At 39.7% G+C, this 119,496-nt stretch overlaps 3 protein-coding genes and 1 long non-coding RNA gene across 5 annotated transcripts; 2 read left to right on the top strand and 2 right to left on the bottom strand.

Annotated features, from left to right (window-relative positions):
• Window positions 1-9,449: 9,449 nt before the first annotated feature.
• On the bottom strand, window positions 9,450-22,890 carry CMTM6 (CKLF like MARVEL transmembrane domain containing 6). Of its 2 annotated transcripts, XR_014183204.1 has the most exons (5): window positions 22,730-22,890; window positions 17,157-17,333; window positions 15,995-16,093; window positions 14,228-14,447; window positions 9,450-12,993 (listed from the first exon to the last, which is right to left on the bottom strand). XR_014183204.1 is itself a non-coding variant. In XM_082044148.1 (4 exons), exons 1-4 carry the CDS (start codon window positions 22,850-22,852, stop codon window positions 14,298-14,300), a joined length of 549 nt encoding a protein of 182 aa, XP_081900274.1. In that variant the 5' UTR covers window positions 22,853-22,890; the 3' UTR covers window positions 9,450-14,297. The 2 variants fall into 2 exon arrangements, 1 of the variants encoding a protein (XP_081900274.1); XM_082044148.1 differs by having other exon boundaries at window positions 9,450-14,447.
• A 7,135-nt stretch (window positions 22,891-30,025) lies between these two features.
• DYNC1LI1 (dynein cytoplasmic 1 light intermediate chain 1) lies at window positions 30,026-56,264 on the bottom strand. Its single transcript, XM_082045054.1, has 13 exons — window positions 56,009-56,264; window positions 55,618-55,691; window positions 45,156-45,272; window positions 43,280-43,510; window positions 39,727-39,896; window positions 38,449-38,542; window positions 36,618-36,753; window positions 36,128-36,239; window positions 34,769-34,828; window positions 34,599-34,643; window positions 33,498-33,618; window positions 33,167-33,325; window positions 30,026-30,928 (listed from the first exon to the last, which is right to left on the bottom strand). The coding sequence occupies exons 1-13, from the start codon at window positions 56,170-56,172 to the stop codon at window positions 30,816-30,818; spliced, it is 1,596 nt and encodes a 531-aa protein (XP_081901180.1). The 5' UTR covers window positions 56,173-56,264; the 3' UTR covers window positions 30,026-30,815.
• Window positions 56,265-56,358: 94 nt separating this feature from the next.
• LOC309436130 lies at window positions 56,359-67,211 on the top strand. The gene is made up of 3 exons (XR_014183287.1): window positions 56,359-56,664; window positions 65,844-65,966; window positions 66,267-67,211. It is a non-coding gene; the product is annotated as an uncharacterized lncRNA (long non-coding RNA).
• A 10,592-nt stretch (window positions 67,212-77,803) lies between these two features.
• On the top strand, window positions 77,804-110,585 carry CNOT10 (CCR4-NOT transcription complex subunit 10). The gene is made up of 19 exons (XM_082044825.1): window positions 77,804-78,060; window positions 83,711-83,802; window positions 86,565-86,726; window positions 87,236-87,386; window positions 88,372-88,517; window positions 89,290-89,376; window positions 89,897-89,980; window positions 91,013-91,130; window positions 92,898-93,047; window positions 94,171-94,373; window positions 96,437-96,558; window positions 97,212-97,388; window positions 99,989-100,069; window positions 105,011-105,124; window positions 106,923-107,053; window positions 107,790-107,825; window positions 107,937-108,064; window positions 108,772-108,847; window positions 110,287-110,585. The coding sequence occupies exons 1-19, from the start codon at window positions 78,039-78,041 to the stop codon at window positions 110,439-110,441; spliced, it is 2,235 nt and encodes a 744-aa protein (XP_081900951.1). The 5' UTR covers window positions 77,804-78,038; the 3' UTR covers window positions 110,442-110,585.
• Window positions 110,586-119,496: the final 8,911 nt, after the last annotated feature.

Raw genomic sequence — 119,496 nt, 5'->3', positions numbered from 1 at the left:
TGCTAAGTAATTTAATGGTCCTTTCAGAAAATTCTTCTCATGCCACATAGCAGGTCATCATATGTTGCCATTTGTTGCCACCTTATTTTTTTTCTCATCCTAATATAGATATCTTTACTTTTTTTTTCTTTTTTTTTTTTTTTTTTACTCTTTGACAAGAAACACTGACCAACTGCTAAAGTATCAAAAATTTTGAGTAAGTAAATGAAAATACCTGAGCAGATAACCTGGAAACAGTTTCTGTGACTCTCCTTGCTGTTCTTTTTCATAAGTGCCCTATTTACAGCAACGTAGAGCAGAAAACAATTTGAAAGCCCAAAAGTCTGCTCTTTGTGGATGAAGATACATATATTCACTCCCACATAAACTGCTTTGACACTCATACAGAGGATTATTCAAATAAAACCATATAACAGGCAGATACAATGTTATTAATTACATATTGACTATTTTTTATTTCTTTACAATGTCTAACTTCGGCCTGCTTTTCAGCCCCATACCTTCAGATGACATATTTTGTGTTTGGTCAGAAATGGGTTGCTTTTTTTCTTTTTAATGACCTCAACTGAGCATGCCTCAAAGGCTCTCAGGCTTAAGAGAACAAGACATCCTTCTCAGCTAGAAATCCACTGTCAGCAGAGTCAGTGATGGTTGAGGTTTCCTTGCCCTGCCAGCACAGGACTGGTTCAAAGGACGTATATATCAAGGGGCTTCATTGTGGGCACTTTGAGTGAAAATACCTGCAGAATAAGGTACACACACACACAGGGGTGCTTGATCACCGGTTCTCCTGCCAAGACTGACTTAACTACGGTTTTTGGAAACCAGCACTCAGATTTTAATTTGGACTGACATGGTAGATATTTAAGGATACAACCTCTTCTGTTCCCCTAGAGGAAAGAGAAGTGCTCTATTTCTCCTTTACCTCCTGAGATATCAACTCAGATAGGTAGCAGGCACCTTCCTACAAGTTTTAACCCCTCTTAGCAATCCTGTGGGAAGCCAAAGTTCTGCTGCGTGCAGGGTGAACACAGCTGAGACCTCAGCATTGCGGTGGCAGCGAGGGGAAGCACTTGCTAAGGACTGGGGCTGGAGCCTGAGCTTGTTCTGAAGAAAAGGCTGTTCCCACTCTCTGCTGGAATCATGCCCCCTCTCCTGGCACTACACTGGCATCTTTTTTTCAGCCTGCCACATCATCCTGTCACTTGTCACCACATAGGGGAAAAAAAAATGGGGAATTTCATGCAGTCTAACAACCAAAGAATTTCTGAATTACGCTCTGCGATCGTCCAAAGAATACGTTTTGCTGCAGGTGTGCTTGCTTATACTGGATCAAGACAAGTAAATTATAAGTTCCCTTTTGTTTTTTGGGCCTGTCGACAGGTCTAATGTGTGCCTGAAGCTTTTGCTGTTATGACAGTGCTGGGTCTGTAGACCCATCAGATGCTTTCATAGACCCGTGGGATGCTTTCAGTCTGGAAAGCTGACATCTCTGCTCCCAAAGCTTCCTCACTCCCCCCAAATCCTTTGTGTGAAACTTGTCTACCAAGAAAAGCACAAGTTTTGCTGGTATCACCAACTCTAACAGCATCTGTGTATGACAGCTCTGTCTGGCAGGGACTTTGGCACCTCAGTACTGTAGCTCTGCCAGCAAAAGTGTTTTAAGTTTCCTTCAGTGTCAGCCTGGTTCTGAAAGCTCCATCTGTCTGCAACTTTGTCAAATGTGGGATTCCAGCTGTTTTAGAAATAAACTATATTTGCTATTTGGATGATGTAATGGCTTTGAGAATCAGATTGTTGTCTTGCTCATTTATTTTCCTTCCTCTGCTAGAGCAGTGACTTTCTCTCTGGGGAGTATCAGAATACATCCTATAACTGGAGGACAAGAAGTAGGAGCCACAGAAAAAACTGTTCCCCTGCTATTGTGTTTGGATGTGCTGGTCTGCAACTATCCTATCCAAAAGTTGTCCATCCCCTTCAGCTCCAAGATGAGTGTAGTATGTACTTTGAGACAGCATAGGTAGAGTTTGGGGTTCACTTTTACTGAAAAGCTGGGAGGAGAAAATAGGTGGTATAATACAAACTGTTTCATACTGAGAAAAAAAAAAACAGTAAACCCTGATATTTGAGCTCTGTGGGTTAAAGAGTGAATAGTGCTTTTGTCAGGTAGAAACTGGAAAGATGAGAAGAGGAAACGAAACTTCAAAAAAAAAGAGGAAGGGTGGCTTTGAAAAGCTTGAGGGCCCCAGTGCTGGATGAGGACACTGCAGGTTATGTGACAGCTTGCACACTTTTTCTGTTGCTCTGAAATGGTTGTGTTTTGCGTTGTGTGAACTACGAAGGAATGGGTTCTTTGCTGCTAAAAGGCTTTGGGTACAAATTGCTACGTATAGAGGGGATAGCAGGACGCTAGGATAATGATAACTTTTCATGAAGGTGGGGGGGATATGCAGGGTGTTAAGTGATGCTCCAGGGTAGAGGACTAAGAGCTTATTAGGACAAAAAGGAGCAGGAGACAAGGAAGAGCAGGTGCAAACATTAGTAGAAAGCTTATGAGAGGAGGAACTAATGTGAGCACATTACGCACTAATAGAAATGCTGGCAGATATCAACAGTTTCTGGCTGTGTCAGTACTTAAAGGGCAGACCTGCCTGGAGTAATAGGAAAGTCTCTTTACTGCTTGTCTGCTATGTACACTTCATACCATGTGTCTGGGATTACCATGTTCTGTGAAAGCTGCAGGATGATGCACTAAACCTGACCCAGAGGCTGCTGTGGAATATGGCATCAAGTTGCCACATGTTCTGCACTCTTAAAATTGCTCAAGGCTCCACTGTTCTTAGAGACATCATGGATCAAAACGCTGCTGCTGAGTGTGAGAGGCTGTGTGCTGGCCAGGGCACTTGGCCATCCCTCTGGCTAGGGGCAGAAGTACAGACCTGCTTAGCCTCGGTGTCACATGAAAGCCAAGGAGAGCTGGAGTTACCTATCACTGGGCCCTACTGATGAGGTTGACATCAGGCCGGCATCCAGGAGGTGCTGCTGGTGTGAAATGAGGAGAAGTGGGTATCAGGGGAAGGGGCTGTGGGAGGCCTACATCATATTCTTTCTGCTTGCAGAGATTTACACCCAGGTGACAGGAGAGAGCTCTCACTACAAATCTCTAGGGTATTCTTAAGCAGCCCTCCTGCTCAGGCCATTTCAGTTTGCAGACCGGAGTGCAGGTGCTGTGCCCTTGTATTACCTCTCGCTCCACTGCAGATGGAGAGGGCTGCGTGCTTGTGAGGCCATCCCATTGGGAACAGGCAGCTCATGGTTTTGGTCCCTGGTCCCAGGGCTTGTTTAACCTCACTACGTGGAAGCAGGTTGGAAAGTTGCACTGGTGTGTGTCATCTTCCTCTCCTGGAGAAGGATGATTACTCTTTTTCAGCACAACAGCAGCTGGAAAACAGGAAAGGCAGTAAGTGCTGTTGGCTGCTCCTTTCCCACGCTTATCCCTTCTAGAGGTCACTGATCAGCCACAGCTGGCTACTCCAGAGTTCATTTCTGTTCTATTAGTACCTGTCCCGGAGTCCCTCAGCCTCAGCCAGTCCCCTGCGTCAGCACTTTGATTTCTCATGGCCAGTATGGTAAATATGTGCCATTACTGGAGACTGACCAGTATAGAGTGAGTACCCATGATTCAGGAGCTTACATTAAAAAATAAATAATTAAAAGGCCATATTTATAAAGAACTGATGAAGTAGCTTTATGCTCTTATCATCTCACAACCGTGCTTGTTTACTGGGTTAATGACTTGCCAATTTATTAAGTATCAAACAAACTCACATCACCTGCCCAGACCAGCCCCTCTGCCTCAGGACAGTTGGCAAAAAAAACCCTGTCTGTATTTTTTGCCCTCTGCCAAACTTCTGTCTGAGCTGCTCTGATGGTGAACGTGAAGCTGTCTGGCCATGCCCAAAAGCAGTGCTTCACACAGGTAGGAAGCTTCAATGTTAGAAAAAAAAATGAAAAAAGAGAGTTGTACCACCACAGGATATTCCTGCCTCAAGGGTGAGGTGGCTGCCAAGACAAGCTTTCAGTTTTACGTGGAGGCAGAATTTAGATATCAGAATCATTGGCATGGTTTTGGCTTAGCGTTGTGAAAGCTTGGCTTTAAGAAGCCAGTGTTGAGTACCCAAAGGCATGATATTGTGTCTGCTTGTTATGTGCTGGGCGGACAGTAAAATGATGAGTGGGTTCATAAGGAGGAGGTTGAGAGGGGCCTTCCCTTTTGGGGTGGTGGGGAATAAGGAGGGCAGAGCTAGAAGAGAAAGTGCAGATGAGGAAGGTAAAGTCAAGGATCCACCACAGAGTAGCGGCACTACCTGGCATTTTCTGAGCCAGCAGCTCAGAACAGTGCTGTTCCTCAGCTTTATGTTTTCATATTGCTTCCTGAACATGATAAGACCTCCAGCAGCACCTGTTTTTCGCATATTGGTGAACTATAACTTTACAGTAAGCCACATAAAGACAAATATTTTCAAAAGCAGTTTTTGTCACTAGGCAAGTGCTAACTGGTTCTCAGGTGAGACCTGTATTTGAGCAGAGTGTGTGCTTCAGAGTACTAGCTGGCCAAGAAGGATGGAGCTTTTGAAACAGAAGAAAGGATTAGGACATAGATAAAATGACTTCAATGAAATGGCATTTTTGTGGATCCTGGCTTGAAATGAGTTAAATTCAAAATGCCCAAGATGTTTTAGATTTCATATATTACTCCTCTTTAGATGTTTACAGACCTAGAAAAAGAGCAATGCACAAAGCAACCATTTGAAAGCAATAAACGGCAACCTCTAAAGCATTAGCAAAACAGCAGCAGCCCTGCCCTCCTCGCTGTCACAGGAAGTTCAGCCAGCAGTGTGCAGTAACACAGGAAGGCACAGGTGTCCTGCTGCTACAAAACCCCCAGGTTACTCTGGCCCTAAAATGATTTCAGCCATGTCCTGGCACACAGAGGTGCTGCCACGTATGTCACCTTCGGAGCCCTCTCGCCCGTGACTGAGAGTTGTCCCCACAGGCAGCAAAGGCAGACAGGCAGCTGCGTGGCAAACCCAGCACCTGGGGAAAAGAGGGAATAGCACAGCGGAAAAGGAACAGACTGAGTGCTCTGTGCTTTGCATGTGTGGGTACGTGTAGAAAAAAAGTGATATCTGGTGGTGAAGGAAACACCTGCATGGTTCTGCGGCTGACAAAGGGGCTATCAGAAAGTCAACAGTACACCAGCGTTTGAATCGGAGCTGATGTGGGTGCAGATGATGTGGTGGGGCAGGCAGAGTGGTGGGGCATTTCTCCCCACAGAGGTGAATATCCCCGAGCCACTAATACAGAGTCATTGCTACATTGTGCTTGGAACACGTGTTCTTTTCTTACATGTTTGCACTGGTACAGGAGGGGCAACAACAGACAAGCAGCCCTCTTGGCATAGGAGGAATTTTAGCAAGGCTCTAGAAACCTTGGTGGAAAAAGCCCACAGGTGTAGACTGAGAGACACCCAACCTTTAGGCATACAAGGACAGACTAGGAAATTTGAGACAGCACTCACCCTGCTCCTGTTTTTACAGCCTAAAGAGAGTAAATGCCATTCTGCCAAGGGAATACCACAGTGTCTCTTGGAGGCATTTACATGAGACTAGCCTTAGTACCTAACCATTCTCAGTTGCGTATTCAATGAAGAAACAGAAGGGCAAGGGTGAATCATGGCAGCAGTGACACAGAATGCAGGAGCTACTGTTCCCTCTGATTCACCCTCTAGATGTGCATCCTCCTCCTTCAGCTACATTGTCCTCCGTCAGCTACGAGGGGAGCATGTCCTCCCTGCTGGAACATCTCAGGGAAGGGCTGAGGAGATGATACCCCTTCTACTGTCTCATGTGGAGCTGGGGCAACATCCACATCTTAATTCCAGCACTTAACAGAACTAATGTGATAACGGGGTGGATGGGAAGAGACCAGGTTAGGAGTTTTCAATCGTCTCAAAGCCTGGAGCTAGCCAAAAACATCCATTTGCAGCTTCCTTTTATTACATTTGCTAGCCAGCTGTGATGGTAGAGTATGATTTCCCTTGCTCCCTCAGTACAGCACTGGCAGAACACACAAGTACACTAACATGACTTTCTTTTATTGAGACTATTAGGGGTTGTATGCGGTGGACCGGTGCTGGTTACTTTGTACCACCACAAGTACAAATCACGGCTCTGCTTTTATAATAACTCCTTTTAAATCAGAAGTGCTATGTCTATCTAGCACAGTCTACTGTTATTTCTACATCTGTAAATCACTCTTAACATAAAACTTAATGATCTGCATCCCCCTTTTTCATGAACCACAGCCAAACGAGCACAATGCCGCAGCTGTAGCTATTAAGCTATGGTGGCAGCAAAGTACTCCATTAATACCTCATGTTCAGCAGTTTGTGATGCATGAGAGCTGAATAATTATGCCCTTGTTACCCTCAAATGAGAGGCACAATTGCCAGAAACAAGCATTTACAATTAAAAAAAAAACCTGCATCAAGTCAAGGACAACATTTGCTCATTCAGAAAACAAGCCTTTTTGAGCAAGAGGATTGTGAGGCAGAAGAGAGACAGGCTTATGTTAACGAGACAGTTGTTTCCAGAGCTGTATTGTACCCCCCTCAGATAGACCTCCATAGGTGCTGTATCCCAGCTGGGTTGAGAAACTGGGAGGCAGAGCTTTAGCCAAAGCTCTTGTTGGCATGAATTGCACTGATAGGGAGGTTTAGTTAAGGTTTGAGGGACAGGAATCGGAAGTAGGGCTTTAACCATGTGAGTGTCAGTAACGTGATCTACAGCCTTCGAAACAGAGCAGCAGGCATAAAAGGGAGTGAAAATGGGTGTTAACAATAAAAATAGAGGTGGTGTGAGTCTGTCCTCCCTTCTGAGGATGCTGATTTGCTTGCACCAGGGTAGCAGCTCCACATCTTTAGTTAGTGGTGTGCAGACACTACAGAACAATTAAGTAACAGCTCCTTCCTCATCTACAGTTCAACAGGAATGGGGATTTCAGAATCATGTCTGCTCTGATATTTTTGGAAGAGCGACAGCTGGGCCAAGGGAAGTACCTAAAAGGAGGGCTGTAGCGCAGACAGACTTCCATTATTTTGAGCAACATTCCACCATTCTCTAGGCAAGGTTTGGGCAAATGATAGCAAAAAAACTTGCCATGCTTTTGTCTTAAAATATTATGCTTTCAGTATGTCCAAGTGAGGCCTAAAAACAGAGTTCTGAAGTACACCCCAAACTTTGCAGCACATCTAGCAACAGATAGCTGCCTGGATTTGGCTGTCCTCATCTTGGCTGCACATGAGTCACGCTACAGAAGAATGTGCTTATGTTGTCACCTCTTTGTGAAGCCCTGACTCTCACCTCAGGACTTGCCAACTTCAAAACAGCCAAGTCTGTTTTATTTTCCCAGTCCTGTTCTAATATTCAGCCAAGAGATAATAGCTCATAAGAAGTAAATGGAATGAGTGATCAGGACACGTGGGCTGGTCAAAGCAAGTTTCGCTGGGGTGCCTGGGGAGGACCGGAATTGCAAGAAGCCCTGTCTGGCATGCATTACAGCTATGTTTGCCAACATGTCTGTTTGTAGACCCTGAATTTTTTCCAGCATGACTAATTTGCATTTTTTTGATAATAAGCTTCTCTCATTTAACATCCTAAGAGTCCAGGAAATGCTCAGGTACTCCCCATTCCTTTCTTCTCCCACCCATGACCCACAGACCTTTCATTGAATACCACAGCGTAGTACTGGCCACAAAAATCTTCCAAGCCATGGTACAGCATTATAGGTGCAGATGTAGGCATGCAGCTTTGTAATAAAAAGGAATTTTAAAAATATCTCTTTAACAGGTTACAAAACAAAAAGAATAAAAACTAAAACCCTTTCAAACTGCTTAGGTAAAGGATCTTGAGACAATATTGATCTGATTATATTATCCCAAAACCTTCAGGCTACATTTTGAGAAATAAGCAAATGATTGGAAACAGCATCACTAACATGCACAGTTCCGTTTGTAGCCGCACCGACAAAAGAAAAGGGGAAGGGGGCTTCAATTCCTCTGAAAATACAGGGGGGAAGAGGGTGAAGTCCTTCAGAGTACATAATTTCAATCACAAGATCATCTTTGCCCTCTTGTGGGCAAACTTCTCTCCTGCAGCTTCTCAGTGGATTCCTGTGCCGCCAACTGCATGAAGAGAAGGCAAAGAACATCACCGGCCTTCCTTCTGCTTCCTTTAGCAGGCAAAGAATAGCTACTCTGAACCCAAAGAGAGGTCAAACCCAAACCCCTGGCGAGTAGTTACCGTTGTTTGGTTGCCCACCCGAACGCAAGGAAACGCATCCTTGCCCCGAACAGCAGCTGCTGAGCCAGCAGTGACCCGGTGGTGCCGGTAAAGCCGCAGACTGCCAGCCCATCTGTCTCCTGCCCTGCCGCGCCATTCCCATCATTTACAGTAACATAACTTGGATTACACTCCTGAGAAAGGAGTTGTCACACTTCTAGAATTATTAAATCTTCATTAATCTTAGGACTTCTGAGCTATTTTCTCACGCCGTGAAAATCCACCACTGACATACACTTACTTAATGTAACATTTTGCCTCAGTTGTTTTCTTGCATCTAGTTTTTGAATTTAATTAAAAGTGTTAGAGGCCTTTTCCCCTTATGAATCCTTATGGTTACACTCATCTCTGGCAATTTCATCAAACAGACAATTTCACCTTTAATGTTATGATATAAAAAAAAATATACTTTGCCATTCCAATTTCAATGCCAATAATGAAAAGGTGCCATTCTCCCCCTGTTTACAAGATCACCACCAGGTCATAGCAATCTGTAGGATTAGGAAACAAAAAAGTTACCCTGCCAGAAAGCATGCAGGTTTAATTCCTTTTCTTTGCCCTCTGCCACTAACAATCAAACATTTTAAAGGATCCAGCAGCTCCCCCTCAACCAAGTAACTCAGTCTACACCGGAATAAACTATTTGCTCTTAACACCTTTTGCTAGTTTGCGCCACTTCCTTTAACAAGTTTGCCACTTTATATTTTTCAGCTCCAACTAACCAAGGCAATAGGAAAGCAGCACTTGAATTGCGCTTGTCACAGTAACCTATAGACCATGGTGGCTGTAAAAACTATTAGTGGAAACTAGTTTGGTTGGACCCTGTGGTGTGAGGCAATACTGACCTTATCAGACCTTTCCTCCTGGAAACCTGCAGTGAGAATATCCAGCTTTGCAAGTTGGACCCTCTTCCCCAGTAAAAGACAAACACAATGCAAGCTCTTTCCTCCAAACCAGGAACAAAGAATGATGTTATTTCCTACTGTTTGCTCTGGGAGAACTACATAGCAACACCAAGTCAAAGCAGCAGAAACGAGAAACACTTAAGTTATTTACTAGTATTTTATTTTATTTAAAAAAATGATTACAAAATACTTTAGAAAGCTCTTAAGATAAAAAAGCATAATACATTAAAAAAGACCACAGGTTTAGAATGGAAAAATATTTAAGCATTTCAAAATTATTTAAGTAGAAATTCAAGGCAAAACTGTATAAAATAATTATCTTTATAAAATTACTGTATTATCATCCTGATTTAATAATAATTAAAAGTCACTTAAAGTCTCAAAGGCATTAAAAGTGATAGATACTTCTGAATAGCACAACATTTAATATCCACAGAACTGCCTAGGTTTACAGAAGTAGTAGACGAAAACAAAGATGAGTCTCCTTCTTAAAGGCACCACCAGCATCCTGATTCTTTACAATTTTATATGACCTTTCAAAAATTTCACAAAGTATTTCCCTTCAGTGTAGAAAGCTTGGTATTTTTATTGCAGGAATGTGAACGAGGCTCACCATGATGGCCATTCTGCAAAAACATCTTGTGCAGAGCTCTGAGAACTGTGTGAGATGCCTCACTGCTCTTTCAAGTTGGAGGGTGCAAATATAGAACTGTAACAGACCACAGCCCTTCCCTGCTATTTTTAAGCACAGAGTGCAAGCACTACGACACAATTCCTTCATGTATTTAGGACCCAAGGGCACTGGTAGCATTGTGATTTCAACATGGGCTAAACGCCAAACACAAAAATCAACGGTCACCATCTACACAATGCCTGTGCAGATCTTCAGAACAGAAACTCACAGTCCAGCCACTTAACAAGTCCTCACATGTCCTGGGAAATCCTCTCCACTGATTCTCAAGGCACCATAAACAAAGCCTGAAAGTGGGTGCAGAGCCTTTAAATATTTTTGGACAGGCTCAGCTGGAGAATACAAAGCTTAGAATGTGTCTGAGCAGGCTCACAACACCACTGCCAACCACCATGGTGCAAAAAGGAGAAGAAAATCCCCAGACAGACATACTGGGCCAGTTGCTTCCATCCACAGGTCTTACTAGCAGTTAGGATTGTACAGAGGTGGTTACTTTGCAAACAGAGGCAGAAATTTAAGACAGCACTTCTGCCAGAGCTCCCACCACTCTCCTGAACAATCCCAAATCCACTTTAGTCAAAATCAGTCACCTTAATGTAAGCAATTTAAATAGCTGGTTTAAATAAAGCAGGCTGATTTCATCAGAAGCAGGCTGGGAAACAAGCAGACCGCTTTGCTGACAGAGCATGGGAGGGGTAAGAGACATCCAGCCACAGGCACAGAGCTCCTGCAAAACCAGACATTTAATCCCGCTCCAAAGCCATTCTCTGGGATCAGTCTAATTAAAAGACAGACACCAGAAGCATCAAAGGGGGCACGTCAAGACTGCAGGAGACCAGCCTGCTCAGCCACTGCAGCAAGGAAGTCACTCCCCACCTCGCCTGGGAGGGCCCCACACCTGCCCCTTTATCTTAGGCAGCTGCTAAAGCAGTTAAGGAAATGACCTTGCAGCAGCAGAGACCGGCATAACACACTAATAAACCTGCCTCTCGGCTCTTTTAAAACAGAACATCTCATACTTGTAAACGTTGGATTAATAGTACCACCATGCAGAAACTGCTTTGTTGGCCAACACCTGGTTTAGAAGCAACAGTCTAGCAGCTGCCTTAAACTTATAACCAATATGTGACTTGCTTGTAGTATTTAGCTACTACGTGACAGATTAATGCCAGATAAACAGTATGAGGAGCGGAGCAACATGTTTTGTAAAGAATAGCAGGACTCTTCCTATTAGTAAGCTCTATACGGAAAAACAACTGACCAGTTTTCCCAAAGTCTACTCTGAGCTGTTTTCCTTAGCTGATGGCAACGCCTGCATCCCTTTCAGTCAGAGGTGGAATCTGATCCTCAAAATCTATACACGGATCAGTCAGTTGGTGAGAGAATGGGTATAAACTTGGAACAGCTAAAATGAAAACTACAAACACGCCGAAATCCCCTCACTCTAACATTCCAAAACATGCCAGGGATGCCAGCATGTACATAGTAGGAGAACACATCAAACTATTCTGCAAAGCTGGGCAGTATTTGTTTAAAAAGACCTAATGGTCGGATCATGGGAGTCAGGAGAACCTGGTCTGTCACTTCTTCTGACACCAACTCCTTGTGACACCTTTTCATAAAAATAACTTGCTCTGTATTTCAGTTTCTCTGTGAAGTATCAGTAGAACTTGAAACAATCTGAAATAAGATTCTGGCATACAAGTCCAAACTTTGACAATTATGGGGTGCAAAACTCTCTTCTTAATATACTGTTACACACCCCATAAAACCCCTACACTCACTATCCCATTGAACTGATCTCCAGAGACAGATCTGAGACACATGAATAGTAAAACCAAAACAAAGCCCTCTATGTAAGGACAAGCATTTCTGTAAGGCCCCAGTTAGGCATCCCTTTTACATTCACAGTTTGACCAGTAAGTACAAGAATGAATTCTGCTGTGCTAATTTAAAACTTGTAACAGAAGTATCTGGTCCATTTATACAGAAAATATCTTTAGGGTATAGCTCAAAATTTAAGCATCACACACATAGATAGGGAGGTCAAGGCAGAGAGATGACATTACAGATTCTTTTCAGTAACAGGAATGGACACCAATAGCAAAGCACTTAGGTGGCGAAAAGTCTATAGAAAAAGCAACCAAAACCCAGAACTCTCATCATGCATTTTCAAACTGAAAAAAATTACACGAAAAATCATCTCAAGAGAAAAGTGCCATCATGGTGCTGCATTGCTTAATAAATACCAGCAGCACATTGTTACTCCTACACTATATTTACAGCTTTTAATTACAGACCAAGATTTAGAGACTACAGACATTTTGATGTGAAAACAAATTCAGTAGAATCCTGGGCAACAAAAAAAACAACAACAAAAAAAACACCCTTAGAATGTTCATCATAGATATGGGCACAATTCCCAAAGTAAGACATTGCAAATCACAGCAGGGAGATGGCAAGTTTCATATCACCAGTAACACTGCTTGTAAACAAAACATCTCTAATCTACCCAGTTTTCAGAGACAGCTACAGCAAGCTCTGTACATGTAGACTGAGATCAGGTTTTATTGCAAATGGACACTAATAAATACAAAAAAGCCAGTTCAAAGAGCATTTCTTCGCAAAGCAGGAAATTTGATGAAGGAAATTATGGCTTTTATGCATGGCTCTGAAACGGAGATACAGCTTAAACCTGATGCTTCACGTCACCTGTCAAAATTTTATATCCTCCAAGCAAAGTGTAGTGTTAGGCTTAAGTCTCAGAGCTTGGAGAGAGAAAATCACAAACTCACATTCATCAGAAAGTGGCAGCACTGGAAATAAAGAACTTTGACCTTCTTTTACAGTTCTTTGTCTTACAACAGCTTCCTCATCTGTTTCCAAATATGGCTTGCTCAGCCAATTTCTGGAGGGCTTAGTCTCAATGCTGCCACAACAGGTTACAGGACTATAAATTTGTCAGACTAGGGTATTGATGAAATGGAATTAATGCCTGGAAGACACGGAAAATGTCATGAGCACTCAAACAAGAACTGTTTTTGCATAATCAGCTTTTTTCTCATTTGCTTTGGTATTTTGGAACATCTCCTGGCTTACAGCAATTTGCTCTGCTTTTAAAAGCTTTCCTCTTAAGCGAGGTCTAGCAGTCTTGTTTCTACCTCAGACATCTGAAAAATGCTTTTTCATGGCTCCATTTATTTTACAACCATCAACATCTGGCCTGATACGTCTGTCGCCTGTCTGATGTGCATTGCATCAGTAGCGTTTCTTGCAGTCCTACAGCTGGTTGCTTTTAAGACAAAGGGTACAAGTACTTATTTACCTGTTTACCAACTGAGCTAGTCAGTAGCAAGACATCTCACGCTAGTTCCATATTTATAAAAAAAAAACCCTGAAAATGGTGGGATCCATAACCATTCTGGCAAAAATTACTGTTAACTATGCATAAGCAAGCTCCATACAGTATTAACCTTGAGAGGAATATTCACCAGCATAGTACCAACATGCTTTAATGTTCTCCCCATTGATGTTCAATTGCTACTTTTGAGATGACTTTTTGAAAAGATTTATTCTTAATCTTTTTCCTCTCACAGCTGGCTTCTCAAGTTTCTTTCCGTGACTTTTATAGAGCTTGAAACAATCTGAAATAAGATTCTGGCATACAAGTCCAAACTTTGACAATTATGGGGTGCAAAACTCTCTTCTTAATATACCGTTACACACCCCATAAAACCCCTACACTCACTATCCCATTGAACTGATCTCCAGAGACAGATCTGAGACACATGAATAGTAAAACCAAAACAAAGCCCTCTATGTAAGGACAAGCATTTCTGTAAGGCCCCAGTTAGGCATCCCTTTTACATTCACAGTTTGACCAGTAAGTACAAGAATGAATTCTGCTGTGCTAATTTAAAACTTGTAACAGAAGTATCTGGTCCATTTATACAGAAAATATCTTTAGGGTATAGCTCAAAAGTTAAGCATCACACGTTAACCTTTATTAGTCACCTCTGTCAAAATCAAATCAGCACCCACTTGTCCTTAAGTTATTCTATTTAGACACAAGTTTTTTAGTGGATGTCACTTGGACAGGTGGCAAGACCAGTTATTAAGCAGGACCAGTTACCTTAGAACATGATGCTCAAGGTGCCATTACTTGATCTAAGGATCTATAAAAATTTGTGATACAAAATTGATTAGAGTGAAGAGACAGAAGTTGTTACCTACGGTGTGCTGAAAAGTTTGTTTTAGTTTGCTCCATTAAGAAAAAAAAAGAAAAAGAACTGCAAAAAGTTAGCTTTGTTTATTCAGGGGCTGATTTTCTGTGGCACTCTGAGTGTTGCCAGGATTTTCAGTGTGTCCACTGATGTTTTGTTTCCGACTGTGAAAATGCTCTGTAATAACTTCAGCTAAAAATGCAAAACTTGCAAGAAATCCAAATGCCTGTGAAAGTGAAAAGAATACATGATTTTAAAATGTACAAACATTAACAGTATTCTAACATTGTTTGGAGAGATTTGATGGACTGCTTACATATGTTAAGAACGCTTATATATTAAAATTACAGTCCTGAAATCAGTGGTTCCATTTAAATTAGTAACAGATCAGAAATCATAATTTTAGCACATTTAATGCAAAAGTTTTAGTACATTTAATGCAGAAGTTTTTACAGTTCTTATTCCCTTAATCACCCTTGAACCATACAATATATTCTGAACAGCCCTTAAAAGTATATTCATTTCATTGCAAAACTTAGTTATTAAAGAAGCATGGCATTGGTGGTATAGCAGGGTATTTATCCAAGAGGTGACTGCTGATTCACAGGACTAAGTGAAGAAGAGTAACACTTGGAAGGTGAAGGGAGGGAAGATCTGCAGAGCCCAAGCAAGTCCTTGCTGGGTCAGCGAGGGAGGGTGAAATGACATTTTGTTAATGACATTTCATTATTAGTCATGGCAAGATAGTATAAGGAGAAGGTTGGGTTTAGCAGCTTCTTTCAAACAAGGAACCACGCACATGCATTATTCTAACTTTTACCTAAATTTTACAGAACTGGTTTGCCCCAAAGCAATTTGACACTACTAAGTCTTAAATCAAAATAGGGTTTTTTTAATTTCAGCTGCAGAAAAAAAAAAAATCTGAAAGGCTTTATACTCAAACCATTAGGTTTGAATCTATCAGCATCACAGAAGATGACGAAACAAAAGTGTGTCTCTCTAATAGCTTGTGCTGTTCACGGAACAGAATTATTTTGCTTTCTTTTCTAACTAATTTCTTCTTCATTTGAGAATAAAATCAAAATTTCATCTCTCAAACTCACATATTCACAATTCCAAGGTTATTCAACAGAAGTGCCAAATGAGTGAGGAATTACAACATCCACAGGATCCCAAAGCCTCTTCAGTGCCTTGCCCTGAGCCTCTTCAGAGTCCCTTGGGAGATGCAAGTCCTGTTGCTCTTCTATTTCTGTCACTGAGGAAACTGCTGCTCTTACTGCAGCCTTTGCAAGTCAGCATTCTCCACATATGCTTTATAATGTCTGGCAAAAGACGTGGTTTCTTGCTGACTCTGTGAGGGGGTGGCATTATGAAAGGACAATTGAGGAAAAAAGCAGGCATTTCAGAGAAAGGGTATCGGAGAACTGGGGAAGCTGTGAGAGATGGCAACGTCAAAACAGTGGCAGATGACAGGGAAGAATAGAGAGCCAAGGCAGGGGAGTCTGAGGAACGCAAAAGCAAGCCAAAAATGCTGGGGAGCCACAAGTAAGTGCACATAGAGCTTCCCAGTGATCCTGAGGAATGCCTGCTCTTTCAATTTCCTACAGGAATTTTCTGGAAGGTCAGAAATAGCTAATTCCTCCAGAAACACCACAACACACTGAATTCTGTTCTCTGCTCAGTTTCTTCCCTGCAAATGGAGTGAGGTTTAGAGGGCAGAGAAATTAACACACAAGATAAATACAAAGTAAATTACGCCATTTTAAGACTTACACATGCAGCTTTTTCCACAGCAGACCCAGAGCTGGTCACAACAAACACTATTGACGCTATCAGAAAAAAGACACCTATGGCTGACATGGCCCAAAAATTCTGCAAATGTAAAAATAAAGAATATTATAGAACTGTAGATTATACTACCTGAAAAAGAACAAGCATCACAATAGCAGCTGAGTTAACCTGCCAGTGAATTTATGCTTTGAAAGTTTGATGCTAATGGGAGCTTCAGGAATTATATTTTACAGCTATATTCCAAACAACATTCAGTATTATCAACTGTTTAAGAGTCTGCATTACATACTCCCCTGTTTTTGTCTTCTTTAATTATTTCATTCATTTAATCTCACTTCTTTCACAATCAAATTCAAGCTTAGGTGAACCATACTAGTATTATTCCCTATGTAAAACATTTAGGAAACCAGAAACCAGAATTAAATGTGCTCATTCGTATCTCTTACTACACTCCCTTATCTGTACCTCATGTAAAAAAATCTGCTGTTTGCTTTGAAGACAAATAGGAAGGACGCTCCTAAGACACTATAATATTCTTACTGACTTTACAGAGCAACTTTGTGCCACTGCTTTATCTTCTGAAACATAAAAGCATTAACTGTAGCAAGTATGATTATTACCAAAAATGAGGTAAGATACACCCAGTAGGAAAATAGATAGGGTAAACACACAAATGACAAGTATCATGCTGGCAGTGAACTGGGTTCCGTGTATGTACATATATATGCAATGACTAGGTAGTGGTATTAGTCTGTGTGAAAGACTTTCACACAAGTCCCACAATCCTGCAGGTAACCCATATGACAATTTTGGAAAAGTTGTCAGTATAAAAGAGACTTCTCTGGAGACATTCAAAACCCACCTGGATACATTTCTGTGCGATCTTCTCTGGGGGAACCTGCTTTAGCAGGTGGGTTGGACTAGACGATCTCCAGAGGTCCCTTCCAAACCCAATCTGTGCTTCTGTGAAAGCTGTCTCATTTTTTAACTATAGGCTACTTTAATATACCCTTTAAATAGAAAAGGAGATTCATTCTGCGTAGCCTTTTTTACTCTACCATAGTCTTTAAGCACTTAAAAGAAATGGTTTTGCTTAAAAGAAATAAAACCAACAACACACAAACAAAACTAAAAAAATCCTTACCACTCTCTGTACTTTATCTTCTCCAAATGTTTCATATACATCAGTGCAATACACACACAGGATGAGTAGGCTCAAAAGAAAGGCACTGCAGCTTATGAATTCAAAGAAGTAAAGTCCACCACACTTGATACAATCCTCCACAATTTCTTCAAAAATAACAGCCAGAAGAGAGAGAATCTGCAAACAAGTAACATGCTTGAGTTGGATCAAGTCTCTAATATCTTCAGCAAATAGACATCTCTGATATGAACATTAATAAACACAGCTGTAAGGAAAAATCCTTAACCTACAATGAACCTGGTAAAATTCCGCACTAATTTTTTACAGGCAAAAATAATTATATAGTGACACGGTTTACACTTGATGTTAAAATTGGTCACTAAACTACACTCGTGTAAGCTGAGCACATACCGCCAAATACAGGCTTCTTGAATAGACCGTCAATATTCCTGATTTGTGGTTTTGTGCAATTGCCATTTGGAAGCACACGGGGCCGCAGCGTGGCAAACATGCACCCTGCTCAGAACGAGCAAAATGCTATTGCTTACTACTTAAAATTGCCCTTGATTTTAAATGCATTTGGGTTCAGGGTGGAGGGACAAACTGGATGGCATTGACAGAGTCGGCTCCCTCCCTGAAGTTTACAGCTGATGTTAACCTCCCTTGATAAACTTCAGAGAAAGTACATGTAGCTAATAGCTCATGTGCTCATGACCCATTAACGGCAGCTCAGCTCTACGTGTAGGAACCAAAACTTTAAACTATGTTTAAGCTATGTTGGACAGTGTTTAGTCTACACAGAAACTTATGTTCACCTTCCTGCCACAGTATGTTTCGAGGAAAGAAAAAATACCTGTACAGTCACCATACATCTGCTGCTAGATTTTCTACTATTTCATTGCACAAGAATATTGCTTTATTTAAATGTTCTCTCATTTTGGCCATTTCTTGCTGGTTTCATTCATCCCATAAAGCTGACACAGGATTATAGATCCTTGTAAAGAAGGACTTCACCAAATTAAATCAAACCATTAGTAGGAATCAGACTCGGTCATAAAATTGAGACTGATATAAGGATGATGATCCTATTTTTAATCAGAGTATATGGGCAATAATGAGGTTGACAGTTTTTCTTTAAGAAAAAAAAAAAAATCTAAAATTCAGAATTGTTCTTGGAAAATAACCTGACCGTAAAAGTAAAACCAGCAATTTAGCACATGGGAACTCTAAACTACCCCTGCTAAGCCAGACCTCAGAAGGGCATTTCAAAGCATCATGTTTTGAAAACACTGCACTTGTATAAAGTAAACAGGATCTCAAGAAAGGGAAAGAACCCAAGCTGGGGAACTGCAACACGACTATCAGGCCTCCGCATACTTCCCTTCCCTCCTGCAGAGGCTGGCAAGGCAAACTTCTCAGCAGCCCTCGCACCTAAAACAGTGACAACAGCAGCTGTCTAAGGAATATTTTGAACTCTGGATTTCCAATTTTTATGTATTTTTTTTCATTTCAAAATATGTGCTTACAACTGCGTCCAATGACTTTCAGTTTAACGTTTTTCTCAAGGTCAATTAAAGTGCAAGATACACTTTCACATATAGTTCTAGCTCTTTTTATCAGCACTGAAAACTGAATGCCATCATTTTCACCTGGGATGAAACAGAACAGAAAGAGAATAAACCTGCCTTTTAAAGAATTTATAAACCCAGATAACCGTAATATGATCTACATAAGGGAAAAAAACCCCTCTCCACTGGGTGTACAAAGAAGTAGAAAAAGTCCCACTTGAAGAGTAGCTATAAAGGGTTCGGTGTCACATAAATGAGATTTACCAAGTAGAGTCCTATGTGACACTCGTCCAAGTCAATATTCAATATTTTATTAATAAGCTGAAGAGCAAAATAGATTACATCATTTAAAAAGCTTTGGCTTGAAGAATTTTGATTCAAGCCGTGTATCAACAGCACATTTATAAGCTGCCAGAGAGTTTTGCTTAGGTTTCTTGCTTCCTGCTATCACTAAGAGAAACAAAAGGGATTACTCTCATTCTGCTATCAAAAACAAGAGTTTTAAATACCATTTAAATGCCATACAAGTTTATATAGTAATAGCTGTGTAACATAGCAAGAAGCTTTTTCGAGTATTAGCCAGATTATTGTCTCTATTATTCATCTGCATTTTCATAACATCGCGCTATTACATGCGGTATAAATACATGAGCCACTTTAAACAAGCCAGGAGATTCCGCATTTTTTCATTCCCTTCCCCAAGAACTGTTCTGCCAGAGATCCACCTTTGTCTGTCAGCATTAATCCTGGGATAAGTGCAGACCTCTACAGGCTCACATGAAGCTGCCGAAGCTCCCTCTGGTTTGTTTTTATGGCCGAAGCTCCCTCTGGTTTGTTTTTGTATCTGCCTTCTCCACACTGATCCCATGGAGAATCCCGAGCAGTCAATGCCCAGATTATCCCTGATATCACTACTGCTTTTGTTTGAGCTGGCAATAATGAGCAGAGAGAGGCACCTCTGTAGTTCCTCAGTTTCTCGAAAGCTAAACCTTCTGGGCACCTTCCTGCACTTTGCCATATGCATGCACTGCTTGCTTTCCTATGTGCTGTAAATGGAAAAGTATCATTGGAGATGCAGTTTTTAACTTTTTTTTTTTTTAATTATTAGCTCTATCTGTCTGTAGGTACACCAGAAATTAAACATCTTCATCTGTGCCTTGCCAGCAATAAGTTATTCATCGATACTGACATTACCGTTAGAAGTTTCTACACAAATGTCAAGTTTCTAAAGTAGATTTAATAAGTGAATGCTACAAAAGAATGCTATGAAAATAAAGCAGATCAATGCACTTCCAAACAGGCCTGTGAAAATACTCAGCAGTGGTATTTCCAGTACAAAATCTTGTAATTCAGATGGCTGCATATATTAATCCTCTAAGTCTCCACAATCAAGGCTACTATAGGAAGTGAACAGTTGAGGAAAAGAGCAGATGTTTAAGACTGAATTACAATTTTCCCTTCCAGTTAGGGCAATTTGGGTAAAGTCAAACAATAGTTGATGACAAGTATTTCTGCTTTAGATAGGAATTTGTTTCTACCTCAATCTTGGCACCATATACACTGTGCCATTTACCTCTGTGCAGAATTTGAACCAGTCACGGACTAAGAAAAACATTTCACCTACTAAAAACAAAACGCAATACAACAATCTCAAAACCCATGCAGTAAGCATGCCTCCCAGCATCCTTTTGGCAGCTACATTTTCCTTATTTCATTTGCCCACAAAGCTTCAAAAAACAGGCTAAGATTACAATGTATGGCATTATTATTCAGAAGAAAAGGATTTCTAAAGTCTAGAAACCAGTTTTCTGCAGGTGATTTCACGGTGTTTTGTAAAACACTTGCTCACTTCTATAATGAGGGCAGCTGACTTTCTGAGTGCAATACCCGGTTTAGTAGACCACACGAGGGATTATTGGTGCATAATCCCAATAACAACCACTATCGTAACACAAGGCTAATAGATTTTAATGACCATCACCAGCATTTCCAAAAAACAACATTTTCCCAAACCGGGAACATTTTTCTTACTGCAGATACTGAGACTACCACCCTCAGGAATTTCTGGGGCTTCTTCAAAGTGTTGTGACCAAGAACTCAGAGATCTGAGCATTTTCATAAAGGGATACAAAAAGGGAGGGAAAAGATGTTGGAAATTAGGAGGGTGAATGACTATAACTCCATTTTCTTTTTCCTCTCATTGAAGGACAGGCACAGGCCATAAAATGCTAATTCTTTAGGAGCATATCAAGCAGCTATCCATCCCATTTAGGAGAATAATAATTTTCCTTTTTGCTACCTAGAAAGCTTTTGCAGTAATGCCTCTGTTAGTTTAAGACTGGTACGCAAGTAAATTTGCATATGTGATAGTTTCTTTTAGTCAGTGAACCTACTTATATAAATTATCTACTCATCTGGGAGCAACAGCGAGCAGATCTTACTTTATTAATCTCCAGTAGATGAAGTACAAGTTTATGTCCTATTATATTTACTTATTTAAAGCATTCTTGGGTGTGATTTTTTTTAAATACTCTTAGAAAATGTTATTTTTGGCAGCACGACCATAACGTTTACCAGCGCTCAAGAATCTTATGTTTCTGGTTGAGGGTTTTGACTGTGTACGAGATGAAGTTGAAAAACCCTATGTCCTCTTTTTTTGCAATGGTAAAGTAATGAGAAAGGATTGGAAATCACCTACAATTCCCTTGAGCATGAGACATCTGACTAAAAAGCCACTTTGTTGGTGGGGAAATGTACCCAGACATACATTTTTCAGTCAGCTGCCTTTTCCCACTGTTGGTTTCACTACCTCTCCGCCAGTACTGAAGAAGGATGCTCCTGGTGTCCTTATCAGCAGCCGCACTGACACGTTTTGGAAGAGCCCATCACTGAGCACAGAACAGGAGTCTGAGTCACGCGCCCAAGGGCTGAATGCGTTCAAGTATAAGGCTACATGTAGCAAAAAAGCAAGCAGAATATAAGCCTCTTATCTCCTGGTGGAACGTGCCCAACATGAAGTGACACACCGCCATGTCTTAGACAATAAGTCAGCACCAACGCCGCATGTTTCTGATGCAACGTTCTACCACGAATCACAGGGGAAATGAGCGCCCCGGTTTTAGCACAGACAGAGCAGCATGACAGGCTCACAAACGGGCTGCAGGGGCGGCAGGACAGGGAAGCCCAGATGACCCAGCAAGCCCTTCTCAGTTCTTCTGCCCTACTCTGACTTTCAACCAAAGGTTTCCACCTCCTGTTTTCACCCAGCGTGGCTCCCGGTAGAAAATACTAAGTTTCCTGTGAGGCTTCCTTCTGATTTTAAACCATAAGGACAGCAGGCGGCTGAGCCTTGGTTGCACAACCATCAGGTGTCAGCACCTACTCTTGCAGGTAGAATACGAAAAAGGAACGGGCCTGTTACTTCCCCCCTATAGAATAAACTTTAACTGTACAGTCGATGCTATTATAAGACACTGTGCCCCCTTTCCAGCTGAATCACAGGTCTGTGATGCCTCAGTGACCCAGAGCGTGACCTGACTTAGCTCAAGGCAGGCTTTCTGCTGCAAGGAGCCCTGTCCAACAGACAGACAGACAGACAGACAGACATCACTCCCCTGAAGCCTGTGTCCGGCCATCTCCCCAAGCCTGCGTTTTAACAGTGAAGAGTTTAAGCGGCAGGGGATTGCCCTAAAGCCGAAGGTCATCATAACTCGCTCGTTTCTGTACCGAAGCTGCACCCTTGGCAAGGAGGGACACCTGTAAAGCACTCAGGCGACAGTCGGTGACGCGGCGGGAGCGGGCCCAGCGCCGCGCCGGCTGCTCACCCCACATCCCCCAGCCGGTCAGAGCCCCGCGCACCCGGACGGGGCCACCTCGGTGAGACTTTCGGCCTCTCCTCACCCCCCCCAGGTCGGTCGGTCGGTCAGTCAGTCAGCAACCGCCCTGGCCCTGCTCCTCCCCGCTCTCCGCCGGCCGCGCTGGGGGGGGGCAGAGGTGCGGACTCACCGCTTGTAACGCTTTGGTCGGCAGCCGCCACCCGCGCAGGTGCCGCAGGGTGCAGCCGAAGGGGCGGCGGGGCGGCTTGGCCTGAGGCTCGGTGGTCTCGTTGTACACGGCGCCGTTCTCCATGGCCGCGCCGGCTGCCGGCTGGCGGTAAAGCGAAAGCAAAAGGGCGGCGGCGGGAGGGGAGGGGAAGGAGAAGGGGAAGGCGAGGGCCCGCCTGGCCCCGGCGGGACAAAGGCGCTTCCTGCAGCGGGCGCCATCGCTCCCCCCGGCGGCGAGCGGGCGCGGCGGCCCCGGGCGGTGTGAGGGGAAGGGGGCGCCTCAGGCTTGGGGCTGTTCTCAGGTTTTGTGAGGGGCGCTTATTAAGAACAGTTCACAAGGTTATTTACTTTCCTCCTGTCACATGAGACCATGACATCTGAAGAGTATTTTAAGCCAAAGCTTTTGTTGCTTATGTTCCTCATTATCAGTGAGTCTACCAATATACTGCCGTACCTTTGTCCAGATCAGCTTTTAGAAGAAGAGGTAGATAGATGATGGCAGAGCAGTGGATGTGGTCTGTCTTGATTTCAGTAAGGCATTTGACACAGTCTCCCACAGCATCCTTACAGCTAAACTGAAGAAGTGAGGTCTGGATGATCGGGTAGTGAGGTGGACTGTGAACTGGCTGAAGGGAAGAAGCCAGAGAGTCGTGGTCAATGGTGCGGAGTCCAGTTGGAGGCCTATATCTAGTGGAGTGCCTCAGGGGTCAGTACTGGGGCCAGTATTATTCAATATATTCATCAATGATTTGGATGAGGGAATAGAGTGTACTATCAGCAAGTTTGCTGATGACACCAAGCTGGGAGGAGTGGCTGACATGCCAGGTTGTGCTGCCATCCAGCGGGACCTGGACAGGCTGGAGAGTTGGTCAGGGAACAAAGTCATTAAATAGAACAAGGGCAAGTGTAGAGTCTTGGATCTGGGCAGGAACAACCCCAGGTTCCAGTATAAGTTGGGGAATGACCTAGTAGAGAGCAGCGTAGGGGAAAGGGACCTGGGGGTCCTGGTGGACAGCAGGATGGCCATGAGCCAGCACTGTGCCCTTGTGGCCAGGAAGGCCAATGGCATCCTGGGGTGTATTAGAAGGGGGGTGGTTAGTAGGTCAAGAGAGGTTCTCCTTCCCCTCTACTCCACCCTGGTGAGACCACACCTGGAATATTGTCTCCAGTTCTGAGCCCTCAGTTCAACAAGGACAGGGAACTGCTGGATAGAGTCCAGTGCAGGGCAACAAAGATGATGAAGGGAGTGGAGCACCTCCCTTATGAAGAAAGGCTGAGGGAGCTGGGGCTCTTTAGCTTGGAGAAGAGAAGACTGAGGGGTGACCTTATTAATGTTTACAAATATACAAAGGGTGAGTGTCATGAGGATGAAGCCAGGCTCTTCTCAGTGACAACCAATGGTAGGACAAGGGGCAATGGGTTCAAACTGGAACACAGGAGGTTCCACTTAAATTTGAGAAGAAGTTTCTTCTCAGTGAGGGTAACAGAGCACTGGAACAGGCTGCCCAGGGGGTTGTGGAATTGTCTTCTCTGGAGACATTCAAAACCCAGCTGGACACATTCCTGCGTAACCTCATCTAGGTGTTCCTGATCTGTCAGGGGGATTGGACTAGATGATCTTCTGAGGTCCCTTCCAATCCCTGACATTCTGTGATTCTGTGATACAGCTTTTCGTGGCAGCATAGGAGTAGATCCAGCCCATCGTATGTAAGCAAAGGTGTATTACATTCACTTTTATATTATTAATGTATTATCCACAGAAGCATTATGGTCCTCCATAGTCAAGTTCAGATATACTTCACTTATTTGAATTCAGGCAAATACAATGTATTGATAGAAAGGATGGCTATTTGCTTTTTTAACCTTAGCTTTATACGTGTGTAGGGAAGAGAGCAAGTTGTTCAGACACTGTCTCTCTTTCAGAGCCACGCAGAGAGGTGGAAGGATGTGTGCTACAGTGACAGGTAGGCGCTATTTTTAACTCTCCCAAAGGCCACCGTTAACAGATGGAGTAGGATGGGCCAGATAAAAGCAGTTGGGTCATACTCGGTGCTGAACATGTACAAGTAAGCCATATGCATGACCTCTCCTGGTAAGACAACACAAGCTGGGAGAACATCATGAGGTCCCCAGGCAGGTGGGACAGACTTGTCTGTGCCATGAATGATGTTCAGCTGCAGGAATTGGCTTGAGAGCCAAATAAGTAGGGCAAGTCCTGTAATTCCCAGGGCATGGGAGTTTCCGCTGAAATACTTAAGGTATTGTCATGGGTGTGCCCTAGCTCTTGCCTGGGGTTGGGATGAGGCTAATGTAGCTCTGCTGGCAGCATCCCAGAGTGCAGGACTAAGCAGGTAGGTGTAGTCAGTAACATTGACTGTTATGACTTCTGAGTCCCCTGTGCCTTTATTATATTTTTTTTTTACCTTAGTACATTATAAATAAGATTACATTACAAGGCTGGCATCTTTCTTCTGAAGGAAATTCCCTTTTTGTTTTGTTACTTGATAATATCTTAAACCTGGCTGAATAACTCCAAAGCCACAAAGTGTGTGACTAGGCTGTGGTCTGTTCTAAGGGAGACAGGACAGAGATAGAAGCAGTTGTCAGTTCTCCTTTTAATGTGTTCAGCAGCATCTAAAGCTGTTCTGTAGTTGTTGTCTTTTAAATCCTGACCGATGTCTTAATGCAGCATTGCTACATTATGAACACAGATGTTAGTATTGAAGACAACTGTCTTGACAGACTGCTTTTCAAGAAGTCACGGAAACACAACAAAAGCCTTCAAAGAGAAAATATACAGCAACCTTTTTCTAGGTACTGCTGTCTGTAAGACTTGTTTTTCCTGTTCAGGCCTTCTCCAGGAAATACATATCATTCAAAGCCTAACTTAGGCTACTTTATTTATTTATTAACATAAGGAGGTGTGTGAAAAGCAAAACAACAGCAAAGCTACAGGAATTATAAGATTATGTGACAGAGAAGGAATGAAAATGGAGCAACAGCACAGAACCTGGTAGTTTCAAAGTACTTCAGGCATTATGTTAAAACATACAAATGCTGCTGTTCACACAAATGGGTGTTCTTTACCCTTTTCATCAGAACTGTCTTTCAAGTACAGTATCCTTCCTTTAAAGAGGGAATGCAAATCAAAACAGTTATGATAAATAACAACCCTGTTTAATGCAGATAACTGTAATTAACTGGCTGTGATGTAATGGAAATCTCATTCCAGATGTACCTCTATGCATTTTCTTCTGTTGATGGGCTGCACCTGACAGAGTTTTCCAATAAGATAAGTCTTTCTTACCTGCCACCATGGCCTCTGCTGCAGTGGCAGAACCAGAGCTAAAGGTGGGACATGGAGGCAGAGAGGCAGCCCTTGGAGTTAGATCCTGCGCTACGGTAACATCCCCAGACAGCCAGGCAGAGAGTGGGAGATGGGTGGAAGCAGATTAGTGATGAGTGACCTAGTTTTCTCCCTCATTACATCTTCTTCAAAGATACCCACCATAGTGACCAAAAAGCAATACCAATTAAGTTGGGAAAGCCACCTCATTAGGGGAGATTAGTGTAAACACTATAGCTGTACAGCACAGTTACCACTCAATGCCACTTACATTGAAATAATTTACAAAGAAGTGTGACTGGAGCTCCTTGAAGCAGTTCAGTAAATGTCCTCCACCGGAATAAGGGAGATGCAGGCCAGGGCCGCATCACTGTTTTCATAAAGTGATGCCTCAGTGGCTCTTTGGCCCTCGCTTTGTGCTGCGTTACAGTGCAATGCTGAAGCCTGAATCCCTTACACTCAGAATCAGCAGCAGAGCTCCACTGATCTGACTTGTCCCTAATGAATATTCTCCTTTTCACATGCTCACAAATACAGTTGTGGGTTTGGTTTTTTTTTTTGCTTTTCTTCTCAGAGGGTGAGGGAGAAGGAAACAGAGGAATAGGAAAGCAGCGTAAGAGCCCAAACCACTGAAGGAGTCAGACTGAGTTTCACCTGAAGGGTGGTGAGGTTAATTGGTACTGCACAACTTGAGGAGCTCCACTGAAGTCAGCCAGTTGGAGGCACAGCTCTCTCCCTGGTTTTGGCTCTGGTGTTCCCATACGGGCATCTCAACAGCTTTTGTTCATGACTCTAGCCCTGTGTATTAAATGAAATAAATACAGGATGATGAACTAGCAAATTGAATATACCAAGTACGGTGGCAAAGAGCTCAGAAAAGACTTGAACATCCTGCATCTTCAGCTCTTGAGGCTCTATTTTTGGTCTCAGTATTGCAACTGAACTTCACAAACCCCGATCACCATACTTATGTGCAAGAATGTGTGATTTTTAAACAGCTGAGGAAGAAGAATTAGCATTTTTATCAGCTATTTCTGAATATCTCTTACGGCACAAGAGAAAAAAAAACCCTTCAACTCTCCATATTTCCCAAATGCAGGGTTAGGCCAACCCCTGTCAGTGGTTTTCTGTGTGTGTCTACATGGCATAGAAAAGCGTAAAGCCATGAGGTGCTCAATAGGCAACAGTTCTCCAGCTTAAAATGTCAGTCTCTGACATGTGCATCTGACTTTTAGGTTATATGGATATGTGCCATACTATACTAACCTTAAATTTCTAGTGATACATCTCAAGTGCAAGTACCAGCCTGTGGGGCTGCAGCCTCTTCTTGGGGAACAAATGTCATGTGCAGCAGGACACCCGCAGCTGGAGAACTGTTGCCTATTGAGCACCTCATGGCTTTATGCTTTTCTATGCCATGTAGACACACACAGAAAACCACTGACAGGGGTTGGCCTAACCCTGCATTTGGGAAATATGGAGAGTTGAAGGGTTTTTTTTTCTCTTGTGCCGTAAGAGATATTCAGAAATAGCTGATAAAAAACTGTCTGGAAATAAAGTGGCCATTTACTCAAAATTTTCAAGCTTAACATCTGTAGAACAGCTTTATTACAAGCGGTATACTCAAAGAATTGACATAGGAACATGGTAGAGAGGATGAGGAAGAGGAGATTTGTAGAATTCCCCCCAAACAGTTTAGTTTGAAGCTAATCAGCTCCTTGCCTACACAGAACTAGCCCTGAAAGTCCAAGGGAATTTATTTGGTTTACTTATTTTGTAGTGTTTTTGCAGTATTTATACTGCAAAGCATTTAAAAAGTATTCATTTTTCTTTATGAAAAATCATCTCCTGTAGTTCTCATAGATATCTCTTTGGTTTCTGCATCTTGTGTGCTAGACTGACATTGTAGTATTAAAGGCACACAAGAGTGATTAGAAGCCAAATTCAAATTATTTGTGCTTTTATTGTTTTTAAAACTGGGGTCATCATAAACCTAACCCACCTACAGCTTAGGGCATGGAAGCACAATAAAGGATTATGCAGAACTATTGTTGCCAAATTAGCTTCATTGTTTTACCTAATTTATTTCTTACTCATTTTTGGTGCCTGACTTGATGGTGAAGGAAGAACAGGAAGTAGGATTCACTGGCACTACATTCTGTGAAAAGGGCTTTCTGTCACAGATTCCTTTTGCATGATAGTTCTGGTAAATCCCACCTTCATTGCCTACTCTCATCAAAGCAGTGGTCAGGGGAATTGCAAGTCACAAGGACAGAACAACCAGCCTAGTAGTCTTGGTCTCATGAGAGTGGAACAAGAAGCCAAAGCCATCAGGTTATGCAGAAACACATTCCCAGATGGTTTCCTTCTGTGGTAAAATACCTTAAAGTATTATTTTTTTCCCCCCAAACAGCTGAGCAGGTGACAGCAGCATTAAGATAATTTTAACTTTAAGGAGGGGAGCAGGCTACTTTAGTCTTATAGAATGAACAGGCACGGTAGAGACAGACACCAAGTTCATACTTAGCCTTTTTTGTAAACAATAGTAAAAAAACAAAACAGCTATCAGGGTTTAGGGAAGAAGTACATTTTAGAAGCTTTAAATATGCAGAAGTGATATTTTGCCAACTTTAAGAAGTGAAATTATAGTGAGTCACCAGTAAGGTTTTCTGCTGTCTCAGCCTCCACAAAAAAGGGCACCTAGTGCAATAACTCTTAATATATTACATCTAGTAATAGATTTCAGTTTCAGAAAGCGTATTGTGCTTTGACAGATGCTGAAATTAACTAAATTAAAGATGTCAGGAGCTACAGTTTTATTTCAAAAACTCAGACAATGCCAACTAGTTTAAGAAATTGCCCTAAAATCCAAAGTTTCATCCTACTAACACACACCACCGCAGATGTACGAGGAAGTGGACTGGTGATGTAGGACCCATTTTCTTTCAGGAAGTTTGCATACAGAATCTACAGAAATGTTCTGATCCTGATGCATGCCATGCATCCATTATTGGATGCCTAATTTTTATTTTCTTCAAGATGTCATTTATTCAATATAGTTGTTCATCAGCAGGTGATGCATTTCTCCATGTGCCACCTTTACTGCATCACTACCATAATCAACATTTTAAGGACTCAAATTTGAACAACTGATCTGTAGTTAAGAATCTCTTCTGAAACTTGTCAGTCCACAATTCAATATTCTGAGGCAATTTTAACAAACACACTTTAGGGAGTTAACTGTGCAACAACATATGTGTTGTTCTTAAGTAAATTTAGGTATTTTGAAAATATGGAGGCAATTCACTAGAACCACTTTGGAATGCAGGAATTAGAGAAGAGTACCAACATGTTTAAAAGAAAGAGGATTTATCCCCTCTTTTTCAGTGTTTCAAAAGTTTTCTAAAGTAAAATAACAAGATTTAAAAAAACTGAACTCATTAAAGAAGTCTCTTGGCAATCATTTGATTAGGCTATACTTTTTACACTTACTATTCTGTGGCTGGCAGTAGAAAGTGACCACAAACTTGAAACAGAACAATAAAGTGATGCTCAGTGTGTGTGTACTGAAAGCTTAAGTCCTCACCTTGATAAACTACTACTTAGGGTGTTGCCCAAGACTCCTATTACTGGAGTCATCAGCAGGATCCTTAGTGTAACTACCGTGCTTTTAAAACACACTACAGCAGAAACCACCCACGTCAGATAAGACAGTTTTACTCCTAGGAACAAACACTGCAGACTTACCCTCTTCCTTCCAGAAGCGATGTTTTAAGGAAATTTAAATATCTACCAGCGATATTATTCACTGAGGTAAAATGTAAAAGCACATTTTAAGACTTTTTACACCACAACCTTTGATTTAACTGTAAACAAACAAGAACACCATGGCTTCAATGAAAGTTATTCAAATTTGAATGCAGAGAATACTTTATTAACTGATTACAGTTTTGATGACCAATTTTAAACCAGAACTAATGTAGGAAACATAGTGGGGGACATTAAGGCTGAGCCATATATATATAGACAAGTCCAGATACTGATAATCTGTACATTTAACCTCTGCTTTTTCTTTATACATCTTTTATTCAGTGTCTGAAATTAATCAAAGAAAAAAAATCTGGCCACTAATTTAGTCTTATAGTTTTGCATGGGTTTTTGAATGCAGTGTAGATCTCAGAGGAGATCCAACCGTTTTTTAACCATACTCCAAATTAAGTGTTCAAGTGTAATTGGAGCTTGTTGTTCTTATAGTTTTGTGCAATTAATTTTACTCTTCCCAAAGTGAGCAGTTCTCTCCTGTAGATGTTAATCTATTTAAGATGGCATAAAACTTTTCTCACAGGTTGGGAGAAAAGCGCCTGTGGTGTGTATCAGTTTTCCTGCTCTAAAAGCAACCCCTATCACTTAAGTGAACATACTTGCAATTTTACAGAATTACACTGACTTTTCAACAAAACCCAGAAAAAAAAAAATTAATTTACTATTCTTGCACTGTGAACAGTACCCCTACATGTGATAACCATTTTCCATCTGTACAGCTCCCTTTTGTAAAGCTGGGCAACACATATGAAAGAAACAGACATCAACTCTTTGTGTTCTGAAAGACATTTCAGTTCTTTAGTTCCAGTCACTGAAGGAAGAGGCAGAGGCAAGTTTTAATTATCCCAGAAAACTGAACAATTGATTTTATTTGGTGTCTTCAAGATGCTTCACCTTCTGTGGGAGATGTAGGTGTTGTAGGAGAGACCATTTCAGGTTTTCGTGAAATCCTGTCCAATTCTGCTTGAACATCTGTTAAAACTGGCTTCTGACCTACAAAATAAATACATATCATTTAGTCATGTTCATGAAACAGTTTTGGGAAAGCCTATAGTATCTTTAATTCTCAAGAAGCACCTGTCAAACTGACCAAAAAAAGGAAACCAGAAGAACTGTTTTTGCATCATACAAATCCTAAAAATTGTTACTGCACACTTTGCATGCGGAGTAAAGGCATAAGGCCAAAACCCAAAAGAAACAGAAAGGAAACAGGAGAGAGAAAAATCACATCCTTCTATATTTCAAATTTCTTAAAGAAACTTCCATAATTATATAATGTCAACATATGAAGAGTTTATGTAAAGTACAAGATACAGAAAAGTCTACCAAGGCTAGCAGTTATGAATACTTCTACATGATCTTCTGCATCATACGTATTTTAAATAATTCTGAATGTAGTAAATCAAGGGTTTCACCACAGACCAGTGAACTCAGTTCTACATACCTGCTCAGCATAAACCTGACACTGCCGCAGACAGACCTGCGGATGGCAAATCCCTTTCTCTCATCACTCACCTCCTCCCTAACTCGGTATAGCACAAATGTTTGTGCAGTCACATGTAGACCTGATCCAAGCTTAACACACACAGTTTTTTCCCCCCACCATTTTACCCTTAACTCTTACTCCTCTGTCTAGGTTTCTGTTCTTCCATATTCTACCACAAGAATGGAGATGACAATATTGGAAAAGGAAGCACAGAATATTAGAGTCTAATGCCATGACAAGTCTGCATAGCACCTCAGACTGTAAAGGAAAATTCTAACAATGTACTTTTAGCAATGTCCCAGCATCCTTTCTGACAATGCAAATTAATAGGAACTACCCACAAAGCTAATTTTTGCCAGATGTACTGTGCTGTTTTTCACATCATTTAAAGTGAGCTACTTCCATATCTGAATCGAAGCGGGGAATCTTGCAACAAATAAGCAGAGGAATTTCCCATGGCTATTGAGAAAAAGTAATTCTCAAATCCCAAACTACCATCTTAGCAGCCAATTTTCAGATCTTAAAAATGAATTTTATAGATAACTCTAAACACAAGACAGGAAATAACAAGTAAGGTGAAGAGGCCACATCTAAGCCAAACATTTTTATTTATGGGAATTCCTTCAAAAACCTAGTCTTTGCCACGATAAACTGGCTACACCCTAACCCTTCACTTGTTGCACAGCAGGACATTTCGGAGAACTTTTTTTTCCTCCTTAGTAGTTTAATTCTGTTCTTGAAGTTTCTGCCACAGCCTCAGACACAGGACTTTTCTGGAGCACTGTGTCCATCTGCCTGGCATCACCCAAACCTGCTGACAGACACTCCCCACAGAATTTTTCAGTGGGTGCTCTCTGCATCTCATCTCATGTCAGCTGCATTTGTGTGAACCATCTCCACAGGCTGCTCAAACCAGTGCTGCTGACTTTGCCTGCAGCATGTTAGGAAGTACTCAGAAACTTTGCTCAGCCAGCTGTGCTTTGCATGTAGAAAAGGGAAGTGCATGCACCTAAAATAAATTCAGGGTCAGTCTAAACAAAATGTTAGTGAGAAGTGAGGTGGTTTTTCTCTTGCTACATAAAAGTAAACTCTAATGTCAAGTACCATTGAAACACCTAAGCACAGCACTACTAACCTCTGAGAAAGGGGGGAGGGAAGATATAGGTAGGTTATTAATTTATACAGAAACATTTTAATCTGGAATAGCAAGAAGCACCAGGGTAGTCTTGCATCTACATTTAGAGCAGTCACTATTAGAGATTTTTAGACTAATACAGATTATTAGTCATGTCATATTAAAAAATACTATCAACAGAAAACACAAAAGTAGTTTTATAGGCTGTCACCAAACTCAATGAACCAAAACCTTCATCACATCAGAGCTAGATCACTAGCAAAAGAAAATTTAAAGTTATTTTAACTCTTACAGTATTGTTAAAAAAATAAACTTGAAATTAATTTCCAATATACCTGAAAAATATTAAAAATGGCTTATAGCAGAAGCCATTATTGGGATGGTAGGGAACAAAGGAAAAATTAAGAAGTCACATGGACACAATGCTTAAACAGCTACATGAAAGTTTTTCTTTAATCCTCAGAGCCATAAAAAGGCAATACTGAAGTGCACTGAAAACAAGCAAAAGTCATATCCAATAAAACATTCACTTAAATATAGTAGTGTTCATACCTCTGATAAACTATACTAATAGGAATGATTCATCACTCACTCTTATCATTATTCATACCTGATTTTTTTACTGATGGTGGTAAGTTGCTGCCAGCACCTCCAGTGCCACCTCCTCCTGGGCTGCCACCAACACCACCAGGGCCACCAGGGGAACCAGTTTTCTTGCTCAGGAGACTATTGAAGAAGTTCGCCAGGACTCCTTCACTAGTAGCTCCAGCTACAAGGGGAGGGAAGGGGAAAAAGATCACAACACAAAATCAAACCAAAACTTCTTCTAAGTAAATACTGATGTAGTGTATTAGACAATCTCAATAAGCATATTAAAGAAAGCAGGCAAAACAGCTATTTTACTTCCCCAACTCTGTTTGTGCCCTCATAAGAAAAGGTACCTTTCATATTGGGATCAATTTTTTTTGACCCAGTAGGGATAGGTGTAACACTGGCAACATTTGACGATACGGATCTATTTGGTGTCCTAGGAGATCCTCCAGGAACTCTTGGAGAGGCATCCTATTAAAAAACAATAAATCCAAAGCTGAACTAGTCAATATTCTACAGAATTAAATAATGCAGTATAAGAGATACATGAAATTTAGCACTTTGCTATTTCTCACAGCTCCTAATATATTTTTTTAATAATGCAGAGTCCCATGCAAGTGAAGTGACATACGATTAGATTTTTCTGATTGTGTATGAGTTTTTTCACACTTGTGTAACATTCTTACAGATACTAACTTTAGTGCAACTAAAGCACTAGCGAAGCTTTTCATTTTATCTCAATGGGAAACCTGAAAATTTATCTGTTACTCAGTAGTGCTTCTGATCGTAATAAAAATTGCACTGATTAGATTATAGAGGAACTACACCAAATTTCTTGGAAAGACAACACATATCACTAATACTGTAGAAAGGACTAAACGCAGCCCAGGAGAGAAAGCGTTATTCATAACTTCAAAGGTAACAAGTCATGTTTCTGCAAAATTGCAGTTAATCTAAAAGGTAAAACTGCTTTTATAATATCATGTGCTCCCCATTAAACTTGTGTTACTTTTTAGTTATTTTATTTGTACATTTAAATGTGGATGATGTCATAGTTTTCATCTGACCTTAATTTTATGCCAGTCTTAATATTCCTGCAGAGATAGTGCCAAATTTAGGATATAAAACTCACCAAGGCAATTCAGCCAACATGGTTTGCTCCCTGGCACATTCTTGGGACAGAAAGGGGAGTCAACTAACTGCTTAGATGCATTCTAACACATGGAAAGTAAAGCCATGACATTTAGCCCTTTCTGTCAGTAGAAGTTGTCGTGACTAGCTGTGAAGAAGCGTCATAATCTTAGAACAGTATACAATGTAGACTTTAAACAAAATGTGGTTTAAAAAATTAGATCAAAGAATGTTTGATAGCACAATTTAAACAAGCAACCCTCTAATGTATGAGAGTGAATAATTTTCATGTGACGACCTTTAACATTTTTATTACTAACCACTGGCCTTCCTGCAGCAGTAGGTAGCTGTTTCGCCAACTGTGACTGCAAAAAACAAACAAACCCATGTAGTGTTAGATACTACAGTAACTAAGAATACAAAATCAAGCTTGTATTGAGAATGTTGTTAAATGAAACACTGGCTGCTTGTTTTAGAGACAGAAATTTACCTGCTGCTTCATAAGAAACACTTGGTCATCTTCTGCTACAATTTCTTTTTCATGAACAAACTGCAATACAAAAATATTAACATAATTTTGACTAAAACAAAAATTCCCTTTTATCCCTCCCCATGAATATGACCAAGGCATTCAATAATGAAGTCAATGTGTAAAATACCATATTGACTGCAGACCACATTTTCTATATTTAAGACCACTACCTCAAGATTCCATTACAGCTAAGTTAATTAGATGTGAAATAGAAGTATCATTAACTCCTTTGACCTGGCAGACACAAACAAGTCTCTAGATGTACTTGTACCATTAAAAAGTTCATTAATTACTCTTTTACTGAACTCTTTAAGTGGTTAAAAGGCACATTAAGGGGTCCCAGGAACTGCAACAAATGTTCACACATGTACACATTCTGCAGCATGCTCATGTCTCTGTTAACTTATCAAGGCTCAAACTTGGTATTGTTTTATAGATAACTATGGTAAAAGTGACTCTGCACCTACATTGTATCAGACTTGTATATGAACTGGACAGAGACATCTTAGATCCCAGGTCTGTGCACTGAATTGCAAGCACTCTCCCTCCAAATACACTCGCCGCATGCCCTTTGCCACAACAAGCATGGCAAATACCAATATCAAACTTTATAATCCATGCCTGAAGATTATAAGCATGCAAAAAACCTGTCAGTTAAATCCTAAGTTTCCAAGGAAAAATCTAACGTACTACTACTGTATTTTTTCTCTAAAGATTCCAGAAAGGACATAGGTTTAGTTTGCTCAGCTAAAATAATTCACACTTGGAAATATGACCAGTCCCAAATTCTTAGCTTTGTTAGAAAAAGCCATAGAAATATTGCCTTCAATAACTTCTGCGTGCATGTGGTCCACTGCTGTTGGCATTTTGTTCAACAAGCCCACGTGTTTTCAGATATTTCTGTCAAAGCCTTTTGTTAAATAGTATGAGAGAGAAAATACACATTTTCACATATTTATTTTTGGTTCTGCATTGTCTCAAGCTTTCTTATTTTAAATACTGCAATAGAAACAGAAAGCATTATGAAGTTACAAGCAACTCCAAGCAACATGGAGTGTCCTTAAAAAACCTCAACCTGACCAATAGTTAAATGACACTTAAACTTCTCAATACCAAATATGCATTAAATGCAAAACAAGTGCATTTGTAGTCTTGAACAACGTAACAGTGGCAGGAAAAAAAGATAAACTGGAAGCTTATGATAAGCTTAAGCTTATGATAAGCTAGAAGCAAAGTTTCAAAGAAAGAGAAACAGTCAAAGAGTGACATGTAAATAAACAGATAAGAAATTGAACATCAAAAAATATCTCCGCTTACCTTTCTGACTGGTGGTTTTGTTATGATATCTTCAAAACTGTCATCTGCTTTTAGTGTCTGAAAGTTCTCGTGCAATATTCCTATCTTCTTGTCATTATCCCAACCTGCAGGACTAGATAAAGGATTATTTGGCTTTAAATTCTGTTGTTGCTTCAGGTTATTCTTGCGTGCAATCCTGAACTGCACAGAACTGAAAGCCAGGAAAGCTGTCAGAGCTCCCGGTCTCCTGTGCAAGCTCTTTGTTGACTAGTACAACTAGTTAGAGATTGGTTCACCGTAACAGAGAAGAGGAACATCTCTGGGTTTAGCATTTCCCTTTGGGACAGCGAGTATTTGTAATCTCAATCCACTAGCACTCACCACACTCCAACTCATGAGAATGTTAAATGGAACTCTAAAAAGCATAAACAAAAAAGATTCTAAATGCTGTTTAGTGTCTTGCACAAATACATTTTGTAGTCATATAGACACAATAATGCAGATAACTTACATAAATACTGCATCTTTTTCCACAACCACAGCTGGAACATTGAAAGGAAATCCATACAACTTCTGGACTATATATTTATACACTAAATCAATGTTTTTGTTCTCCTTCACTGAAGTGTAAATAAGTGCTGCCCCATCTGAATAAACTTGTTAAAGAAAACTCAGTTTAGTGGTTAGTAAGAGATACTAAAGTGACTTTTTTTTTGTTAGCATAAAGGTTGTCTACTTCCTAGAATTTAGAGGGGGAATAAAAAAAAAAAAATCAAATAGGCCAAACAACTTTCAACACTTAATTCTTTAAATAAACTGTTCAGTAATTTACATCCTTCTGCAATTGTTTGAGACTAACTCAGCTATTGCTTTTTCAGTAAAATACAGGCTCTTTTTACTTTCAAAGCCGACAATACCAGTGGTTTCACTACGATGCCTTCACAACTGTCTTCTGCTTTTAGTGAACAAATATTTTCATGCCATTATCCTTATATATCTTGTCATTATCCCATCCTACAACACAGACACTACAGCACTAACACTAGTAGCTTCAAAAAGGCCAGAAGATCTTCCACTCCCCCACCTGGATTTTTAAATTAGGGGAGCAAATTCTCACATTATACACTGATCTGCTTTTGAACGAAATGAAGGCAAACAAGTTGTGCTATGTGTCAGTTACTAAAAGACCAAGAAAGTGCTTGGTATGCCAGCATGGTTTGGTATCAAATTAACACAGTTTATACACAGGATTAATAAAAGCAGTGAGGGAAGTTTTGAGTAATTTTAACTTTGGGATTATAAAAATGCCAACTCCCCTAATTTATTTCTACATGCATGCAATTCAAATTCTAGCATAAAGCTACACAATGGGATCTAGTTCCCATTGAAGTGAAATTTAGAATAGAATTCCAAGTTGCACATGGTATATACAATCACACAGACTAATTCCTACTAATCTTTCATATTCTTCCTCCATCTACATGACTTACTACAATTACCCATAATTCTGTTTTGAAAAATTAGGTCGTGGAAGCCCTTTGAAAGATGTGCCATCTTCGTACTCAACTGAGGTCAAGGTTCTTGAAATAATTTTTCCATCTGCTAACTGCTGTCTCTCCAATAGCATCTAAACTTCTCTTTACCACAGCACAAGTGATGACAACACAATGTAGGCATGTTACTGGCATCTAAAATCTAGACCTCAGCATGTCTAGCTGACTAAACAACACTAAACAGTATTTTATACACTTAAGAAAAAAAAAAAGTTTAAAAATAATAATAGTACAGCAACAGCTTATGTGCATTGTGTCTGTACCAACACGAGAGAAGCCATTGGATCTTTCCTACAGCAGTCCACATTTCCTTCCTTCCATCCATCCATCCATCCATCCATCCATCCATCCATCCATCACCTTATGCTGTGGAATTACTGAACCCTGAAGAGACTGCATAATTGGGTCAAAAAGACACATTCTTTATCTGTATCTGAAGCAAGATCACACTTAAATGAATGATCTTATTATTTTAGGGAGCCTGTCAGTTAAGATGAGCTGATTTGCGAACTAACTCCTAAATATGGAAACAAAGGCAAGTAAAGAAATTCATGGTAAGGGAACATGCCAGACTTTTGCAGCTCTGTAAAAAAACAACAAAAAAAAATAAAAAAGAAAATAAACCAGAAAAGTTTAATTCTACATTGCCTGTAGGGGTAGCTGAAGCAGACTGCCAGCTACAGTAAAGGAGTTGCGTCCCACTTTGGTACAGATGGAAATATTCTTTTAAGCTCATAGTAGAAAGATTTAGTAGAGTCATTATCTTCTTTCTGATGTGTTAAAGGATACATTGTAAGCAAAACCGTCTAATATGTGACTGAATGAAGTCAAAGTGTTCATCTCTGTAGTCATGCTCTTTTTCCAAAACGCCAATGGCATCACACTGTCAAAATAAACACAAAATTAATATACCACTTCCAGTTATCTGTTGAAATAGCAGTGCTGCTACACATTCAAGTTTACAACTGGGCAAGGGGGATGGAGTGGCATGGGTGGTGCAGAGAAAAAAAAAAACACAACACAAAAACCTGCTAAGATAGTTTAGAAATATAATTGGACCATTTTTTTTTAATATATAACTTGATGTGCATGTACTGCGGTCACCACTAACTTGGGAGTTAACGTGATTGCCATTTTTCATGCACTCCCCCACCCCCTTCCAATGCAATAACCCCAAGTCTCTAAGATTGATTCACTCAATGACACCACCATTTGCTGCCCAGTGGTGGGGGTTTTTTTGTGTTTTGTTTGTTTTACACACTGTGGTGTTACAGGACATAGCTTTTTATTGAGTTACTAACTAGCCCTTTGCAAAGGGAGGCAAAATCAATAAATGTGAAAGCAGAAAAAAAAAGGGTGGGGTGCAGGAGGGGAGAGAAGAATAATAGAGAGCCAGCAGGTGAGGAAAAACATGCTTTTCAAATGAGGGGATTAGCCTTCCAGTGAAGGAACAGTATATGCATCAAAAAGTTTGTTCTTTCTCTGTGGACTAGAAGAGGCTGCTGATGTGGTATGTTTAATGCGCGTGAGAACTGAAGAGCTGGGGGCAAAAGAAAAAAAAACAAGCCACAAGAGAAGCACACCATTTTTTTGTTTAGACTAAGAATATAGTTACATATCTAAAAGAAACCAAAACAGATCACAGAAGCACTCTAAGAACTGAAGAAAGTTAATAGAACAGCACTTTACTAACTAGAACCCTCAAATGTATTAATCTTCAGAAAAAGATCAAAAATATTTTAAAAACCTACCAAACCATTATTTGTGGAATAAGGAGGACTGTGGAGATCAAGGGGAGATCTAGTTTTTTACTGACTAGCTCACTTCTGTGAGCAAAACCAGGTCTGAGGTATTCCTCAATTCCTTGAAAACTGGTAAAACTGAAGGAGAAACTAATCCCAAAATAACATGCAATGAGGGCTTCCAGAAGATAACCAACCTTCAACATTAACATTTTTAAAGAATTCTTATGCAAGGTATTCAAAATGATGTGCTTCCCACCCCAAATCCACAACTGACAGAGATGCTTAAATAAAATATGCAAAAAACCTGAAATGCAAAACAAACCTTTGTACAAACTACTACTACTGGAATGCCTAAGTTACATGTTAGTGTATCTGCACCCAGGGGTAAAATCACACTGTCATCTTTGTCTTCCTGTAATGAAGTATTTCTTCTCTGTGGAGAAGCTGGAAAATCCTCGCCTGGTTCTACATATTCCTGGAAGTCTCTTACCACTGAAAGTAAAAAAAGTTACATTAAAAGATCAGCTACTTTATTATTTCAACAATGATTTCCACTGCCATTGATCTCTAGCACTGTTGATTGTATAGTACTTCTGCTTCTTTATGTTGAAAAGAATTGAACATGCACCAGATGCTGACTATTTGTGTGCTCTGTGCAACACAAGGGAGAACTAGTAAGTTTGACATCTGCTTTATGAGCGGCCAGAACACAATCAGATGAAACTGTCCACAGGTACAATATTAACCCATTTTTATATGATCACTGTGGAACCACTAGGCAGTTGCTATTAACTATTATTGCTTGATACATATCCTAAAAGATGTAAGTTTCCTTGCATTCTTCTTGGCAAAATTAATGGAATGGTCTGCTAGAATAAACATAATTAATCCTTACACATATTGCTTAGCTGCTACCTTACACCAGGTTTTACCCAAACCCCATTTGTCCACACTTCGCTCTCTCTGTACAGTGAATCCACAGTAGTAACAAGCAAAAATAATAGAATACACAAACATTAGTTATTAACTAGCTTTAAAATTAGTTAATAGCATATTAAATATTTGGTATGCTTTTAGAAAAGATCAGATACTACTTAAAATTTAGCACAGAGAGTCAGAATATAACAAAAATAGAAAAAAAAAGATAAAGTTACAAGTGTAACTCTCTTGTCAGGTTCAGATGCATACACCCAAGCCTCTAATTATGCAGTCACTTACTATTCTATGGTTAGAGATGCAATATTAGGCATCACACGTCCTGTTTCACACAACAGAAACAAGATTCTACCAAAACCCACTACTGATTACTTTGCCATGAGCAGCACATCCTGTTTCAGCCAAAAAAAAAAACAAAAAAACAAAACAGGCAGCAAGTCAATTCAGCTGAATCATGCATGCTAACAGCTAACTACTCCAGGACATTCTTACTGCTTTGTCCTGATTTGCAGGGTGTTTCAAAAAGATGGACCCAATTTCAAAGCAAATAAATATTAAATTCGGTCCATCTTTCTGAAATACCCTGTATGTTAATCTATCCCTACCTTCACTAAACTGATTGAAGCCCTTTGAGTTCATATCTAGAAAAGCATTAGTTGAATTAACAGAGCAAGACTTATTTCAACACCCTAGAGAAAGAGATGTATTAGGCCAAGATTATTCCAGTTTTCTGCATATCTTGGAGCTCAGAATAACAAAAAGCACAAGCACAGATTATCACCTCTGCTTGAATAGTCAATTCAGGCTCTTATCCAGGGAATGCTGCTGCTTCAGTGTGGTCTGAGAGCCTCCCCAGTTCTCACCAAGATATACCAGCCACTCAAGTGAATCTTTTGTACACAGCATGCTGTCTGTTCTGGGATAATTGCATGCTAAAATAAAAATCACACTGCTCCAGTGCTAGAAGTCCTCCAGTGGCTTCTTAAAAGTCCTGCTGTGATCATAACATACTAATCTTTATACAAGAAAACAGTAAAAAGCAGGACCGATGTGGTATATCACAGCTCAGAGACTGTGGAATACCATCTCAGGTCTTCCTTAGAGACACTATTAAAATGACCAGGCCACAAGGCTTCATTAGAAACAGTGGAATTCAGTAACAGGAAGAGCTATTCCAACCCTTCACACACAGCTGCCATATACCCCCTAGTGCCTTCCCATACCACTTGTCCTCACCGGGTCTTGGAGTGAAGTTGCTAGAACTGGAAGACAAACACAGCAGCATGCCTCCAGAAAACTACACACACAAACCCGCAGCAGATTTCAGTCCTCCGAACAAGTTAAATCAGCTCACAGGGGCCTCTCAGGACCACTGAGACTGACACAAGAATAAAGTAGGACCACACAGCCAAAATTCAGGCAAGCAAGATTCCTCCCTCCTCCTCCTGGCAGTGTCAAGCCCAGCAATGCATGAAGTCACATCCCAGGAGGTTCAAAACATGAACAGCTTCCAGTCCTATCTAGATTGTGTCCAGGGCTTCTATTACAGCCAACAGGAAGACTGTCAATATATATATAAGAATTAGACTGGATGATAAAAGAATAAGAGATCAGACAAAACTTTATATGAGTAGCTACTCCTCTTGAGTCACTTCATCACTTGAATTTTCCAGATTTTGTGGAGTTTCCCTATTCTGTTCACTCAGTGAAGAAGCAAAACTATCAGCCTACACATTTTTAATAACAGAGATGGCGTGTCCTTACTACTTCCATCCAGTAAAATCCTATCCTGAAATTGTTTGGGGTGGTGCTTAATACACACACACACTAACACCACCTCCCAAAATCAAAACAAAAACCACACCCAAAAGAGCTCAGCTCCTCCCTCCTAAACAAGTTCTCATTGCAGAAGATATGATTCTCAAGGATGTTACTTCCCTTAAAATAATCTCTCTCTTAAAAGAATAAACAAAACAAGCAACACCTTCTCCCCCATTCCAGAATATCTACAACTGTCACCTTATGGGCTACTCAATCACAGCATGGCTACAAGCTGTATTTCTTAAAAATCTATCTGGCAATCTGGCAGTCAGTTGCTAAGAACATACCAGTTCCAGAGGGCAACTTCAGACTTTTAAACAAAGTTTAATCATGCCATTTGATCGTAATACACAACCTTCTCAAATGTTCTTCCTTGTACTAATTCACTGATAGATGAACAGGAGAGACTCATGTTCTGGTACCCCAACAGAAATACAGGGGCTACCCAAAAGTAATACAGAGCTATGATGTTAGTGAGTTCAGTCAGAAACTTTAAGGAATCCTGCAAAATCTTTATGTTCTGCATGTTTAAAGCTAAAAAGCCAGGATGCTTATACAGCTGTATCATATCCATGCCAACGCAAACATATAGCTTCATTAGTGTCAATAATAATGATGGAACTTTCCAAGTAGAAAGGGCCCAGAGATTACCACGTTGTCATGAATCCTTTCAACATTTACACTTTTGGTAGGCAGGGATCAGGTCCCAAATTCTCTAAACTGACTAACTACAGGAACAGTTAAGAAGCTGATACAGTGATTTGCCTTTTAAACAAAGAAATAAATTAAATAAAAAATTGAAAGCTAAGAAATTTTTTGTCTTGGAGCATCTTATTTAAGAAAGATCTGTAAGAAGCAGCCTGTAAATTCAACCCAGCTGTGTTCATTCTGAAAGCTTTTTTTTTTCCCTAGAATAAGGTACTTTTGTTAGAAAGAAATACTAGTGTTGTTCATATAGCAACTTGAGGCTTATCAGAAGCTTGACTTGCTTGATAACTCCTAATTTTAAGTAACATTTCCAAAGAATGAAAAAGACTGCAAGGGAGAGATTAAACAGTTCAGAAAGCATTAAACATATTTGATTTAAATGGATTCCTATGTATTTGCAGAATACTCACACTTTTGTTCCATTTCTTTCATTTCTTCAGGAGGAATTTTTAACTTGTCAATATGTTCTCTTACAACACTTGCCCATTTTTGTAAAGAATCCAGTGCAGTCCAAGGCCTAGACATGTCCACTACCAACATAATTAGAGTGTCCTTTAGAGAGCTTGCCTCCATCGCAAATTTAAGAAGACCTTTGTGATACAGATCGCCATCCAAAATCCATACATTACATCTTGTTTGGTCTACGAAAAAAGAAAAAAACATTTTACAAGACTCGTTGAAACAATCCACTATGTAATGGCTATCAAATCTTCTTCGGACATGTAAAATACAAGGAAGAAAGCAGACTACACGTTAAATCAACTGATAAAACACACATAATAACACAGCAAACTGCAGCTTGTGGAGACTCTTCCCCCCTTTCAAACCCTGATGTTTAATGGCTGGTAAATGAAGAACTTAAATACATTATCTGAAAGTGAGAATCCAGAGATAGCATTCAACATTTCCAAAATTAATGTTCACCATTTTAGAGAGGGAAAACGCTTTCTCCAAGATGCAGCTTAGAAGGGGGGAAGTGGGTGAATTCAGGCATTCCTTCTCAGCCCTTAGTCTGCTCAGCTCTCAAGGACTGCCATCTCCCCTTCAAAACTCCAATGTGATATACCTATATAACTTTTAAAGTACAGAAAGTACCTCAGTCCTTCAGAAAACTGGAGCAGAACTGCAAGTTTTAAAATTATTTAGATCACCCTAGCATGCAAGAAGTTATTCTTCAGATTTGCAAAAGGAAAATCACCATACCAATAGACCATTCCACTGCTTTTTTTTTTCCTCAAAAAACACCACACTCTAATATTCAGAGACACTTCTGTGGTAAATGAAGAGCTGGTGATGCAATATTAGATAGCTTAATGTAATTACATTTTTCCTTCAGGAAAGTTTTTATTAGTTCTTACAGAAGTTCTGAGGAAGACATTTAGACCAAACTCCCAAACCTCTTAACCCTGGTCAAGTCATTTTTGAGACCAATAGCCAGACATGGAACTCAGGAATTAAGCCATTTCAGAAAAAAAAGAGGCCAACTTCTTCCAGTTGTATCTGTATTTGTCCTTATAGCATGGACAAGACTCCTCATTTTTCCCCACAGCTCTGAGCATGCCCTTATTCACACTCCACTCACTCTACAAGTATTGCCTCTAGATAATTCATTGTGCCTCCACAGTGCCCAGTCATACTCTTTTCCTTGTTCCCCCCACATCTAAGCATCAATTATCCATTCCATAACTACAGGTATTTGGGATGTCTATCTTACACATCTTGTTTACCCTCTAGCCATCAGCCAACTCAAGCCAGTTGAAACACAGTTTCTACTTTACTTTCTTTTTCCTCCAAATGCATTTGTTATTGTTTTTTTGTTTTTAAAATCTCCTTGAACATTGTGCACATTTTCCTACCCATCAATATATAATACTCAGTCTTGCAGATTCTGATACCACCAAGATAAAGGCTCCTCTGTATGGCAAAAAAAGATAAATACTAGCTACAATAATTGAGATGCAAGATAAGAGCCTAGGCACCTTTTTCTCTAGGCTTGAGGAATGCACTTTTGCCTACCATCCATTCAGAATGTTGCAGCTAAGACTGCTTCCCTGGTCCTTTTAGCCTTTTCTTTTGACTTGTTCCTCTCTAACACTTAAGTGGTCATTCATGGTATTTACTAAATGAATTACACTGAGAAACTTCCTCATAATGCAAATCATTCATCGCTTAAATTAGACTCCTGCAAATTACCAAGAAAGAAAAACATCCCACTGTCATTCCAACTATCACACCACTGAACCACTGCTTTCAAAGTTTAAGATATTATTAGAAATACAAACTTACCATCTCTATCTTCATCATGAACATTTAAATACAAATACTCCATTCCTCTTCCTTTTTTGTACTCCTCTATTCCTTGAATTTTTCCTATTAGGCTAGTTTTACCTGCTCCATCTTCACCTGGAGAGACAGAAGTTGAATACCACTCAATCTTTAATTACAATTACATATTAAAAACTACCTGGGGCAAGAAGGAAATAATATACTAACAGGGTGACTGAGCTCATTAAAGTTTTGAATTATGGTGGGCTTTGCCCAACTCATCCATCTGATCAAAGTACGTGCCTCAGCTGCAAATCTTATTTCTAATTATTGATAAATGCAATTATGCCACTAATGACCCTATCTGAAATAGGATCTTACACATATCTTTAAGAAATTACCTTAAGGAGTAGTTAAGCACCTTAAACAACTCTTGCAACTGCAAGCAAAGTGGTAGTAAAGTCTTTCTAAAGTAGAGTTCAAGTCACAGTAAGCTCATCTTAGAAGAGTATGATTTAGAACTCTCTCAAAAGGGGATTTTACTCAATGGAATGCAAAGGTGTTAAAAAAAAAAAAAGGAGAGAAAAATAAGACTGGAACCGAAGCTTAAATCTGGTTAAATGAAGTTAACTGAAAAAGGAAGTCATATCAGTTTAACTTTTTCAACATTTAAGAGTTGGTTTGCTAGGTTCTTAACTTTATTAAACCAACACACACCTAGGAAAACAGTTATAGCTAATTTAAAATAAACACTGGAAAGCACAGCTACTTTTTATTCATACACCAAGATTTTCCTCTTCTTAGGAAAATATTATTTGAAATAAAAGTTCTGCCCAAAAAGTGAAGAGTTCAAACTTCTTTACCAGAGGTGAATTACAATTCCTCCTCTGTCCTCACCCAAGTACCTATCCAAGCTTCTAAAATTTGTCATCTACAAATAGCTGAGGAGAATTCATTAAGAGCTGCTGCACTAACATGTTACGCTGCTGAAGTTGCTATTACTTTCGCCAACAACTTCTGTATGATTCATTCTGTTATTTTACCTTTTTGAACAGGCAGTTTCGATTCATTTGTGCCAGTAGAAGGCCCAAAAGGTAAGACAAAATAAGACTTGTTTTTCCTTTAAAGAGGGATTGCACTTAACAGCTTTCCTAGTTGCATTTAACAGCTGGCCTCTACATTCTCTTGCATACTAGTTTGTTTCACATATGTGGCAATAAAGATTACAACTAGTTTGCACCAGGAAAGCTTAGCATTTTCTGCAAAGTACATCTGCCATTTCTTAACAAAAGTAGCTGCAACTTAAGTCTAAGAAACATCTGTGGTTATAGAAACTTCTACAGATGACAAAAGATACACTTAACCAGTCTAAACTAAAACATACAAATGCTATTATCTATGCAACTATATTGTTTGAAAGTGCCCATGCTAGACAATATGGGCAAACTTGAAATATATGTCCCCCAAACCCTTATCATGGCTGTGTGTTGTGTGATTTCCTGCCCACCTCTGGATTTCCAAATGCCTGAAGTAAACTGCAGTTCAGTACTGTTAAGGTAATGTCTTATGGCAAAAATAAGAGCTGGAATTTTATTCCACCCCCCCCCCTCAGGTTTTCTAGTAATTATCTTCAGAGTCTACACAGAAAGAAATTTTATAAGTACAGCAGAAGAAAAGTTTATTTGCTGTAAAATTAGTACCTTTCGATACATGTATGCACAGTAGTCATTTCAGCCTTACATCATGGAATTACTTCATTTTAATCTGTTCTGTGAAGAAGATACTCCACTCCCTTCTCCTTAGCAAGCAGTCACCCATTTCAAAACACCAAGATCAGGTAGGTGGATCACTGACATATATTATATAACTGTATCATACAAGTTACTGCATGCAGAGAGCAGTGCTCATAATTCACTAGAAATCCACAATGATGCATCAGTGGAGTCTGAAGGGTTTGGAACTACTTTCATTAATTACTCAGGTAAATGAAGAGAATAGTAGAGTTTGCAGATGATAGAGGAGAAACCAGAAGATCTGTGGACAAAAGAATTAGAAGCAATACTGACAAGTGGTCCAAATTCTTATTGCTATGCATAAATCAAGTAGTCTACAAATAGGATGACTCACTTGCAAGGGTGCAAGGTAGCTGCCTAGCCCAATAGGCCCTATGCCACAGGAGATCTGGAGTTCTCAAAAGATTTAAGCCAAATTAGAGTCAATATTATGGAAAAAACTGTCAGAAAGTAAAACCGGGACCACTGTACATGACATAAGGACTTCCTCCTTTTTGCCCACACAAATAACGATAAAAAGTTGGCTAAGTTCTCTTGGATAAGAGAACATCCTAGAAAGTAGAGGTAGATGGAACCTCAAGTCCTGTTTTTAGTATGTTGCATATACCTTTTAAAATTGTGACAGCTGCAAATGTATCTGTATCCTTGTTATTAATTTATTTTTCCAACCTAAACTCTTCAATATAAAACACCTGAAAAGTCAACACACTTTGAATATATCAAGTTATGCTAGAAAAGAGCAGCAGTATAATTTTGCTTTGTACTTACTCTTCAGCTAGAGCATCAAAATGCAAATCAATCTTAAACCAGTGCTTATCTAAAACTTCTGAATAGTTGTTACAAATCTCATTAGGAAATCAATTCTAAGTGCATGCAATGCTAGCTTTTAAGACTTCTCAAAACTCAAACATTTTATTGTAATGCCTTTAGTACATATGGAAGCTTCTCTTCACCAGAGAAGTAGGAAAATATTTGTGAGAAAATTAAAGTCTATTAGCTATTTCAGGTTTAATCAATAATGTACATTATAGTAATGCAAATAGCATTAAGTACTACCAGGGACATATATAAAGTATATTTGCTTTAAAAAAAAATTCCAATACATACACACACACACTATATGACATCTGAAATTACAAACCCCAAGATGCTTAAGCGTATTTATCTTTTTTAATTGTCTCTGGATATCTCTAAAGTATATTAAAAAGTAATGTTTCTTAGTTTCAGACAAAAGGGAAATTTCATATCCCTCTGACTTAAACATCATTACATATTAAAAAAAAAAAATCTGTTTCATAATATTAAGTGCTCCTGAAGCACTATATAAAATAGGGCCTCATGCACCTTCAAAAAGAGTCATCATTATCCTCCTCTCCAAATGTTGAGATGGAAACTCCTTTAGCTTCTTTAATTCTAACTGTGTGATAATCAAATTAACAACTGACTTCCATACATAAGCTCACAGAACAAAACATTTCTAACACACAATTCTTGATATAGAATTGCAAGGTAGAATAAAAAAATCAAGTAGATTGTTGCAAATTTAAGATTTTGCATCCTTCTTTTGCAAGTAACATAAAACCTCCTCCTCTTCCAGAGTAAATTCTAGAGAACTAAAATTCTCCATTACATCATACTGTACTTATACATTAGTACTACAGTGAGGAAACAGAAGTGATGCTGTCACCAGGCAGTGCTATACACCAAAGCTGAACACAAGTAAAAGAGGGATTTAATTTCGCAGAAAAGTCAGGCAAGGAAGCAGTTGAAACAAAGCCAAACCAATCTGCTTGCACACAGTATTTCACCATCTTGTCAACAAAATGCTAAGTCTTATAGGCAACTAAACTCAAGCCGTTCCATTTTTATCCCCGCACTCCTATCCTTCACTCCTCTGCTGAGCTCCTCAGGTTTGGGGTTGTGTTCCTCAAAGGTTCTCTGTCCAAGGTGCTGCTCTGCCTACAGCAGAGATTGAGGACACCCTTCTTGTTGCTGCCCTCACAGAAATAGGAAGCTGTAATACACCTCCCTGCCCAACTCCTCCCTTCTCACTACTGCAGGCAAAAAGTATATTTTCTGAACAGAAAATGGAACATCACTAAGTGGTCTGCTACAATAAAAAATTTAGCAGAACGGTCACCCATACATGGGAAGTATGGGCAATGAGGTGAATGAATTGCCTTCTGTGAGTGTGGGCAAGCAGGCACTGATCTACAAACTGCTACTTAAACTGTTCAACCATAAACTATCACATCAGAGAGAACTTAGGCTCTCTATTCCAGACCTTCTCTAAACTTTTAATTAAAACATTTTAGAATATTTAGTACTTATGCTATTTCCACATTTATTTCAGTTTAGAAAATGAAAACAGAAATACATTTTCACTTAAGACATCTCTTTCTTCTCACAGAAATCTGTACATGGAAGAGCAATCAATGTGTTATCTCCAGGACAGACAGGAGTTTTGACTTTCTATTTAAATCATTTATCCACTGTAAAGTGTCAAGTGTGTTTCAAATATGGCAAGGCAAATAAGCAGGAGGCGAATGTTTCATTTGTGTCATCAGTATTATTGTTCTACTTCATCTTCCATCCCAGGCTCTGATTTTTTTTCAAGTCTTTGAAAAGCCCTGGATGCACTTAATTGCATGTAATCTATAATCCTACTTGTTCCTTAAATGAGTTTTTTTTTTTTTTTGTTTGCTTTTTAAAGCCAGAAATTAAATTCAGCTTGATGTGGGAATTATACATCTCTAAAAAATATGTTCAAGCAAGGCCAAGAAAACTAGAGATAATGGTTCTCATTAATCCCTTCCATCCCCCCCCAAAATACATATTTTTGGAAACTAGCTTTATACTTTTTACAAAACAAAGCCAGCTTTTGGGTAGAACAATTCACATCACCTAATATTTCTAACATAAAATATTGAATATTTTTATTAATAGAAAAAACCCACCTCACTTAAATATGATAGAACAAAGATCCAAATCTGAGTTATCAAACAGGTCAAAGATGCTTTCCCAGAATCACAGAGCAATCTCTATTCCACACCATTACAAATGTCTGAATCCTAACACAGTGGAGACATAACAGCCTTCTTCCTACTAGAACCAAGCGCATGTGTGCTATAATTATTTTTGAGATAAAACACTTCTCACAAGCTAATAACTGCTTTTTCCACAGCAGCATATTAGTGAGAGACTTGTTTACACAAACTATAGTAATTGAAGAATGCCTTTTGCAGAAGAAGACCAAAATAATCAGAGTAAGACAAATTTAGTTTGTTTTCACAGAACTGAAGAACAAAATTAATTATGCTGATGAGATCCCTCTCCAGAATCCCTCAAAACAACATAGTGGTTCACTCTAAGTAGGTCATATAAAGTCTTCAAATAACTTGCCACTAAATTATAATTTACTCATTGGACAAAAACAACGTCTCTAATTTGTTTTACTCCACCAGATAAGTCTTTCTCCTCACTCATGATTCATTTGGTATCTTCGTGGCACTGAAAAATTAAATAAATTTTCTAAGAAGCACCTTAATTGCACTTCTGCATTACAACATGATAGAAAGCAGATGGTAAGACAACTGTTCCAGCATGACTTTTGCCAAGTCCTGCCCCAAAAGAATACATGGTCTGACTGTGGAAACAGGTACAGTAGTTACAGTGTTACTTATGCTTGGAGAAATACATGGTCAGAAAAAGCCAAGTACTGCAGAGAATTCTGTCGTGAAAATGAACAGCATACGTCTCTAATACAAGCCTCTTCCTTTAACACAGCAGTAAGTCTGTATTTTACCCAGGTTCACTACCAAAATAGAATAATCCCATGTTCCTATCAAAGAGCCATCTTTATCGGTACTCCTGCCTCTAACCTGCCTGAAGAACACAAAAGCACAATTCATTTCTCTGTTCCTCACCTTTGGGGTTATTTCAGAGACAGATCCAGTAATCAGTAGCACCTCCAGCAAAGCAGAGACAAATTAAAATAAATACAACTCAAGAACTTCAGAACTTCCTGTGCTATTCTAAGTAAGTTTTACTATAATACACAACATCCATGCATTTCTGGCTTTTTGGAAAAGCATTTATAGTAGGAAGGATACTACAAAGAAGTATTTCTAAAAAAAAAAAAGAGCTGCAAAACAAAGCAATTTGAATTTTATCTAGGTCAATGCCCCATCAAAACAATTGACACTTTAGAAGTATAACTCTGCTGACTGAAACAAAACTTGGCCACATTTGTAAGGCTTTTATTGCCTGTAAAGGTGAAGAAGTTGCAAGAAGAGGAGGAAAAGAAGCTATCTGAATTAACTTCTGCAGTACTAGAGAATTGAGAAACATTTGGGATGAACAATAGGGCCAGTATCAACAAGCAGTACTTCATCACCTGTAATGACAAAATGATCACAGCTAAACTTTCAGCTGTTTGAATAGGAAAAAATAAAATGGACAAGTAATTTTTTATACTGTTGAGTACAAATTTAAGTACGCAGATTTAATATTAATTTTATATACTCTCATGACAACTTGCTGTGTCAGAAGTTCACTATATTCCATGGGCCCACTGAAATAAATTAGCAAGCTAAAATAGCTCTTCAGGATGTACCGTTTTCTGCAATAACAGCCATTCCCAATACATGTACACACAGAAAAGTGTACCTGGAAATTAGCTGTAGACTGTGGAAACTTCTTCTCAAGCATCCTGACAGCCACTGGACAGGAGCAGAGCTCAAACATTCAAACAAAGAGGCCTGGCCCTGAAAAGTGAGATGTCTGGGGTAAAGAGAAAATGTGGACACAAGGCAGTTGAACACTCACTGCCCACTAAACTCAAAACCTTTATCACCAAGTGGGATAAAACACAAAGAAAACCAAAATGCTAGTGGTTCATTAGAAGCTTTACGGGTGCGATACAGACACTTGGAGTCAGGTGTACATCTGTCACTGGATGGTTTGACATCATTAGAATTACAGACCAAGAATCTACCATACTTCAGAGACAGAGAATATAAGAAATACAAAGCCAGATAGAAAGCAGCTATTCAGTTCACTTGCAAGCTGGGAGCCTGTTTTCTTGCACATCCTGGAATGACTTTGAACATTACTGCTTGAAAGCGTGCTGCAGTCTATTGGATAAATTATTAGTTTGGGTCTCTGAATTCAAGCCTTCACACATTCTATAACACTACGGACTCCCTCTGTAACCTGCAATGGTGACTTTTTAGCTGCTGGCTCTATTCCACCTGCTGGTTCAGGTATAGTTAAAGTGGGAAAGGAATGAATAAGAAAGCTCCGAATCATAAGCATTGGTTTTCTCATCATACTTAACAAAAAGTGATCTCCCTCTGATCAGCTACCTTTTTATTATACTAGTGAGCAGAAGAGACAGTTCAGGAGGAGAATTAAAAAGAAAAAAAAAAAAACCAACAGCAACAACAACAAAACCATGCTCCTTTGGTTATCTGCAAAAAGAAGCTAGAAATGTCACTGCAAGCACCCAGTCTCCTTAAGAAAGCAGGGACATCTTATGTTTTATGCTGGTATAGTTAGCTAAAAGAGGTAGCTGTGGTCACTATGACAGAACTGCTAAGGAATCAGAGCATACTTGCCTTATAGAACTGTTTAGAAAAGCAATTTATTAATAGAAAAAAAACCACCTCACTTAAATATGATAGAACAAAGATCCAAATCTGAGTTATCAAACAGGTCAAAGATGCTTTCCCAGAATCACAGAGCAATCTCTATTCCACACCATTACGAATGTGGAGACATAACAGCCTTCTTCCTACTAGAACCAAGCACATGTGTGCTATAATTATTTTTGAGATAAAACACTTCTCACAAGCTAATAACTGCTTTTTCCACAGCAGCATATTAGTGAGAGACTTGTTTACACAAACTATAGTAATTGAAGAATGCCTGTATATTTCTGTATACAGGCATACAGAATGTATATTTCTGTATACAAGAATAGTAAAATGCTTTTATACTACATGCAGTGCCAACGTTTAAAGTCTTCACAGAAAAATAGTTATTGAAAAAATGTCTGTAAGTGAAACAATTTTGAAGAAGTAAAATTATTTTTTTTCTGCTTTTGAGTTGCGAATTACCAGTATTATATGTTAACCTTCACTTCACAAAACCGTGTGCCATATCTAGAGATTAACATTGGGTATTCCAGTTTCCTTATTTCTGTGATGTCTTGAACTGCTTTCCAGGTTATCAAAAATGAGATGATAACATAGCTAAAAATACATACTGAAATAGCAGAACTAGCATGCCAGACATATCCAGGTTCCCAGAACAACTAGGAATACAAGTATACACAGTGTCTGAAAAATATAAACGCTTCAGGCAAATTAGGAAACTTGTTCTAGCAAACAAAATAACACTAAATGGTAGGGTTCTTTCTTCTTTGTTTGGTTGTTGTTTTTTTTTTTTGAGAGGGGGTTGGTGGCTAAGATGATTTTTTCAAATGCAGTTTGTATTGAAAATAAGCATGCATTTGTCACTTTATATCATGTTTCAGCTAGGAAGTTTTGACCAATATACTGTTTGTACTGCAAATATTTGCCTACCACAAAAGGAGTGAAAACCATCAGGACGCTAGCCAGCTTACAACTTCTGCTTAACAGTATTGGAAGAGCTATGAAACTAAAACAGTCATGGCAAGAAGTGATTTGTATTAACAACAAAAACTAGTACAAAATTATTTAAAGGAACAAAGCTTAAAAATAGAAGAAAGGTGAGATAAGAGAGAAATCGCAAACACAGAGCTTGAGAACCTGAAGGGGCAGAACTTCACATACTGAATCTGTCCGATACAGAATATCTAAGACCTCTCCTTTTCCCATGTCAGTGTGCTTCAGGAGCAGCATCATGACTTGCAAGTGAACAGCAAAGTGTAATCCATGGATTAGGTATTCTCACAAAGAACATGACCGTGGTCCTCATTGGCCAGTCCTCAGATCTGATGCTCTTTTTCCTAAATACATGCCAAATTTTTTTTCCTTGGACCATGGCCTTCTAGAAAACAACTCCTAAGAAAGAACTAGAATGTTTTCTACAAACCTGCACATCTTTTTAAAAAAATACACCAGTCAAAAAAAAAAAGTTTACATCAAGTAGTTCCATAAGCTCTACATAAATGAGTAAAAATAAATTTTCATACAACAGATTAAACATCACAAACTAAGCGAGCATTTAGAAACAATCAATGATGCCCTCTCTGTTTTTTAAAAAGGCACAGTCTCCAGTTATTGAGTAATAAGGATTGCCTGACTACTGAGAGAGGAAAAACAAGAGTGTAATCTTCTTGGCAAAGATCACAGCTTGAAGAAGAATCTTCCAACTCCAACAAGGACAGTCATCCAATTTAGCTTCAAAGTATCGCATAAAGAGCTGTCGATCACTACGAAATATATCCTTTCTTTCGTATCAACAGGAGTTCCAATCTCTATGTCCTACTTAATTATGTAACATAAAAAGCAACAAATTAAAGGGTAGTAAGTCCTGTAACAGGTTCATTAGATCATACCATCATCCTTGCACAATCTTCTCCTTCATAGTCAGTTTTAAGCCACCACTCAGCTCATCAACACAGGAAGAAAAGGGTCACAGTGATTGCTTTAGGAGTATGGGGAAAAAACCTAACTCAAAAACACCAAGAGCATACAAATCACAAGACTACACAGAATCACAGGGTGCATAGAGTCCATATGAATATCTTTACCAGGTTTTAACTGTACTTCCAAATACTAACAGACATTTCTTTCTGAAGACAGAGGATGGCAAAGGAAGGAAGAAGCAGCTAGTTAATTAATCCGAGTGGATGCGCTTGTTAAATTACCTTACTGCTAATAGTATTTAATAGCCTTTCAGCCAAAAATCCCCAACTAGTAACAATAAAAATATATACACACGCACACGTTTGAAATCATCCATTTCTCCCCCTCCCCCATGAAGTTATTAATTTTACTTGACATATCATTTTCCTTCTTTCTCTCAATACAGAATAATTGCTGGGTGTCTTATCGCCCTCTCAAAGTCCCATTCTGTAACTCCTCATCATTACCAAGCGCCAGGTTGGACTAACGCACTGGGTGGAGAACACAATGAAAGGCGGCAGCAGTGAACGATGCCGCTGCTGCTGCACAACTTGGCGATGATATTGCTGCTGACAGGCTCGGTGCATGTGGGCAGGACACAACCAACACGCCCATCCAGCCTACCCCGCCTTCCGGCCAGCGGGGAGCAGCCGTCATTGATACGGCACGGGCCACGGAAGCAATTTTTGTGTCTGCATGACACACCATAAGGACCAGCAGGCAGCACGGGCTGAACGAACGAGGCAGAAAAGGCTGAAGGACCTGCACGCATCCCACTCATGGAGGCAGAAAGACAATAAAAAACACCCTTCCAAGCCCTCTCTACCTAAGGAACTATGCTGGGGAAAGGATAGTAAGGGTATTACGGCGAGGTACCCAAGATGAGTGGGATATTTAAAGCATCTCTAGATACTGGATACCCAAAAATGAAGCAAAAAAACATGCAAGGGGAGAAGCGAGAAGGTTAAGTCAGCACTTTACCACCATCAGCCCACCCCCCTGCTCCCTTCGGGCACTAAACACCAGAAGCTCCAGATGCCCAAGAGATGAAGGGGATCAGGATGCTTTTCTCACCCAGCAAGAGGACGTTCTTCCCCGAAGGTAGCTTAGAGCGGGAGCGTGTGGACACCTCACTGAGGATGCAGGACCTGGCGCGGAGAGACGGCAACGCTTAGGAGGTGGGGGGCTCCCGCTTCCGTCCGGCCCCCCCGCCCCCGCCACCTCCTGGGAGGGGGAAGGGAAGGCATGGGGAACGGGAACAGGCAGGAGTTGACACCGCCAAGGGGAGGAGGCCCCGTCCCCGCCACGAGCCCGCTGACTGAGAGGGACCGAGGGCCAGGAGGGGGGATTAGCCAGACCCCCCTTTCTCCCCCTCGCGTCTCCCAGAGAACAAGGAGCCGCTGCGAGGGCGATAACGGTCAGCGCGCGCCCCGGTCCCCGGCCGCGGGGCGGGGCGGGCGGTTACCAGAGGTTCTGCCCATCGTCCTCGTCGCCGCCTGCCCGCAGCTCCGCGTTGTTGTTGGTTGTGGACGTCGCGGCAGACGAAGGAGAAGAAGAAAACGCAGCAGCCGAACCGAGCCCGGACGAAGAGGAGCCGAAAGAACCGGCTCTCCCCACCGTCGCCGCCATCTTCGCTGCCTCCTCCCTACCCCGCCGCCTCCCCGACACACGGAGCGGGCGGCGGCGCCGCGGCAGCTGACAGGAACCCGGATGTTGGGAGGTCGCGGGGCGGGGCCCGGGGCGGGGACGCGCGGAGGCAGCGGTTGGGGTCCCGTGCGACAGCGCTTCCCCTCAGACGCCCCTTTTGAGGATGTTTAGCGTGTGTCTTCACAGCCAAAGCCCGGGGGAACCGGCGATCCCACCGATCTCTCAAGTCTTTACGAGCTGCTTCAGGAGAGGAGAGGCTGTGAGCGGGAGAGCGAGTGTGTTTCGTTCGGACTGTCTCCGGTGCTGGTCGCAGGGCCGCCCCGGTGAAGGGAGGTGAAGCAGCCGTCGCCTGCTGTTGTGCCGGTGTCTGCTGCGAGGAGTTGCTGTGGGGCAGGGAGTTGCTGCTGTGTGCACAGTGCCCTTTGCTCCCCAGGCGGCTCCAGCCCCGAGGGAAGCACCTTGCATCCAAGAAAAGTAAGTGCGGCTAGGGGTGAGACGTGCCTTTGGGGGGACTTGATGGTCTTCTCTAAGAGGCCTACACATTAGTTGTTCTTCTCTCATAAGTATCGCTTTAGAGTTGGAAAAAAAATCATAGAATTGTGGAATGTCCTGAGTTGGAAGGGACTCACAAGGATCATTGAGTCCAAATGGGTCAAATCACCATCATTTCCACAACTCACCTCTTGTTGGAAGTCTCAGAAGAAGCAAGCAAGCAAGCATGTCAGTTCTTTTCTTTCAATTTACAGAGGTAACATGTTTGCTAGGGTAACACGTGAATGACTTCAAATGCCATAAAAATTCTATGGGTCATCTGGAATATTGTGTCCAGTTCTGGGCCCCTCAGGTCAAGAAGGACAGGGAACTGCTGGAGAGAGTCCAGCGCAGAGCAACAAAGATGATGGAGTGGAGCATCTCCCGTGAGAGGAAAGGCTGAGGGAGCTGGATCTCTTTAGCTTGGAGGAGTCGGAGGGGCAACCTCATTAGTGTTTATAAATATGTAAAGGGTGAGTGTCATGGGGATGGAGCCAGGCTCTTCTCAGTGACAGCCAATGGTAAGACAAGGGACGATGGGTATAAACTGGAACACGGAGGTTCCACTTAAATATGAGAAGAAACTTCTTCTCAGTGAGGGTGACAGAGCACTGGAACAGGCTGCCCAGGGGGGTTGTGGAGTCTTCTACTCTGGAGACAATCAAAACCCGCCTGGACACATTCCTGTGTAACCTCATCTAGGTGTTCCTGCTCTGGCAGGGGGATTGGACTAGATGATCTTTCGAGGTCCCTTGCAATCCCTAACATTCTGTGATGAGTTTTGTCCTTTTGATTCAGGAAAAACTTAACACAGGATGTTTCCTTGTGTGCCTCTCTTTCAGACAAATGGTGCATGTTCCAGAGCCTCTGGATGAACAGAAAGGTAGTGGCAGTGTTAGTAACTTATGTATGCCAGCAGTTTGTACTTAAGTTATTTCTTGCTGCTGTGTTCCTTCAGGTATAAAATAGGTGAAAAGTGGTAGCTATATACTGAATTACAGCTACTTGTCATAACAGATGCACAGTTATTGGTCAGAAGTATTATGTTGTGGACAGAATGTTTTGGTGGGGATGTGTCATCTAGTAAATGGTGACCACTAAATAGAGAAATGCCGCTGAAAAGACACCAAGAAGAAAATGTGCTCCATGACCCCATGAGGCCTCCTCATGGCCTGCTGTGAATTTGCTTCCTCTGTTATCTCTGGTTTTCATCACTATTGGGTCAACTGATTTAAATTACTAAAATTGCAGAAAATTGATTACTACAGTGGCGGAAGAACTCTTCCAATTTAGTGAGTTGCATCAGCTTGTGGAAGGGAAAAGAACTGACCAGAGAGTAAGAAGCGAAGGAAGAGCAGAAGGAAGAAAGAGTTTGGATTTGAAAAGCAGTGAGATGGGAATGCCCTGTCAGTGACAGTGAACAGTTAGGTCATCCCAGCTGTAGGTCAAGTTAGAGTTCTAAGAGAAAGTAAAACAAGTTAAAAACCCCCAAAGCTTCTATGATATGTTACTAGCTGAAAGAAATTTCAAGACTCCAAACTTATCAACCTACTTCAATCAAAAGGGAGAGCATTGGTTTTAACACAATTTGACAAATAGATTGCTATTTAACTTGTGTGGCCTTGAGATTTTTGTGAAGCTTTACTAAAAAGTGAAAAATCTCTAAAATTCAATGAATTAGCTTTTGACACCTCACTCACAAAGGCACTGAAAATAACAAGAGTTTTAAACTACTTCATGTTGCTCATTATTTTAAATGATGTTCCATATCATATTGTTTTAATGTGAACTATATTAAATAGAGGTATGTAAATGATATTTTCCTAGGACTTTTTGAAAACAGAATGTGTATGACAGCAAGTAATATTTAAATATGTGAAAGTAGTAGGAAATAAAAGGCTACATGGAAGAATGATAATAAGAGCATATTGCTTTATGCTTAGTAGAGAACATATTGATGTTAAGAAAAGACATGCAATTTTCCTGCTTCTCTGCTTTTATAGAGGCTAGTGTTGCTAGCTGGGGAAAAAAAAAACATAAATATATATATATATATATATATATATACTTGGTGATTGTAAATCTACTAAAGATTATTCACGGTGAAAGAGAGACCACGTCTCTTCTTTCTCCCCTCCTGACATTCATTCACTCTAGAGTCTTTTTAAGGTGGCTTTCACTGTCTCATCCTCTGGTAATGGAGGATTTTGCAGTGTTGCTTTGACAGATATGTGTACAATCAAAATTCTCTGAGGTTTCACTTACCAGGGTCTCACACCTGACAGTTCTGATGATGGTTGTGTGGTATATTTGCTACCTTTAGCAGAAGCAGTCCTTCCCTCCTGTTCTGCCTCCTCTCCATTTTATTTCTGTCTCGGGAGCTGCAAAGGAGAGGGTGAAAATGGAAATGCTTGGTCATCATGCTCTCAGGTTAGGTTAAAAAAAATCAAGATGGAAACAAAAATGTTGTGAGAATCAAGACTTCATCAAATGCAGTATGCTGATATGGTATCTCAGTTAAATTATTCATAGAGTTAGCTGTGCAGCATGATAGGAAGAGGAAATTTAGGAAAAGCCTGTGATGAAGATGAAGCAGCCATAGAAAAGGGGGGAAAAAAATCAATAAGACATTATTTCTTTCCTCCCCTGTGAAATAAGTTTCTGTCTGACAAAATGATCTTTTGAATGTAGGGGAACAACCATTCCATGCAGCCTTTTCCAAAAGGTAGCAGTGAACAGGAACTGGTGTTAATGATGCCTAGAAAACATAAAAGCCTTATTTTCTCCAACCTCACCCAACCTGTAGCTATTTATCCAGGCACATTAAGTATAAGATCATCCCTGACTATCAAATTGTAAGTTTTAAAGTCATTATACAAGTTTAAAGTATGTTTTCTTACTTAAAATTACCATTCTGATTTGATAGTATCTTATACCCAGTCACTGTTACGCTTGCAGAGGTATGTATGACTTATACAAGACAAAGAAAGATAATCAAGAATCAGGCCCATCAACTATGATGAGAAATAATATTTTTTTCAGCTGTTTATTGTTAGCAACAGTTTTAGCTTGAAAAAGCATTGCCGATGGCTTAACTACATTCATACATAAGGGCAAACTACAACAACATCTCTTTGGCAAAATAATGTCATTTCCTAATACAGGCGAGATCAACATCCCTCTGTGAGCTACCCTGGGGTGATGCTGAAGCGCAGACCCTGAGAGAGAGTCAGTTGTGTAGCTGAGAGCTAGCTGTGCTATGCTGGCCAAGGAAGGGCCAACAGGGAAAACAACCTCCTGTGCACAGCTGGTTAGCGATCGCAGTCTTGGTTTCTATCATAGTCTGTGACTTTTTTTGTTTTCTGATGTGCTTTGATTATTCTGTACTTCTCTGCTTGGTCTTAACATAGGGCTCCTTGTTGGCTGTCCCTCTGCACATAAAACGTCTTGTCTGAGTTAGCATTGTATCAAATACAGAAAGTAATTGGCCAGCTGCTCTGTCTGCATGTATTGTCATTGGCCAAATATTATAAAATTGGTTGCAGATTTAGAAGGCATTTTTTTCCATGAGCTTGTGGAAATGAATTGTTGTAGTTCAATTATGTTTAGAAGATCCGTTTTGGGTTGTTAGAGAGATTTTGCCTTTAAGGCAAAACTGGCTTCTTAGCAATGCTGACCTTGTTGTTGAAACCAAAATCGTAAAGGTCACAGTGCTCAATACATACTAGTAGTTCACTGTGCAGAAAGCATCTATTTGAAAAGACAGCAATGAAGAAGCAGAATACCTAAAATTTCCAACAAGATGTTTTGTTGTCTTTGGCTGTAGTTTATTAAAAAGTACAAAACTAAACTTTAAAAAGAGAAAGACAAGTGTGATTTGCCATTATTTGTTGATCTGAATTTATGTGCATTTCAGAAAGCACTCATCATGCCTTTTTTGTAGTGTTAACAGCTAGTCATCTGAAACTTAATCTTGAAAGTGAATTACTGATTATTTTCTTGTGTACAATGCTCAAGTTATTCTGTCAGAAAATGAAGAAATATTGTATGGCTTAGCTGGATAGTTGACAATGGCACGAATTGCAAATGGATGACATTGACATAGAATTAATCTTTCAATCTGTATACTGAAATTTGTTAATAGAAACTGTATGGATAATACTTATTCATAAAAAACATGTCTCAGGAGACTTAATGGGGGGAATCCATAAGAAATATTAGACTGTGACCAGTTTCGTGTATCACATTTGTGTTTTTCATTTGACCAAATACAAAACTTATTATTAATCCAATAATGTTTTTTGCTGGTTGGTAATATAAGCTCTGCAGACCATGAAGCAATATACCACTTCTAAATTTATTTTCTACATACTGCACTGTAAATTTTTAAGAATGTGCAGAGCTACCTAATTTTGTGAAGCAGAGTATAATGGCCTGCTGCAAAGGATACAAAACTTGTTATATTTCACAGACACAATGTTTTATTTCTTTAATCTAAATTTGTGACCATTCTGTAGCAGAGCATCGTAAACGTATGTTTACATATACCCTTACATTTGCTTGCAATCAACGGGATTTAGAATGTGCTTTACATGTCTGGCTGATGATTTAAAATATGTGTTTGCTATGCATTTATGGAAGATAACTATGCAGGATCTGATCAGCCAAGAACCGTGTGCCCTCACTTTCCATTGGGAGACCAGGTATATTCCTGCTCAAGGTATATTCAGCTCTTTCAGGGCCACACAATGTGAGTGTTCCTTTGGTCTGAGTAGGATTGTTTCTTCAAAGAGGGAAATACCTTGGTCTTTTTCTTTTTTAATGCAATACTGTTTATTCAGAAAAAAAGACATACAAATGAATAATTTCTCAGATAACTGTAGAGACAATCAGCAACAGGCATGTCCTTGAGCATTATTTACAATTATGCTTCTTTAGTCAGTTCTTTACTTCAGGGAGCTGAGTGACTGCTTCTCAAGCAGCCCATGTGCTTTATACTGGCTTTTTGGTTGTCAGATGGCATGGCCACTTGGATAGGTTACCATAGAACAAGGAAGGGTGTGTGTTTGTGGTGTGGTAGCTTCTTCATGCGTGTTGTCTCCAGGTATCTGTGAAGAAATTTGTATTTGCTCTGTCTTTGGTAGGAATAAGGTAAGATAACTTCCGTTTACTGCAAAATAAGGGTGTTCAGACAGACAATTACTTCAGAATACCTAAAAAAATATAAACCTGTACTCAGGCTAACTTGCAGTAGTTTATGTTAACATGTCTTTCTAAGCAGGGGATTCCAAACTGTCACCTAATTGCTCTGTTGTGTGGTCTGAGGATCTTTCATCTATAGGACTTGGTTTCTAATTGGTTGTTTCCCTCTGGCCCAGTCCTTGAGTGGTGGAAGAAAATGGCCAGTGATTTATCTCTATACTGACTCATGGATGGTGACAAATGCCCTGTGGGGGTGGTTACAGCAATGGAAGCAGAGCAACTGGCAGCACAGAGGCAAACCCATCTGGGCTCCTGAATTATGGCATGATGTTGCTGCCGGGCTTGGGAACCTCACTGTAAAAGTGTGCCATGTAGATGCCCACGTGCACAAAAGTCAGTCCAGTGAAGAACATCAAAACAACCAGCAGGTGGATATTGTTGCCAAGATTAAAGTGGCTCAGGTAGGTTTGGACTGGCAGCATTTTGGGTGCAAGCTGCGGTTCCAGGAGGGGTTCGGTGTGAGCTGCAGCTGGTTTCAGCAGGTGGTTTTGGCATCAGCTGCAGCCAGGGCAGCAGCCAGTTTCAGTGCAAGCTGCTGTGGGGGGACTGCCACATGCTGGGACCGCCATGTGGTCGTGTTGCACTGTGTGTCCATTGCTTTGTAGGTTCTTTCATTATTGTTGTTACCGTTTGTTCAGTTTTCTTCACTGTTCTGTTAAACTGTTCTTATCCCAACCCACGAGTTTTGCCTTTGTTTTCTGATTCTCCTCCACATCCCACCAGGGGCAGGGGAGAGGTGAACAAGTGACATGTGGTTTTAGCTGGTGGCTTGTTGGGGCTGGAGCTAAACTACGACATAAGGCACATCAGCTTGAAAGGAATAAGTTAATACATCTCTACGGCTCTTAGAATCAGGAGCATGGGGGTATAGTGTCCCTGCAGTGTGCTGTGCTGGTTGGCATGATGTCCTGATCAGCCTGAATGTCTTCACATTGCATACCATCTTGTAAGATAGGTGTGCTGTAAAAAGCTTGACTTGGTTAGCCAGGCAAAATTAATATAAAGAAAAGATAGTATTTATTTCTTTTAATGTACCACCAGAGAGGTAAAGCTCTGTTTAAACTAAGGAGCAGTGTTAGTAGAAGAGCATAAGTCATTGTCTGACTAGGAGTACATTGAGTCTAAAAATCAGAAATAATTTTCTTCCAGGGCAGAGGCGCTTTGAGACTGCAGTCTGATCAAGTAGTTATAAAAGGGAATTTGGTCAGTTTCTGAAAGGGATTAAGTGATGTGGCTGCCAGTGTAAGAGTGGGTCATTAGCAGTGATTCAGGAGTTCCCTTCTAGTCCTATGTTCCTATGTCTCACAATTCTGTTTAAGTGGTAGAGTCAACAGTAAATTCCACGACTGAAAAATCTGGGAAAAGCAGTGTCCTAGTTATAACCTTGTGGAGTAATAATCTGCTCTTGTCTTTGCACATGTATTTCAACTAATATATATATATTCCAGAATTAACAGAGTTTAGTGGTGAAAGTATTGGGTTCTCTGGTAGCCCGAGTATATAACCTTTAAACTGTGTAAGCAATTAGACTTCTTCAGTTTTGAACAGTTAATGAAACTATTTTGTTTACTCTTTATTCTTTTTAAATAACAGTGATAGAAACCGGGAGGTCCTTGTCAAATTTCTTGTAAAAAATATGCTAAACAATATACATCATTATTTCAGTCTTTCTAGTCATGAGGACTTGAGAATTGATGAATTCAGTCAGATGAAAAGTCGACTTAACCTAGTATCCTGTCTTAGTAAGTAGATACTTATGGAAAAACAGTACGGAGGCAGTCATGCTTACAGTGATTTTTCCATCATGTTCTTCTAGCCTTCAGTAGCTAGGAGACTCTTTTGTTTAGTAGTTACTGCTGACCTACTGAATAGAACTGCTGAATTCATGAAGTCATGATTTCTTTGATCCATTTACACTTTGGGCCTCACAATATATAATGAAAATGAGTTTAGTTCATTATTACCAAAAAATGTGCATGCCTTCCAATATTTATATTATGAAAACTAGTGAATAACTGTTATGTAAACTAGTGAATAACTGTTCCCAGTTCACCTTTTTAAAAAATCCATGACTTAATATGTCTTTATCATATCCTTCTTCAGCTATTTTTCTAATTCTACCATAATCCTTTTGATAATGGAAAGACTAAAACTGCATGTAGTATTCATAATGTGTCTTGTGGCCTGAATGTATACAGGGCAGACTTTTCACGTTTGTTCTCTGTTAATTTTTAAATAATCCTTAATTATTTCTGTTTGCTTCTTTAAGCACCAGATATTTTCAGATTTCTTTCCTGGTCATAGTGACTAACACCCTGTGTATATACATATATGTGTATTTTCCCTTCCTCTCTTGATGTGCATTACACTCACTGACACCAAATAGCCTCTGGCATTTTATCACCCAGCCAGTATTGAACCATTCTCCGAAGCTTTTCATAGCTTTAGATTTCCTCAGCCTAATAGTTTTGTGTCATCTGATTTTTTTTCTTTGTCTCGTTATGTGTGTACTTTTCCACATCATTTGTGGATATATCAAAGGGCCTCAGTTATATCAAAGATCTCTCAGTTGAGTGTATGTCAGTGAATCCTGATACTTTCTTAGTAGATTTCCTTATGAAGAATATGAGCAATATAAAATATAACCTGTAAAAATAATTCTTTTTTTTCTTTTTTTCTAAGATTAATTTCTACCATTTTAGTTTCATTGTTTATTTATTGCATAAGTAGATGCATTTTTAATTCATTTTCACGTTGTATTTCTGCTTTTCAAAGGATTTGTAGAATAATGGAAAAACAAGACAATAGAAATTCACTGCTATTTGATGATTTTATCATCACACACATTGAGTTTAATGGCTGTAGTTAACATTTTTATTTTATCAAAGTATGGGATTCCGGCACATAACAGCAATTGAGAGTGATTCTCAGGAAAAAAAGTATATAAAAGACACTGTTCTTCTTATTTTTTGTATATTAGCATGTAAAGGTTGTTTTTGACTGTCTACAATCTTCTATTGGCTTAATCCACTATGCTTACTTATTAAGCTATGAATACCTGCAAATCCTTTAAAGGATTAACTGTATCTGCCAGCTAAGCTTTCCAAGGAAGTTAAAAATAACTGCAGCCTGATTCTACTGACACACTAAAAATTAGACCTACTCTACATTTTATGTTGTATTTGCTGCTGTGTTGACACATGTAATACAGTCTGGAGGTGCTCAAACCTTCTGTGAAGATTCAGGTTGACCAAGTGCTCTCAAAACCCCTGTTTCAATTAGCAGCTGTTTTCCCGTACAGCCCATAAAGATCAGCATTTCCTTTGTCTCATGAAAAATGCCAGTGACCAAGGACATATAAGATGGAAAAAGAAATTCAGCTTAATACCAGTGCATGAAATAAAGATATCCTTCTCTGTAGAAAAAGCCATGACATGCAAGGTGGTCCGACCAGTTCCAGCGGTGCTGTCCTTGACATGTGATATGGCTTTTGCTATCTGCAGTCATTGATTTCAGAAAATGTGGATCTCTTCCACATTTACAGAATTGTTATATTCTAATGCACTATGAGCATATACATGGATGCTGATATTATTAGGAAGAGAGCCAAACAGACGAGATTCTCTATAGTGCAAACCTTCCAAGGAATGCACACTTTCTCTTGGTGCTCCAGAGAGTGCATAAGACAGCAGCACATTAAAATGTTTACTGACTTACCTCTGTGCTCTGTTATTCCTGCTGGCTGTCAAGGAAGAAGAGCTGGCCTTCAGCTTCTTCCTTGGTCAAAGAAGTTAAATTGAGGAATATATAAAATGGAATTCTTGAGACGAGGCTTTTCACTTCTCATTGTCTTTTGCCAGATATTTTCTCTCTGAAAATCCATTGCTTGTGATATTTCAGCAATGTCTCTGAGAACTAGTTGCGGATTTTCTACAGTGCACTGTATTGCACAATGCAGGCAATAGATGGCGCGAACTTACCGGGTGGGTTATATGGTTCTGCTTATTTCAGGGCCAATTTTTCTAACTGTCTATTGCTTAATGTGTATCTCTATCTGAACATCATGAAAAACTGTCAGCTAAAATTTTATTCAATATGTATTTTGAAGGTAGAAAATGGACTAAATGCACTTCCTATTATAAACTATTTAATACTTCAGTATGAATGGAAACTAGCATACCTATGTTTCAAATAAGAAATCCTGTGGAACCCAAGCTTGTCAGATTTTTGCCAGAAACTTGCTGGTTCCCTGCCAGCTCATCTACCCATCATCCACTTGGCAGGTTGCCCAGCCTTCCAAAAGCTGCAGCGGCCTCTGCGTCAGGAATGGCAGCACTTCCAGGGCTGCAGGCTCCAGAGCAGGTGGCCAAATGGACTTCTTCTCAGGTACAACCCAAAAGGTCCCTGTCATTGTGGGGTGATGTGTTGTGCAGACAGCCTCCTACCACGGTGGTAGGCTAAGGAACTTTCTGGTCTGGAGATGTTTCATCTTGTGCCAGCTTTTAGTAGCTTTTTGAGAAATTGTTGTCTAAGTGGAAATCCTATTACTGTCACTAAGGAAGATCTTGTACCTGAAAAGAGGGATGTATGCATTTAACATATCACTTTGTAGCAGTCCTGCTTCCAAGGTTCATGTAGCAATGACACAAAAAGCAACAGTTTGTGTAGAGAAATGTTGCTTCTGGAATTTGGCTTCTGACAGCATTAGGTTTTGTTGAGGGTTTGGGTTTTCATTTTGTTTTAACAGATGTTCTTGTTTCTCCTACAAATATCTAATCTTATTTTGGATTCAACCAGACCTCAGCAATATCTTGTGGACTAACATGTAATTTTTTGATCAGTTAGATATTCACGGTAGTTAAGACACCCTTAGTATTAATAATGTATTGTAGAAGGGCCATAGTAGTAAATCAAAGCTGGTAAGCTTTATGTTGATGTGTACATGGTTGTTGACTTCAACAGTTTTTCTCCTATATTTTTAGTGCTGAGAACAGTACAATTTAATAGCACAGAGCAATATTAGTGAAATTTCGAGGTTTGTAACTCTTCATGTTTGTATAAAAGTGCTAACCATTACTCAAAAGGTTAATACATTTTAAAAAGCACACAAAGCAATTTTGCTTTCTTTTTCTGTTTATTCTTTAATGGTTCACTGCATTTTAAATAACTTGTTAGAAAACTTACCTTTCCTAATGGAGCCCTACTCCAAAAATAAATCAATTCCACAATAGGAGGCATGGTTGGAGAAAAACTTCTTTTTCTGCTCCAGCTATTGCTTTGTAGATTGCTACTGGATGCCATAGAAATAAATAAATCTCTAGTCTACTGTTACGAAGCAACTATGGTACACCCAATATTTTACAGACTATTGCCTGGAGATGATACATTTTTTTGTAATTACCTAAAGGAAATTTAATGAAGAAGTTTTAATTAACCTAATACACTAGAGCATAAGATAATTAATGCTTCTTATCATTAATGTGTCAAACAGAAACAACGGTACTATAAAAGATGACATTCTGATAGATTTTCTCCAGCTTAGTAACTTTTCCAGCAATTTTACTAAGTAACTTTACTTTGTACCTTGCCCCACTAAAGCTAGTAAGTCCATTCCTGAAGTTCCTAGTCAGGTTTGCTTATACAGTGTTATCTAGCAGTACAAGAACTGAAGAACCAAATGTTGCTTTCTTTGATTGGATCAATGGCTCATCAAAATCAGTATGAAGGATAGAAGCACTATAATTAAAAACCAAAAAACCCAAACAAACAAAACAAAACAAACAAAACCCAAACACCAAACACATTCCTATTTCTCAGCTAATACAATATGTTGGTGTGGAGAAGCTTGGCCTTGCACATTTAGCAGATACTTCTGATGTCCAAAACGAAACCAAATTCAATTGATTTGCCTCTGTTCTGTTCCAGCTCTATGTGTATTGAAAGCATTGGAGCTATGCTAATAGTAAAATTAGAGTGAAATAGAGAGAAATCATACACATCGTTTCTTGTTAAAATGATGACAAATAGTTTCTCTTTGATTTTGTTATTCTTTTGCAGCAGTCAATATAAAAATTTTGCTTATGTTTTTCACAACGTTAACAGATACAAAGTAGTTGCCTAATTCCCTTTCTGCTTACAAACTTAATTACAACATGTATAAAATAGACTATGATAGTCATATCTTCAGGCACATACATAGCTCCAACTGCATAACTGTTGACTTCATGGGGGTTTAGATAGAAACTTAAAGTTAAGCCCATGCTTAACCGTTTTTTCGATTTGTCTCCATCCTTTTTTGCTCTTAATATCATATAGAATCTATGAAATTTAGCTCATGCTGACATATGAATGAACAGTTATTTCTATATGTTTTTTGTAGCCAAAACTGTGTACCCAAAACTCTTGTTCCAAGCCTGAAGATTGTATCCACTGTGACTTTCATAGTGGTATGGTCTGGGTGTGAGTGTGTATGTGTGTACCTGTTCTCAAAGGTGAGGTATGGGCCTCTTTTCTAACCAAAACTTCCATAATCAGGTAGACTGCATTTCAGAATAAATCCTTTCTAGTGAATCTGCTCTCAGACTCATGCTCTTTGCAGTAGGTATAAATGAAATCCTCTTCTTTTGTGGCTTGTGATTTATATCACTTAATGTTTATCACAGTTACTGATACCTCATTTTTATTGTATTTAAAAACATTTACAGCAAAATACATTAGTAACACTAGCAGAGATTTAGAAAGCGAATTGCATAAGAGCTATTTTGTAGCCTGAGACTGTCTTCTCATATAAAAACCATAAAAGTTATTACACAAAGGAAAGTATAATAAAATTATGGCTGTAGGCAGTGGCTTTAATAGACATTATAGTTTTTTTTTTCTAGTACTTAATAATCTAAGAGGTTTTGCCAGAAGTGTAACCTCCTTTTTCTGTGATTTATGTGCATTCTTCCCCAAAATAGCATTCACCTATGGTAAAATTTATTTGGGCATTTATGCTTGGCCAAACCAGTGAGTGTGATATTAAACCATCTAGAGAGGTATGGATATATTTAAATGAAAGGATTTGTAAATGCTCTAATTATCTTGATAAATCAGGAGCTAAGTGACAATATTGGCATAGAATTAAAAAATGTATTTTAAGCACACATTTCCTTAAATTTTAGTTCCTAAAAATGTTGACAGCGTGCCTATGTATCTCTTTGTATTTTTTAGTATTTGCTAGATATGCTGTAGTTTCCCCTGAATATGTATCCTGTAAGACAAGGGACAACAGAATCAAGAAATAAACATCTGACCATGTCACAAATCCAATTAACTCTGACAAGGCCAGTAAAGTCAAGTGAATAACAAAGCAGTGCTGTCTGGAAGCAGCTTTGTATTTTAGATCGTACTGGAGATGGGAGGACACCAGCTGGACAAAGCAAAAATACTTCAGGCAGCTGAATTTTCTGCATCCACTAAGACCATCTTATACCCTGACGAGGTCACAGCACTGTAGCATTTTCAAGTGTCAGATCTCATCTCTTCACTGTTTCTAAGCAGTAGAGAAGAGTAGGAAAGCATTCCCGTCGCAGAATGTAAAATATGTGCTAATGTCATTAAAAAGTGATGCAGTGAAGCAGAAACCGCAGTTAACACGGCCTCTCCTCAACCACCACCACCTTGTTTGGTTATGATAATACCCTTCAGTAGATTTCAGTGCAACAATCCTTGGGCAGAAATTCTGGTGATTGGCTAATCCCAGGACCTATGCACATTAAAAGTAGCTTTCCTCTTTCTAGCTCTTGACACATCTAGTTATCCTGTTTAATGAAACCAAATGATTGAATGGTTGCCTCATTGATCTGCTGCATTCTTTCATGCTCGAGATTAAAAAATACGGGTGAATTTCTCATCTTGAGTATAGCAGTGTCAATCTAGCGATACTCCTTTGGCAAAATTATTTTGAATTTATCTTGACAGGAGAATCCATTCTCTGACCTTCTGACTAGAAATCTAAGTTCTTCAATGCATGTGTCCGTGGAGAGAGGAAACACATACTCCATTTACATTATCTGTGTAACTCAAACAACACTGTATTACTCTTGGAAATTCTACAGCTTTGTCTCCTCACTCAAGTCTGTTTCATAGTCATGTAGTACCCTCAAGTGAAATGCTCACTTTCCATTGACACTTGAGCAATGAGAGAAATTTTAGATCCATCAAGTTTTACACAATATTCACTATTATTACTGTTAATTGTTTGTATTATTTGCAGGTCATAATAACCTGCTTTTCTAGTTGCCAGAATAGTCAAACATATAGTTTATCAGCTATAAGATGGGCTCTAAAACTGGAACAAACAGCTGTCTGCAACTTTGGGAAGGAGGAAGGAATGTATCTTTGACAAACAACATGAGGATTTGATTTAGCTTGTGTCTCACAGCTAGTTTGCAGCTAACTAGCATTGGAAATTTCCCAGCACTTTTCTAATACTTTTGTTTCATTGAAAGTGAAACTGTATTAATTTCAGCAATGTTTTCCAAAGGGAGATTTCTCAGGTTTAGAATGGGATTTCTGATCTAGAAACCAGAAACAGATACACACAATGACTCAGTGGTTAGGTTATTCGATGATTAGGTTTGGAGCAGGGAGCTGAAACTGTTCCTAATTCCACATGTGTTTGTATGTACTGCATCTTTTGAGCGTTTTCTACCTGCAACTTGAAGAGATCAGAGTTTTGTTCTCATATAGAGGTCAAAAAAAACCACAACAAACAACTTTAGAAAGCCTATGGTGCCTGTTCTCTAGTTAATATTAGTGTTGGTCCCATCTTTCCTGACACTGAAAATTTAGCATGGGGTGAAATAGGTAAATTTATTTTAACTCTCAGGATGGTCTCTGAGGTCAGGGAAAGGAGCAAGGAAAGAATAAATTATGTGCAAGATTTTTCTACAGATAATTAAAAATTAAACATATGATCATGCGTCTACATTTTTCTAACTGTGTTGTAACTTGATCTCCTTGCAACAGCTTTGGACACAAATAGAATTTAGCAAATGGGTATATGCAGTAGATGCAGCACAGGCATATGCTGACATACGATTACCATATGTCAGTCCACAGTGATTCTCTAGCTCCAGAGACATGTTTTGTTCTTTAAATAGCTTTTCATCTTTTTAACATTTTGAAATATGACTATTTTCATTATGCTTTTTTTCTCCTTCCTTTGAGGCCACATGCATTTACAAATGACTTTGATTAGGCAGAAAGGACCGATAGAAAGAAGCTGAAGTAGAGATTACTACTACAGTCAAATGTATTTGGAACTTGAAAAGCTAACATGAACTATTGAAACAGAACAAAATCTACATTAAAGAAAACATATGGATTGGCATTTTTTGTCCTGGATTCATCCAGGATCATATACAATATTTTATTGCTGGTAGGTAACACAGCAAGTTAATATATAGTAATAAAAAATTAAAAAACTTGGTTTTAATTATGTATCATTAAATACCGAGCTTTCAACTTGGAAATGGAGACAGCCTGAGACAGAACCTTACAGTCTCATACGGAGAACAATGGCAGGTGCCAACAGGGTATTTCCTGTTCGTTTTCACAACAAACAAAAAAATTGGGTATCTTAATATGATCTGCAGATGTGCAGTATGAAAGCACTTAAATGCAAGTTTTACAGAGGCCTACTATTTTAGGCAAATAATAGATAAACAAACCTGCTATCTCTTAAAAACAAAACAAAACAAACAACTCCATCAGAATAGTCTTAACATCTTTCAGCAAATTGTGTGACACATAAAACATACTCAGCCTTATGTTCTGAAGTTCCTAAAAGTTTTGGAGGAAAAAATATTTTAAAGTTACTTAAATGCCTGTAAGATCTTAAAGAAAAAAGCATAATGAGAACATACAACAAAGATTCTACTGCACTGTGTGAAGGTAGAAAAACTGTACTGAACAGATTCTTTGGCTGTTGCAACATCTCATTTAGGCTTTATCAGCAAAATACTCCATTTGTATCTTTAGTGAAAAAATGATTGCTTTATACTTCTCAAGAGAGAAACCTTCTCTTTCTGAATGTCTGGAGTAATGCTGAGAATAATAAATACCACAAATAAGTAATTATTAAGAATTTAGTTATCTTTTCCAATTTATAGATTATTCTTGCCTGGAGACCTAATTTCTCAATAAACTCCAGCTTCCTATCTGTTGCAATACCAAGGACATCAAGCATTAGACTTTCCTACAAAGTGTATGTATCACCTTAGGCCAGCACAGGAAGAATTCTTAAAACTGGGCTGAAAGAAACAATGTTTACTCAAAGCTTCTGGTTTGACACAGGTACATTCGCTTTCTATTTCTGCAGCTCAGGAAGGGTCAAAGTGCTCTGCAGTGTAGAGGGGCATAAAGTAGTGCTTGACATGTTGGACATAAACACATATGTCATGCAGACATCCTACTGTTATGAATAAATCAGTTTCTGCTTGTGCTAAAAGGCACTGATGTAATCACAAAATGTTTTAGAGACCTGATCCTTTTGCTCTTAGTTGTGCAGCACTCCAAATTCTGCCCCTCTGCAAATTAAGGATTGAGCCTTACTAAAGTTCTGTTGAAATAAAGGCTTTTCTGTCAATTTGAGTGTTTAAGTGTAAGTCAAAGTTTCATAAGCTTTAGGGTAGCCTTCTCTACAGGACAGTAAACAACCCCAAATGTATGGTGATATGTATATAATTTTCCTTCCACAACCACCTTGATTTCCTGAGTAATCGTAATTAGGTGCACAAATTTCTTCTTGATGATACCGGAAGGGAAAAACAACAAAGACTACGTAAAACCATTTTTTGTTTCTTATCCTAGGAAAGCCGTACGTGGCACAGTTTGAGTGATCTCTGGATTTAAGCCCATTAACAGAAAAAGATAATGGTGCTGTTATGAGAGCCAAGTGGAGGGAAAATACATAACAGTACCATATACAAGCAAAATCAGAGCAGATCTAGAATGACAGAAGGAGGAGGAAAGTGATGTCACGAAGGAGCTATTTATCAGGTACTATAATATGAGGAAAAGATGGACACCTGTTTTCAAAAGGGAATAATATAAATTCATTGAGGATATTGTGGCATCATTCCTCTAAATCCCTCGTGCTCCATTGTTCTCTGTGTTTCTCAGTGCTCTCAGAGTTTTACGCTTGTTCTCTTTCCACATCCCAATGTTGATGAGGTCCTGTCTGTCCAAGCTTGTCTCCCAGGCTCAGCATCTCTACTTGACTGTGAGCAAAGTTGTCACAGTGATAAGTGCTGTCAGAAAGATATTCCACCTCTCTTTTTTGTCTGTGAAAGCCAGGTGTAAGAAAGCCTTACTCGAGGTATTTTACTGGCACCTCTGCTGTGGCTGCAGGGTGAAGGGTAACATTCCTCCCCTGTGCCACTGAGCAGTGCATGTTCTACCATCAGAGTGAAGAGCAGGATCTGAAACAAGTAAAACATGTCACTCAAAAACTGCAGGAGTGAGAAAAATTAGAGAGCTTCCTTCTGCCTGTGATGTTTTCGTGTAGGCAGTGGAGGCTGGTGTGGACATGTCTGTGTGAGGCAGGTGAAAGGGGAACTTGCTACTTCCTAGAGGTCCCGTGGCTCAGGAATTTTCATGAGATAGCTTTACTTCATGGAGTTTCAAAATGCATAATGGAGATGTGTGGTACTGGGCCAGTTCCCACCTAATGCAAAATAACCTCTGTGTGAAAATATACCGGAGATGTGAGGAACCTCAGCACCAGCTGTTTACAGCTGTCAGTCTATTCCTGCTGCTCCAAGTGAATTGCTAAAGTAAACAGCCTATGCTGGTTTATTCACTGCTCACAGACAGAACAAAACCAGCAATATTCTGTGATGCACTGTAATTTTCCAGGAAAATATATTCCATAGCACTCTGAAAGCAAAAAGACTGTATTTAAATGAGATTCACAGCGGTATATTTTATTGACTTCGAGAGACAGATTCAGAAAAAGAGAATTACCAAGCTGCGACTAATAGCTGCATTCAACATACTCAAATTTACACTGGTTTGCATTTTAAGAAAGAACTCCATCTGTAGGGGAAGAATAGTACTTAAACACACCTTGCTTTATTGTGTAGTGCCACCTAGGGGTTAAAGGCTTTTAAACTTTAGAGGGGCAGAAGCTAAGAAGCCCTATTAATAGCAGAGGAAGTATTTCTTATATTAAATCATCTGCATTTTAGAATTTACTAGGCAAACAAAGCACTGCCGAGATTTCCATACTGTTGTATCTGGCAAAAGAATTGTAACTGTCCAAATTCCCTTTGGAGCTGGCCATACTCTTCTCTCTCTTCCGTAGTCTGGAAGCAACTTGGAATGTCACAAAGCCTGATTTTCTCCTCTACTAGCCAGGTCTCACTTGTATGATCTGTGAAGAGGTTATCTACATCTGCTGCTGCAAGGCCAGGTAGGAGATTGCTGTCTTGCTGCTTTTGAGTCTGCAAGAACTTCAAATAGAGCCTAGAAAAGTTTGCTTTGTGAGGCCGAAATCAGAGAGGAAACCTTTCTACTTAATCTAGTCTAGTAAGGGAAGGTACTGTAAAGGAATTAATGAGATGCCGGGACTACACTCTCCCTGTGAGCAGATATTCTATATTCCTTCTGAAACTTCCCCCTCCTCCCCTTGCATATTACAAATTACAGTTGGCTCCTTTTGACTTTTGATTTAGCCTAGAAATGGGTAAAAGAAACCTAGGGAAAATCTGGCTATCTCTGTACCATGTTGGTTTTTTCAAACTGAGTTTTGGGCTAAAAGGCTGAATTGTGGCCATTTTTTTCCTGAAAAATCAAAACTCCAGGAGTCATAATATTTTAGGACAAGTGTTTTTTTTCACACACTTTTAAAATTCTCTCAAGTGGTGTTTGATTTTATTCTGTATCTTCCACAGCAGATGGCATACCTGCCTCACTGAGACCAGAGGCTCTTTCTGTGATCTGCTCACTTGGCAAGATCTACAATATCTCAAACAGTATGCAAATTATACCTACATGTAGTCAAGAAATTCTCTCTCCTGTCCTTGGAGGAAGGTAGTGACGCTATCATATTTTTGAAGGAAAAATCCCAACATTTTTGTTTGCTTGACTATATTCTTGAACTGTTATAAAGGGCCAGTGTCTCTTCCCTTTAGTACCCTCCACACACATAAGCAATTAAGATTTGCTTATTAATACGAAGGAGGGGAAAGACCTGATTTTTATTTAAGTTCCTTTTTAAAAGCATCTATACTGGGAAAAAAAAAAGGCCAACTGACAAAAATGGCCTTGCATGTCCCTTAGAAATGGAAAAAAAACCATACATGTGGAACTTCAAGCCACAAACTTGGTAAATTAATGTTGGAAGGGATACCAAGGGTTGTTGTAAGTACCCCTCAGGTAAGCAAGTCGTGCAGTAAAATCAGAGCATGGTGGATAAAGCAAACTCTTACGACCATCCGCTAGATGTCATGAGGTAAAAGATATGAGAAGCTGGATACCATGCTGCCATACTTGAAACCAAATGAACTTTGACAAGATTGTTGAAGAAAAGCTACAGTAGGGAAGAGTAAATTCATTTCGGTGCCCATCTTGACACTTCATGCTCCAGAACAAGCAGACTGCTGCTTACATAGGGGCAATAAACACCATACGAGGCCTGAGAGGGAGATGTACATTCATGTCAGGCCCACGTTAGACATTCTTGCTCTGTCACTCTGTGTGCATTTTTGGTGACTTTCTTGTTTTAATAAAGTCAGAGAGAATATGCAGTTACAGTAGTAGTACAGTGCTTTTGCCTTTATAGGTTCTATTGCTTACCAAACAGCGTGGTTTTTTTACACATATGTATACTTTTTTGTATACACAATAAATAAAATGCCAGCATAAATAAATAAATACACTAGTAAATATATACACATTAGGAGGACTTGTTGTTACAACTTTATCGGCAGATATTCTCTAATACAGATATGGCCTAATGGCCCCAGCCAGCAGCTGTTTCTTACAGAAGATACAACAAATTCACAGACTTGGAATAAGATACTTAGGAATAAGGATGCAGGATTCACTCATGTATGTCTGTCTAAAAGAAAGTCTAAAGACCAGAGTCTAGAGAAGAGGAATTGGAGAAGTGATGATTAACATGTCATTAAACATAATTTGGAATAATCAGAATTCCAATTACAAAATAAAAAGAATCATCCTGCTCTTCAAATTCCTGAAATAATGTTTTCAGAATCTTTCATTTTACAGGGCCTGGTTCATTAAAAGAGGTGATGAATTAAAGGCTTCAGAGCTGGTGTGTCTAAAAGCTTGTCTCTTTCTTTCCAACTGTATCCCTCTGTTAAACAAAGTATCCCCTCTCCTTACAAACCTTACCTCTCTGAGCCACCTGACTGCAGAGTTCAGGCAGCTCAGGGAGAAGTCTTGGAGAACTACATCTGGAGACATAATACAAGAATGTGTTCACATATTAACAGACAACAAAATTATGGAAGTAGCGTGTTACTGGAATCCCTCTGTGACACAGAGGAGGCACATGGAGAGCTCACATTCACAGAATGGCAATTAAGGGTGACTGTCCCTGTGCCTCAGGAGCTTGGCTCCAAGGCACAGAAACACAGGGAGCCTTTGGGCAGCCGAGATGGGACACCCTGAGGCCTCTTCTCCTAACCTCATTCCACCTCCCATTGTATATAACCATGGGGGCTCAGAGGAGAAGGTGGCTCCTCCACACTCATGTGCAGAGTCCATGCCCAAGAGCCAGGAAAATATGTAGAATCATAGAATAGTTTGGGTTGGAAGGGACCTTCAAAGCTCGTCTAGTCCAGCCCCCCTGCAATGAGCAGGGTCATCTTCAACTAGATCAGGTTGCTCAGAGCCCCATCCAGCCTGGCCTTGAATGTCTGCAGGGATGGGGCACCTACCACCTCTCTGGGCAACCTGGGCCAGTGTTTCACCACCATCACTGTAAAAAAATTTCTTCCTTGTGTCTGACCTGAATTTCCCCTCTTTTAATTGAAAACCCTTATCCCTTGTCCTATTGTAACAGGCCATGCTAAAAAGTCTGTCCCCAGGCAGACCACTGAGCCTATAAAGATACATCTTATCAAAGGTGAACACTTAAATACTATACAGAGTATATCCAAGTCGTTATGAACGTAATATTTATGATGCTGCCAGTGTCATTTATGCCATGTCTGGTACTTTAATGACAAAGATAATGAAAACAATAACAAATGCTGTCTAATGAGGTTTACTTTGCCCCCCAGTACACTGAATTCCAAGGACATTTCAAACTTGCACAGTGAAACTGGGCTCCCTCGAGAACTCAAACATCCCCTTAGAAAGGAGCTTAGGATGCGGACACCTTATGTGCCGCCATTGCTGTGGTGAGGAGCACCTTGATAACGCTGGACATCGTCAGGCTGATAATCCGCATAAACTAGTGAGTATTTTGAAGGCTTCCTCATGACCAGCCGGTGACACCTGAAGGAAGCGCTCCGGTCACCGCTACCGGCACCGGCTGCTCCGGGGTGGGATCCTAGCACGTCCCAGGCAGAAAAAATACATCCGAGACAGCGGCCGACACCTGCCAATCAACTCGGTGCCGCGGAAGAGCAGCCTCTACACAGAACCAGCCCCCGCCCCGCAGCCGCTCCCGCACAACCTCCCGTCGCACGGCCACCCCGCGTCCGCCCCCGGGGCGGGACGCGCCGCGCATGCGCCGCACGGCCCTCCCCAACCTCTTCTCGAGGGGAAGAGCTGCGGCGTCATGACGTCAGTTGCGCGGTCCCCCGGCAACGGCCGGACGTCGCGAGGCCGCCGGGAACCCGGAAGCAGCGGGCGAATAGGAGCGAGTGGTGCAGTGAGCGGGGCGGGTTCCGCGCGCGGAGGGCGGTGGCGGCGGCGGCAAAGTAGTCCCTGGGGGCAGCGGCCGGTTGGCGGTAGTGCGCTCGGCGCGGTGCGGGGAGCCTCGGCCCTATCGACTCGCTCGGACGGCGCGGCCGCACCTCGCAGCAGGGGAGATGGCGGCGGACAAGGCTGCGGGTGAGTGCGGGGGGAACTGCCGCGGGCCGCTGTGTCCGCCGTGCCCGCCTCGGGCCTGGGCCGCCTGGTGCGGAGGGATACGCTCCGGCGCGGGGGGCGGTGAGTGCCGGTACGTCCCGGGCGGAAGGAGCGACGGTTACCTGACCTGCTCTGCCTTGTTTCCTTCCGCCGAGGAAGTTAGTGCCCCGCGGCGGCAGCGCTCTGGCCACCGGCGGCCGGTGTGAGGTGCCGGTGGGGCCTGTGTCCTGGAGGGTCACCGGCAGGGCCCTGTGGGGACAGGGCCCTCCGTGTCCTTGGCCTGGAAGGACTCGGTGGGGTAGTCGTTATGCACCTACTGGCAGGAGTGCGTGTCTCACAAAGCTCAATAACTAGTACAGAAGTTGAGCTTCTGGGTTAATTTGTTAAGCTGGGGCATTCGGAAGGTGCTGGGGAGGTTTGAATGCCTCGGGTTGCTACTGACTCTCCGGGGTTCAGTCCGATTCCCTCCAAGTTGCCGCTTTGCTTTCAGGGGATGAGCGGGACGTTCCTAAACTTGCGCCTGGAAAGACTCTGTTCAGAGAAACTACTGAGATTAAAAAAATAAATCATATTCTGGTAAACACTGAAATAAATCTCAAGTATAGTTGCTCTGTAATTTATTAGCATTGATAAGCTAATGCTTGTCCCTCTCCCATGAGACTGCCCTTCACGTGGGAAGCCCTCTTGGCAAGAAAGGTTCTTCCCAAGGATCCCTCAATGGGCATGGAGAAGAGGCCAATGTGGAGGAAAGCCAAAGGGATCTACTCGTGTCCTCTTTTTTTCAGTTGGTTTTACGTGGTTATTTAAAATCGCCTCAAGCACTTTTTCTCTGGATGCTAAATATCAGACTCCTCACTCAGTAGTTGAAAAAGATTGTGGGAAAAAAATAGCGTACTGTACTGAGTGATGTGTACTAAACTATCCTATGTTTATTTATAAGCATTGGAAGCTCTCTGGAACAACAAGAGAAAAGAACAAGGCATTACGTTTTTTATATTTTTGTTGTTCTTGGAAGAGTTGAAGGAACTTTCAGTTGTACTTTCTTAAAGGAAAAGTACGTGTACCCAAATGAATCAAAGACATGAGCTACGGCAAGATATTCTACATACCATACTTGCTTGTAGCAGTAAGTTACAAACAACTTTCTGCTGAAAAGTGTTTACTTTTTATTGTACAATATTTAAGGAGTCTATTCTATTTATACCAGTAGCGTGGTGCTTCATAGAAAAATGTAGTCTTGGTGCCACGAACTGTCATTATCTTATAAAGGCTGAAAACTCTGGCTGGTCTTCATGACATTCAAAATGCTTTTGGCACGAGAGTCATGTGATAGATTCCTCGCCTTCAAAGGAAGAGATTATTCCCCTGCCTGTAGAGTTTGGAAATAAAAAATAATTCCAAAGATGCTCTGGTGTTCCACAGTACAGTTCATGCAAGATGTAATTTGCAGGGCCTAGGAACAAGAGCTCAGGAACAGCAGTCTTTGGAGGAATGGAGAACAGGTGTGAGAAGGATGATGACTGCAGTCACTCTCCAAACATCTTTGGGTTTGTGTATATGGGAGATGTGGCTTCTCGTTGCTTATATGATGTTGTGGTAGCAAGCTGATGAGGAGAGCAATCTCCCTTTTCAGGTGGCAGTCTCATGCTTTTTCTTATTCTCCTGTTGTAGAGCCAGTTTTCCCAAAGTTCTGCTGCCCACCATGATGTAACTTCTCCAGCAGGACCAGCTGCCTGCTTGTGCAAAGCAAAGAAGCCATGACAGTGTTTCTGCTGCTCAGCCCCAGGGTTGCTAACTAAGAAGATAATTTCCTGACTTCCTTCTTTAACTTCAAACTCAGTGCAGCAGCTTCCTCCGGATCAAAATCTGAGCAGCTGATTTTTATGTCCTTTGCCAGGTTGCCCCTTTTGCCCCTCATCACCTGAAAAGTATTAGTTTTAGAGTTGTTCTCTACTTGTGAAAGTTGGAGGAAATGAAAAGTTAAATAAACAAGTTCATGTGTACATACAATTTACAGAGATAAATCGAGTCCTATAATTTGTAAAGCAGAGAATCTGTGCTGTTTCAGATATTTCACCTGATAATTGTAGCTACGCTATGGATAAGAGAATGTTGGTAGTGACTGGTGTGCCGTGCTCACATCTGAGTGAGCAACTGGTATGCTTTGTGTTTTGCCGGGGAACAGTGCACCTTCGTGTTTCATTTTCAAATGCCTCAAGAAATACAGAAATAATAGTTTTATTTGCCAGCACTTGGTAGCCATTTGCAGTCACAAGAGTACTTTTGGTTTTTTTTCCCCATTTAAGTGGCATTGGAGGGTTCTTTTCAGCATGTTGTGCCAGCCAGCTTTTAGGTGACTCCTGTCTGTGAGATCTCTCGATAATAAAGGTCAACTGAAGCAGTAGATCCTGGTCTAAACAAGTGTGTCAGAATTACAGTAGATTAGAAGGACCTCTAGGTCTTTAATAGGTTTCAAGTATGTTTGGGCAAAAAGGGTGGACAGTAGCCAAAGCTTTGGGATTTTTTGGTTTTGTTTTTCCAAAGGAAAGACCTATGCTGTCAACTACATCAGGTGGCCTTAGTTTTATTTTCTCGTGGTAAGCTTTTATCCTTTCTCGATAAGCTTCCAGTTCAGGTTTTGCAAACCTGCTTTGTTTACTGAGTCATGGTAGTTACAGTTGATCAGATTACAGCCAGAAAACTGACTTCACAGAAGGGACAGCTCTGTTTTTTGCTTAAAATAGTCCCCAGTTTCATTTTGTTTTGTTTTCTTTCTAACTTACCAGCAGACATAGTGAAATCTGTAGACCTGTTCTATTTTTTCCTGGGAAATATATCAAACAGCTATAGAACTGGTGCTTTTATTACACAACTTAGACAACAGTCTCTGCAGTTTATCTTTCATTTCAACTGAAGACATTTTACTTTGGGATTCAGAGTTCCATAAGCCCACCTTGATTTGAGATGCTTATTTTATGAACTTGCAATGGCAGCAATCAGTAATGCACTCTGTAGTTGATGGCATACTGGGAAGTAAACTGGGATATGAGGAACCTCTTGACCAGACTGAGCATTATCAACTTCAAAAGTTTTAGTCTCAAGTCTCTGCACTATGGTTATTTTTACTAGCATAGTCTGAAAGGCATGCTGAGCGAGTAAATCAGGTAATGTAACTGTTAGCATGGGGACAGACTTTAGCAGGGCCTGTTGTGACAGGACAAGGGGTGTTGGTTTTAAACTAAAGGAGGAGAGATTCAGGCTCGACATGAGGAAGAAATTTTTTTACAATGATGGTGGTGAAACACTGGCCCAGGTTGCCCAGAGAGGTGGTAGATGCCCCATCCCTAGAGACATTTAAGGCCAGACTGGACGGGGCTCTGAGCAACCTGATCTAGTTGAAGATGTCCCTGCTCATGGCAGGGAAGTTGAACTAGATGACCTTTGATTCTATGATAAGTTTGAGAGAAAATGCATTTGCTTATTCACTGCTGTTCTGTAGGTCCTTGGAGGGTGATAGCTTTCTGTTCAGCTGTAGAACCTCATGATTTAGAGCAGGATTCAGATCTAATCTACATTTAGCTTGGAGGAAGGGTGCTTCTTGATCCTTTCCTCTTTAGCTGTGGAAAACCATGGCAAAACAAAAAATGTGAGCTTTTTTGTGTTTTAATTTTCTCTCATGTTTCCCTTTCAAGGAGAAGGCAGTGCAAGTGGTGTTAATTAATGCTTTACGCACAGCCAGATTCTGTAGCAGGTGTATGCAGTTCTGTGGCCCCCTGGGGACTCAGCCCTCCAGAGTAATGAAATTGCTGAATCCTGAATTTTGTCTAAATCACTGTGGGTTACTTTGTAACTTGTGAGTGTAAGATTGTTGAGATTTTGAATTCTCAGATTCATTGACATCTTGATGCAGGATGAAAGTCACAAACAAATATTTACAGTTCTTGCTCAAATGTGTTATTGCATGGGGCAATGGAAGGAATCTCGCTATTTTTCCAGCAACAAGCACAAACTATGAATACATTAATAAGTCTGCTTTATTCCTACTGTGGATGTTAATTGATGAATCTGCTGAGGTTTAATTGCCCCTTAGTGTTGTTTGTCTTATATTTGGTAAATATTCATAGTAGCAGATGATCCAGATATATTGGTGATGATGGGGAATTGATTTTGCAGTGGAGCTCACAGATAAGTGTTTTCCTGTGTTCAAAGTGGAAACAAAATGAGGAAAGTTTGCATTACATCTGTGAATTCTAGGGAAGAGACTGAAGACATTGAATTTACAAAGCCTACCGAGGCTGTTAAGGTAGCAAAGGGTGTGTTAGAGCAAAGCTTCCACTGTGCAATTCAAGAAATAATTTTCTGCAAAGTGGAAACTATTGCTGGGTTATGAAGTCTTTGTTTCAAAAACATTAAATGATTTTTGTATGTTCCAGCACATGCGTTAATGCTTCTAGAAATAAACTGTCTGGTGTGGTGGTTGTATAGTGTGTGTTTGTTGTGTTTGTTTGGGGGTTTTTTGTTTGTTTGGCTGTTTTTTTTTTTTTTCAGTTTGTGTTCAGTACAAGAAAGGGTTTGGTGAATGGGGGTTTCAGCTTCTTTGACGTGGAATATCTGTACTGTGGTTTTTAATGCAACTTCACTAAATTCTTAATTAAGTGATGACAAAACTGTTCAGTAGGCTCCTTTCTGAAAAATATGCTCAATAGTAACTGAAAGGTAAAACGTTGGGACTTCTGTATAAAATAAATTGAAGACAATGAAAGCCTTATTATCTTGCTTTGTAAATGCTCAAAGGGGCCGCCATCATAATTGCCACATGCTGTGCATGTTGTCTTAATTGTAAAAAGGATATAGTGTAACTGAAGAAGAATCTGGGAAAAAAACATGTGAGGAAGATGCAGAATAAACTGTGCCTGCTCACCTTGGAAGAGACATGATTCAAAGAGAGATCTGTAAGATCGGGAGTAAAGCTGAAAAATTGAATAGGCAGCATTTGCTCATGTCTTGCTGTATAATCACTACAGTGAAGAATACAAAAGTACAGAGAGTTTTAAAAATATCTATCAGGTCTCTCATTGGTTATTAACAATGAGGGTTCAATTGCAGCCTCTTACTTAGGGAGACTTATTCTTCCCAAGCAGGGAGCTGGGTGGAAGGTTCCAGTGTTTGCTCTGTTTTTTATGTTGTTCTCTAAAGCATCCCTTGCTTGCTGTTTAGGAAGAAGCATAGAGGATGCATAGGGTTTAATCTAACCCAATGTGGTACATATTTTATGATGTGTGGCCTTCATGGCTAATTTTTGTGCAAATAAAGGCGATCCTAGTGTATGGTTGCAGCTTTAGAGAGAAATCTGAAATGCGTGCATTGTCAGTTAACTTACTGGACTTTGGTTACTGATTGAGCACAGTAATTTAGCTAGGATTAATGCATGTACATTTTATGGAGAAATATTCCCTGGGAGTATAAGGATAACTTGAGATATTTTAGTGTACCAGGGAGACAGTGCTGCAGTTATCTGGAAATGTACTTGTACTGGCAGGAGGATGTTGAGAACTGGAAGAAACAAATTCTTAAACTTAATAGCTGTCTGCACATTTGCAAACTTTGTTTTAATCTTCTGTCCATTTTACAGATCAAGGTACCGAGAAACATGAAGGAGCGGGTACTTCTGGGATTACTGATCAGGAAAAGGAATTGTCGAGCAGTGCATTACAAGCTTTTCTGGTAAGACAAAGCCAAACTCTGAGACTTTTAATTTACCACATAGCTGCTAAATGGGCTTGTGTAATTGTGGTTTTTTTCTGTGTTCTCAGCAAGGTTGTAAATGTATTAATGGGATATTATAGCAGAAGTAGTACTAGTTCTGTTATAAGGACAGCATATGCATTTTCTATCTTCTATGATAAGAGAAGACTGAAGGGGATACTTGAAGGGAGTGCACAAGAGCACCTTTAATCTTGATTCTCTAAACTTAGTAGCCTTAAAAGCTGTATAATGAGTTCACTAGAAGCAGCAGACTGCTATTCTGTATCAACATTGGAAATATATGATCCCTCTGAAGAATTTATCGCTTCAAGCTAAACATATTATTTTTAAGGGTTTAAAGGAAAAATATGTATTTAAAAAACAGCAACTGAACAAACCTCTTTTGTTTTAGTATGTTGCTGTATTCTTTCACAAAAGGCGTTGTATACTGTTCTGTTACTTTATGTTAAAAACATATTCTTCAAAACATAACACTCTATGTATTTACTACCCGTTTTGTGTTTCTTGGAAGATTGTGTGTGTGTGTGTGTGTTAAAATTCAGGTACCGGGTCTTTCAGTTTACTTCTTTCTTTGTATTGTCTCCTAATTTTATTTAGTGTAGCAAGTGACAAGTAGTATAATTGCTTTTCCTTTTAATTATTATATCTATGTCTCCACAATGCCTTGCATAAATCAGTTTTGGATGTGTTAAATAGATCAAGGCAAGAATTGAAACACTGTTTTTTGACATTCCTGCTCGTATGTTTCACTCACTACTTTTATTTTGTCTGGAATGTCTGAAGTGCATGAAGTTTGTCATTAAACTGGCCACAGTTGATGTTCACTGATGTTTTCATGAGTGCTTTCTTGCTCAATTACACTTTTTTTCAATAACGTTTTGCTCATCGTCATTTGATCCTGAGAACTGAAGGCGCAGGAAAAGGTTGTTTCTTTTCCAACTTGCCCACAGATGAACATGCCCAAAATACTTCTGATTCGCTGATGACTTTGTCTTTAGTTTTATACTGGTCCAATGAATCTTGTTCATCTCATGATATTTTTTTTTTCCTGCTTTAAGAACTTTCTAAGGTCATGGAATTGTGAGGTGATGACAGATGTCAGCAGAATTAGTCTGGTGCCTTGTCTGCCAATGTTGCTTGCTGTTGAGTTGCTGTAAATAGCTTTGTTGGCTGCCTTGCATGCTGCTTTATCATATTGCGTTTCCAATTTTAGTCAAGATAGAATTACTATAAAATTATATATTATATTCTAAATCCTGTCAATAGAATAGATTAAAGGACTATTGGCTAAGGAGAAACATTAAGCTGAGCATTTAAGGGTTCAAGGTTTTTAGTCCAACTGTACTTAGAAGCTTTGTTGTGGTCTGAAAGCTAGTCCTGTTGGAAAGAAGCTCCAAGTGTATGACACATGAAGAAAATTCTTGGGAGATGAACTGTCTCAGTTAAAGAACATGCGAACAGTTGAGTTGCAAGTTCCTGTGTTTATGCACATAGTCACTAGGCAATCCATGCTGTTGATACTTAGTTGTGGAAATGCTGTGTGTCGATGTCCTGATACGTTTCTCTGTAAACTGTATAACTGTGCTTTCACAGGAGGCTGAAGGAACTGGGATGGTTCTGTTGAGAGTAGCCGCAGAATGGCAGCTTGCTTAGGAAGAGCAGAAGGACCACAGAGCCCGTTGTTGTTCTAATTCTTCCCTAATAGAGGAAGTTAGGCAGGAGCCCAGGAGAAGTTCCATGGAACAGCACTTAAAAAGGAGGAGGAAGTGGAGAGTGGTCGTGGTACTTAAGAGCACAGCTTTTGCTCGTGAAGCATTGACAGAGATGGAAACAAATCTGTCACCAGATTGGAATTAACCCTGATATGGAAGTGGTGAAGATGATTATTCCTGTATAGGAATTTGAACAGTAGAGAGTAAAGGATCATTTAGGCTTAACATAGTTGAAAGAGTCTGGAGTTCTCTTTCATTCCTCCATGCCAGTAAATTCCTCCTACACAAACACAGAAAAGACTGAAACTGAAGGCAGAAAGGTGAGCCATTCTGAAGTCCTTGCCTATTTCTGAGGTCAAAGAAAGGGATTTTTTTAATTAAATCACACTTCAGAGGAGCATCATGCTTGGGCCCTCGTTTCTGTTTAGGCATGCCTAGATGACTGAATACTTCAAACAACTGCTGAAACATGGAAAAATATTATTTAAACATGTACTGGGAAAGTGACACCGTCTTTTCCAAACCCATCTTAAGCTGACTTCCACAGACTAGATGTAACTCACAGTCACTTCAGATGAAGCGAAGAATTAACATAAAACGATGGGCTGGGACTTAAGTAAGCAACTGCAGCCACTCAGTGTACGTGTGAAACATCATGAAAACTGAGGCAGTAAAGAATCTTGAAACTCAACATAATACAATGAAGAGAAATCAGAATAACACTTTTCATGGAAACATCTGTTGATAATAATTAACTACTCCATTTGTCCTTCCTCTACAAAATTATTTTTGAAGATTGGATATGATGTCATCTTTTAGACTTATTACTTCATTATTTATGTAGATGATTATCTATGTTTGTAGACATTTAGTTCACTTGCTTTTGATAGAGAAAAATACTACTTTGCTCTATAAATTTACAGTGGATACTTTCATTAAAACTTAGTAGCCTGCTAGTTTAAACTTTGTATCTTCTAACGGTGTTTCTGGTACCTGTGCAATTTCCAGGCTGGAAACTATGATGCTTGTTTACAACACCTAAATACCCTTCAAGACATAAACAAAGATGACTACAAAATAACTTTGAATACTGCTGTTGCGGAGTTCTGTAAGAGTAACCAGACTACAACAGACAATTTGAGACAAACTCTTAACCAGCTGAAGAACCAGGTAATGCAAACATATTGACATGGTATTTGATTTTGAGTACTGTTAATGGTGGCAAGATCTTCTAGTGAAATAAGAATAAAACTTCTGCCCCTTGCCCCCTAGATTAAATAAAGGAATAAGAAAGTAATATTAGTTTTAAACCTCTGAGTGTGTTTAATCATTTAGGATGCTGTTCTTATAGCTATGTTTTTAGTTTTTGTTGACATTGGCCTGAAGCTGAATTTCAGAGATTGTAACTGTAGAAAGACCTGTTATAGAAAGTTCCTTACCCCGAAACAGTTTGTGAAATAGTAAAAAAGTGAAAATGTTACTTTACTACTCAATTGACAGCTTTCTATTTCATTGTAATTCTTTGTTGTTCAACATACATCCAGAAAAAAAGTTTATTCGCTTATAACTCTTACTGACCTATCTTTAGACCTTTGAATTATTTTTTTTTAATAATTGTCACTTTTAAAAAACGTGGGTATCAAAAGTTTAATGAAATGACTGGTTTGTTTTCTTTTCAGGTTCACTCTGCTGTTGAAGAAATGGATGGTTTAGATGATGTTGAGAATAGCATGCTGTACTACAATCAAGCAGTTATTTTGTATCATCTGCGTCAGTACACTGAGGCTATATCAGTTGGGGAGAAGCTGTACCAGTTTATAGAGCCTTTCGGTATGTAGACAGAACGAAGAATTTTGTTCATGCAATAATTACGGAAAGATCTTTCCATCTTTCTCACTATGAGACAACTGATTTATAAATTGCCTAATATAGTTCTAAAAAAGGAGGTAGGCTTCAGAATGAACAATATGTTTTGCTTATATCAAGGACAACAATTGAATTTGGGTGGAAGGTGCTTCAGAGGCATTTAGCAGACAAGTATAAGGAAGCAGAAATTGATTTTTCCAAGTTTAAAAAGGTATTTATATAAATAATATGTACAGCCTTATTTAAAATCTAGTATTTTGAGTCATCATGCAACTTCATGGGTGGGTGTCTATTTGTCAGGACACTCACTTTTTTAAAGACCTGCATTAGGTCACACATAATTGTATGTGCTCATACCCGAAAATGAAGTCTCCAGCTTTTATGAGCTATGGCACCCTGTGTAAGTTGGATTGCAATACTTGTATGAAATAACCTCATAATCCTTGTTGCATTTTAGGGGTGGCAAGGCTGAAAGATGTATGTGTGTGTCAATAAATTAAGTAAACACTACTGTGTTTCTACTTCAGTTCCTCCCAGTTTTCAATATGCCTGTTTGAGACTTTGTGAAGCCAGCCAAGCAGAGATGTGTTTGTATGAAATCCTTTCAAGTTCTATAGAATATGCATGTGATTCCATCTGTCTGTTTAGATGCTGAATGTTGGGTGCTGATCTGCTTAAAACAATTCTCAAAAATCTATAGACGTGAAGTACATGATAAGCTGCCTTTAGTCTGTGCTTTTATGCTGATGCCATTTGAATGAATGCCTTTTTTCAGTATACGTACTTATCTCCATTATGTAGATGTCTGCATTTTTTTCCTTATGTGATATATTGATTTTTCTTATAATGTTGTAAAGATGTACTTTATAACAACTTTTTTTCTTCAGTCATGTTTGGAAGGATTGGTGTTAGATCTGTAAAACAATTTTTCCTTCTTTGCTTTATACAGAAGAGAAGTTTGCCCAGGCTGTGTGCTTCTTGCTTGTAGACTTGTACCTGCTAACTTACCAAGCTGAGAAAGCCTTGCATCTGCTTGCTGTTCTGGAAAAAATGATTTCACAGGGCAACAATAACAGCAAGAATGGAAAAAATGAGGTAAGCATAGAATTATACAGCTGCCACTAAGTCTTTACCAGAACTATGCTTTAACTCAATCCAAAATTACTCTTTTGAATTACAAAACTGTTAGATCGCTTGTAACTTCACACAGCAACTTATACATCTTGGTAACTGAGTTAATTTTGTACAGCAGCTGTTTATTCCCTCTCTTTCACCCTATTCTCTTACTCCCATGGGGCTGAGAAGTATTTCTTAAGTCAGAGACTTGCATTGGAAAGATGCTTATCTTCAGGGCCGAATATATGTAGTTTTCCTTGTTTGTCTTGGATTATGACCATATGAGATCCTAAGTTTGAAAGGGAACTCAGTGTGAGAGAGGAATTGCACTTGCATACCATAGTATGGGGAATCAAGCATCTCTTGCATAGTATTTGAATGTAGGAGGTATACTTTCAAATGAAATCTTTTGCACGTGTCTTTTGGAAAAATCAGTAGAATGAGTAGTGGCTTGGAAATGAAAAGGGTCACATTTTATTTAAAATGTTTTAAAATACCTCAACTGCAGAGCAACATAGCGTAACACTAATGTTAATACAGGATTCTGCTGTTCATAGGCTGGTGTGGTTGTTCTTGGATTTGGATTGTTAAGCTCAAGGTACAGTATTTGGGATGTGTATTTTTTTTACTGTTAATACTCATTTTCTTCATGTGAGACTGATGAAAATAGCTTATGAAAGAACCTGTGAACTGAATTTAAAAAGTGACAGTAATACTTTAACACTTCCTTTTTTTTTTGTTTGACATTCAGTCAGGTAATAATACAAATAAAGATTCTTCGAATCAAAAAGCTGAAAGTGGAGCTCTGATAGAAGTTGCTAAATCTAAGATACATCAGGTAAGTGTCTGCATATGATTTATAACAACAATTTTAATCTCTGCAGTTTATTTTTTTAAACTGCAGTTAGCTGCACTGACTTGATACCTGCTAGACCTCAAACACTCTAAATCAGCTGAGGTTTTATTTCACTGTAGTGTTCTGCAGAAAAATATGTGAAGAAACAAAATGTTTCTTTATCAACACATACTTTATGGTGTTTTCAGTTTAGTAGGTAAATGTCTGGAATTAAGATATTAATTAGTTTGTGATTATAAGTTCTAGTATCTGTGTTTGAATATAGAGTAGCTGTTGAGCATTGAACAATATGTGCATCTGCCTTCTGTAAATACGAAACCTATAAATTTTTTGTTGAAAGTCTGAATAGAATTTCTTTTTTAGGAAGTCTTTTTGGACAGCTTTTTACTATTTATTTTAAAGATGTATGTAAAATACTCTGTAATGAATGTCTAGATATAGTTCATCTTGAAAACCTGCACTATAGATTGTTTTTTGTTTAACAAATTTAATTTTTTAACAGTATAAGGTGAGAGCCTATATCCAGATGAAGTCACTAAAAGCATGCAAAAGGGAGATCAAGTCTGTTATGAATACAGCTGGGAATGTAAGTATTCTTAAGGTTATAGTTTTTCTAATCTAGATCTGTTTTCAGTTTTAAAACTGAATTTGCCAACTTTCTTTGCAAAGAAGGGTCTTATTGAGGATGGATGTCTGAAATAATGCTTTATATAGTCAGTTAGGTTTGTAATCTCTTCTGCAAGTGTAACCAATATAGAATTTTCTTATTTGCACTGTTTTCAGTTGCTCAGAAAAATGCAGTTTGTTGTTAATGATACCAAAATAACAGTGGAATGCTACAACAAACAGGTTCTGTTTGGTTTATAATTTAAGCAGCACAAAACAAGTTTTAGTTTACCGTAAATGTTACGGGTATTACAAGCTTCTGATGTCATTGGTGGTTTGAACCAGTTCATAAAATTATTGATTCTGGGATATGCAGTTTTGGTTTTGTGTGTTGTGTTTTTTTTTTTTTTCTTCTTGTTGAAGTTTCTCAGAGGCTTACTTCTTGCTAGAAAGCAGTTTCTTTTTTTGTATAGGAGTTCTCAACTCAGAGTTACGTCCACCATCCCAGATAAATTCTGCATTAACTGAGGAGCAGGGAATGGGAGGAGAGCACTTCCTTTTTGTTGCCAGTCTCAACAGCTGCTAGTTTGACAGAAATCCCTCTGGACCATGCGGTCTCTGTTGGCAGACCAGGAAGATCACAGCCCAGGAGGAACTTGTTGAACTCCCCAGGGAGGGAAGCGTGGGGAGGAGTGTGCTAGAAGACAGGTTGGAGAAAGATCCTCTTAAACAAAAAGGAGATCCTCTGTATTTAGCCATGGCCATGACCGAGTTGTCTAGAATAATACTGGGTTTTAGAGCAGTGACAAAGAGTGTGCGTAGTTTTGTAGTCTGGAGGAGATGAGTGCTCGTCACGTGCTCAACAAAGAAATGCTACTTCACGAGAGCATTAAGGCCTAAGTCCATGTATTTTTAAAATGGCAGCAGGGGCAAGGTGTTTGTGGAGTGATTTAACACTAGCAGTAGAAATCATGAAACAAGAGATGATTAACTATTGTTTTCTCCTTCACAGTCAGCTCCTTCTCTCTTTCTTAAAAGTAATTTTGAATATTTGAGGGGCAATTATCGTAAAGCGGTGAAACTTCTAAATAGTGCAAACATTGCTGAACATCCAGGCTTCATGAAAACAGGTAAAATTGAAAACCTTCATCCTGCAAGTATGTAAATTTATAGAATAATAGGACTACTCATTGATATTGATTTAAAGCATATTAATGATTACTGAAGTAGGTCCTGAATATCATGGATTTGTATGCTGGATATGTTTTCATCTTACTTGTTGTGCTCCTTCATGTAACACTCTTCTAGACAATGCAGTGGTTGTCTAAGAAAATGGATGTGTGAAGATGTAAGTGTAATATTTGTAAGGTTTATATTTGGGACTCTAAATCAAGACATGAAACAAAGCAAAGTGCTAGATCTAGAAATGAGATTTCAGGTTGTACTTGGGGAGGAAACAATAGCAGTTGTAATTAATATTGGGGGGGAAACAAATGTTTCATGAAGTGTAAAGGTTTGACTTTTACTGTATGCCGTCTTAAGTTTTGTATTTAGAAATCGTCGATGTATACAGGTGCACGGAGATATAATAGCACATAAATATGTATACTTTTTTAGATGCATATTTTTAGTACATAAATAACTTTTGTGTGCTGTGTGTGTATATATACATTCACTGGATATGGTATTAGTTAAATATATTTGAGATTTTTAGTTTACTGTTAAAACATCAATTGAAAAATCCAGAGAGAATGTTCTGTCTTGTGACAATAGAGAGTTAGGATTTCAAAAAGTACTTACACTGTAAAACTACTGAATTTCTTTACTACTTTGTTCAGTGCTGGTTTTGTGATAGTAGTCTTAATTTATTGTGCTGTAAGATCTTTTATCTAGCAGATATTGCTGCATGGATTGCAATTAGGTGATAGAAGTCACAGAGCTGGCCCTGAAAATCACAAGACTGAATAAATTTTGTAGACTTCTGTATTTACAGATAAATTTCATAGAAAACGTTAAAAATATTTGCCATAATGCCTATTCTGGCATATTTTGACACTTCTAGAATTTACTGTAACTTATCTTTTCAACAATTTTTATGTTTAAAACTCTTTTTATAATTTATTTTTCTGGAATGTTCTATTATCATATAACTCTTTTGCACTAGCTTTTTTGCACAGTAGAATGTTTACTTAATTGTCTTCCTAGGTCATGATTAAAATCATGTGTGGTTAATTTCTTAATGGTTTGTTTCTTTGTTGTTTGAATTTTTAGGGTGTTGTTTTGTTTTTTCCTTATCTAGTGGTAACCTTGTAAAGCTTCAGTTACAAGCAGATAAGCCAGCAATTTAATTTTATGTCCTTTATTGTTTAGAAGGAACATCTTACAGTGTTACCTGAACACAATATATTTAGAAAGGGGAGAGTGCATTTCCTGCTTGTATGGTTAGTTGACAAATGTGTTGATTTTATAAAACTTAGGCAGGTAACGTAATATGAGAATTTTCTTTTTTACAAGAGCCATCTGTTACAAAATTTGAAGTGCTTGTATGTTAAATACTAGGAGAACATCCAGGTGAACTTTCTTCAACTTTCAGTCTATCAAATTGGCTTTATACGTGGCTCTCCTAGCATCTGATGCATAAGATCTGGAAATCTGGATGCCTGTATATAGGTAATTTCAGGTCAACTGTCCAAAAGAACCAGAATGGTTTACAGAAATGTAGGTTATTAAAATGCTTGTGAGGCAGGGATGTAACTGTATAATCCATGAACATCGTGCTGAAGAAAATGTTTAATACACTACCATAATGTGCTGACCCATGAAAGACCAGTGGGAGCATTTTATGGGCTCAGTGACATTTTTCAGTTAATGAAAATGATCTTTTGCTGTTCTCTCAGGTGAATGCTTAAGGTGTATGTTCTGGAACAATCTTGGCTGCATCCACTTTGCAATGGGGAAGCACAATTTAGGAATTTTTTACTTTAAAAAAGCCTTGCAAGAAAATGATAATGCGTGTGCACAGCTAGGAACGGGCAGCTCAGATCCAGGTAAGGCTTTTAAGAGATGAAAACAGATGGTAGAAGAGGGTGGGTGAGTTAATAAAACAGAGGATAGAAGCTTCCAGTAATTTTCAGTGAAATTCTTGTTCTGTATCTTTGCAGAGGACAGGATAAGGAAGGTAAGAATTTTGATTGTAACTGGATTTCAGAGTATAGTTGCTGTTGGCAGAAACAGATGATGATGAAATATGTTCTTTTTCTGCTGTTTTCTTTGATGTGCCGTGGGGCTGGGGCAATTACTTCTCTCTCATTTGTAGTCTTTGACCATCAGTCAGTGAGATATGACCAAATTTTCTGTGACCTATTGTGCATCCTTAAAGATGTTATTAATAGTCCTGCAGACAGTAGGCAGTATCATCAGGACTTGAAGTGCATGTTTTTCTATATCTCCCAAGTTTAAAAAAAAAGTGGAGTGCAATACCATTAAATTAGCATTTGGAAGATAACAAGTTTCTCAAACTTTCTTACTGAACAATGCTCAGACTTGTATGAGAAATCTTCATCTATTGTTTAGTTTTATGGTTAGTTTTATCGATATACTTTTGTTGTAAGTATACAAAAGGAAAAAAAAAGGAACATTATAATAAGTTTTCTTAAGGTTTTTTTCTCTTCCAAGTAGATGATTTCATGATGAAGTGTTATTTTTTTCATTTCTTGTTTTCTTTAAAATCTAGTTATTATCACACACTTTGTTCTCCTATTCCTCCCCTGGCCCTGTACCTAAGTGCAGTCTTAGGTACCAGTGTGAAGACAGAAAATTTTAATGCTTTTTAACAGCAAAATTATTTTCTTCTGTAATTTCTATAAGCAACAAAGATGTGTATTCTCACAAATCTAGAATTAAATTATTATATAACATTTAGCTTGAACAACAAGGAATAAAGTGGCTAGCATTTAATGTACTTCAACCTTTACTAAGAATACAATTATTCCTTGGTATCAGCTTTCATGTGGTAGGAATTTATTTACAGAGGGAGACCAGTGAATTTCTGCAATGAAAGGTGGGTCTTTGTAGTTTTGGGGTTTTCATACAGCTTCCCTCCTCCTCCTAGAGTTATGTCGTCTGCTCCCCTGAGCTGCACATCCAATGTGATGTAATTGTTTTCTGCAGGTAAAAAATTTTCGGGGAGACCCATGTGTACGCTACTGACTAACAAACGGTATGAGTTGCTCTACAATTGTGGAATTCAGCTCTTGCATATTGGGAGGCCCTTAGCTGCCTTTGAGTGCCTGATTGAGGCAGTCCAGGTTTATCACTCAAACCCTCGTCTTTGGCTGAGAATAGCAGAATGCTGCATTGCTGCCAATAAAGGGGTAAGTAGATTTGCAGATTCATTATTTTGACTGTAGTTATGAAATACATGTGATCAGAGAAAGGAAGAAATAATACCTTGGATCGAACTCTGCATTTTAAAGGCCTGATTTTGCAACACCTCTGTGGAAATCCAGATTAATTGTTTTTGTGTATATGTGTGTTTGCATGTTTAATCTGAAGCTACAACAGGTGGAGGAAAAACGCCGTAGAAACAACGTCTTGAGACCCAGTGTTTAGTTGACTTTTCTAAATTCAGAAAAATTTGAGTCAGCTATTCCAAAAACTGATGTGAGATGAAACAAAAGCACTTAAGTGGCTGTTAGAGCTGCTCTTCTATAAAGTTACACCTGGGAATTTCAATGGTGCACATTATTTTGGTGTCTCTATTTCAGAAAATTTCAAGAAATATATTTGCAGATCTATAGCTTTATAGATGAGGTTTGCTTGTATCCTCATTTCACAGCATTGAAGTTTCAGGAGTGTTTGGTCAAAACCGCACTGACTTCCATTATGTATGTGCTAGGTGTTGTCAGGTAGTTCTGAGTTTTATGAAGCATGGCAAGTGCGGGAAGAACAGCTTTCTAATTTTGCAATTTTCTGTGTCTGTCCCACTGGTTACAAATCACACATAGGTAAAGAAGACACAGCTGATCATCTCTAGTGGAAAACTGGGTATGAGGGACTGGATTAGCATAGGTTTTGTGGCAAAAAACAAAGCTAGAATTTTCTTTACAAGGGCAGTGTTTAGTGGTCTGGAAGAGGGAAAAACAGACCCTTATGGGGCACTTGGTTTACTACAGACCAGCCAAAACAGTGGCTCATACCAGGCTCTTTGAAGCAGAGTTTTCTTCTCCTACAGTTGTGATGTTGTGTCATATAGCAGGGAGCTTGTGTTCAGGTCACAAAATAAGCTTGCTGTTTCCTAAATTTGTAATCTTACAAGAAAAAAAATTAACTTTGGATGCTGTTAATATTAAAGGCAAAGGGGAGGTGTCTTTATAAGATACATTTGCAACATGACAAATGGGGCCCTAAAATCAATAGTGTGTTTAATTTGACCTTGTAACTCAATTTGCAATGGTATTGCATGTTATCTAAGTATGGGTTCATGTATACATGCTGTGAACACCATATAGAAAACTAATTTCATTGAAGCTAATTTTCATCTGCTTTAGTGTTTTAGTTTATAAAATATAGATGAAAGATGATTCCCTTTCTGAAATATTCTTCAACATCTTTTCCAAAATATGTGCTTCATATCCAAACTCATTGTGTGTATTTTTGGTGGCAGTAAATGCCATTATAGCATCAATGTTCTTCACAATAGGTTCCAATAATTTTTCTGAATAGTGATAGCTATTTAAAATACAGATTTAGAATAAGTTTCTCCTTACAGCTGTGATTTTTTCTTCACTAACTTTACTTACCAACAAAGGTAGTAAGATGGCTCATGGTAAAACAAACAAGCCCCAGTAAATATGCTGTAGAGAGAGTTCTTGGAACTGCCAGTTATGGTGCTTTAAGTTCGTTTGACCCCCAGAATGTCTATATACTAAAAAATCTGTTAAACAAAATTTAACTTCACATATGTTGTAGTTCAGCTTCATGCTCCCCGTGGAAGGATTTGAGAGCATCTTTTTCAGAGAGTGCTTTGAAAGCTGTGTAAGCAGGGAGAAAAGATGGCAAGTATTACAGCGAATATTACTTGGCCGATCATATGATTTCTTTTAGATATCCTAGCAGTTCTTTTAATATTACTTGGTTCATTGTTCTGTTGCTTTCAAAACAGAGGAGAAACTAGGTCAGTAGGCTATCGGACAAGCTGTCAGCACTAATCTGCGGTTACACTGTGTGCAGTAAAATCCCTCTGCAACACAAAGACAATAGAAGGTGCCTAATCCTTCATGGTACCCAAGATTTAAAACTGTACCCATATAAACTATTAATTCTTACATTTTAGCAGGGTTCAAAGTCTTCCAGCTTTCACTTATTTTGTCAGGCTTTCATTCATGAGCCTTGATAATTTAGTCTTCTTTTTTATTTGTTTTCCTTTTCCTTTTAGACATCAGAACAAGAGACTAAAGGTCTTCCCAGCAAAAAAGGAATTGTGCAATCTATAGTAGGTCAAGGCTACCACCGTAAGATAGTCCTAGCATCCCAGTCAATACAGAATGTTGTTTATAAGTAAGTATGTTTTCCATCTGCTCTTTATTTTGTTATCATAGCTTTGTTAAGGATATGTATCTGCTTGTCAGGAGTTTTTTAAACTGTAATGGAATACTGTTCCTTTTGGAATTATTAATGTAGCAAAGAGAGAGGCACACAAAGTTTGATTAGCCCTACTTAAACATCATTTGGATGCCTCCTCTATGATGGCCAGCAGAGGGCTTAACTGTGTATTCATTGTAACCAAAAAGGCCATTAAAGCTTAAAATGGATTTCTCTGATATTCCTTTTTCCAGTTATCAAAATTTGTCGTCTTTTTTCTCACTTAAAATATATATATATATATATTTTATGTCTTCACTTTAGAAAAGTGCAGGAAGAATCTAATTGCTCTGTAAAACTTCAGGAGGTGAAGTCAAGTAAAACAAGATAACTCACTGAAATTATGTAGTTGAATCTGCACACTCTATTTGGGCATTGTGGTGTACTTTCCATATGTAAAAATAGCAAGATACAGAAGTCTTGATAAATTAGATGTATATCTATTAAAACATTATTTAACTTTTTCTGGGGTAAAGTTTTTTTGCTTTCAGGTCTTTCTGGAGCTCTGCTTTCATTTTTTAAATTTAGTAGGTTTGCTACTCACTGGCTAACTTCTGTGTCTCTTTAAGTGACGGGCAGTCCTCAGCAATACCTGTAGCCAGTATGGAATTTGCAGCGATTTGTCTAAGAAATGCCTTGCTGCTACTGCCAGAAGATCAGCAGGAGTCAAAGCAGGAAAACGGATCCAAAACCAGTAATCAGCTGGGGGGAAATACAGAAAACAGTGAAAGCAGTGAAACATGCAGGTAAACAGAATTGCATATAAACCGTTTTGACCAAAGTAACTCTGGGCTGACAGTCCGTGGCTGCTACCTGTCCTGTTTGGGCAGCAGAAAAAATAACGTATTTGTAAATTCTCTTAACGTTGTTGGGAGATCCAAGGAAGCTGGTTAGTTGTTCATTGTTTTAATTGCTGCTATGCTAAATGTAAGAATAAAGTACTGAGTTGATTCGTACCACTCCTAACTACTAATAAATTAGACAGGGAAATTCTTTTTTTCACTGGCCATCTTATTTTCTGTGCTGCATACGTTATGTTTTCCCACACCCTCCCGCAGTGCATATTGATATTTCTCTAATTATAAGTGAAGTTTCACATTACAGTGATTTTGTGTGTGTGTGCATGTGCGCCATGCACTTGATTCAATACATAAATGTCTAGCAACACAGTTGTAGACATTTCCCCACGATCAGATTTGATGTTCATCAGCCCTAGTATGTTTTGTTGTGTTTGTTTTAGACTAGAAAGGGGAAACCAGTTTTAGAAGGAGGAAAGCAGCATAAAGCTATTGCTTAGTAAGTTGTATTTTACAAAAAAAAAAAAAGAGTTTAAGAAAAATATATTTTTTTTCTTAAAGCTTCAGAAAAAGTAACTTGTAGACAATTTATGTCAAATGTTAAATAGCAAGAAGGCGTTTTAATTTTTTGTGTTGATCCTGATGTGTTCTGAACTTCCTTTTGAAGAGTCAATTTGGCTGTAGCCTGCATGTTCATTAATGACCATTTTGAGAAGGGAAGAGTTACAATAACTGATCTGGAAAAAGTGGCTATATTAAAATTTTAACTGCTGAGAGAGTGAGAAAGCACAATGTTTTTGTCAGACCCAAGTACAGATAAATTTTAAGAAGATCCATTTGTCAGGATTTACTGCACATATGTTGTGTTGTGTAGGCACAAGGTACATCCCCATATATTCTGGTTGGGAGTCAGCGGCTGCAATATTTGAAACAGCATTTGAAGGCTGTTCTCTGTAACACTTTTTTCCAATGACAATCTTTTCTGTCAAGTGACTAAATAATTTATAAAAGTCTGGAGTTTTTGTATGGTGAGGTGGTGGTGGTGTTGTGGGGTTTTTGGTTGTTTTTTTTTGTTTTGGTTTAGGTTTTTTTTGTGGTTTTGTTTGTTTGTTTGTTATTTTTTTTTTCTCCTTACTGAGGTTGAAGATTGTGAACCAACTTTCCCTAAGCTGTATACAGCCTATTGAGATGAAGCTTCTCTGGTTTAAGTGAGACTTAAAATTTAAGCTTATGGGACCCACTAAGGTGGCCCTTACCTCAGACAAGACCTCTTTTTTTTGTTTTGTTTTGGGGAGGTTTTCATTTGCGTTTATAGGAGTGGGAAAATGAAAACATGCTCTGTATGGGAGGATCCTCTACTACCTTCTGCTTTCAAAACCAGATGCTTCTTCAGCTTGAAAGAAAAAAGACTCCCTCATCTCTCCCAGTGGTCATTGCCAATTTCAAAATGTCCAGCAACAAAGCAGGCTGTTCTTGAATTCGTGTGTCACGTTCTGAAATCTCTAAGGATTTGTCCCTTCTGACAAGGGACCTTCTGTGAGAGAGCAAGTAAAACATATAAGGCATTTGAAGAAAATCACACTAATTGAACAGGATGGTTTTGAAGCAAATCCCACTAATTGAGCAGGCTGACTCTGAGGCAGATTCTGCTCGTATTCACAAGAAAACAGTGAATACTTTCAGTGGTTAAAGGTATTTTTTTAATCTAATTTTTGTCAGAGGCATGAAATATATACACTATACCAGTATTGAGTACAGGTTTGGAGTAGTTGCTATCTGTTTTGAAGGTCTACGTTGGAGTTGTTGTACCTGTTTGTAATGAACAGATATGAAACACCATCAATTAAAAATTTCTTGTTAAGTGGACAGACTCAGTTTCAATTCCAGCTTTTCTTTTTTTTGTTGTTTTTTTAATCTGTTTCTAAACTTTAGTGTCTCTCTCTGCCAGGGCACATCTGTCAGCCTTCAATTCTCATTCTAGAAGGAGTTTTCCCAGCTTATTGGAGAGCAAAGTTGCATACTTTTTAAATAGAGCAAATGCCTGCTCCTCAAAAAAAGCCAAGCATAATTTTTTAAAAGTGGAATTTTATTTTAAAAAAGACATTTTGAAACAATAACTTAAAAAGAAGGGGAGCTGGAAGTCTAAAGAAGCTGTAGCACTTTGTGGGTTAGTTCTAGAATATATGTGTAATTAGTTTTCAAGATGTCTAGGGAGAGAACTAGTTTACTGCTTTTATTACAGGCTAAAAGAAGAGAGGCTACAAATGCAGCAAATTCGGTGCCTCTCCAGTTTAAAGTTCTCATTCTACATTAAACCTCAAAAATAGCTTAAGGTTGTGAAGAATGGTGTGGGTTGTTTGGTCTGTCAGTCAAATCCTTCCCAGCAAATGTTCTCCTTCTTCCTTCTCTTCATCTCCCTGTTTTTTAGGCTATAGAATTTTTGCTGTCCTTTTAAATGGGTTGAATAAATATCAATGCTTATTACACTGAGAATTTTTTAATTAATTATTTCCAGTCACTCTTAATAATTAATACTGTTCTTATTCTAGCAATAAGAGTCATGAAGGGGATAAATTCATTGCAGCTCCACCTTCTTCGCCTTTGAAGAAACAAGAATTAGAAAATTTAAGGTAAGTTAAATAATATAAAATATTCATCCCTAAATGAGCCCCATCTTAAAACTGTGCTATGATTCTGGAGTCATTTCTAGCTTTTTTTTTTCTAGGCACTTGCAAGATTGAATTGTAGCTGTTAATATAAGGATAATAAAATAAAATTCACGTGCTTCCTTTCTTTTGGGCTTTGAGTCCGAACAAACAGAAAGCATCCAGGATTTCAATTCAGAAGGCAGATCAGTCTGTTTGATCCCACTCTTAGAAGTTTGGTATCATATATTGGGCAAAACCAAAAAAAATCAAGTCCTATAAATGGCAAAGCTAAAAACCTGAGAATGGCTGTTGTGATTGGTGGGAATTACTGTATGGTCCCTTTTCCCTTTAAGGCCTGGATAAGGCTAGTTTGGAATTCAGCCCCCACAACATTATATGCTTGTTGGATGGAAAGAAAAACGAAGAGGTAACAGCAGCTATGCTGCTTTCAAATGAGAATGGTGCTCCTTTCAGCAGGACCAAGTCCACAGTTTTCATAAAATAGAAAGAAAATAAACTGTCCAGGCATTTGACTTTCTCACCATGGAAGAACATAGGTAAAATTTGACTGTAGATATTTTTGTGTTCTCAAAGGTCCCTAAACTACTTGTTTAGCAGTCTGAGTGCTCTCCAAACAGAATAACTCCCATGTGTCTAAATAAATATCATGTTATCTGGAACCTCTTTACTTTTCCCCAACAAGATTATCATTTGCTGGCAATATTAATTATTTCAGGTGGCTGCCACCCCACTGAAGATCTCTCTCACTGTAAAGCTTTCACCTGTTTAGAAATAAGAAATATGATTTAAGCTTCCATTATAGACAAAGCATACAGTAATTTCCCACTTAAACTCTTGGGTAAACACTCAGTTCCAGCTTACCCCCAGGTAACCTGTGTTTTATAATGACCAGCTTAACCTTTACTTTGCTTCACTATGTGTAGCAAATCTACTTGGATTCACTTAAAAGCAATTTAGCAGGCATCTGTGAGGAGACATTACTGAGACCTTGATCATTTATTCTGAAGTGGTACAAGGGTTTGCTACTTGAAATAGAAGGTACTGAACTGAAAACAGTGATGTGGGTTGGTCGTGGTGGTTTTTTAGTTTTGTCTTCTTTTTTTTTTCCTCCTGGCTGTTGTGTGGTTGCCACATGTCAAAATTACATGGTGTCACATTGTGTTGGTTTTTCTTAAAATACATAGTCTTTTCTTTCGCAATCAGCTGTTGTTAACTACTGCTGACACCTGACAATGTGTCAGGAAAAACGCTGCTTCTGGTAAAGAACATCATATAAGGAAAGGAAAAGCATTGCTTTATTTTTTTGGGAAATACTTGCTTTGGTGGTTAAATCCAGAGGACTAGACATCCATGGAGAGTAATTCTGCTAAACCTACTTCCAGTTTTTCTGCAGATAGCCATGAAAAGCAAAATACATTGCATTCAAATGTTAATATATTCCACTTGCCTTGCTCACTAAGGATCTAAGTGAAAAAATTAAAATTCTTGTCTAGTCAGAGAAAAGTAAGAAAAAATACTGAATGTTGGCAAGTATTCTCCTCAGGAACCAGGTGTCTATTCAATTTAGTTTTTCCATGTTAAGTCACTGGATTGAAAAACCTCTATTGCTTCTAGAACTGAAATGGGGAGCTTAAATGCTTGCTTTTTTTTCATTATTTTTAGAGTTGCACATCCTAATAAGAGTTTAAAAAGACTGACTGACTTTGCCTCTCAATAGTTCTTAAAAATTAAAAATACCATGTAGAAAAGGCTTGTCATATGTATTGTTTGGTACCTGTGCACAAATTGGTTGAACAGACTATTCTCATAACAAGCAGTAATTCAATTGCAAGGTTTTAAAAGCAAAAAGCAGAAGTCTGAGGATGTGAAATGTTGCTGAGAATTCATGTATAGGAAGTAGAAACTCCAGATTTTTCTTCTGGGTTTCTTTTAAACAATTCTGCTCTTTGCTTTTTCTCATCCTCTGAGAAGCCTGTTCCCCTGCTTTGCTCTCAGCCTGTGGTTGTTTCACCACACCAGAAGAGCCCAACACCGTTACCATGCACCAAGAGTAAAGGAGTTCTGGTAGATCACAGTGCTACTTTTGAAAAATTTTGTGGATGGTATTGTAGAAGTTGAGATGGACAGCACCAGACCTTGTTGTAGCCCTTTTCTCCCTAGATTGAGCAACTTCCTGTGAAAATGTTTATTTTCCTCTTCAAAGCATCTGCAGGGATAGTTTGATCAGCTGCTTTGTCTTGAATAGACATGAACTGCAAGCTCTTACTATAAGGCATGTGATCAACTTTATCTTTTTTTCTTTTGACACTTCCATTGGCCCTCTCCAGCCCATTGCTATGCTTGAATTATTTTATTTACTTACGTATTTTTGAAGCGTGCATATCCTAGTATTTCCAGGAGCATCACTGACATTGCTAATAATTTCACAGGTAATACTGTTGGGACGACCATTGTTCACCAATATACCTTGTCTGTTCTCCACACCTACCCAGTATTGCCTTATTTGTCCACTTAAAGATTGCATTGCTCTGTTTGGCCCTGTCATGGTGCTGCAAACATGTTTAAAATGATTATCACCTGTAGCTGTTTCTTGTTCCACTGCATAGTTCTCCCCGATTTCCCATTTGCTGGTGCTGCGTTTCCCCATTGAGTAAGCACAGTCTGCCTTCTGTATTTCTTAATATTTTGGATTGCTTTGTCTGCACCAAAACATGAACAGTAGAGAGCTTATATCCACTGTTGTGTTCAGTTAGCTATTTTAAATTATTTTAGATCAGTATTTTCTCTAAATGGTTTGGAAGTGCCATGTTTGGTGCCTTGATGGTAGGTTTTGAAAAACTGGATTTGCTCTGGCTCGCCCTTTGCCTGAGAAATAAGCCAAGTCAGATGTAGAGTTTGGGTTCTGTAAATGTATGGTCAGTGTGGGCTGACAAATCTTGTTGCCCAGACCTGCACAAGAGGCTGTTTGACATAATCTGGCAGTTAAAAAAAACATTTTTCTTTTTCCTAGTGCAAAGGCAGTTTTATTTAGGGCATGCAGGGGCTCAGTGATGCTGGAAGTCTGCTGTGCTCAAAGGCGACCTGGGGAGTTTTGTCAGAATCCTGACCGGGGTGAAAAACTAGTTTGTCTTTTCCCTTGTGGTGCAATTCTTCTGCTCCGGTTAGCTGTCAGCTCTCCTGAGCATTTGGTTTAGCTGGTTAACAATGGACCCAAGTGCACAAGAACAGTACTGCAGGGAAGCAAACCTGAATGTTTTCCTTTTCTTTAGATGGCTGTTGCTGAAGAATCTCACCAGCTCTTACACAGCTTAAATAGCGAGTCCTTAGAGCAGAGGAGTAGGTGGCAATTTTGCTGGACTTACCTATTATGTGTTTGGAGTGCATCTTGTGTTTGAATTTGTACTTTCAGAAGTAAAAATAATGATGTAAAGGGCAGTAGCAAGAAACTCTGCAGGCCTTGACTTGTGTCTAAGGGTATTTAGCTGGTGACGCTTCGCATCTCTGCTGGTTTAAAAGCTGTGCTTCCTTAGGCAGAGATGAAAAGAGGCGAGTTAGAAGCAGGCTGTCATTACAGAGATTTTTCTTCTTTTTTTCCCCATTCCCTCCCCCTCTGCAGTCGCAACCTTTCAGAAATATTTTAGGTTTGGGATTTGAGCTGGAGAAGCTTTCCTCTCCCTCTCTCAAGCTTTTGTATGTGCTCAGATTTGATGTGACATCTGGGCATGGGGGAGAGGAAGTGGGGGGTAGGGACAGAAACACTGGAGACGTTTCTTATCCTCCTTGCGCATAATTAAGGAGCATGCCTCCTGGGAAAGGGGAATAAAGGCACCCCAGGTCCTGCCATGAATTACATGACTTACTGCTGGACCAAAAGTGGGCTTGACAGTTGCCAGAAGGTTGGCGTGGTAATAGCCCACCTACCAGCGGCAGAGTGGAAGGCTCTCCTCCCATCGCTCTGACATGAGACCCCACTAAGAGGACCTTCCCGGAGAAGGACAGGGTCTGTGCTCACAGCAAGGGGTCGTGCGCAGAGGCTTGTGCCCAGAGGGCAAGGCAGCCTGTGCTGGACAATGTCTTACGCAGTGGAAAATAGCCCCAAAGGCTGCATTTGGGGAGGAGGGGGGAAGTTATTGCAAAGTGTGAAGCTTGGTCTAATGATGGTATCCTGATGTGGGGTTATTGTTTGAAGATGGAAAATGCAAGTAGTTCAGATTTCATTACAGAACTGTCAGTGATTTTTGTGGTTTTGGAAAGATAAAGTCTGTGACAGCAACAAAATGCCACATGTCAGTCAGAGTGTTGGCAGTGGATTACAACTCTCACTGGAACACAAAACTGTAAATGCCAAAACTCTGCAGTGTGTTTTGTCCTCCTGTGTGTAAACATTGTACAACATAAGAGTGAAATATGTTACAACTTAATTGATTGCTACTATGTGTTTGTGTATCATAGAAATCTACAAATCTGCTACCCCTTGCTGCAGCAAAAGGGGGGTGCAGGGAAGTACAAACGAGAGTGCACGACAAAAAGAATAAAAAGAGGGTGAGAAATGGAGTCTTTCTATGAGAAGCATGACACATGGGGAGGTCCGTCTTTTAATCTGTTATTTATGGTCAAAATTGCAAAATCTTACTGAACACAGCACAGTGGTCGTTGGTTTTTACTGGTAGAACACAATGTATTTATCTCCTAATTCAGAGAATGCAGTTGAGGCCATAGATAATGAAACACTAGCTCCTTTCCTTCATCGTTTGATGCAAATACATTATTGAAAGTCTATGATGTATTTCTTCAGCACTTAACAAGAAATAAATTGAACAGCTGCATTTGGAATCACAGAACTCTCCATTTAACATATTGGCTTTCCCCCCATCCCTTTTTTCTTTCTTTTTTTCCCTCCAGGTGCTCAATACTTGCGTGCAGTGCCTACGTGGCTCTGGCTTTGGGTGATAACCTTATGGCATTGAATCACGCAGATAAACTTCTTCAGCAACCAAAGCTGTCAGGGTCTCTTAAGTAAGTCTGATTTGGTCATTTCTTCTTTCTCAGCCCTGCTTTTTGCTGGTAAGTTCTGAGTTGAAGCTTCCAATGTCTGTAGCTGCTTGCCAATTCTGTATCTGATCCAAAGAGTTGCTTGGCCTGCTTCTGTTCTTGTTGAAGCCCTGACTAAGTGTTCATTGACCCACAGGAACGTGAGTCCCCTCGTTTGTGTACAAATTCCATGTAATTTGGACTCTATCGCTGCTTTTGGTGCTGTTTGTTAATCTCCAGCTATGGGTCCCATGTAGGACCATCCGTTCTCTGTTGTGATGTGCTGTGGAGCTGCCCATGCTCTTGTTGGCACAGCAGGAGGGGCATGAATGAGCAGCTGGGGGTGGACAATGTCAGCCCAAGCCAGCGTGCTGCTGAAAGCTTGTGGAACTACAGCCTTAGCAGGGAAAGTTTGCTCAGTCAGTAGGGAACCGCGCTTGGGGGTGCCAAATTGTCTCTCCACCTGCTACTGTTGCTTATATAGGTTCTGTTTTTGAGTTTCTCTTCTTCAGTTCTTTATTTGGTACTGTATTTTTTTTGGAGAGATACTCAAAGCTTATTCTGTTTCTGCAGTTCTCATACATCTCTGCCAATAAAAAAAAAAGCAGCTTTAGCCCCATCCTTTTGACCTTGTTTGTACATCTAATTCCCATGTCATACAGAAGATAAAAAATAGCAGAGGTTTTTATGGTAAAAATGATCTTTTTCAGAACTGGAAAGGTACTTGTAGAAAGCAAGCTAATCTGTACTTATTTGTATATGCTGGCAGCATACTCTAAAGTGGTCAGTGCCAATTAAATTCTTTGGCTCACATGCTTCAAGCTACTGCAGAAGCTCATCTTTTTGCACAGTCATTGTATAAGCAAGATTTTGGAGGAGTTTGCAAGGTAGCACAGTTTTGTGCAGGCAGTGTTACCATCATGTAATGCAGATGACAGTTTTTTGCAAAGGCAGAGCACTATGTATCTTGGTCTCAGGAAACTAGGATTTTGTACAGATTGGGAGCATTGTACTGTTCCTGTTTTCTAAAGTGAAATGAATTGCATGTAGAAAGTTATGTTTGCTGTATCAGATCTAAATTGCAGCAGTTACTTTGGATGATTGGCTAATATTTTACCCGATGTTTTGTAATTCATTACAACCAGCTACACAGTCAGTTTGAAGTGTACCGTATGCAGCTGCTTAGAACAAGTGTGAAGTTTTCATTCAACTTTTGCTTCAGATTAAATATTTGCAAACTAACTACACTCTCGATTTGACAGGATTCCTTCTTTTCCAAAGTTGAAAAGGAAAGCTTGCTGAATTCTTTTGCAAAACCCACAGTTGGAAAGGTGTTTGTGCCCCACGACAGGCCTGTTTAGCTGCTGTCCTTAGAAATGCAGCTATCTCACAGAATTAGTTTGACTTTTATTGAATGTCAAGTCACTTAACACCTCAAATTATACATGTATCCAGATCCCAGGGTGGTTTTTTAAGTATTTCTTTTTTAATTCTCAGAGATAAAACCATACCAAGGTACTGTCTTTCTGGAATGGCAATTCCTGTGCATGAATTGATTGTCATTACTCAGGTGTAGATTTTTTTTCACAACATCAGTGCCTAAAAGCAGTAATGGCAGAACTGGGTATTATGACAACACTTCACAAGCAAGCTAGCATCCATGCAAGTGTTTCAAGTAACAGTTTTCATGTGCTTGTGTTAAAAACTGCATTCAGTTTGTCTTGCATAACAAATTGAGGGGGTTGGTACACTGACATTTGTACCTAACCCTTTGCTGTTGCAGGTTTCTTGGGCATTTGTATGCAGCAGAAGCTCTCATCTCTCTAGACAGAATATCTGATGCCATCACTCACTTGAACCCCGAGAACGTCACTGATGTTTCCCTCGGGATCTCTTCAAATGAGCAGGATCAAGGTTAATGAATCCATACTTCATTAGAACTGGTTATGCTTTCAGCTGTCTTCCCGCTATAAATTTCTATATACAAACCTAATGATGATTAAGACACCTTGTTGCTTGGGGTTTTTTGGTTGTGTTTTGTTGTTGTGGTTTTGTTTTCTTGGCTTTAGTTCCTACTTTGTGTTTGGTTTGTCTTATGTGTGTTTGTCATTCCTTTGAAGTGCCTAGTTCTGTAACATAAATACAACTGTGTATTGTAGCGTTCTGGCTTGTTTGAAGGTAGCTTTTGAAAGCTGCTTTTGCTAAATATGCAATTATGGTGAAGTTTGGGCTTCATACCTTCCCTACCAGCTTTGGAGTACCAGTGAAGTGTACTTACTGCATTTAGTGAAAGAGATGAGTGGGGAGAATTTAGTCAATCTGTATCTTAATCTTCTTGCAGTGCTTCCAGTTGGCAGTGTGTGTGTGTTCTGTTACAGGAAAACACTTCAGAGCCCATCTGTATAGTTAACTCTGATTTCAGTGATGTGTCTTCAGTTTAAACTTCACTGTACTCATCTGCAAAGCTAAAAGGAGAACATTAAAGATAGGAAGTCTTAAGTGGCATAAGCTCTTGAGCAGACTACTGTGTTGTCCCTCTTTAATGTCAGACCATGAAGAAAAAAGTCAATTTTATCTTTTAAAGCTTATCATAAAAATAGTATAAAAAGCTCATGGCTGAGACGGGTTTTGTGGCTTTTTTTCTTTGTAGGTTCTGACAAAGGAGAGAATGAAGCAATGGAATCTTGTAAGTACCAGCCACTGCATTCAGCAGAGTACAGGAACTTATTTGGCCAATTTGGAATAAAAGTGCGAGAAAAAAAAAAACGACGTGTTTTTGGTTTTTTTTTAATTGCAGCTGGCAAACAGACCCCACAGTGTTATCCTAGTTCAGTCACATCGGCACGAACAATGATGTTGTTTAACCTCGGAAGTGCTTACTGCTTGAGGAGTGAATATGACAAAGCTCGAAAGTGTCTTCATCAGGTATGAAAAACAAAGCTCGAGACGGTTTTACGAACAAATATACTTCCTTCCTCAAATGCATTGTTGAGCTGTAAATTGAAACAGCAGTCTTCCAAATTTCTTCTTAGTAGTTGTGTAGGTGAACAGGTTCAAATTTTGTGAAGTTCTCAACTGCTTAAGGCAGTTGTCTTGCTATTTTTCCTCCTGAAGCTGCTTAGGATTGGGCAGGTGTCTGTGCCTGGGCTTTATAGCACACGTGTAAAGCCCAAAGGAGTCCAAGGCCATCTGTGGATGTAAAGTATAGTAGGTGTCTCCATCTACAATAAACTCCTTGACTTCATAACTGAAGAATATTTGTAAATGGAAAGCTAATAAACAATCCTTGGAGCAGTGGAGGTTACTTTCTTCACCTGTCATCTCATCAGGAACCACCTCATCAGGAGCCCGCCGTAGATTGGCCCAAGAATTACAGACTCGTATTAACACAAGTATACAGCAGATGGTGCTGCTAATTAGTGTGAAGCAATCTTGCAAGGCAGATAATCTTTGTCTCCCCTTGCATGCATAATTAGTTTGAAAAAATTAATTTGAAAAAGCTTATCTTAGTTTATTAATTGGGGTTCTTTTTTGTTAGCTAAGACGGCAGTAACAATCTTGTCAAGTGGCACTTTCTTTGAGCTGGATGTTTCTCTTAAGCACTTTTCTCCTCGCTCTCCTTTTTCAATAAGGCTGCTTCGCTGATCCACCCCAAAGAGATCCCTCCAGAGGCTATTTTGCTGGCTGTATATCTTGAATTACAGAATGGTAAGGAGTTGTTTGTCTGGTTTTTTGTTATGTGTTTTTGGTTTGTGTTTAGTGGGGTTTTTTTTTCCCAACATTAGAAACCCTAATTTAACATGTAAGCTGCAATGCGATTTGGTACTTTTAACATTTTAGGGTTTTTTTCCTTGAAGTTTGCAGCTAGTCCTCATAGGCAAAATGTTAGAACAAATTCTTAGGTTTTGAAACGTTTCATGACCTAGATTTGGGATACAAGGAGAGGAAGGCGGTACTCATCATTTCTAGTCTTTATAGAGTTGTGCCAGCATTTGGAATAACACCCTTTAGGCCCCATCTCCATTTTACACTGCTATGGACCCATGTATCCACACTTTGATTTCCATTGTTTATTGCCATCCTGCTCTATACACTCCAGAAGTCCGCAAAGTTCATCCTCTGAGCTGAAATCTTATACCTTTTGCCCAGAAATCAGTAGTCGTTGACAGGCTTAGGAAAACCCTTGATGAGGTTTATAGCATGAAGAGGGCTTGAAAGGCTTTTTAATGAAAAAACCTGCAATCCAGGTTTCCCAAAGAAGCTGTGTCAAGGCCTGTGTGGCAAGTATTGTAACAAAGCTTTGTAATATCCGTAACTCTGTCTTCCAAACCCCTTCCTTTTGAAGGTTCACTGTGTCTGCATGGAAAAAATTCTCTACAAAATGGGCAACTGGAAAGATTGGACTGGAGTTCTGCAGTATGAGCAGACTGGTGCAGCTGCCGTGGTTGCAGACCTGTGCCCCTTGGGGCTTAATAGCCAAGTGTTGTGAAATTCTCGGTGTGCTTGTTCCCCTCCAGTTGTCCTGTGCTGCAGGCAGAGGACTTGAGCATTTGTATTGAGAATGGAGACTTCTACAAAGTGTTGCTTAGAAACATCTTTAAAAGTTGGAATTTTGGAAACCTTTCTTTCGGCAACAAATAAGTACAGAGCAGAAGGGAGTAGAAAATGGGATTTAAGTCTCTTACTCCCTTCTAGAGGACCTAAAACCTTTTTTTGTTATATAAATGGCAACAAAAAGATGCATCTCTTTGGAAACTAAAACTTTAATGAAATAAAAGTATTTGATAAGAGGGAAAAATAATAGTCTTTTCAGAACTTAGTGAGTTTTCTCCCACAATGTTATAGGTTTAATTTTTAGCAAAGAATAAGTTTTGTTTAAATTGGTATTTATTTGATGGGCCATGCATACAGTTGAAAATCAGATTTCTTCTTTTTAAAACATGTTTTATATACACTCTTGACAGTTGCTGCATTACTGTCTGTGATGTCCCATTATGTGGGGATTTTGTGTGAGACCTAGAGTCTTGCTATGCGGATGAGAAGAGAGGTGCCCTTCAGGAATGTAGAAGGTGCTCTGGCATTTTCCAGCTCTGAGATAAAAGGTCAATGTCTCCAGCTATTTTTTTTAATCCAGAGTTGTCTTGTAGGTAACACACAGCTGGCACTGCAGATCATCAAGAGAAATCAGCTTCTCCCTTCTGTGAAAACACTCTCGGACATGCGGAAGAAGCCTGTTTTCCAGCCAGTCCACTCGATCCAGCCCATTCAGATGCCAGCTTTCACCACTGTGCAAAGGAAGTGAGGTTGTGCTTCAACCTGCTGCTGCCCTGCCTGTGAGGGCTTGGGATTTTGTATATTTTTTTTAACCTAGGACACCTGCATACCCCAATTGCTGGAGTGTGTTCGTTTCTGTAAATTTTTAATAAAACACATAAATGAAAAGGTATGCTTGGATGTGTTTATGAAATAACTTCTATGAAGGGAGATTGGTATCTGTTTTGAATGCGAGTGGCAGCTTATTTACCAAAAAGAAGTGGCTAACCAAGTGTGTAATTCTGTTATTTTTGAAGAGGATATAATGGAGGGAAGTGACCCATTTACCTGAAGTCCTGCTGTGCTGTGTATGATCTATGGCTGCTGGGTTTTGACACATTATGAGCAATAAGTTTGTATTTCTCAAAGAGGCTTTTGCCCAACTGTGCCATGTTGATGTAGCCACTGTCCCCTGTCATGCTGCAGCTGGGAGTGGAAAGTTCCCCTGCCCTACAGCATGGGGCAGGTGTACAGATGGGCAAAATAAGCAGGTGAATGACCTTAGTTACAAGGAAAGGAGTATTGTGTATTTTGTTGTAGGGTTTTCTTTTTGTTGTTTTGTTGGTTTCTGTTGTTGTTTTCCTACAGGTCTTAGCCAAAGGTGGAAGGCATTTGTGTTCCGCCTGCCCCTCCCTCCCAAGTTTCCAGTTGTCTCCTTATTATGATTAAGTGGAAATAGCACATCTCTAGTGTTAATAGGGCAAGGCCCCAATGTTAGCTGTGGCTTTCAAATCATCTTTCTCTTTTCCTTAAAAGTTAGCAGGTCACAGGATTGAAGAGATTGTGGTGGAAGGAGATGCTTAGGCCCTTAACAGCCCCAGATGTTGTGCTGCAGTCCACTGACAAGCTGTAGTCACTTGTCATTTAGTTGTTATATAATTAGTACATACCACCCTTTGCAAAAAGCCAGTCTGTGCCCCTTTCTCATTTTTGTGGTCAAGAGGATAGAGGATGTGCCAGCTAGGGCCGTCGCCTGGGGCCGGGGTACAGCTGTTGTCTTGGGAGATGCTGCACTAGTGGATGGGGGGGGGGTGTTTGGGTTTGTTTTTTTTTTTTGGTGGTGGTTTTTTCTTTCCTTTGCCCTATTTTTCCTTTGTCCTAAAGGAAGGTGTAATGGTGGGGGTACAGGGCAAGAGTGCTGTGCCTTAAGAAAAAGGATGAGTAGTTTGTGGGGCCTTTTTTTTTTTTGGGGGGGGGGGTGGGTGTGTGTGTGTGTGTGTGTGTTTGTTTTTTTAAAAGCAGTCTCCACTTCAGAGGAATACTCTCTTTTATAATAAATTTCTGCCTTTTAGCTCAAACTCCAAGGCTGTAAGACAGCAGCATGAGGCAAGGAGCCTCTGGTCACTTACGGTGGGCCTAGGAAAAGAGATGAGCCATTCTGCCCTGGGACTGCACCCAATCACGTTAATCAGAGCCCAGCACAGAACACAGGCACCTCACCTAATTTCCACTCCCTGGCCCTTTCATGCCATTTCAGCTGTTCTGAGACTTTGCCCAGATAATCTCGAGGCTAGAGCTGGGATAACACCTTATCTCCCTGTGCTGCTGGCATTGTACTTTGCCTCCAGCCACCAGAAAGAAGGTCACTTTTCCAAGCAGCCATTAGAGATGCAGGTCCTGCAAGTTCTGCTTCTCAGAAACGTGAGCAGGAGAGGGGAGGCAGCAGGACAGTCCTGGGTTTGCCCCCAAGATCTTTTTGGGGGGCAAGCAACAACTGGCAACAAACAAGCAACAACTGACAGATGAACAATAGTAAGTTTATTAAACACTGTGCAAGGTGTAGAATGAGCACAAGCATGCAGCCCTTCAGCAGGAAGCTATCCATCATGAAGCAGTACAGCAGAAAGCTTGAATTACTACTGTTCCATCTTCTGCTAGTTAACTGGCTTCTCTACTTTTCAAGGCTTTTGGAGTAATGACTGACTTCTTCAATGACTGACTTTTTCAATAACTTTTCTGTTGATGGAGGAGGTGGCACCCCTCTGTCTTCAGGTAGGAGCAGGCAGTTTAAAAATAATTAGGAATAAGAAAAAAAGGCACAAAACAGGAAAGAGTGGGTAGAGATCACCTTTCTGAAAGAAGGGAACACAAGAGCTGATACATCCTTCAAGTCAAAGTAGATTGACTGATTAAATACAAAAAAGTTAAAGATGCTCCCTGTGTGGTCCTGGGCCCTGAATAGAGATGATTCTTCTCTGCCCTTCTCCCCCACCCCCTCCAGGAATGCAGGACATTCACATGCAAAAGATGCTAATGCTTTGCTCCAGCAGCTCCCACCTCCACCCAGAGGCACCCAGCGCTCCATAGAGGATGCAGCTGTTGTCCCCCAGCCCCTGGACCTCTTATCGCAGCTACATTTGCATGGGAGCAGCAGCACTCAGCCCCAGCAGTGACTGAAGCCTCCCCCAAGGCAGCTGCACTGACCAGAGCAACTTGAAGAGGGGTGGGCAGTGGTGACTTCTGGAAGTTGGGCTTCATGGTTTTACCATTACCAGAAAGGAAACAAATATCAAACCACATGCAGGAAAGGAACAGTCAAGGAGTTGTCTTCCTCTCTGGCATTGCCACGGAGTCACAGACCACTTTTGCCTTTAGGCTCTACCTGTAAAGAAGTGATGGTCAAGTAAAATGGCAAGCTGTCCTGTGATAAAAGCAGCAGAACAGCACAGGCTGGGTTGTGTCTTAAGTCAGTGAAGTCAATAATGCTTATTATTTGGGTTTGTTCACCTTCTCCTGCCCTTCTCCTTCCCTCCAGAATCTCACCCCTGCAGTCAGGTTACTTTCCCTTCCCCTAAGTGGAGCTACTCCTGTTGCTATCTCAGCCTCCTTGCTCACATGCTGGCAGCACTTGTTCAGCAGTGTCCAGAGCCATCTCACTGTGCTCAACCAGGTTCTGGTTGTCTCCAGGTAGAAAGCAGAGAGAAGTCAGTGAAATACAGGCTGAGTACCACACACAGCTGGCCAAGGTGGTAGCCTTGAAACTCACCTGAGCAGCCTCTTCCCCCTTCTCCTCAGGATCTTCTCTCCTCCCTCCTCACAACTCGAAGTGACCTCTGTACTGCTGCTGTGTTGCCAGCTGCTCCAGCAGGAAGAAGAGCCCTGGTCTGGTCAAGGATTTTGATGGATAAAGCACAGCATGGTGCTGAGCAGCCCTATGCTTGTACACAGCTGGAGCCAGAAAGCATCTCAGCTTTTGAAGAGCTACTGCAGTCAGCCCTTCCAGAGACTGGAATCCACCTCCACTTATACCCACACTGGGAATTTAGTCTGTGGCTTTGATTCTCAAACCCTGTTTGCTGAAGAGCATCTTCCCCACAACTCACCATTTCTTTTCAAACCTTTTCCACAAGTAATAATGAAAAAGAGCTGCTTTTCTGCTTTCCCAGTTTACATTGGCAGTCTGCTCTGCAAAATGACAGATACACTATGAAATGTTCTGGTGGCTTTGCTTTACATTACCTCTTAGAAAAAGCATTACTTTCACAGTGCCAAAGGTGAAGAAATGGAAACCTAGAAACTGACCTAACAAGGTTAAACCAGGAACTTTCTAGCAAAATACTGCAAAACCTGCATGGAATACAGGTGGCAAGTCCAGTATTAAAGCCACTTCCTCCAGTCATGACAGTGAGACTGTTTTGCCTTTGTTTTAATAGACCAGACAATTAAGAATGACACTGCATCAAAACTACAAAAAAATACCACACACTTCTCTCAATAGCACCCCAATATTTTTCCTCTCCGCATTCAAAGCAGGTGCCTTGGTTTAAGTTGTCAGTAGTCAGTCACCACCTGGATGCAGCCAGGTTCAAATCAAGCAAGAGGCTCTTCTTGTTGCATCCTGACAGAAGAGAAGGGTTTGGCTGCCTAATACAGAAACACACGTACACAGATTTGCCATGAAAAAAACTCACATTTATTTGATTAAACAAAAATAAAATAAACTGCATAGGAACATTTTAAAGTCCAGAGAGACACTGACTTTGTTTTAAGGCTGCCAGTAGCTGATACATCATCTCCTTGCTACATCCTTCAGCCTTCCCTATGGACCACAAAGATACATTCAGAAGCATCCATGAACACAAGGGTTCTAACATTTTGCTCACTTATTCTATGTAAAAGTTTGCACATAACCTGTCATGCTTTCTTCTCTGCAGTACTTAACATCTGACATCTAAAAATGTCACGTTTTGTCCAAGTAGAAATGTGATTCCCTTTTTGGAGCATGGAAGTTTCTTGTCACAGCCTGTTTCATTACCAATTACATAGAAAAGCTCTGACCAGCTCATTAGAAGCTGAGCACTGTCTTTCCTGCTGAGACACTTATTATTATTAGGAGAGCAACACGATTAATCACTAAAGTAAGAGAGAAACAACTGCAACAGAAGAGGAAACTACAAAACCAAAGAACTCAAGAGGCCCAACATTCGAGGACTGCCAAAAATCATTCTGGATCCCGATGCAAACCTGCACCAAGACAATGCTACACTGGTAATGAAGTTTTATAAGATGGGGCCATACATCTACAGTCAGTTAAACAAGGGGGGAAAAAAAATGCACATTTGTGCCATTGGTTTCATGTGGATGACCTCTGTTTTGTTCAAGGCTTCCAGTTGTTAACTTGACTTAAAAATCAGAGGCGTGTGTTCAACACCCTCCCTGCTCCGAGGGATTGTGCATGAACCCAAGCAGCGCATGACAGGTAATGCACAGGTAATACAAACAAGAGTCACAGACAGTAAGAAACCCCCACCAACTCCGGTGACTAAGCACACCTTACAAACTAGTTAAAAAGCTTTTTAGTCATTTCAGGAAAGAAACTAAAACCAAAACCCAGAAAGACATCTCTCCCTCTGAAGGAAAAACCACTACATTTCTGAAAAGTACTCTACAACCTATAAAAGGACTTCTTTTTTTTTAAACTAGTCTGGTAGTTCAAAAGGAAGTTACTTAACTACATCACTACACAGACACTTAACATTCAGTCAGTAAGGCTCCACAAAAAGAGCTTAAAAAAATTATCTACCTGAGTTTGTAAGTTGATACAATCATTAATAGAAGGTCTAAGACCATGCAGGTACACAAAGCATTTTTAGAACCATTATTGGTTAAACAATGATGGAAAAAGATGCCAGTCTGGCTTGTTAACCCGTAAGATCACTTAGAGACATCAATGTACATTTTCCACCATAACATTTACCAAACCGAACACAGCCTATCATTATTAGGGGTCTCCTGTACCCACTTCTGTCACCCCCTAATATGAGCAGGGGAGGAAAAAAAGAGACTTTTTCAATATAGTAATCTGAAAATGTGCTTCTGCAACTTTACTCCACAGGTAAAATAAGGGGCATGTTGCATGTTACTATTAAAGTTGCATAAAACCCCAACACAGCCATTTTAAACTGCCTCTCCTGAGAATGTCTGAACCTAAACTGCCCTCCAGGAATAGGAACTTGGTTGCTTTGTCATGGTGGAAAAAATCCCATTGAGTCAAGAAAGCTACGAATACAATCACCAAGTCAAAAATAAAATAAAAATAAAATAAAAATCAGGATCTTATTCCCTTCAAGCATTTGGTATAACATTGTGTTTACAGCACTCATAACATCAGTCTTTCCAAACAGGACGTATTTGTATGCATGCAGAAAAGTTTTTCTCTTGTAGAGAGAAGACCTAAAGGTCTTACGGACATAAGAACACTGCAAATGAAGCGTGTGTCATGCCAGCTAGTAGTGTCATAATACTGAAAAAAGCTTATATTTCCATACTCCTTAGCGAAAACAGAACAAACTCGAAAGCGTTTCAGGTATCTCAGTCCGGTTTGCCTGAACATTTGGTTGATTCTCTGGTAAGGGCAGCTTAATATTTCCATGGGCAGGCAGCAAAACCAAAAGCAACCAGTCACCACATTGTACACACACAGTATTATCTCTGTTTCAATTAAAATGCTTGTCCAACAGTCAGGATGAATCCTTCCCCCAGGCAGATTCTCTGTTTCTCAAACCTGTCTGATGCTAAATTGAGGTAGATGATTTACTTCTGCAAAGTGAGGTAGAACTTCAAGAAAACGATTAGTGGCATCTCTAGTTGTGCATTTTGTACCACAGCAAACTGCGTTTCAAACTCCCAAGGACTCAAAGACCAAAGGTATAATATTTGTCTAACGCAAGTACCAGTGTTCTTTTTTTTATACAGCTCCAAACTGTCTAAATATCTCTACTTTTAAATACCCTATTACCTTTTGGCACCATTTGGCTTACACTCCTTTAAAACAAACAAACAAAACCACTTTGGCACAATCTCTTTTTTCTTTTAAACCAGAGCTGAACAAAAATCTTATGATCAAAGTTATGGCCAGATAAGCCTATAAGCCTGCTCTTTTCAGAAATTAATTTTGGTTTAACTGTAACATAACAGACCAGGCCCATTTTCCTGCAATTCCAAGGGAATGCCACGTCCAAGTGCCTTGTTTTTACTCCCAACTTGGTTCTCTCTGGTCCCAATACGTATTAATTTTCAGGTGTTGTCCTCCTTCACTTTCCCTACAAGTTTAAGGTTTATGGGCTTCCTTAAATAAGTTACATTTAAGAGGTACTAAATAAAAAGGAGCGAATTATCTGAAGGACCTGCATTATCAAGTACTGAGTCTGCTTCAGTTTGCTACTGAAGTTCCTGCTTAGTTCTGAGAAAGGACAAGATCGCTTCACAGGCTGGACCCAAAGCAGCCACACTGACTGCCGATTAAGTGTTCTGTCAGGCAAAAAGTGTACCGAGAGCCAATGGTTTAACCTGGCACAGTGAAATTCCTTTGGGAGTTCTAGCAGACAGGTCTGTCACCCACATCAGTTTGTCCCCAGCGTCAGAGCTGAGAAGAAGAGGCCTCAGCCCTTCTCCAGGCCGCTTCCACTAGTTAAGACGATTACTCTGAATGCTTGTTTGGTTTGCAATCCAGCTTCAAAGCCTTGCTTGTTCTATCTGCACGCATGGATGTTGTGATACTGGGGCATTAACCTGAGAACGTGCATAGCCTGAGAACACGCATGGAAAAAAACAGAGCAAGGTTTGAATCTTAAGGATTACTTTTTAAAAGCCCCTATGGGGCATCTGATGTTGGCATTGTATATTATCGCAACTTATTTTCATTGCATATAAAACACTCCATTTTATAAGCTACACTACCACTTCTCAACGAGATCAAGTGTGCTTAGCACTATCTCTGACAAAGATTAGGAATTATTTTGGGTAGCTAAACAGTTGTGTTTTTAAAACAAAAAAAAAGCTCCCCAACACACGAGGTCAAATGCTTGAGGTTTGGTTTGTAAGCAAATCCCACTGAATTAAATAGAGAGCAACTTAGAAAGAGTTAAAGTCATTCCTCTTCCTGACAGAGCTGGACCGGGGGTGGGGGGGGGTGTGCAATGGCTCCCTAAGAAATAGCAAAGGGCAACTTCAGTGTCTGTCACTTTCAACACGGTGCAGGCTGGGGAGGGACAAAAAGGCTTCTGCAGTTCAACACAATCCTGAATGCACATTGATTAATATTTTTTTTAATGCCTGGAAAACAACTCCCTTCTAGCCCCAGAGAAGAGGGGAACCCACCAAGCATTAAAGCACAAACAACATTTCTAACACACTCCAACACTGTCAGCCACTCCGGTCAAGGTATTAAAGAGACCTGGCATTTTTTTTAAGACATGATAGGGTAAATGCAAGGGCAATGCCAACTAAACATTAAAGCTTTTTAAACCAGTTTGTTTCTTTGGTATCTAGATCTTGCAGGCTATTAGTTTTCACAGCCCAAGTTGCAAATAATTCTCGGACAAGAATACAAGACAAACATGGACATGTCACAGCTGTAGGCCACCCCCAGAAAAGGAGGCATGTACACAAGCAGAACTTGAGAAAGTTGCAAAGGTCAACTAGCTTTCTCTCATACCCATATTTTGAGTGGCAACAGAAATTTAATGACAGACACCTGTATAAAAGATTATCCTTTAAAGACTATTTTTAAACCGTGCTATCCTAAGATTAAGCCTAACTGAAACATACTGCTTTGAAGAGTTTGCTTCCTCAAGGCTTTGGCTCAAAGGCAACACAGTTATCTTATTTGATTTAGGTGTTTTTCCTCATCCTTCTTTCAAAAGAGGTTTTGCCATCTCATGAATCTGTCTTGTCTCTTCCTGGTCCTTTAGTTTAAGCCTCCTCTGAAGTGGCAGCAATCTGTCTACACACTTCATCAGGATTTCCACAAAACCCGGAAAGTTAACGCTCCTTGGAGGGGAAAAGCAGCAAGAAGGAAAGTGCACCTTGTGATTTCTCACAAACTTGTAAAGAGCCTTTCAACCTCAGGTCACTTTTGTGCACGGTGGCTGGCAGAGAGATGAACCCTTTCCTTGGAGGACAGTTAAGGCTCTTCAGACTTTTTTATAAGAACCTTGTTTAAGTTTCAGAGATCTTATCTTGCAAACAGAAAGGTAAATACCACAACATTTCCAAGCCTAAGAGTACTGATACATTAATTTTTCCATTGCAGAGAGAGACAGAAAAGCCCCCTTTAACCATTCTAGTTTGCCACCAAAGGCCTCGTCCAGAGGGTGAAGCGACAGCTCTGCAGAGACCGCATCTGCATTAACAGCTAAACCGGAATGCAAGAAACTGAAGAACAAAACCAAATACTTTCAGGGACTCAAAGTCACCTTTTGCTAAAGAGATCTCCGTTCTCCCCAAAAAGTTTCCGCTTCTCAGAAAAGTTGGTTTTATATCCCTGAAAGGGCTAACTTCGCCCCGACTCCAAGCTTCTAAGGATCACACACATTTATTTTACATGGAATTCTTTGGTACTGCCCCAGGAAAAAAGCAGCAAAGTTTCATTTTGATGCAGTTTGCCTTATGCTGGTACTGGTAACTTTTGACTTAGATCTGTAGCAAGAGATACATGGAGCTACAGGTCCACGCCAACCTAAAAACTACAGCAGACCTCTCTGAATTTTTCAGTCCAGCTCTTTGGGGAAGCCAGAAGATGAAAAAAAATATATCTTTTTGTC

This window comes from Streptopelia decaocto, assembly GCF_964273445.1.
Source record: "Streptopelia decaocto genome assembly, chromosome: 2".
NCBI classification, from domain to species: Eukaryota; Metazoa; Chordata; class Aves; order Columbiformes; family Columbidae; genus Streptopelia; species Streptopelia decaocto.
This window is presented reverse-complemented; position numbering and strand designations above follow the sequence as displayed.

Coding starts and splice junctions, on each gene's coding strand:
- DYNC1LI1 (XM_082045054.1), bottom strand. CDS start 56,172: ATGGCGGCGACGGTGGGGAGAGCCGGTTCTTTCGGCTCCTCTTCGTCC. Junction 43,511..45,155: donor TCATGATGAAGATAGAGATG/GTAAGTTTGTAT, acceptor CTTTTTTCGTAG/ACCAAACAAGATGTAATGTA. Junction 34,829..36,127: donor CAAAACCACCAGTCAGAAAG/GTAAGCGGAGAT, acceptor TTTGTATTGCAG/TTTGTTCATGAAAAAGAAAT.
- CMTM6 (XM_082044148.1), bottom strand. CDS start 22,852: ATGGAGAACGGCGCCGTGTACAACGAGACCACCGAGCCTCAGGCCAAG. Junction 17,334..22,729: donor CGACCAAAGCGTTACAAGCG/GTGAGTCCGCAC, acceptor ACTTGTTTGCAG/ATTCTCTCTCTTCTGGCTGT. Junction 14,448..15,994: donor CTGTGGAAAAAGCTGCATGT/GTAAGTCTTAAA, acceptor TCACTTTCACAG/GCATTTGGATTTCTTGCAAG.
- CNOT10 (XM_082044825.1), top strand. CDS start 78,039: ATGGCGGCGGACAAGGCTGCGG. Junction 89,981..91,012: donor TTATGAATACAGCTGGGAAT/GTAAGTATTCTT, acceptor TCTCCTTCACAG/TCAGCTCCTTCTCTCTTTCT. Junction 100,070..105,010: donor CAAGAATTAGAAAATTTAAG/GTAAGTTAAATA, acceptor TTTTCCCTCCAG/GTGCTCAATACTTGCGTGCA.